This window comes from Eschrichtius robustus, chromosome 3 (genome assembly GCF_028021215.1).
Source record: "Eschrichtius robustus isolate mEscRob2 chromosome 3, mEscRob2.pri, whole genome shotgun sequence".
NCBI lineage: Eukaryota > Metazoa > Chordata > Mammalia > Artiodactyla > Eschrichtiidae > Eschrichtius > Eschrichtius robustus.
In genome coordinates, this window is record NC_090826.1 from 78,905,166 (window position 1) to 79,045,524 (window position 140,359).

Sequence of the window (140,359 nt, forward strand, 5' to 3'; positions counted from 1 at the left end):
CCAAGGGGGAAATGGTGGGGTGGGATGAATTGGGAGATTGGGATTGATATATATACACTATTGATACTATGTATAACATATATAACTAATGAGAACCTACTGTATAGCACAGGGTACTCTACTCAATGCTCTGTGGTGACCTAAATGGGAAGGAAATCCAAAAAAGAGGGGATGTATGTACACATATTGTTGATTCACTTTGCTGTACAGTAGAAACTAACACGATATTGTAAAGCAACTATACTCCAGTAAAAATTTTTTAAAAATTACTATTAACCTTCCTAGGTGTGTTTATTTGGGAGAATTTACTTATTCTTGGGAGATGCATGCTTAGGGGTGAAGTGTTTAAGTTGAAGTATTGTGAAATCTGTAACTTTTAAAATGTTTACCAAAAAAAGTATGCAGAGAGAGAAAATAAATGTGGCAAAATATTAACAAATTTTTAATCTTGAGGAAAGGTATATGGGTGTTTGTTGCATCATTCTTTCTACTTTTCTGTATGTTTAAAATGTTTCAATTTAATGTTGGGAGGGAGGAAAGAAGTGTCCAAGTGCACAAAGACATTCTTACAGTGTTGCTAAAAATATTAAAATACAGGGTACCATCTAAAGGCTCTGCAAAAAGAAATCACTTAAACACATTTGGTACAGTTGGTCCAGCCATAGAATGAATTCAGTCAGTCAGTCAAGAATTATTGACCAAGGAAATTCTTTGCATCAAATACTACCCTAAGCTCTGAGGACAGAGTGATAAAGAAGACAGAGAAGCCCTCAGCTCTTGGGAAAAGCCAAAGATAAGAAAACAAATAAATGAAGAAATTCATCACCAACAGGACTGACACGGCATGTGGCATGAAGCAAATGACAAATGACAGAGAAGTCTCCCTATATTGAAGGTTAGGGAAGGCCACATGGGGGTGGCAGTATTTGAGCTGAGGCTTCAGTGACAGCAAGGAGCCGACAAGGGGGACAGCTTGTAAATCTTCCCGTCCTCACAAGGGAAAGCCGAGTGAAAAGGCACTAATGCAAGCATGAGGACAGCTACGCAGCATGAAAAGAATGATGTAAATTACACAGCACAGCTTAGAAAAATGACTGCAACATGGTGTGTGTGAGAAGAGGGATGTCGAACCACTTCTATAATAGGATACAACTCTTCAGAGATATACACAAGTAGGATGATGCAATGCAAATTGCCAACAGCTTTTCAGTGTGTTGACATTACAGGTGACTTCTACTGTCTTTCTTTCACTATCTGATTTTTCTAATGTACAAATGAACATATTACTTTCATTAAAAAAAAAAAAAAAAAAGAAGAAGACACATCCCACTCTGGAGGTAAAGAAAAGCAGCAACATAAGTAGCCCACAGTAATACCCTGGTGCCCAGAATGAAGGTCAGTCTGGACACTTGAGAAGCCCCATTTTGATCACTCTTAGTAAAAATCCAGGGAGTTTCAGGCTGCCCCTCCAAAGGAGGTGTCCACTCTCCACAGGCAGCAGCTTCAGACATTTATGAAATACTTTGCTTTCTTCCTTGACTCCAAACCTTGGGACTGAGACAGAAAAATAGGGGAAACTACTCATAAGCTGCCAATAACAAAAAACTAGCTGAGTCCATCCAATTAAATAAAAAAACGAGTGTAGCTGTGACTGTGGGTCAGTGTCCTGGATGCTGCCAGGGAGGAAGCAACGTCAAGGAGCTCATTGGTGGGAGCCAAGTGATCGTCCCACCCATTTCCATAGCCAGTTAGCCAGCCAGTTTCAGCAGCTTTGGGGAGCATGCCTGCTTATCCGCAGATGTCCACAAGAAGGCAGCAGAGGGGTTTTTCTAAAAGAGCTGGCACGCTCTCGGACTTGAGACATAGGACAGAGAGAGAAGGCGAGGAAGAGGGAGAAAGATGGGGAGATTTTAAGTAACTTTTAGAAAGAATCAAGTTTACAAGAAATTTACGAACTTTTAGTAAAGTCTGTAAAAGTTTGTTAGAAGCGATTCAGGGCAAATAAGCCAAATTTGGTAGAAGGAAGATGTAAGGAAATCTGATCCACCAGAACCTAACAGTAAAACAAAAAAGGGAGGAAGTCAAGAAAAAAGAGAGATCAACTTTTTGGGAGATGGCAGGAAATATTAGTCAGCAAACCAAGTATTTCAGGATATTGTACCCAGGGGAGTTTTATATTCACTTGGGGAAAACTGCATATATAGTGCCATTTGTAGGGCCCCATAGGTTCTATCTGTCTATAAATATCTCCCCTTCAAGTATGGAAACGTTTGTTTCTTTATGTTATTATGATTATTTGGGATCAGAGCACCTACAAATACTTGAATATTCTTGAAATAAGGTTGAAAAACTATATTTTAAGCCTTTAGGAGTTACTTTCCGCCCCCCCCCCCCCCCCCATATTTTCTCCCTTCTTCTTCCTCTTTCAAACAAGTAGCTGGCTCTGTGTTTCATTGCTTTCAGAGAGGTCTGTAGCGGAGCCAAAAGCAACAATTTCCAGGTTTTATTTCACAAAGCCTAAACTAAACCCACGGGAAAATTTAGAAGGTTTGTGGAGGAGATAAAAAGGAAAAGGGAATTTAAAAGCAAAGAGTCTTGGAAGAAGCAAGCAGGATGGAGGGACTTTCCTCAGCCCAGAGAAAAGACTTCCTCTGGGAGAGGGGGAAATAAACAAGAAAAGATGTGGGTCCCTGAAGGCTGGGGGCCAGGGAGGAGGCAAGACCCCAGAAAGCAGTGACTGTCCCATTTTAGACAAATGAGAGCAAGGCCAGAGTTGCTGCAAAAGGCCTTGGGACAGAGCCCGAAAAGACCCGCATGGGCCCAGGTGAGGCCCAGACAACCAATCCTGTTGGAAACGTGCGAAGGTAAAGGTGTGCTTTTTTGAGGGTTTGAGTAAGGCTGATCCACCACCCAATTCCCCCAGCAGTGACCACCTCGCACTGCGTAATTACAGAGTGGTCATTCTCAAAGACCCACACCAGCTGGGGGATGAGAGGAACAAAGGGGTGACGGAGACACAAAATCCCATCCTTCCCCAATCATGTCTGATTCTGAATTTTCCCCAGAGGTTTCTTATCCAGGTATGAGACACCTCGCCCTTTGCTTTCCACTCCAAACTCCTTCAACCCATTTCTCTGATAACAGAGCAGAAGTGGTAGAAAAGAAGGGTAGGATCACTCAGGACAAGAGCTTCCCTGTCAGAGTCTAACAGGAAAAGGGTGGTGATGTAGTACCATGGTGAAAGTAAATGTGGGTGTGATCTATGGGTTTCATTTTTTCCTATACTATTCTTTTTTTTTTTTTAATTATTTATTTATTTATTTTTGGCTGTGTTGGGTCTTCGTTTCTATGCGAGGGCTTTTCTCTAGTTGCGGCAAGCGGGGGCCACTCTTCATCAGGGTGCGCGGGCCTCTCACTATCGCGGCCTCTCTTGTTGCGGAGCACAGGCTCCAGACGCGCAGGCTCAGTAGTTGTGGCTCACGGGCCTAGTTGCTCTGCGGCATGTGGGATTCTCCCAGACCAGGGCTCGAACCCGTGTCCCCTGCATTGGCAGGCAGACTCTCAACCACTGCGCCACCAGGGAAGCCCCTTCCCATACTATTCTTATTGCTTAATGCCAGTGAGGAACCAGTGAGCTGCCTGCATCTTACTGAATGTTTCATTAAAAACAAGGTCACTTGCTTACTGCCTCCTGGGCTGCCATAAATCCAGGAAGTCTGCCTGTTCTCATAGTTTCACAGTCCCAGAAGTCTGAATATCCACTGGGGTAGAAGTGTCTCTTCTGACCTCTTCTAATCCCTTTTTCCTTTAAAGTACCTCCTTCTCTTTTCTCTGCCCTTAAGCCCCAGACATCCCTTCTCTCCACAATTTCCACTCCTTCCTAAATAATGGCATTCCTTTGGATCCAGTGCAAGGTGATAGATAACCTTGTCTGATAAACTAATCATTGGCTTTATGTGTTTTGCATTCTTTAGTTTCTAAGCACAGAGGTGGTTGGCTATAAGTTAGAGAAGGCTCCCCCACCCCACCCCCAATGAACTTACATCTTCACATCCTTTCACACTGAGAGGTCTCATAGCACAGCCACATTATGAAGTTGCTCCTTGGCATTAGTCTGCTGATGTGATCCCATCACTTAGCAAATATTAATTAAGCATTTACTATGTTCTGGGCATTGTGCTGCACATTACTGAGTCAAAACAAGTAAGCCATTGTCTCTCTCTTTAAGGAGTTCCAGGTAACTAGGAAGGGACAGAGTGGAAGTTATTCAGCTCCACAATTAATTTTCTGAGACTTTCACCATAAGCAAGCAGTGCATGTCCAGAATCTGCTGTGAAGTGTGGTCATTCTCCTCTTGACCCATGGTTGAGAAATGCATTCTTGCCAATCAGGGCATTTTTGAAATGGTTGACTGTGTCCCCAGTACACGAACAGTTTTGTTAATCATTTTGCCCCACTTAATCGGTGGGTAACCTAGTAAAGCAGAGTTTGGGAAAGCACACCCCAAATCCTGAGCTGAACTCAGCATGACCTTTGCTTCCTTTTTCCCATTGGCTCTTTCCGACCCCAACACACCTTTGGAAAACTCAGTCCACATTTGGCAGAAACTAGGTGCTGACTAATTGTTGACCTAAGCTTTTTTTAAAGGTTAAGTTGAATCCTTTTGAGTAAAATTCAACCAAAACAACCATCATATTCCTTACAGATGAACTGCTATAGTAGTCAAGTGATATCTCTTCTGAAAGTTACTGACTTAGCTGGAAGGAGCCTCTTCTGTGACTGGTTACTTCTCAGGAAGGCTGCCTAAGACCATATTTTCCATCAAGAATGCTAAATACCTTCCAGATGAAGTAGTTTTGTAGGCAATTGTAATTGTCTAGGACAAATGCAAGGACATGACCCTTGGAGTCCCATATCTTAGATGGGCTTTGAGCCAATAAGGCCAGGCTGTGTTTGGGTGGGTCATGCAGCCTTCCTGGAACTCTTCTCTGTGCTCAGACGCCCCCTCACTCTCCTGCAAAAGGCCCAGAGGAGAGGAGAGGGGAGACAAGTGACAATATTCACACCCTTCTCCAAGAGGCTCACAACAAATCTAGCCCATTGGGGCTGGAAGAACAGGACAGCAATTACATGGAGTTTTATAGTCACTACAGGTAACCTGGTAACAGTACATTTAAAAAAAATTAATGACAAGTCTAGGTTTTTTGTTTTTGCTGGCATCCTTGCCTTAGTTCTGAAGCTGAGATTGTGCATAAATGGAATGTGAATTATAATTTCAGGGGCTTCAGAAGGGATTACTGCCTACCTTGCAGATCCATATCTTTAGTTTGAGACTGAGATATCTGTTCTAATGCAAATATAACTGGGAGTGCAGGACTTTATGTCTTCTGGACCATTTATGCCTTGATCTGGATGAGCTTCAGATTACTTCCTGAGAGCCAACTGACAAGGGCAAGAAAGACCGAGACTATGAGGAGTGGGAGAATGAGCAGCTAAATGGGAAATGGACACCCATCTATTCATAAGATGGGTACTGAAGCCAATGGGGCTACTGCCAGGCCCATCTAACTCTATTTAGAATAGAGCAAAATATTTTCTGGCCGGCACCTCTCCAATGGTCACATTTTTCAGAATATTTGTTTCTGGAGACAGAGATCTGCTTTTGTAATATAGTCAGAGAGCTTATGTACCATGGTAATATTTAAATAACTGTGCTTCCAGAGTAAAATAAATGTTTAGATAACTGTAGATACACCACCCAAAAAGTGTACCTTTAATCTCTTGCTCCAGAATTAAGACTTTGGACTAAAAACACATCAGAAGGAACTTGATAGCTCACAGGGTTCACGTTATGTAGAAGTGATCCATGGCCACAGAATCTCTTAAGTTGGGAGCTTCTGTTGGCAATTGTGTCTGTACACGTAAGGACTTCATAAAATGTTATTCAAATGCTATAATTTTATGACTATAGAAACATTCTCACAACACTGCACCTTTTGCTGTAATTGCAAGTTAAACAAAAAGTCACAGTTTGTATTTCAAAGATACTCCCCAGTCCATATGCATAAATGCAGTTTTTATCCCTCAAAAATTTGTAGTAAATGTTAGAAATAGCTCTGTAGTATATATAGACATTACTCTTCATGTCTCATCCAGTGCCAAAAATCAAAGATTATACTTCTCATTTTAATTAAATCCCCATCAAAATTACAGTAGAAATTTTAGGGGACCTCAGCACATTTAGGATGTGGAAGAATAAAAATTCATGAATACCAAAAATGGTTCTTTAAGTATAGAAAAGGGAAGGGACTCTGCCCCAGAAATTAAGACACACTATATATCCATAGTAATTTTTTAAAATGCATGGTATTCATATAGGGACAAATGGACCATGGAGTTAAATATTGAGTTCAGAAATAGGTCCATGTGCATCTGGAAACTTGCCATATGATGGATACAGTACAAAAGACAAGGGGAGAAAGGATGTGTTGTGTGTGAGATGGTATTAAAAAACTGGTCATCGCCTGGGAGACAATTAAGTTGGATCTCTACCTCATACCATATATAAAAGTGAGCCTTGAAGGTTTAAGGAACTAAAAGGATGAAGGAATATATAAAGCTAGTAGAAGAAAATGCAGAAGAGCATCTTTGTTATCTCGGGGTGGGGAGGAAATTTTTAATAAGACCCCAAATCATACATCATAAGGGGGGAAATAGTTGAGTTTCTTTTCATCAAAGAAACCCTCCTAGTCTTAAAATACATGTGATTGGGCAAAGTTAGTGACAGCATAACTGACACGATATCTATATCTGAGTATATCTAGAATATATATTATGGATAGAGTTAACAGAAGAATGAAGATTTGGACAAGAAATTTGAAATGTCTAAACCCAACAAAGAAGTAGCATCTAAAACATTCAAGTGACACCAATAAATTAACAAATAACAACGACAAAAAGTTAGTTAAGCCAAGAAAGAAATGAGCAAAGAATTAATATCTATATAAATTATGCATATTATTTGTATCCATAGAACAGAGAAACTTGTAAACCAGCAAGTATATAAAACTATGCTTAAGTCCAATAGTGTTTAAAGGAATTGAAAAATAAATAATAGCTTTTTGTACCCCTCAGATGGCAAAAATTAAAGTCAAAAAACACCAAGTGAACAGGAACACTTGTTCAAGAGGTGGAAGAAGAAATGGTGTAGCCTTTCTATAGGGCAATCTGTCAATACTTATCCCATTGCCCTTCTTCTAACTACTGTGTGTATGTCCCAGAGAAACTTTTGCACAAGTCTATAAAGATGTATATAAATGGATACTCGTCTGTAGAGGGGAGAGATGCCCATCACCACGGAGTAGATAAGTAATATGGGCTGGGACAGACAAATCCTGAACAATGCAACCGTGGGTGAAAAAAAAGTAAGAAATAGACACACTGTAGAGTACAATACATAACATTTAATTTAAAACATGTACATGTATTATACCATAATGTATATTTTAGAAGAATATATATGAATCCAAAGACACATAGCAAGCACGTTAGAGAGGGTTTGTTGAGAAGGCAGTGGAGGAAATGGGAATAAGAACCAGAGGAAGAGATAAGAATATTGAAACTTGACTAAATGAAAATTAAACAAAAGTGATACCTTGCCCAGATGAGCACTGAGGAGTACAATGATCTCAACTCTGCACCCAAGTTCCAAATTTTAAAAAGAAAAAAAAGTGAGAGAGCTTTCCTGAGGTCACACGCTGAATTTGAAGCAAGACCTGGGCTTTGGTAGTATGGATAGCCTCATTTACTGAGACCTTGACCTGTACTAGTCATTCTCTAATAACTTAACATTCTATGCATTATCTTATTCAAACCTCACGTTAAAAAAAAATCCACATTATTATTTCCATTTTACAGATGAGGAAGCAGAGACTCAGAGAGGTTATGTTATCTGCCTAAGGTCACACAGCTAGTAAGTGGCATAGCTGGAATTTGAATCTAGGTCTACATAACTCTGAAGTTCATGTACTATATTTCCTGCCATTCTTCACAATTTTAAGAAATAAATGAAGTTACCAAAACCAAGTTCATTCTTTCCTACTCCAATCCCCAGTCCTCTATCATTGACCACTTTGGTTACTGTGGTAGGCTGATATGCCCACATCCTAATATCTAAAACCTTTAAAATATTCCCCCCCAGATATGCCCACATCCTAATATCTAAAACCTCTGAATGTTTCCTTATGTGGCAAAAGGGACTTTGCAGATATGACCTAGTCAAGGATTTGGAAATGGGAAGAGTATTCTGTAGTATTCAGGTGAGTTCAGTGTAATCCCAGGGGTACATTGGTGGAGTGTCAGAGAGAGGAGGAGATGTGATCGTGGAAGCAGGAGATGCGAGTGATGCCAGGAAGGGGCCATGAGCCAGGGAATATAGGCAGCCTCTACAAGGTGAAAACAGCAAAGAAATGGATTCTCCTGTGAACCTTCAGAAAGAGCCAACATCTTGATTTTAGCCCCATAAGGCCCATTTCTGACTTCTGACCTCCATAACTATAAGAATATAAATCTATGTCGTTTAAAGCCTTTGTTTGTGGTAATTTGTTGTAGCAGCAATAGAAATATTCCAGACTGACTTCAGATATTTAGAGCCATCAGAGGGGTAATAGATGTGTTACCAACAAGGTTTAACAGCCAGTTAATACCAAATGTGGAACTAGAATCTGGATTTCTTTATGCCTCAGTACTGGGTTCTTTCCACTACATCTTTCATTGGATACACAAAAGTCTCTGGAGTAATAGCAACAGGGAATTTGAAATCAAATAAGTAGACATTGAAAGTGTGTGACTTGTTTCCAAGGGGGCACGGGTTTAGACACCAGGCAAAGAAACCAAATAATCCCTGTGGTCCTGTTACAGAGAATAGCTCAGCATACAAAAGGAAATGTTTCTACACCTGAAGTCCTACACCGGGCTATCAGTGAAGTAGAACAACTCAGGTTTGATTCAACTGCTCCAGCAATGCTATCTACACATATTAATTAGTTCTTATTAAAAATCATTTTCAAAAGGCAAAAGAGGTATAAATAATGCTATTTATGAAGTTACTGTAATATTGTAAAAAAGAAAAAAAAAAGACTACTGGAGTTGAAATCAGAATTGGGTTCAACTTCCAACTCTGCCATTAGCTCTGTGATCTGGGTAAGTCAGTTCGCCCTTCCGGGTCTCAGATTCCTCACCCATGGAATGACCTGCATAGCCCACCACAGCTCTTCCATGCTAGACCAAATCATTCAGCACTGTCTTTGGAGCCAGTGCTGTCCTAACACCAGCACTGGGCTGGAAGCCAGAGAGAGAAGCCCTGACGTTCACTGAGTGCCTCCTGACAGCCTGGTGCTGTGCTCTGACCTGCGTCACAATGGTCGATGCTCACAGCTCCACAGGGTCATATCATATTGTGATACATATTTCACAACAGAGGAAAGCAGAGACCCAGAGAGCTCAAGTAACACACTCAAGATCATGCAGCACATGTTAGTTAGAGCCAGTTCTGCCTTGAAGTGCTGTGGTCTACAGTGCTGTGCCATCTCCCATCTCCTCCTCAAAGGTTAAATAATGTAACTAACACACAAACACACTTTTCAGGTGTCCGACACTTCACACTCATCAGTTCACTCAGTCCTACCAGCAACCCTCTGACAAAGCCAAGGCAGATGAGGAAACTAGCTCAGATACTTTTAAGGAACCTGCCCAAGGTCAAGAGCTGGGAAATGGCAAAGATGGTGGAACTTGCATTCGAGTCTCTCTGACTCCTTGCTCTTTCCACGATGCCCCAGGTCCCTACTCTGCCACCACCAAAGAGGTCTTGGGTAAGTCACTTAACCTCTGTAAACTTCAATTCCTTCTACTGTAAGATTTCAATTATAATACCCGCCCCTGAAGCCATCTTGAGGATTAGATCATTCTAAGAAAGTGTTTTGCAAGCTTTTAAGAATATACAAACGACAAGAGTGTTTCAGCTTCCCTTGAGCAATGACTATTTGTGTCATCTAATTTAGATCTTTTCTTGAAAGTTTAGACAAAACTATCATAACATGTCAGGAACTAAATACCTCTATGAAACAATTCTGTAATGCCTGGCACAGGCTGAGGGCTTATGTGTTTGCTATTGTTAGTAAGAGAAGAGCCTTAATCAGTAGCTGTTCAGAAAGGCAATCTTAGCAAATGCTCAGATGATCAATAACAGCATCTAGGGCAGTAGCCAGTCCATTAACTGGTATTGAAACCACAATTCCACATCACTGAATTTCGGTGCTAGGACAGAATCCATTTGCCATGAATGAAGTTCAGTATAATACTGAACTTGTGGTGGGACGGAAAAACCTAGAACGAGTACAAGTTTGCTATAATTGGAATAATTTTAATTTCAAAAATCTTATTGATAACTAGCCAAAAGAATAACTTTTTAAAATCCTTTTTTAATGATAGATTTATCATCATTTCTGGTGAATTTCTTCTACTAGCATTGTGTCACTTTCATTATGAATTAATAACCTATCTATTTAGAATAAACCACAGATCCACCATGAAAAGTTGCTGAAGAATCACAGATGGTACATTTTAAAAAGATGTTATCAAAATTTAACTAGAAATTTTGAAATATGTAGAGTCATTTCAAATTAGTCATAGTAATAGGAGTCAGGAATAATTTAAATTCACATACATCCCCAAAGATGATTCTTCTACCAAAACTTTTATTATTGCATTGATCCTGGAGTTGAAAGACATGCACTTGAGTCCTAGCTCTGCCACGAACCGGCTCAGGCTTAAACTCTCTGAGCATTTCCGTATCTGTCATATAGGCATAATGATGATACTCCAAGGGTTTATTTTATCAAATTCTGTAATGACTATGAAAATGTTATATGAATTATAAATGTTAATTAGTATTGAATGTTAATAAATTACAAGACGTATATTTTGTTCAAATTATAATAGAAGTTGTTGGCCTTAGAAGGCAAAGAGAATACTCACATTTTAAGTTCTTCCTTGTTCTATTACAATATTGAGAAGCAAAGAAAGGTATTTCAAAGACCCAGCAAATGAAAGTCATAACTGGGTATAACTGAATCTGTGGAATACTGAAGAGCTCTAAACATTGTTGCCAGATCATTTCTCAAGCTAACTCTATAAAGAATGTGTTAATACAATGCAGAGAAAAATTATATGAATACTCTACCACATGGAGGTGACAGACAGCGGTGTGTGCTATGGAAACTAGAAAGATGAATAAGGTAAAATCTCTGCCTTTGAGAGCAAAGAGTAATGAATAGTCCTTAGTCATTCATCATCAGTTGGGATCATTGTTTCCAAAATTTATTATTTTCTCTCTCTCTCTCTCTCTTCCTCCTTCTCTTCTTCCCCCATCCCCTCTCTGGGTCTGCATGTCTTGCTATGTATCTGTATACATTTACATGTATATATGAATACATATGCACAATTCAGTATATGCTCATATATCATCTAATAGCCTCTGGGATAATTTCTTATCAGGAAAATTACTTATCCCAAAACATACTCTCGTCTCAGTCTTTCTCACCTCAGTATATGGCACTACCATTCCCCTGGTTGCTCAAGCTACAGGAGCCTTGAAAAATAAGAGTGAAAATAAACATAATTTTATAAATGATTTTGAAGTCATAAGAGAAGATATGATAATAGTTAATGATGATTGAAGGCTTATACATGAGAAATTTCCCATCTCATTCAAATCTCAGAACTATGCTATAAAATAGATATTTCTGTCAATCCAATTTGCAGGTGAGGAAACTGAGAATCACAGAGTATAAGTAACTTGTCCAAGGCCATACAGTTAATGTGTGATAAAACCTGGGATTAAAACCTGTATCTGTCTTATTGTAGAAATCATTTTTTTGCATGTGTTTTTTGTGTATGTGTATGAGTGTGTATATTTCATAAAAGTCTGTGTAGTTGTTACAAAAAAAGGAATAAGGAAGGCAAACTTAAGCATCTAATCTGTAATGTGCAAAGTACAAAAACCTTCTGTGCATATTGATGATAATCAGATAAAGATTAAAAGACCAGATTCCATCAAAGGACACATTTTAGGGGAATGAACTAATTCTTTTTTAGGAGTAAAGGGACTCATCGAAGAGATATTTTAATAGACTGATCTTGCTGTCTTGACATGGTAAATTGTTTCCAAAGATGGCCACCTTCCTCTCATCTCTGTATATCCATGACACTTCATCCTGAGGAGGTGGAGTCTATTTTTCCTCTCTTTGAATCTGGGTTGTCCTTGTGACTCGTTTTGTCAAAAAGTATATAGCAGAAGTGATGTTTTGACAGTTCCAGACCTAGACCTTAAGAAATATGGTCGGTCCTGTTTTAATTCTCTTGGAATGTAGCAGCCATATAAAGAAGTTCAACTACTATGTTAGAGAGATAAGCCTCTTGGATGGATGGACAGGTGCATGGATGAATGGGTGGGTGGGTAGATGAATAGATAGGTAGATAGATAATGATTGATAGTTGGATAGATGCTGGATAGATAGATAGATAGATAGATAGATAGATAGATAGATAGATAGATAGATAGATAGATATATAATCATGTATAGAGAGAGAAGCCCTGGATAATAAGAGAGTTTGAAAGAAAAGGGAGAAGACCAGCCAGCCCCCAGCTGATCCAGACACTCCAGGTGAGGCACCAGACATGTACATGAAGCTTGAACTACCCCAGCCAACACCACGTGGCCCAAAGACAATACATCCCCACCGAGCCCTCCTCAAATCGCGGAATAAGGAGAAAATGAATAGTTGTTATTGCCTGTTATTTTAGTTACCTGTTGCTCCATAGCAAACCACCCTAAATCATAAGCAATACATAAATGAAACACCTAGAAAATTGGTTCATACTACATTTTGCACTGAGCAACAGAACCAAGAATTATGACTGCATAATGACTTCCTCAGTTTTTTAATCAAGCCGAAGCTAAACAACAAGTTCTTATTACTTGCAGGTTAGTGGTGACTATAAAAAAAGTGTTAATATAATGCCAATAGTGACTTATTTTTAATGTTCAAATTTGGAAATTACAGGGCTCTTGGCAAACATCTCATTTACCTCTCAAGGGAAATGTAACAGCTTTTGAAAGATAAGAAACCTGAGTCTTTTTGAAAGATTAAAAAAAAAAAAACACCTGAGTCTTTTGAGAGATATGATTAAGAAACTGGAATACCTAAACAAATTATAAATAGAAAATATTCCTCCTAAAGTCTTTTTCATTTTATTTAGTTTTAAAAAATCATAAACTGAATTTAGTGAAACTAGAGAGTTTGAAAAGGAGGATAAGAAACGTTTTTAATAAATCAGAAATCATTTTATAATAGCTGCAGACAGAGTGAAGTCAATTTTTTCTTTATTCCTGCCAACCTGGGAGACAGAGATGAATGAGCTCCAGAGCCAACCTTCATCCTCAGACTAGGCATTAGTTTCAATCCCCTCCCCCACTAAAGTTCAACAAGAACTGTTTAAGGAGAACAGTATTTCCTTAGATTGGATTTCAGATCCCTAGTCATCTAGTGCAATTGAAAATGGCTGGAACATAGACAAAGCCAAGTGTTAGGAAGTGTTCCTGGATATCAAAAAATATTTTAAATGACTGAAAAGTTGACTCAGAAAACCTCTACAGAAATTCTGGAGGTAATTCTGGAGTCTCCCACATGTGTCACTCCATTTATCACCAAGGTTGATAATTGATTGAGGTGATTGAGAGCCCTATCCCCTCTCATTAAGTCATGTGTATCCCTACACATGCTGCCAGGTCAGCCCAGGAGGACAATATTCATCACCAAAGATACATGAGTAGGTGTACTTCCCTGCTTGATGCCCTAAATAATTTTCTCTATTTGTGGCAGGGTATTCAGGAAAGATTTCTAAATTATATTAAATGACAAGGAACCTCACATTCCAGAAATCTCTAGTTATTTTACCTTTCCAAATTTAGTTATGTGCTAATCTAACAAACCTAAACTACATAATGAATTTAAGAAATAATCAATATATGCTCCATCCTCTGAGCTAGAGTACAAATATCAAAGCAAGAACTTTCTAATAAATAATAAAAGCAAAGTAGTTAATTCACAAATTCTTTAAACTTCTATCCATAAGGTTAATTTGCTTACATAATGACCTCAATCTTGATTATTACTATCAGCACAAAAAGTGTTTTTTACTGAACCAAGTTCTCTGACACAAAATGAAATAACAATACATTATGTTTTTCTTAAATTCTATTTGTTTTATTCTAAATAGTTAAAATATTCATATGGAATATTAAAAAGAATGTATATATGTAAAACATATTCATATGGTCCAAAATTCAAATGTGTATGTAATGTTAAAAGTCAAATTCCTATCCTGTGTCCTCACCACCCAGTTCCCCTGCCTAGAGTTTCCTGCATATTCATCTAAAGATATTTTATGCCTTTAGAGGCAGATATTTTCCCCTTCCCATGCTTTTAGAATACAAATGGCCACCTTATATTTGTATATTGTTCTTCAATATACATTAAGATAAATTATGTTAAGCCTCAAAACTCCTTGAGGTAGGCATTTGTTCCAATTTTACAAATGAGGACACAAAAAACACTTGAAACTCTTGCCCAAGGTAGAGATGGCACATAAACCTAGGTTTTCTTATTTCAATCAACATTCCTTTCACTGCAGTCCAGCATTCTTGTTTATTCATTCATCCCTCCATTTATTTTGCAAATATATATATTGAGCTCCCATTACATTCAAAATATCATCTTAGATGTTTTGAAGTGTATATATTTGGGTGAGACACAATTTCTTCTTCCCAATAACTTTAATTGTACAGTGGAAATAAACTCCATTTAGATAAGATAGAATGTTGCAGTGTAATTTTACAACCGTACAAATTAATATGAGGTCCTAAAGAGGAGGCAACTATTTTACCTTGAGATATCAAAAATGGTTTCATGGTAGAAATGGCATTTATGTCAAACCTTGAACTACAGTAGAATAGAAATAACTCAAATTTATCAGTACAATTAAAATACATGTATTTAAAAAGTGTAATAAGCATGTTATAAGGCATTTAGTTAAACAAGTAAAGAATTTTACATAGTAATAAATGTGGAACCCCTCCAATCCATTAATTTATTTGTCTTTTATAGCATTTCTATAGATAGAGAGCTATTTAATGATAAAAATTTCAATTCACCAAGAAATTATAATAATTCTAAATCTGTATGCATCTGATAATAATAATAGAGTCTCAAATGATACAGAGCAAAAATTGATCAAACTTCAAGGAAAAATTCATAAATCCATATGCATAGTTGGAAATTTTACCATGTCTCTCTCACTAACTAGAGCAATGAGATAAAAATACTAATAAGTCTAGAAAAGTTTTAACAACATGATAATGACTTAATTGATATATGAAACACTGCACCAAACAACTACAGTTATCTTTTTTTTGAACATTTTCTGGGTCATAAAACAAGTCATCACAAATTTCAAAAATTGCTGTCATACAGAGCATATTATCTTACAGCAATGGAATTAAGCTAGAAATCAATAATGCAAAGATAAAATAAAAATCCTCACACATTTAGAATTTTAAAAATACACTTTATAAATAACTCATTAGCCAATAAGGAAATTGCAATGAAAATCATAAAATATTTTGAACTAAATGATAATGAAAACAGTCAATACTAAAACTTTCAGGATGTGGCTAAAGCCAAACTTTTGTAACCTTAAAATACATATGTTAGAGAAAGAAAAAGGTCATAAATCAACGAGTTAAGCTCAATTACAAAACTGAGAAAAAGAACAGCAAATTAAACCCAAAGAAAGAACAGAGGAAAGAAAGGTAAGAGCAACTAAAAAAATAGAAAAATAAATGTAGAATAAAGAAGATCAGCACTGCCTAAAACTTATTATTTGAAATGTATAAAAATATTGATTGATCCCTGGCAATCAAGAAAAGAGAGAGACAAGGTACAAAATAAAAAATATTGGGAATTTACAAAGTGACATCAGTATGAATCATAAAGACACTGGAAATATCCTAAGAGGATACCATGAAAAATAGTATGCAAATACATTTGAAAATTTAGGCGCAAATCAATAAATTTCTTTAGGAAAACATTAACTTTCTAGAACTGACAGAAAAAGAAATAGAAAATCTAAATAGTGCTATAACAATTAAAAGAATCAAGTGTGTAATTTAAACATTTTCCATAAAGAAATCTCCAGGCCCAAAGGATTATGTGAGAAAAAAATTAAACATTTTTAATTACCTCTGCCTCACACTATAAACAAAAATCAAGTCCAGGTGGATTGTAGACTTAAATGTGAACAGTAAAACAACAAAGCTTCCAGAAGATATCATGGGCAACATCAGGAACTGGGGATAGGGAAAGAGATCTAAAACAGGACTCAAAAAGCAAAAATCATAAAGAAGAAGATTAAGTAATTAGACTAAATTGAAATCATGAACTTAAGTTCATAAAAAGACTCTATTAAAGTAATAACAAGTGGGAGAAGAAATTTTCAACCCAGACAATCTAAGAGTGCACATCCAGAATATAGGAAGAACCCTACTAATTGATTAAAAAAGGACAAATAAATCAATTAGAAAATGGTTCTCTTAAAAAGATTCTTCACAAAAGATGATGACCAACTGGCCAATAAACATATGAAAAGGCTCACAATCTCACTGATAATTAGGGAAATACAACACACCCATCAGAATATCTAAATCTAAATATCAAGTGCTGACAAACTTATGACACAACAGGAAATTTTGTCCCCTTTAGGTGGAGTGTAAATTAGTACAACCACTTTGGAAAACTATTTTCTAAAATGGTCACGCACATCCTACGGCCCTATGTAGCGGGTCTGGCTGCATAATTTGTGGATCCAATACAAAATAAAAATACAGGACCTGTTCAAATAGCAGGGGGAAACTACTTCAAAAGGTACTAAAACATAAAAATTTTTCCTTTCTTGCACAGTATCTCTGGCATGTCATGATGTTGTTTATTTGCTCTTTAATGCCATTCTAAACAAAGAAAAATTAAAATTTTAAATTATTATCTTGAATTTTACAATTAATCTCTGTATTGCGCAATGCCAGTTTTAAGTGCACATATAAAGGCATTTGCTCATATGTGGAATCGCCAGTATTACACAATTTGTATTTTATAGCCCGTACATGGAGATGTACTTTATTCTACCAAAACAGTGGAAACACTGCACAAAACTAACTCTGCTATTTTTTTTTCACCTCTTGACATGTTCATATTCAATCTACATTCTCTACCTTTGGCTTACTTTAGCCCTTACTAAGAAAGGACTAAGAGGAAGGGTTTGTCCCATGTTTCCCTTTCCTTCTCTGTCATCATTTCAGAGTTAAGTGGTTGGTTAATAAAGGGAAGTCATTTTTCTTAGAATGCATTACCTTCTCCCTGCACTTGATGCAAATACTGATTTGAATGAAAGCATGACCTCTTGAGGCTGTCAGTGCCCTGCTTACTCAGTCCAGTCTGTAGATGTAATACACTTATCTTAAATTTGTTTTGAATCTTGTTGAACTTCAATGAATAGTAGCTCCACCGGAATTCTATGCTTGCAGGCATTCAGTCCCAGGCAAATGAAGCCACCAGGAACTGCAAACATGGACATTGTGCCTTTCTCCTCTGTTATGCACATGCTCATTATTCCATCAGGCTTCAATTACAAAAGACAAGCTTCAACATAAAATTATTAAGAATTTCGAGACTGAAAAAGATGAGAGATCTAATTCAAAAATATACATGCACCCCAGTGTTCATAGTGGCACAATTTACAATAGCTAAGACATGGAAGCAACCTAAATGTCCATTGACAGATGAATGGATAAAGAAGGCGTAGTGTGTATATATATATATATATATATATATATATATATATATATATACACAATGGAATATTACTCAGCCATAAAAAAGAATGGAATAATGACATTTGCAGCAACATGGATGGACCTAGAGAATATCATACTAAGTGAAGTAAGTCAGACAGAGAAAGACAAATATTATATGATATTACTTACATGTGGAATCTTAGAAACAGTACAAATGAACTTATTTATAAAACATAAACAGACTCAGAGACATAGAAAACAAACTTATGGTTACCAAAGTGGAAGCGGGGGAGGGCTAAATTAGGAGGATGGAATTAACAGATATACACTACCATATATAAAAATAGATAAACAGCAAGGACCTAGTGTATAGCACAGGGAACTATATTCAATATCTTGTAATAACCTATAATGAAAAAGAATTGAAAAAAAAGAATATAGATACATACACATATATGTATAACCAAATCACTTTGCTGTACACGTGAAACTAACACAATATTGTAAAACAAATATACTTCCATAAAGAAAAGGCATTTTAGAACAGAAATAACAGACCACTAAACCAAGTCCCGAGCTTTTGTGAGCACAGGGCACTGTGCAGCTGTACAAGTTGCGTGCCAATGAAGCCCACCCTGCCCAGCAGATCCACTCCTCGATTTATAGCCAACAGAAATGCATGCATGCATGCACCAAAAGACATGTTCAAGAACATTCCTAATATCATTATTTCTAGTATCCCTAAACTGGAAATAATTCACATGTCTACCAACATTAAATGAATAATTGCATAGTAATATCCATAAAATGGAATAGTATATAACAATTAAAATTAAAGAACTCTAGCTCACCACAACACTGATGACTCACAAATATAATGTTGAGCAAAATTAGCCAAACAAACACTGAAGAATACATGTTTTGTTATTACTTTCATGTAAACTTTTAAAACAGCCAAAATGATGCTAGAAGTCAGGATAATGTATGCTCCTGGGAAAGAAGGAAGGAGGCATTGATTGAGAGAGGAATGAAGACAATACTCTGTCTCTTGGCCTGGGTGGTGATTACCCAGTAAGTTTATTTTGTGATAGTTTATTGAGCGGAACACTTATAATTTGTTCATTTTTCTGAATTGTCATATTTAATTCTATGTTTTGTTTTTTTTTTAGTGAGTGACACGAATTTTTTTTTTAATTTATTTATTTATTTATTTATTTATTTATTTATTTTTGGCTGTGTTGGATCCCTGTCTCTGTGCGAGGGCTCCCTCCAGTTGCGGCGAGCGGGGGCCACTCTTCATTGCGGTGCGCGGGCCCCTCACCGTCGCGGCCTCTCTTGTTGCGGAGCACAGGCTCCAGACGCGCAGGCTCAGCAATTGTGGCATCACGGGCCCAGCCGCTCCGCGGCATGTGGGATCCTCCCTAGACCAGGGCTCGAACCCGTGTCCCCTGCATCGGCAGGCAGATTCCCAACCACTGCGCCACCAGGGAAGCCCTAATTCTATGTTTTAATTTAAAAATGGAAATATGGAAAAAGCATTCCTTTACTTTTGTTTATTATAGTTCTACAGTGGAAAGTGAGTTCATTTAAAAAAATTATCTGGCAAAATATTAATGATGATACAGAGCATCTGCTATGATAATCATAGAAATCTATTAGAAAATGAGCACACTAGAGCCTTGTAAGTTTGATGTTTAGGAAGTTCCTCTTTTATTACCATTACAAATCACCATCAGATGTCTTTTCTAATACTATTCTAATTTACTTTTCTCATGACATTATCTACTTCTGGTAGCTGTAGTTTGTTCCATATACACAAATATCATAATCATGGAAATTATTAATTTTATTCTTTTTTTTTTTTTTTGGCCACACCACATGGCATGTGGGATCTTAGTTCCCCGACCAGGGATAGAATCCGTGCCTCCTGCACTGGGAGCACAGAGTCTTAACCATTGGACCATCAGGGAAGTCCCGAGATTTTATTCATTTTATTATCTCCTATCAGAGTATGACTTTGTCAACGTACATATACAGGGATTTCATAAATTTCTACTTATAATTATCATGCATTGAGGAAACAACAATAGAACAAGCCTTAAAGTCTTGTATGGACTCTAGGTACAAGAGGGCAACCGTAACAATCCAACCAGTCAGTGTTGACAAGCATGTCTTTTTTTTTTTTTTTTAAATATTAATCTATTTATTTTATTTATTTTGGTTGTGTTAGGTCTTCGTTTCTGTGCGAGGGCTTTCTCCAGTTGCGGCAACTGGGGGCCACTCTTCATCGAGGTGCGCGGGCCTCTCACTATCGCGGCCTCTCTTCTTGCAGAGCACAAGCTCCAGACGCGCAGGCTCAGTAATTGTGGCATCACGGGCCCAGTCGCTCCGCGGCATGTGGGATCTTCCCAGACCAGGGCACGAACCCGTGTCCTCCGCATTGGCAGGCAGACTCTCAACCACTGCACCACCAGGGAAGCCCGACAAGCATGTCTTGATTTCTACAACTGTTGAACACATAAAGCAGGTGAATTCATAATAATTAGATTTTCCCCCTTCTAATGAGTTGGTTGTAGGAGTAAGTAGAGAGTGAGAAATAATCCTTTGTTTTCGATGTAACTCTAGAAGAGGGGTGTGTGAGAAACAGGGGAGAAATTTTGCCAGAAGATTAAGTTTTGGCCACAAAAGGGAGTTGTGAGGTGCAGAATGAGCTGATTCCAGGTCTTTGCGATCAATGCCATTCAGGGCTAAGAGACAAATCACTAACATCATCTTCATCACTAGCTTCAGCCACTCCAAATCCCGTACAATTTTCTGTCCAGGGCTAAGAAGGGTAAATTAAGAAAAAAGAGGTAATGAATGGCAGTATTTTTCCTGTTTGCCAACTCTACTTAATGTATAGGCCTCTTTTCCATTTTCAGGACCCAATGTTGAATACTTAACTCAGACAGCTCATGTGGCTATATTAAGGAAGAGTGGAATAAGCTTCTTTCTCCTATCCTCAATTCTCCTAGTGAACTCCAGTTCCTACCAGAACAATGTATGAAAATATAACTGTTCTAGAACCATTCCAACCTTTTATAATCATTGAATGTTGCCTGTATTTATTGAACTGACACTACCCTGCTCTGCATCTATGTAAGAAAATGTAAAAGTTGAAAGAAAATTACAATTAGCAAGGTTCTATAACAATTCTGTACCTCTCTAAGTGGTACAATTATACTATATCTATTCCATATCTGCAATAATATTTAATTGTGGCTTTTATATCATTTATTATATATTTTTTCAGATTCATGAACTTTCTCTAAAAATGACTTTTAATTTTTTTTTTTTTTAATTTACTTATTTATGGCTGTGTTGGGTCTTCGTTTCTGTGCGAGGGCTTTCTCTAGTTGCGGCAAGTGGGGACCACTCTTCATCGCAGTGCGCGGGCCTCTCACTATCGCTGCCTCTCTTGTTGCGGAGCACAGGCTCCAGACGCACAGGCTCAGTAGTTGTGGCTCATGGGCCTAGTCGCTCTGCGGCATGTGGGATCTTCCCAGACCAGGGCTCGAACCCATGTCCCCTGCATTGGCAGGCATATTCTCAATCACTGCACCACCAGGGAAGCCCAAAAAGACTTATTTAGATTGGAATGAATTGATTGTTCAAAGTTAACTATAAGTCAACAAAGAGGAAGTGTATATAATGACAAGGTAGGTGATGAAAAACCTCTGACCACATATTATTTAACCACAAATCTGAACCACAAGATAAAGTCATCAGTAGGAGTTGCCCATTTTCACTGCTAATACAAGAATATGCTTAATTCATTGATGTCAATGCTTTACAAATTAGCCACACATGCAAGATTTCTTTTTCCTTTTCTTTTTTGCCTCAACTAGATTGTGAAATTTAATGACCAACCTTTAATGTATAGCTAATATTACTTAAGTCTTCTTTTTTAGGGGATTGGGTTACTTTAAGATATTTCATATATTAAAATCAGACTACTGGGAATCAAAGAAATTAAAACCATCTAAAACTGTCTTCCGCAGTCAGCATGTTGCCTGTGGCGGTTTTAAAAGTATGCCCACAAATTCTTTGAACCTTCTCCCTTCAGGAGGTAAAACTTAAGTGTAGGTTAGTTTTAATGACTAACTTCTAATGACTTGGATACAGAAGATATGATGGTATTCACTTCTGAGATTAGAGTGTAAGAAACCTGCAGCCTCTTGCTTGCAAATGTGCTTTTTCTCTCCTGGATCACTTACTCTGGGAGAAGCCATGTCATGAGGAGCCCTGTGGAGAGGCCCACGTAAGGAGGAACAGAAGCCTCTTGCCAAAAGCCATTTGAATGAGCTTAGAAAATGAACCCCAACCCCGCCCAAGCCTCCAAAGACTGCAGCCCAGCCGACAGCTCAGCTACAACCACGTGAGAGATCCTGAGTCAGAACCATCCAGCTAAGCTGCTCCAAGCTTCCTTTGCAAACAGTGGGATAATAAATATTTGTTATTTAAAGTTGTTATGTTTGAGAGTAGTTTAGTACACAATAGATAACTAGTATAGATTTTGGTATCTGGAAATGGGATGCTGCAATAACAAAAATCTAAAATGTGGGAATGGCTTAGGAACTGGGCAATGGGCATTGAAGAGAGCATTAATGAAAGCCTAAAGTGCTTTGAAGTAGCTGTTAATAGATGCCTTGTAGTGTTTGATAAGGCAGTGAGTGAGGGCTTACAGGAAAGTGAAGCAACTGTTATTGGAACACAGAATCAAGAAGAGCTTTGCATTTTAATAGCAGAAAGCTCAGAAACAGTGTTGCACATAGTTATATGAAAAGTGTTAAATGTAAGAGAAAAATGTAACTAATGAACTGGGTGACATAGAGATTTCCAACAGCAGTGTTAAAAGTGCTACCTGCCTTCTTTTTGCTGCTTAAAGTAGAAGGCAGGAGGAGAGATATAAACTAAAGGAAGAATTAATAAACACAAAGGAGCCAGGAATCAATGATTTTGAAAGTTCTTAGCTTTTCACGATGACAAATGATCCTAAGATTAAGAAACGGCTTCTACACAAAGAACAAATCCAGGGCACTGCTGGGGGCAGGGGTGGAAATGGGTCAAATATGAAACCAAAGACTGAAAAGTCTTTTGTTTAGACCTCAGGATCATCAAAGGTGGTTCCTCAGAGTGTGATCTAATCAGAAAAAGACGCTCTGAGGAGAATTACAGTGTGTATCACGGATGCTCTCAATCAAACAATAGGGCCTCTGGAAAGCTTAAGGGTATTGTTCCCCAGCCTTCTCAGAAAAAACCCAAGGAAGAGCCAGGGCTCCACTGAAAGGATTTGTAGGTATGGCTTTTGTCTAATGGTTCAACTTAATAAGATTCACAGAAAATCCACAATGTTTTTAAAAGAATTACACATTCAGAAAAGTCATCAGCTTGGCCTGAGAGGGACAGAATCAGTACAATATGAAAAGTGGCCTTTGGACAACAAAAATTTCACTGGAAGGAAGCAGGCTGAGAAAACTGCTCAGCTGTAAACACACACTATCTTTCATGACAAAGGAAGGATTGCTCAGAAGGCAATGCCAGAAGGCCAGAGAAAGGCATAGAGAGCCATGATGAAGTATTTCCAGGCCTGGAGACCTAATCAAGAACTTCTACCATGTCTGACTGGATTTTATAACTGCTCTGATCAGTGACTCCCAGTTCCCCCTTTTTGTACAGAAATGTCTATAGCAGTTATCCTATGCCTTTCACACCAGTGATCACTGGGTGTTTTGAGAGGGACAGATTCTTTTTTTTTTTTTTTTAATTTTTATTGGAGTATAGTTGATTTACAATGTTGTGTTACTTTCTTCTGTACAGCAAAGTGAATCAGTTATACATATACATATATCCACTCTTTTTTAGATTCTTTTCCCATATAGGTCATTGCAGAGTATTGAGTAGAGTTCCCTGTGCTATACAGCAGGTCCTTACTAGTTATTTATTTTATATACAGTAGTGCATATATGTCAATCCCAATCTCCCAATGTATCCCTCCCCCCCTTTTCTCCCCTCTCCATAAGAATATTTTCTACATCTGTAATTCTGTTTCTGTTTTGTAAATAAGTTCATTTGTACCATTTTTTTTCAGATTCCACATATAAGTGATATCATACAATAGTTGTTCTTCTCTGTCTGACTTACTTCACTCAGCATGACAATCTCTAGGTCCATCCATGTCACTGCAAATGGCATTATTTCATTCTTTTTTATGACTGAGTAATATTGAGAGGAACAGATCCTTGTTTCTTTAGTTCACAAATATATAGATCTAGGTTACTATACCTAGGAAAATACACCCAAAGAGCCTCATCCACACCTGGACCTGATTAAATGATGAGATTCGGGATGCTGCAATGGGGGCCATGGGAAGAGGTGAGAGTAGGAGAGGAAGTGAATCAGTGGGGGCCAGAGGACACATTGCCATAACCAGCTTCCTCGAATCCCAGTGGTCCCCACCTCCTGGTATCAGACCTTTGTGTAGTGCCCTCCCATTCTGTACCAGGGTTGGTCTGTGTGACCAAGAGCATATGGCAGAAGTTATGGTATGTTCCTTCCAAAACTAGATTATAAAGAATTAAAGCTTCTGTTTTGGGAATTGTTTTCTCTCCTCTGTCTCCTCACCCATCACCCACACTTCCTGCCTCTCTTTCTCTCTCTCTCTTAGACCACTCACTGTGTGGGGAGCCATGTCATGAACAATCCTATGGAGGACCCGTAAGGAGAGTAACTGAGGCCTCTTGCCAACTGCTGTAGCTGTCAGCCAAGCACATTCTCTAGACCCAGGTAAGATTCAGATGACTCCAGCCCTGGCAGACACCTTGATTAAAGCCACATGAGAAACTTTGAGAAACACCACCCACTTAAGCCTTTCACAGATTTCTGACCCACAGAAGCTGTGAAACAACAAATATGTTTGTTGTTTTAAGCTGGTAAGGTTTGAGGTAGTTTTTTATATAACACTAGATGAGAGATACATTGACATATGCTGAATTGGATGGGCCTATATGAACAGCAGACTGGGACTCTCTTGGTTTTCCAGGTTTTTTTCTTTTCTAAAAAAGATGTTTCAAAAATTGACTATGTGCTATTCCTACCACTTCTGATGTCACTCTATGACCTTTCATGGCTAACAAAACAAAAAGTATAATTCAGTTCAAAAGCTGCCTTAGCTTCTTTCCTTTTATCCATAATAAATAAAGACTTATCAAGGACCGTGAAATCAAGAAATCCTATATTGGGACTTCCCTGGCAGTCCAGTGGTTAAGATTCCATGTTTCCACTGCAGGGGGCATGGGTTGATCTCTGGTGGGGGAACTAAGATCCCGCATGCTGCATGCGCCTTGGTCAAAAAATTAAAAAAAAAAAAGAAGAAAGAAAGAAAGAAATCCTGTAGAGGAACACAGAGGTCACCCCCTCGACCAACAAGCCTGGCAAAATCTGAGATTCTAGGTCATTTTGACAGCACATCTGTAGAAATGGTGCAGCAAGAGATAGGGCATAATAGAAGTAATTACTAGCATTTATAAATCACTTTGTTTTCAGAATGGTTTTTAGGTCATTTTTAATAGTTTTCATCGTTATTAATTAGCATAACAGCAGTTTCCCCATTTTACTGATAAGGAGCCTAGGAAACAGGGATACTGCATTCCTATGCCACTCACCCAGTTACCATCAGAGCCCAAGTAGAAATCCATATCTCTTTAAGTTAGCTTAATAAACTTTTATTAAGTTTCCTCAATATCCCAAATACTATGCTAGGTACCAAAAAATACAAGGAAAATTAGGTACATGTCCTTATTCTCCAGGATCTTAAAATCTAGTAAATGTAAAAGTTAAATGGTGAGAGCAATGATAGTGGTGATATACCAAGTACAGTGGAAGCAAAGGGCAAGCGTACTTTCCCTGTTCTCTTATGATCAGGAGATACTTGGACTTGGAACTCTAAGAATACTCTATAGCCTAATGAACTCTTAATTTCCCTGTATCCTAAACATAAATAGTTGAGAAGCTTCTTTGACTGATACATTTTTGTTTATATGGTAGGATATCAAACTGGAAATTTTGTCTCATGCATCACAATACAATAGATATTGAATTCCAAAGTGAGATGCCAGACCACATATATATTTTCAAAGAAAATTATGAGAACCAATTTTGGTACCTTTAAAACCTCTGACCCACTTTGATGATATAAAAGGTTGAGGGCAGACTGAGAGGGTGGAATTATAAAGGAGTTTTACCTATTGAAAAGAGCTTTGTCTTTCTTCAAATGAGACGAGGAAATCCTGAAGGAGACTCTGGGAGACAATCTGTGTTCCCCACAGTTGTGGAAGCAAGCTGGACTGGGGTGTGACAAGTGCGAGGACTGTGGCTGGATGCTATGGCTGCTGGCCTGAGGTATCAGGAGAGAGACATCCAAGAGATTGGCTGCTGTTAGCTCATCAACAGAGACTGATTACAGGTCGACTCTCATCCTGGAATCATTTTAAAAGTGCTCCCATCTGTTCAAACAGGGCTTTGGCCTGATGGCAAGAGATCCCAACAGAATCTGGGCTTGGGTGGACTGCTGAAAACCTAGAAGCTAAGAGGGAGCCAGTAGTCAGCAAACGAAGGGCACGACCCACATTGTGGAGTGGAGGTCAGAGAGGCCGAGCAGGTGAGCTGTCAGATAATCCAGAATGGCCCCAGAGAGAGAACGTCAGCTTTAAACATCACCCAGGCCCAGAGAGCAAAGAGATAGAATGAAAGTACCAGTTAAGCAAGAACTTTCTGGTCCTCTTCTTGTCTGTCCCTGAGGCTGCTTAGGTGGGACAAGCAACCCATAGTCCCTCCCTGACAAGGTTGCGAGGAGGCAGCTAGGGGTGGGAGGGGGAAGGAAAGGGGAAGGAATTCTTACCTATAAATGAAACTAAAATTTAGCCTAGACATTCTAATTTTTGAATCAAGCTCTGCTTTGCAAGATAAAGCAACCATGGGACTTTCTGTCATTAAGTCCCCTCGAGCTTTTATCCAGCCGCAGGAAAAACATTTATCTTACTGAACACACTTTAAAGTATCAGTGGGAGACAAAAATAAATTGATTTTCTTATTATATCCCTCAAACCATGCGTATTCAATATACCAGTTGTTTTTATTTTAATGGCAATATTATTCAGGCTAGATTATGAAGAAAAACAAGAATTTAAATGGAAAATTTCATTGCTGTTGTGAAAAGATATGATTATAAATAACAGCCACAATTCCTTACATTTAAAAAGCTTTAAAAAAAAAAAAAACTTAAAAATCACCTTCACATCTATTTTTCATTATCTCTACGATACTTCGCAGTAGTAGAAGAATAAGAAGTTAATTAACACCACATCAAGATACCTACATATACATACTTATCTAAACTCTCAGGGTGTATAAATCTAATATAGACTAATAAAATATTAGATTTATAAAGGATCCAGCTCAGCCTGGTTTCTCATCTCTATATCTGTCCCTACCCAGAATCGCTGGGTCTGGATCCAAGTCCTCACCAGCTGGCTGGGTCCCTAGTCCTGGCCTGGGACTGCCCCAGCCCCATGCCTCAGAGCCCCATGTTGCTCTATTCTATTTCATTCTGTTCTATTCTATTCTATTCTATTCTGAATCTGACTCTGGTGTGAGGCCCCACGGCTGATATCTGGACCTTCACTGCATTCCCAAGTTTTGACATCTACCTCCGTGGCTTACAGTTGGTTTCTGACCATCTCCAAGTTCTTGATTACCCGCCTATATTCCAGTTCCTTACCAGGACTTCTTTCAAAGGTCCTTTCTAAAGGATTGGGTGCCTGTCCTGGAAATCAGCCTAGAGAACCTAGCCTTCACATCACTTGACAGATCTTCAAGTCTTCATTGCTGTATCTTCTCAAATGCCAGAACTCCCTGCTACATCATTGTCAATTCTGTTACCAACTATTTGCCTGACTGAATCTGACCTAGCCCTCAGAAAGTCAGAAAGCATGCTTACCCGACAGCTTAAACCTCCAGCCCAGCACATGCATCAGGTGCCAGCTCCCCTGTAGGTGGGTTTATTGCCAGGTCTTAGTCCCTCCTAGGAGCCTATTCTGATGAAAAGAATTGACATGCGCTACTAAACCTCAACAATAATAACAGTTAACATTTATATCTTACTAAGTTCTAGTCATCGTGAAGTACCGTATTATTTTATTTATTTCTTACAACAACTCTATGAAATAGGTACTATTGCCTTGTACAAATGAGGAAACTGAGGCACATACTGGTGAGACAACTTGCCTAATATTTCTTGCTCAGAAGCAGCAGAGACCAAGCTTGATAAGTAAGATTGCAAGGAAGCAGCATGGGATAGGTGGGGGAAGAATTGATAATTGGATGCATACATTCACCAGAAAATAAAGCATTAAATAGGTCTAGGAAATGACAGAAAAACTTTAACCACATGTAGGAAAAGACTAAGTGCATTTTAGAAAAAGGAAAGACAAGTGAGAACAAATGACTTTAAATTTGTTGATACACAGGTGAGAAGGGCTATAAAGAGGAAAATAAGAGTTGAATCTGCTAACTAGGCAACTAGACAACCGTTGGCAAGAGACACAAGAGAAAAAGACTGGTTTCAGGAGAAGAACCTTCGGTTGCCAAAACCCTAGAGAGGGAAGGAAGCCTGAACTTAGCCCTGGTTGTTCAGGCTTCTTGTCCAAGAGCTGGAACTGCTCCAAAGTACTGCGGGAGCTGTCTGGTCTGGCGCGCTGAGCACCTTAACTCTCAGTGCAGGAGGGTTTTCTACAGCCTGTTGGGAAAAAGAGCTGTAGTACAGCTGTTTGGAGTCCAGCCAAACTAGGGTTCTTGGATTCTAGGCTCCACCACTTTGAGAAGATAACTAGTCTTTCTGAGTCTCAGTTTCCTTAGCTATACAGCGGGAATATTACTATCTCCCATGCAAGATTATGATGACGATGAGAGGTACTATGTAAATAACCACCACAGTGCCTAGCACAGCACAGATGCTTGGCAAATACTTAACTGTGGTGCCATTGTGATTTGTGGGGAGAGGAGGGAAAAGACCACCATGATGCCAAGAAAAGGACTGTGAGCTGTATTCCTAGCAGAGTTCTTGGCACATAGTAGGCAATCAATAAACATTTGTGTGAATAAAGGAGTAAGACAAGGAATAAATGAATCTTAGTGTTTCCATCTCAAGACCCAGAATGTAGTTGCTTGCATAAGATAGGGCAGCATATGTGCTGACATCTGATGTGTCATCTGAAGTTCTGTCATTCTCTGTATCTCATGGGGCTTCTAGGTCTTGCAGACTCTGAGGCAGGGTTCGGTATTGCTGCCACTCTGGCATGCTATAGGATATTCTGATGCTTTTAATATATAGGATTCATTCAGAGTAATAGATGTCACGTCTATGCCACTTCAGAATTTTCATGAATCTAATTTGAGTATTTTTCCAGGCTTTACTCTTACTCTGGAGGTAGGGTGGGTCAAGAAAACGATAAACCAGGCATTTCACAACCTAGATTCCTCAGTTGCCTGAGTCCTCTTGGTCCATATTCATATAGTAGTGTAAAGGTGTTGAAAGGCATTACTTGAATATGGATACATGAAAGTTCTGAAGTAGCATAGATGTGACATCTATCACTTTGAAAAAGAGTTGAAAGTTGGAGAGAAGCAGTAGAAGGAGTTCCCAGAATAGACAGGATGGATTAAAGGAAAGTCAGTATGGAATGGAATCATACAAGAAAAATGTTGTAGTCACGTGGCAAAAATCTTTCACCACATTCTGAGAGATCGGCTATGCTCACTCTATATCAAAAATGAAATAAAATACAGCATCGTAATGGGCCAGAGATTCGGAACCCTGTGATTTTTTTTTCACAAAGAAGGAACAAAGGATTATTTATGCTGATGGCATTTGAAGAGTATCTGAAACTAGTAAATGATGCCAACTCACACTGCAATTAATAAAATATCCAAAGCCAGTGATATGGAAGGGGGAAACCAGATGCTTTTAGGGACCCACCCTTAGTGTGAGAGCTGAATCCCCAGAGCAAAAATGAATACTAATGAAGAGAACTGACTATCAAAATAGATGACTGCAGTTATCATATGGTCGTTGGTTCAGTTCCAACTCAAACAGCAGACCAATCTGTGGTACTCTAAGATCTTTCTACAGTCTGGCACCAGGCAACAAATAGCCCATCTGTATTGCCGGGATGGCACCAGTGAGAGCAGACATCTATTTACATAAAGACAGACTTCAATGGCTAAAATTACCTTATATTTGGCATGGCTTGCTCATAAAAACTGAGCATTTAATATGCCAGTGTGCTATGAATTGTTTTCTTCATGCATGGTAAATTTTCAGTATTTTTCAAGAGGCTAAATCCACAATTTGCAAGGGCCTAAATTGTTTTACTTTAAAGCAAGCTAACTAGAAAAGAAAAGTTAATTTACATGTTGTTGGAGTATAACAATGTGGGCCTTTGTACTCAAAAAATATTCATACTATTTTCTTCCAAAGTCAAGGATCTTTTTTAAGTTGCTTTTTTTTATGGTTGATAAACTGGGTTGTTTTTGTTTTTGTTTTTGTTTTTAAGGCATGCACTACGGAGTCCTATGGCTCTGGATTATAAACTTCTTTTCAGTCCTTACTAGCTGTATTACTGTGGTTCTTTGTGGGCCTCTGTTTCTGATTTACAAAGTAAGAATAGGAACACTAACCTCAAAAACTGTTAATGCTGAGCAGGACACAGAGCACCTTGCAAAGAGTCTGGAAAAATTAAATATTAAATAAATATTAGTTACCTCTGCTTCTTTCTTCTCTACCCTCAATGTTCCAAGACAATCAAATACAATGTTTTTAAATTTTAAAAAGTAATTTGACCTAAATTTAGCTCTCTGTCCAGATGGATATATTTTTCAGAAAGTAGCTCAGAGAGGTAAATCTATGCCTCTGAAATGATTACAGGTAAAGCTAGTGCACAAATATGAATTTTTAAAATCGAAGTATTAAATATTTTAAATCAGAGTTCGTACTTTAAAAGAATCATGTGAGGTGGCATCCTTGCTTGGAAAAAATAATCACCCCTAATTAATCTGTTTTGTCATTCTGGGTTTTTGGATCCTATACGAAGATCTTGCCTAAAATGGGATAGGTCTCTTCTCAGTTCTTTGTAAGCCTATAATTATATATTTACTCATCGATGTCAATAGACTCTGAAAAAGATTGCATAATGTTGCAATTATTGCATAATGTTTATTATATTTTGTATTTAAAAACATACTCTTGTCAGGAATAATATTTGATTTTTTTTGGAGTAATAGGGCCATTGTTACATTTTAGTCTTCCATGGAAAGGGCCTGCCTGATGGGTGCGTTTGTGTGTGCGTGTGCATGTTCGTGTGTAGTTATAACATGGAATATAAGCATATACTTCACCTAGTACATAGTAGATGCTTAATGACTTTTTGTGACTGTTGATTTTAACAAATATTAAGCTATTGTCAGACACTGACACTTCTTGAATTGATTTAACTGGGTCAGACTTTTAAGGGTTAGCAAGAGGAGAAATAAGATTGAAAGCATGGAGAAGGTCTTATCCCCTCCACCGAGAGTCTGGACTTGTGGGGTATTGAAGGCGAATATAGGGCCACTGAAGATAAAAATTCACTGCAAATGGAATACATCCGAGAGAAAACACATAGAAATATTAAAAATTGGTGTATGCAGAGTACAGGTTATTTTCCTCTTGGATTATGTCTTAAAGTACTGTCCATTGTTCTAGTTGTATCATAAAATCAAAATAATAATAAAAAATAATAGTGAATCATAGATCAGTCTGATTTTGTAAGGAATTAAACATCAGAAGTGGTCCTCTAGCAACAGATATCAGTCATTAGTATCATTGCTTCATGTGTTCTGTCTAATCCAGCTGTGATTTCTGAATTTATTTCTACTAGTACAGACAAGGAATCATTTTCTAAGGAAAATTTAGTTTTAAACTCTCCTAGAAACTGCTGTAAGAAACCTTAAAAAATATTGAAATGCCATATGCTAAAAAATATTCTTGCATGACAAATTAAAACAATGTGAAACCCAAGAGATTAGAAATATGGTTCAATCATGTTACTAATCATGGCTGGCATTGAAAAAGCAGATGTGAGACTAAACTTTGAAAGGATTTTGTTTGAATATAATAAATCTAAATTTTTCTCAAATGTGTTTGTTATAACTTCCACACTATTCATATGCCAATGAAGTCTTTGTAAGTTTGTTGTTGGAGTTATTAACTTGTCAGATTGCATTGGTGTTTCTAGGTCTGAAAGCATAACTTCTGTTTTAGGAGATTAGGAGTGTTCCTGTTTTGAGATAAAAATCACCACTTTCCAATATTTCTGTGATATTCAAATGGCATACCATTTGGAGTCACAGGTGCTATTGAGAAAGTTACTTATATGCTAATATGTTTTAAATTAGCAAGACAAAGTGAGAAAGTGATTTCTAACTTCAACTACACTGTTCACTGGCATAGATCAGTTTAGTTAGATGCCTAACTTATCATTCAAGTAGAATTGTATTCTTACGGAATGGCAATTTCTCTTTAACCTAATCTAAAAAAGGAAAGGTTTTGAAATGATCTCTACAATCTACTTCACGAAACGTCTTCAATGTAAAAAGAAAGCATTTATTGCACCTAACAATGAGTATGGCTCGACCTGTAAGACTTCTTTTACATCAGTCTTATTAAGAAATATCACATTGTCACTTATTGAAAAGAGACCAGGTGCATGTATCTTTTATTTACAAAAATCTGGCTCCTTTGGTATAAATCGCTGCAGGATGCTGTTTAAATTGATGTTCACAGAGCACCTAAACATTTAGCACTTGAACCACAATGGGGCTTAGGGCGTATGTAGCACCACTTGAAGTCTCTCCACTGCCAATTAATTTGAAGGAAAATATTGCCATGTGGGATTCCTGTTTTAGAGAAATAGCTCTGCTCCTTGCTAAACCAAATAATTTAAGCATGTTGAGTGGGTAATGGGCCCATGTACATTGTCCCCAAAATTCTCACTCCTTGGATGATATTAACCAAGAGATTTCAGCATTGTTGGGCCCTGACAAGGCTGACCCCAGAAGGCTTAGGTCAAAACCAAGGGTATTTGTGCTAATGAATAGCTACTGGGGCTGTTGGTATGCACTCCCAGGCATGCCTCTGCTTTTTTGCTTACTATTTCTCTGCTTTTTCCCTTTATTTTTCTTTCATTCCTTGCTTCTTTACCTCTTCTTGGACAGTTTTGTGTAGATAATGGACAGAGGACAGGACTTGGAGTCAGACAGGTTGCATCTGAGACTAATATCTACAACCAAGCTGAGTGACCTAGAACAGGTCAGGTCTGATCTCTTCATCTGTAGAAATGACAGAGTAATATTTAATTTACTGTGTAGTCAAGAGAATCAGAGATAGTAAGTGTAAGCTTTCTTAAAAGACAGAAAGTGGCCAGTGAAAGTAGCTGTTATATTATTTTTATTACTATTACTACAATTACTTTCATGAGGTTGATTTAGATTCGTACAGCAGCTGCTGTTGAACTCTACTCTGAGTCTCTTTACTACAGAGTATCCATCCTTAGATGCTATGAGTGTTGGCTGCTAGAGAGGACCACACCACCTCCCTTGAGAGATGCCTGGGAACTTGTATTCTCCCACGTCACCATTTCTCTAAAGATTTCTTCTAAGGGGACTCAATCAACCAATCATCTACAGGAACTACTATCTTAGGCTTTGCCTCTGGGATACTAACCTAAGAAAATTAGTATTAGTAGCAGTAGTAGTATTACAAATATATCTTAGGCTTTCCACTAGCAACCACAAATACTTCAAGTACTCAGCTAAAGACAATGCTAATCTATACTGGATCAGTTTCTCCTTCCTGGTTCCACTTCTGGCATGACAGTATGCAACTCAGACTCACTCCTCAGCAAAACTGATGAAATGTATTTTTTAAACAGCCATTTTTTTTTTAAACATCTTTATTGAAGTATAATTGCCTTACAATGGTGTGTTAGCTTCTGCTTTATAACAAAGTGAATCAGTTATACACATACAATATGTTCCCATATCTCTTCCCTCTTGCATCTCCCTCCCTCCCACCTTCCCCATCCCACCCCTCTAGGTGGTCACAAAGCACCGAGCTGATCTCCCTGTGCTATGCGGCTGCTTCCCACTAGCTATCTATTTTACGTTTGGTAGTGTATATATGTCCATGACACTCTCTTACCCTGTCACATCTCACCCCACCCCCTCCCCATATCCTCAAGTCCATTCTCTAGTAGGTCTGTGTCTTTATTCCCGTCTTGCCACTAGGTTCTTCATGGCCTTTTTTTTTTTTTTCTTTTTTTCCTTAGATTCCGTATATATGTGTTAGCATACTGTATTTGTTTTTCTCTTTCTGACTTACTTCACTCTGTATGACAGACTCTAACTCCATCCACCTCATTACAAATACCTCCATTCCATTTCTTTTTATGGCTGAGTAATATTCCATTGTATATATGTGCCACATCTTCTTTATCCATTCATCTGTCGATGGACATTTAGGTTGCTTCCATGTCCCGGCTATTGTAAATAGAGCTGCAATGAACATTTTGGTACATGACTCTTTTTGAACTATGGTTTTCTCAGGGTATATGCCCAGTAGTGGGATTGCTGGGTCATATGGTAGTTCTATTTGTAGTTAAACAGCCATTTAAAAGTAGTTGGCCGTTTGGGCATACAAAAATAGAAATGGCCCTATAGGCATACAGCAAGTGAGGAAATATTTACTCAAGAATATTTACTAAAACTCCATAAAACTACAAGAGTCTGTGGTATTTGAACCAAGACCCATACTATCCCTCACCATTCCCAGCTCAATGAGATGGGAACTCCACCCAGACTGGTACAGCCGAGAACACAAGGTTCTGACTCCCCCCAGCTCCCAGTTGGAAGCCTATCTTCCTGGGAGGGACAAGACATCAGCATTTCTCATGCTGCCCCCAGCTACTTGTTGCTGAGGTGAAGTTCTGGATAGTGCAGCCAAGAGGTGGGGTCTCCCTTCTCCCACTCATGAGACAAAGGTTCTACCTTGGGCATGGTAGGACATCAAGGTCCCAATTGCTCTTGCCTCAGCCCAAAGGACAGGGGGTTTATGCCAAGGGAAACAAGCCAAGGACATCTGGGGCTGTGCCCCCACATACACTGAGCACTTAGTTCTTTGAGCTGGGGTGTCACTTAGAGAGAATTGAGCTATAGTTCCTTACTCCAGCACCAGAGCTGTGGCTCAGAGATTTTGCCTGGGAGAAAAGGCCGGCCATAGAACGAAGAGCTCAAATTCTCTCCCCAAAGGAATCAACTTTATCTGAAACAGCATGTGAAATTCAAGCCTAAGGGTACTTTCAAAAAAACAGTAGAATTGTTGGTTAGAGGAAATTGGAAGGAGATTGATAAATTACTTGAGGATATATAGGCTAAATGATAAGACAAATAGTTGCTGGAGAAAAATAAGAAAACAGCTGCAAGAACTCTCCTAGAATCTGAATAAACCTCAAACACTGACTATCAGGAACTATCACTTCAAAGGAGCCTGAATTTGATTGGATTAATGTGTAAAGCAATTTATTCCCCAGGGCATTGTTACAAACAATAGAGCAATTAACCAGCCATTAGTGGAGTTTCACAGGTGGGTGTGGTCAGGTAATACACAAACAGTCCCGCTAAAACCCTGCTATCCCAGAGTGACTGGGCACACCCAAGGATGAACCGCTGAGGAAAAACATCAGAGACTTTATGTGTGTTTAGGGCGCAGAGGAGGAGGGGCAGGGAATAGACTTCACTAAAATAACCCGGTCAGTCCCTAAACAACTAAACAAGCTAATAACAGCAACAAGCCCCAGAGGAGGGGAGAGGTGGAGCCAGTATCCAAAGTTGCTGCAATATGTTATCTACAATGTTCATTTTCAGAAACGTATTATGAGACATGAAAAATAAGCAGGAAAATATGACCTGTATACCAGAAGAAAAGCAAGCAATAAAACTGCCTGTAAGAGTGACCAGATGTCAGATTTATCGGAAAAAGACTTCAAAGAAGCCATTATAAATATGTTCAAAGAACTAAAGGAAACAATGATTTTAGAAGAAAGGAAAGCATGATGACAATGTCACATCACATAGAGAACATTAATAAAGTGATTGCAATTATTTAAAAGAAGCTAATGGAAATTTTGGAGTTGAAAAGTAAAATAACTGAAATTTTAAAATTCACTAGATGGGCTCAGTAGTAAATTTAAACTGGCGGAAGATGAAATTAAAGAACTTGAAAATAGATCAATAGAAGTTATGTAATTCAAAGAACAGAGAGGAAAAAAATAAAGAAAATGAACAAAGCCTCAGAAAAACGTGGGTCACTATTAAGTATACCAACAGACATGTAATGGTAGTACCAGAAAAAGAACAAGAGAGAGAAAGGAGCAGAAAAAATATTTGAAAAATTAATGGCTGAAAACTTTCCAAATTTACTGAAAAATTATAAACCTACGTATCCAGGAAGCTCAAAAAACTACAAATAGGATAAACTAAAAAAGATCCATGAATAGACACATCACAGTAAAATTTCCAAAGAAAATGTTGAAAAGAGCAACAGAAAAATGACTCCTCACTTATAAGGAAACTCCAATAAGATTAACAGTTGACTTATCAGAAACAATAGAGGGCTGGAGGCAATGGGATTACATATTCTAAGTCCTCAGATTTAAAAAACTATTAATCAAGAATCCTATATCCAGCAAATTTATCATTCAAAAAAAATGAAAGTGAAATAAAGATATTAGGATAAACAAAAACTGAAAGAATCTGTTGCTAGCAGACCTGCCTTACAAGAAATACTAAAGTAAGTCCTTCGGGCTGAAAGGAAGGGACCTCAGACACTTATTTGAATACACACAACGCACACACACACACACACACACACACACAACAAAGAGCACTGATAAAGGTAATGATGTAATTATAAAAGAGTATAAATGCCTGTTTCTTATCATTTCTTCTCTTAATCATTTAAAAAGCATAAAGCAATGTATATTTAATTGTATTGATGGGCCTATAACATACAGAAATTTAATGTATTTGCCAATAACAGCACAAGGAGGTTGGTGAGAATAAAGCCATACTGGGTTAAGAATTGACATCAGATACTTAACTTGAATCCATAGGAACAAATGCAGAGAACCTAAAATGATAAATAAGAAGGCTGATATAACAAAAGCTATACATATATACTTGCTCTCCTTTCTTCTCTCAGCTTCTTTAAAAGACATAAAATTATGTAAAGTAATAATAATTATAACAATGTATTGTTGGGTTTATAACATGTATAGAGGTAATACCTATAACAGTAATACCACAATAAGAGAGAAAAGAGAATAGAGCTATATGGGAATGATGTTTCTACATTGCCCTGGAATTGCTGGTATAATTCTGAAACTTTTTTTGATAAGTTAAGATGTATATGGTAAGCCCTAAAGGAAATAACTAAACATATATAACAATAAAATCATTAAAGATATTAAAATGCAATATTAGATAATATTCAATTAATGAAAAAGAAGGCATTAATGCAAAAAAATAAATAAAGGTGAGGCATAGAAAAACAACAACTTAAATGGGAAGTGTAAATTCAATTATATTGATAACAAATGTGAATGGACAAAACAATCCAATCAAAAAGCAGAGATTGTCAGACTGGGTTAAAAAAAAGGATCCAAATATATGCTGTCTACAGGAGACACAGGTTATTGGCAAAATTACAAATAGATTGAAAGTAAAATAATGAAAAAAGATGCATCATGCAAACAACAAAAATAAAGCTGGAGGGACTTTTTATTATGCTAAAACTATCAATCCATCAGGAAGATATAACAACTATAAACATATGTGCACCTAACAATAGAGCCCCAAAGATATGAAACAAAAACTGACAGAAATGAAAAGAGAAATATATAGTCCTCCTTCAGTATCCACAGGGTATTAGTTCCAGGACTTGCCACGGATATCAAAATCTATGGATGCTCAAATCCCTATAGTATAGTACAGTCGGTCCTCCATACCTGCATGTTCTGCATTTGTGAATTCAATCAACAGCCAATTAAAATTCAATCCACAGATGCAGAACCTGTGGATACAGAGGGGTGACTGTGTTTACATAAAGTTCCCCCTATCACATCATCCTTAAGTCCTGGACAGCATTTATTATAAGACCCCAAATGCACAGTTTGGGGAATACTTGAGAGAGGATTCATTCTTTTATAGTTTTTATTTTTAAAAATTAATATAACTAATAGTTTGCTTAATAAAAGGCAAAAAGTTTAAATTTGATAAAACCAAAATAAGCTGCTAGATTGCTTTTGTCACTTCTTAATCAGTTCTTTTGGTATTAAAAAGACACAGGGCTTCCCTGGTGGCTCAGTGGTTGAGAATCTGCGTGCCAATGCAGGGGACATGGGTTCGAGCCCTGGTCTGGGAAGATCCCACATGCCGCGGAGCAACTAGGCCCGTGAGCCACAATTACTGAGCCTGCGCTTCTGGAGCCTGTGCTCCACAACTACTGAGCCTGCGCGTCTGGAGCCTGCGCTCCGCAACAAGAGACGCCGCAATGGTGAGAGGCCTGCGCACCGCGATGAAGAGTGACCCCCGCTTGCTGCAACTAGAGAAAGCCCTCGCACAGAAACGAAGACCCAACACAGCCATAAATAAATAAATAAGTAAATAATTTAAATATATATATATATTAAAGAAAAAAAAAAGACACAATCTCAGATTATTTCTTTGGTTAAAAAAAAAGCAAACAAAAAAAACCAGAAATCCCTTGACAGGCATAGCCCTACACGATATCTTTATAGGGCAATGTCCAGATTCAAAAGATCCAGCAAAGCCTGAAACTTTGTCCTATGGTTATTAGAATTGTGTATATTTAGAGGACATTGATTTTGTTTAACATCAGGTATACTGAGATGCAATTCAAAAAATTCACCTTTTTAAAGTGTACAATTCACTGTTTTTTTCATATAGTCACAGAGTTATGCAACAATCATAACTATCTAATATCAGAACATTTTCATCACCCCCAAAAGAAACCCTGTACCCATTAGCAGTCACTTTCTGTCCCTTCTCCCCCAACCTCTGGCAACCACTAACCTTCTTTTGTGTGTGTGTGGATTTACCTATACTGGACATTTTGTATAAATGAATCACATATTATGTAACATTTCATGACTGGTTTCTTTCATTTAGCATAATGTTTCCAAGGTTCGTTTATGTTGTAGCAGATATCAATATTTCATTATTTTTATGGTCACAAATTATTCCATTGTATGGATATACCACAATTTGTTTATTCACTCATCAGTTGGTAGACATTTGGGCTGTTTCTACCTTTTGGTTATTATGAATAATGCTACTATGAACATTCATGTACAGGTTTTTTTGGGGCCATGTGTTTTCAATTCTCTTGAATGTATTCCTAGGAGTAGAATTGATGGGTCATGTAGTAATTCTGTGTTCAACACTTTGAGAAACTGCCAGGCTGTTTTTTAAAGTGGATACACCAATTTACAATTCCACCAGGAATGTTATAAAGGTTCCAATATCTCCACATCCTTACTGAGATTTCTCATTTTCTTTTTATTTTAGTCATCCTAATGAGTTTGAAGTAGTATCTCCTTGTGATTTTGATTTGCATTTCCCTAACGACTAATGATATTGAACGTCTTTTCATGTGCTTATTGTCCATCAGTATCTTTTTTTTTTTTTCCAAGAAATGTTGATTCAAATACTTTGCCATTTTAAAATTGGGTTATTTTTCTTTTTATTGTTGAGTTTTGTTTTTATATACTCTGAATACAAGCCTCTTATCAAATATACGATTTGTGAATATTTTCTACTATTCTGTGGGTTGTCTTTTCACTTTCTTAACATTAATATTTTATTTAATGCTACCCTTCTGTTTTTATTTAAAATGAATGAGAAAGAACACAACATTTGTACAAAGGTGTAGATACAAGTGCTCTGGAGAAAGGGCAGAAATGCAAGGCGAGGAAAAGATTCTTGGGTTTTAGTGCAAATCACGCCATTCTCAATGCCATAACACCAAATCTGTACTTGCAACACAGCAAAATATGTCTACCTGCTATATTCTATTTCTAAAATCCAAGACTTCTGAACTCAAATCAGAATCTGCCATCAAAAAACCAATCTATCATGAATTCCTGCACTATGAATATCTCCAGTAGAGAGCACTAATGTTTCTTGAATATTTTGTGTAAGTAGCTTTAAGCTAGAAAAGGCTTAGGAAGCAGTTATGCTCTTTTCCATTCCCCACACACCTGGGAACATAAGATACAGGCATTTATTCCACATTCATTAACAGTTTATAGAGCACTCACTCTCCCCAGGTACCATGTTAGTCCTTGGGATCCTGAAGAGGAAAAGATATACTTCTTACCCTCAAGGAATTTAGAGTCTAGTGAAGAAGCTTATCTCAATCTCCCAATAGCCCCGTCTTCCATCAGTCAAGGAAAGCATTTACTAACTACTCATGCACTTCCCCATCTCTAACCACATACATATATGGTAGAAAAATGCCTGCACTGTCTTCACTTGAAAACAGTAAGTACAGGAGGGCCTTAGAGATAATCTAGTCAAAGCCTCTCATTTTATACATGGAAACTCTAAACCCAGTAAGTTACTTCCCCAAGATCATGATAAAAGCTAAGATTAATATGGGATTTACTATGTGCTTGGAGCTACTCTAACCATACTATTCATTTAATCTTCACAACCCATTTTCCAAATAGAAAACTAAGGCACAGAGAAATTAAGTAATGACAAACATCAAGCAGCTCATCAGGGCAAAGCCACGATTTGAATCCAAGTAGTCTTGTTCCAGAATCCATGCTTTTACACTATGCTATATTCAAGTAACTATTTCTAAAGGTGGTCATGACTTTCTGACTCATGTCTTTATACTGTCTTGTTACTTTATGCTAGCAAAATGGTTTCCAGCATCTCTAAAGCCAATCCTTTGGTCAAAAATTATCAAAGAAATCTTAAGATATTATGGCACTTCAAAGTCACAAGACACTCAAGTTGGAAAAAGTGGCCTAATTCAATGTGGATGTATATGTTACCAGGAGGAAGAGATGAAGACATACATAGCCATGAGAAGTATAATAAGTAATCTTGTAATAAGTAATTTTTTTAGCAAACTTTGACAAATGTTGCCACCTGTATATCATTCCCTTGTCTTCTTGACTCACCCCCATGTACTCCTTCCCACTTGCAAATCCCAGTCTTTTAAATTTGTTGATTTTTCAATCAAGTAAGAACATGTTAAAATATGAGAACTAAAGTGAACAGAGCTAGGGGTTAAATCCTGAGATGACCCTTAGAATACACAAGATAGAGAAGATGTGAATTTCAGAAGTCTCAGACTTCATTTCATTTCACTCTTTCGTTTATCACCCAGCAAATACTTGTTTTGTGCCTACTACGTTCAAAACACTGCACCTGTTTCTGAGGATGCACTAGTCCATGTGATGGATGTGACCTTTGCCCTCCTGAGTTCCACAGTCTCGCAGCATTCCTCCAGAGGATGTTAGGGATCTGTAGTTAAGCAGCTGTCAACTTTCAACCTATTGGGCCTCTGAATGATGACTGAGCTGCAGGAGGATTAACAGAGTGACTCAGCAAGGCTAGAAACTGCTAATAGATGCCATCACTCTTAGGTATACAGACTATAGAGGTAAGAGCATATTGTTTAGAAACGCCTATAATACACTATTTGAGTGATTTGCATGAACTATAAAATAGTCCATAAATAGAAATTATTTGTATTATAATTATATTTTGTCCTTGAGGACCCTAGAGAACAAAATATTATATCTGCTTATTGAATTGGTAAGTAAGTTAAGGAAATCCAGGAATTTTATTTGACAATAGAGTTTACTCAAAGAAGATAAAATTATAAATTTCCACCCACCCATATATCTGTTTTCATCCTTCAGTTTGCTTCCGCCTCATCTTTACTTGTAATCAAGCTGTCTGTAACTCCCCCACCTACACAGAGGCCTTTGTCAGCCACCAAAAGCTGTTCTGCTCACCAAAAAACAGGATTCCTTTGAGCCCTAAGTAATTTACCCATTAGGTCTGAATTTCTCTGAGAAGTCTTCCCTACTTTAATCCACTCTTTCCTCTACCAGTGTAAGACCTGACTACCTTTGCCCTTCAATTTTGTAATGAGATACGGGACACCTGGTTTATTATCTTACTATTATTTTTCATAAGGTAACCTTGTTATATACAGCTATTATAAAGCATATTTGAGTTGTAGGTTCTGAACCATGATAATATCCTGTATTAGGAGATCCTACTTCGCCCCATATTTGCTCATGTAGCCAGCTACCTATTTGTCTCTATATTTTTAAGTTTTAATAACTTTAAGCTTCTTCAGGGCACATGTCTTATTGCTCTATTATGCTCCAAAAACAGCAATTTCATGCAGATGGTGAATTGGATGTAAAGAAGTCTGCAGAGAGAAGTTAGTAGAAGAAGAAGCAGATAATTCAAAGGTGTGTCTGCATTTGGGTACATAGAGTTCAGGAGATAAAGCCAGAGAGTATGGTGCTGTGGGGACACACTAGAGTTTGGTTAGTCAGTCCTCACTGATTTATCATGTCCAGTCTTATATTCCCTGGAGGCGTGCTGGGAGACTATAGACCCCAGGAGGGCAAAGATCACATCTATCACATGGACCAGTGTATCCCCAAAAACCAGTATAGTGTTTTGCACGTAGTAGGCACAGAATAAATATTTGTTGGATGGTAAATGATAAAATGAAATGAAATCGGAGATATCTGAAACGTGAACTATACTTATCTTCTTTTCTTATACAGTCCAGGATAGATATATTAAACACATTGGAAATTAGTAACTCCTGCCTAGACTGTTAGTGGCTTGCCCTAGGCCTCATGGCCAGAAGAGCCACCAGTAGAACCCAAGACACCAGGTTCTGTGTTCTTTCTGGCATATATCTCTTTCTCCTCCATCTCTAAAATGCTCTGAATCTTGTTCTTTTACAATTTATTCTGATTTTTTTAAATTCTTAATAAACCACAGATATATATATATATTAGCTCCTACTCTTACAGAATCATTTTATATGAGAATTGAAGGCTAGTGTTCGATGTGTATTATAATTAACACATGGCCTTATATTAGGCCAAGAAGCACACACACACAGAAGCACATACACAGACAGCTGTTGAGAAAAAAAGGGTGGGAGTTGGTGGGGAGAGTCGTTGTCTGGCTGGTGTTGGACCTGGGGACCCTCAGATACCAGCTGCTTTTACAGTACCAGGAAACTTTTTGACCAGGTTTCAACATGGTTTAGGGAACACAGATTGAATCCTCACAGGGATCTCAGCAAGCACTGTCTCAGCCACTAGCAGAACTCCTCCGGGCTTTTTTTAGACCACTTTGCAGGAGCTGAGGGGCACCAGCTCTGCTTTAATTCTAAGCTTTCAGTCTGGCTTCACTTGCAAATATTTTCTTAGAAGTCTTCTTTTTATGGATGGGAAAGGGACAAGATTCAGTAATTGGCTGGCTGCTCTGTGGTGGATTCCAATATGTGACCCAGATGACAGTATATAGTCTTTAAATGGGATGTGTCGGAAACTTCCAAAGAAATATTTGGGCATCTTCCCAGAAGACAGATCAACTGGGAATGCTGGGCATCCTGCTGCAGGAATTCTTGTTTTTCCTTTGGAGAAGAGGCTGGAAAGTCATCTTCCTAGCCCCTGTCTCATAAGGAAAGGGCAGTGTATACTTAAGGCAGAGGGGGCAATCAGCACAGTGGGTAGTGAGAACACAGAGTAACTAGTCATGAATATTCCATACTGGGACCATGATAAAGGATCAACTCACACAGAAGTGCACAGCCGGCCCTGCGCAATTAGTTTCTAGTCAAGCTACCTTATTCCAAAAACATGTGCAATGTCCTACTCATCCTATCTTTGGAATTCTCACTACTGAGCTCATTCTCAGAATTTTCCCCAGGCCCAAGGAAAGCTCATGTTAAGCCTCTACAACCAGGAGATTGAAAAGGTCAGGAAAACATGGTGAAGTGTTTGGTCAAAAATAAATAAAAATTCTTTATCAGTGACAATATGCTCAGTCATACACAGCTGAACCAGGAGGATTCTGGAAAACGTTCTGAGAATGCAAAACCATGCCTTCTTGCTCTTGTTCTTTTCTTCTGATTTGATGTCTTGGTAGAACTAACAAACTTGAACCATAATGCTCAGACAATAGTTAAAAGCAGTATTTCAATTTAGAAACTTAAAGCTAGCCAAACTTCTTCAGACCCAAGTTCATATGATTCTCCTCCAACCCTACATAGCCCACCAACCTCACCGCCCCTCTAAGATGCTATATGCTATCTGGATAAACCTTCTCCACTAGAGTACATATCTTTAAGGAAAGGAATTATTATATTTATCTTGGTATTCTCCCTCACCTCTGTCAGATGTCCAGTGCTTTCTTTTATACACTGCAGACATTCTATGTTTAATTAATTTAAAGAAATAGAGGATTTTTCATTATCAGAAATAATTTTAGAATTAGGAAAGAACTGTTAATACTGGATCATATTCTGCCTTCCATTAATCATAAAAATTCTCAAGACAAAGAGAAAATGGAACTCTTATCAAGGCAGCCGCATGGAGCATAGCTTAATGCTGATGTCACTCAGGTTATTTTTTTTCAGGGAATCAGCTCAAAAGGGACCTGCCAAACCCAGGAGTTAGTTGATTACTTCATGCGGGTCATGCAGTTCAACAACCAGATGACCAAATTGCAGTGATCCTTTTATTTCTATTATTTGTGTCATTCGACAGAGGAACCAGCCACATGTGCTGTCCATAGTCATCCTCTGTTTATATGAATGTGATCAACCTACCACTATCTATTCTACTCAATGGGATGTTGTAGAAAATAAAGTATTTCTACTTCTGCTTCTTCTAGACAGTCTCGGCTTATCAGAAAGAGATTGACTGAGCCCTGATTGGTCATTTTAAGACAATATTTGGGGTAGATAAGACAAAGGTATAGGATTTAGTCTTTCTAAATTTTGCTTCTCTTTCAATACTTAAAAGTTTCCCTTTCTTCATGAGACTTTGTCTATTACCATGTGCGCTGATCCCTCTCTTCATTGGCGCATAAGTAGCACTTGATTGTTTTCTATGTGTTCATCTAACTTATGAGCTGCTGAGCTCAGGGACCAAGTTTGATGCTTTTTTGGTATTGTCCACGATGTCTAGCATACTGATGGTGACATAATAAGTGCTTAATATCTATGATGGGACTTTTAAACACTATTTTAGACTTCAACGAATTTGGCTGTGGAAATAGTGACTGAGTCTTTTAGAATTTCCTTTGATCAGAATAATTGACTTTCTCTGATCAAAATAATTGACCAGAGTCCCTTAGAGAATTTCAGATACTCCTCTAAGGACTGAGCATATTTCAAGACTCCACCCGTCCTGTTTTCAAAGAGATTACAGTGTAGTAGAAAAACTGGGCACAGGCATAAAAAGTCAAACAGTATTTTTATTTCTCATTATAAGGCCTACCCAGGGCCAATAATTTCTAGTTACTACTAAATACTCTTCTTTATGAGCTTGAATCATGTGCAGAGTATTAAAGTTCTATGAGAACAGCATTTGGGGTCATTCCTTTTTCTCCTGTGATATAAGCAGGAGCTTATATGAAGTGAAACAGAAGGAAGAAGAAACGAGAGAAACATCTGTTTGATGCTACAGTTTCAGAGGAGGATTCCCAGAAGCAATATATCACAAATTCAGAAGCCCAATTTCTTCAATGTCAGTAATAAATGTTGTCACCATGGAGGGTGATTTTGTTAATGAGAATTGGAATAAATACATTCATAAGCCACATATCTGAGATGAACCCAGAGCTAATACAGTTTTAATGAACTTGAGCACTTTAACTTCCTGCTAATGGTGACTTGGGTTACCAAGCATGGGAGTCACTTTTTTATTCATACCCTCATTGGAATTGGAATCTTAACAGATCATCTAGTTTTTAACCTCTTATTTTATAGATGAAGAGGCTGAGTCCCAAGGAGGTTAAGTTACTACTCCAAGTCACACAAGTAGTGATATTGCTGTGATAGAAGAATGGATTCTCTGTTCGCGGTTTTGGAAGGGGAGACAATATGCCTTTCCAAACATTCAAAGACACATATGGAAAATTAGACATTTAAAAATTTTAATGCCATGACTTTACAGTCAATCATTATTTCTCATAGCACTCACTTTTTTCCTCGTTTCATATTTAATTCTGAATACTTTTTATCTTCCTCTCCAGGTTGTAAGCAGTTTGAGGACCAAATTCCAATCTAAATTAGCTTAACAGATCTGTTCATACACAGTGTCTCACCCTCATAAGTTCGATAAAAACTCTATCAATGACTAAATGAAGGAATGGCCTTTCAGCCTTTCCTCCAAGACAGCTGCCAACCCAGAATGGAGTGGACAAGGAGAGAATAGAGCCGTGTCACAAAGACAACCCTCTTATTCCCTTTTGGGGTAATTTAAATTGTAGTCCTAATCTCAGCAGTCTCTGTCTGACACCACTTGGTCTCATATAACTCAGTTGTTCCATTTTCTTTACTCCCATTTATACAAAACGATCAGATATGCTCCAAATGCTGAGTCTTTTATAGTCTTTATTTTATTCCTTTCGGAGGTTCCCGCACATTTTTTTTTTAATGGTAATGTGATTGCCATAGCAACTCAAAGATATAAATGTTGCCTAATTGAATCGCAGTGTTGAGGATGATAGTCTGCAAAAAGACTGTCTTAAATCTGGGGTGAGGATGAGAGTAGGGGGTGAATGGGGATGATAAAAATTTTGTCCCCCGAATTCCTAGGTTTGGATTTTTTGTTTGTTCTGTAAGGCACATTGTAACTTTTCCCACTTAACTGTAGAGGGAAAAGAGCGGGTCAGTAGATAGGGTAGACCGGCAGTTTCTTAGCACTAAAAGCCTAGTTATGAGTAAAGCGAGACTCCTCTACCGCGTTGTTCCCTCCCCATCCCGAGGATAACGACATATGAGAGAGACGGATGCTATTGGAGGCCCAGAATCTTAAGCCGCTTAGTTTGGTACAACTGTAAACTGCCACACAGGAGCTCGGCCCTGCATCCTAAGTACGCAGTATAAGGAAAGGTAAAGGGATTTCCCGCAAGCTCCACCCGAGCCTTCCCTTCAGGTTCAAAACACGTTATGTAAATAACAAGTTACTCGGGGTGCACATATGAGAAGGCAGTGGTCCGACACATAAATATTGTACTTCCAAAGTCCCTTGCATGTGCACCTGGATAGCCCTAAGCCCCTCTGCCGTCTCTTGAAAAGAGCCCCCCGCTTTTCTAGCCCCAGCGAGACGTGAGCTGTGCACTGCTGCCTGCGCACCCGAGGCTGTGCCGAGCGGGCCGGGCGGCCACATGGCGCGCTCCCCGGTGATGGCAGCCGCGCTTTGTTTCCATCAGCAAGGGGTGAGTCACAGGCCCCCGCAGTCCCTAAGCTGGGCAAACACTCGGGCCGAGGCTGCTGCAAATTTAACAGCAGGAGCAACTACCGAAGCAGCTGCTACCCGTTTCTCCTCTTCCTCCTTCTCCTCCGCCGCCACCGCCGCCGCGCGGCCAACACCCCCACCTCCTGCCTCCGCCCAGTCCCTTCCTTCTCCCCCCGCGAACTTAGTCAGCGGTTCGCGCCGCCGCGCCCCGATTGGCCGGCGGAACGCGCCGCGTCACAATGGAGCCGGTTGGAGGCGGTGAGCCTGGCAGCGCTGGGGCTTCCCGCTGAGCCCGCAGCAGCCGGCAGCAAGGAAGTGCGGGCGCGGGGCCGCCGCCGGCGCGCCCGGAGCGGCGCGGGGCGCACCCCGCGAGGAGCGCCGGATCCCGGGGCCGGAGGCACGCAGGTAGGTCGGGGCGGGACGCCCCTGGTCACCGAGGAGGAGCCGAGCCGACCCAGTTGGTGGGGGCGGAGGACCGGGTGAGGGGACGCAGCAGGTGCGGTTACCTGTCCGCGCCTCACCTGCGAGCCGGGCCTGCGGGCAGGTGGCTGGGCTAGAGAGATGAGGCGCGGTTTTGCCACCGCCTCGTCTCTAGGAGAGGGGGAATGATACCCCCGAGGGACTTCTGGGTGCTGGGATCATTCGGGGCAGGAGGAGTGGGCGCCGCGACGAGGCGGTCGCATGTCTCCCCCAGCAGTCACGGCGCCGCACCTGAGTGTGAGTCCTCGGGGTGGTGCGGGAACCGGGTTCTCGCCCTCCCTAGATGAGCAGATCTCTCCGGAGGGCGTCCGCCCTTGGGTCGCTCTCCTTCGCCCCTTGCCCTGGCGCTGTTTGTTGGCAAACATTTTCTACTCGTGGGAAATCTACAATTGTTCGCCTGCAATTTAATGGTGGTGTTGGCATTCGTTTGTTTGAGGGAGAAGGGAGCAACCTATACCCATTTCGAGAGAGAAGCTAAGAGTTTCCCCTTACTGGGAAACCGTTGAGCAGGTGCTGAGAGGTCAGAGGGGGGAGGCTGGGTGTTGGCTCGTCACTCTGTGTCCTCACCTGACTTCCCAAAGTCCATAGGTTGCCTTTAGTCAGATGACATTTGTGGAAGACTTCTTTGTGGCCAGAAAGACTCCCTCTCAGCAGCCCCCTTCCCACCTCCCCAGAAAAAAGGATAAACCTGATTTAAAAACGAAAACCTGCCCGTGAACTTCCTTGAATAAATTCGCCTTGCCAAAAACTTTTTTTTTAAGTCCGTAAAAAGATATCGGTATGAAGATTTTAAATTGCAAATAGTTAACCAACTTAAAATAGGCAAAGTGTACACTGCTTTCTAAGAGGAAATGAAATGGTATGTGTCTTTATCAGACTGTTAGGTCTCCTAAAACCTAAGGGTCAGGTTGTAGTACACAGAAGCAATCAAACTGCAGTATAATTGTTTAAAAATTCCAGTACCCTCCACGTGCTGAGGTTCTACCTCCTGAGAACCGAAAATGCTCTTTGATTTGTGAGTGCCAAGGTGACTTTCTTTTGCCCCTGGCTTCCCTAGTCAACAGCTTCACCCTTGAAGGAATATAAAATGACAGCCAATCCCACAAGTGAGTGGGCCCCTAACATGTCAGACGTTACTCTTAGCTCAGGTAATGAGGGAGACAGTGTTGTTGCTGAGTGTACAGTTGAGTCATGATACCTACTATCCATCTACTACATGTTAGAATTAAATTTACTATTCTTTGAAACGTTCTTTTTTTCTTAAATTGGAAAAGTGTTCCAACATGTCCAGCCTAACAGGAAGATTCTCACATTGGGAGTGATTTCATTTGACTAGTTAAGATTTGCGTTTTAAAGACCACTCTCCTCCCCATTGCTGTTTCATTCCTCCGAATCCTCAGAATGAAAGCACCAAGGTTAATTAAAATGAAAAGGGCCCTAATCAATATCTCTGGAAAAGGGTACCAGGTCTTTCAAGTTTTGTTTGTTTTTTTTAAATAGAATTTATTTTTTAGAGCAGTTTTAGGTCCATAGCAAAATTGAGAGTAACTGCAGAGAGTTCCCATGTACCCCCTGCTCCCATTCATGCATAGCCTCCCCCATTATCAACATCCCCCACCAGAGTCAGTACACTTGATACAATAGATAAACCTACATTAAGACATCATTATCACCCAAAGACCATAGTTTAGATTAGGGTTCACTCTTGGTGTCATACATTCTATGGGTTTGGCCAAATATATAACAACATGTATCCACCATTATAATATCATCAGAGTATGATACTATATCATATTATCACTGCCCTAAAACTCCTCTGTGATCTTCCTATTCATCCCTCCTGCCCCCCCAACCCCTGGCAACCACTGATATTTTCACTGTGTCCACAGTTTTCCCTTTTCCAAGATGGCTTATAGTTGGAATCAGTCTGTAGCCTTTTCAGATTGGCTTCTTGCACTTAGTATTATGCATTTAAGTTTCCTCCATGTCTTTTCATGGCTTGATAATTTTTCTTTTTAGTACTGAATAATATTCTGTTATCCCTCCACATTTTTTTAGGCTGTGTGGGTATTTTCCTGCAGTGGTTTGAAATTTGTGATTTTTTTTGTTTTCTGGAGTTGAAGGTTGGAAGTAATATGTAGAAGATTCTTGTTTGAGCCAATATTTTTATTTATAAAAAAGTTTTTGTAATTTTAAAATCCTTTTTGATGGTATCCAAGTATTTTTATGTTCCTTTTTGATTTTTTACTGCCCATAAAAAGTAGCCTGTTTAATATCTGATGTTCATTTAGTGTTTCTCAAGTTGAATTTCCAAATTTCATTTTTGCTTCTCTTTCCAGCATCCTTCTAGCTTACACTGATATTATCAGAAACAAATGTATGCTGAATCTGTCGTGTTGCTCCAGACTCGGTGGCATGGTTTTCATTGCCTCCTATATAGCATGTCCCTTGCTGCTTTCCTGACGCAGGGAGTATTGCTTACTCTGCAAACAGTACAGACCTGCGACCACTCATAGGAATTTGGGAGGCCCAATTATAGTATAGAATTTCTTTAACCAATTGTAAAATACATTCTAATTTCTGTCATGTCTGTTTTCATATTGCTGCCTTTTCTTTTATTGCTATTGCCCGCTTGCATTTTATTTCCTATCTATATTTTCTAAACTTCCTACACACCTTTATTATGACTTAGGTTTTTTTCTCGTGTTTAAAATAATGTCTTTGGCAGACACAACAACTTATTTTTCCTTTTCTGGATCACTAAGATTGATCTTAAATAAAATTAGGCCTAACTCCAATCACTGTATCTCTCTGCTAAGTTCTTTTCAGTGCTGTTCATTTAGAAATTGAACAAAGGGTAATAATAAACTCCCTGTTCTATGACTTCCTCTTATTTAGGATTCTACTCAATTGCAACACAATTTAAATTCACTTCTGCAATGCTGTTGTGAATCCATGTAAAGGAAATGAATAAAAATGAGTTGTCAGAGCTTCAACCTTGACCTTTACTTTTGCCTTTTTGGTCTTGATACGGGTCATGTGATTCTGCTTGATATGGGTCATATGATTCTGCTTGTTTCTTTCCAGACTGTGTATCTTTGAACTTCATCTCCTGCTTCTTCAATTTCAGGATTTCTTTTAATTCTTTGTTGTTTGTTTCATCCTGTGGCCATTTTCAGGGCTCTATCCTACAATGCCCACTCCTCGGTCAACAGCATCTTTCAGAGACATTATCAGCAACACAGCTTCTATTTCTCTTCTCTTTCCAGCTCCATGCAGGTGACTGAGATCTTCCTCTGCCCATCTCTGATGGAGACTAAATTTTTTACTGTCGAGTAGCACATTCCCTTTGATTGTCTCAGGTATGCAGATTTGAAAGCATATTCAAACCTTCCTTCTTTTCTTCTTTCAAATATTTTTCAGCATTTTTACACTTCCCCCTCAAATCTATTGCAGATTATAATCAGGAGTTCTTCAGGCTTCTGCCTAAGAGCGTGAACTGTGCAGACTGATGAGCCTGGGTTTGAACCCTACACTATCACTTTGGATGAGTTGCTGGATTAGTTAAGATTAGCTGTCAGTTACAGAGACCTCAAAGAAAAATTGCTTAAACAAAGTGATGTTTGTTTCTCTTTCACATTAAAAAAAAAAAGCTTATAGAGAGACAATCCAGAGCTGGTATTATGATTTTACAAATCCTCTGAGACCTAGGCTGGTTCCACCTTTTAGAACTACCAAACATCAAATTAGGCCCTCAATTTCATGGTCCTAAGTGGAGCTTCAGCCATCACATCCAGGTTCCAAGTGTAGAAGGGAGGACGAACGGAACGGAAGCAGATGGGAAAAAGCAAGAGCCCAGGGTCTCTTAAGGAAATTTCCTGGAGGCTGTCATACATTTCTTGTTGTATCTCATTGACAAGACTTTAGCAATATGGCCTTATCTAGCTGGAATAGAGACTGGGGAATATTGTCCTTACTGCAGACAACCTTATGCCCAGCTAAAATGTGGGATTTTCGCATCCTTAGTAAGATGGGGGAAAGGAACATTGGAGTAGTCGAACACCACTGTTATTCCACACCTTTTTTTTCTTGACTATTGTTATCCATCTCACAGGATTCTTAGGATTAAAAGAAATCTTAACATGAAAGCATCTAATCCAGTATCCAGTATCTGGCATAAAACAAGCTTTCAGTAAATGTTAGTTCATATTCCTCCTTATTCCTTTTTCACGAATTGTCTCATTTCTCTGCTACCACATCGTTGGCATCCAAATCCTATTTTAAATACTGGCCCCAATTGATGGTACTAGACTGTAGTCTTGTACCTTATCATGGGAGGGAGCAACGCATTATTACTCAATGTCACACCTATTTCTTAGCTTATAGTGTGGCTTAGATTTAAGATATAGCTCTTGGACTCAAATAGATCTAGATATGAATCCTGGCTCTCCCACTTATTCAGTATGCCTCTTGCATCCTCAATTTCCTAATCTGTAACCTGGGGGTAAGATTCAGATATGAGGAGTAAATGAAAAAAATGTATGTAGAGTACCTAATAAGCTGTGCCTGATGAAGTAAGTGGTAGCTTTTCTTTTTTAATTTGGCCTAATCTAGATGAACCTTTTTGAAAATGAACTCTTATTCCATTAAAAAAAAGTTTTAAAATTGGTCACCTCCATACATATCCAAATGAGTGTTGTTAAATTGTTAGTCAGACTTTTTTAGCAAAGTCTTTCCTGTATGTGTATATATATATTTTATAAAAACCAGAATAGCTCAGCCTTAACCTTTTCCAGCCTTGATTTGAATGATTTTTTGCCACATCCACTCTCAGAAGCAGAAACATTCCACCAATGAGTATTTTTCAGAGTATTTTTTTTCAGCAGCTATTTGTTAAGCACCTACTGTGTGCCAGACACTGTGCCGGGTTCTAGGGGCACAACAGTAAGCAAAAATGCACGTGGTCCATACCACCATGGAGGTTACAGGTTACTGGGGGAGACAGGAGAATCAATCACTGCAAATACATGAAAAATTGCTACTACCAACGTTACTAGGAAGGAGACGTACAGGTGCTGTGAAAGTATGTGCAAGCGTCTTATGGTTGGAGGTTGTATGGTGACTTTAGGAACAAAAAATTGGCCAGGGAGTGGGAGCAAAGAGATGTCGTGGAAGTGTGGCTTGAAATGAGCTTGGACACGAGATGAGCCTGCCTTAAGCAGGGATCAGAGTGTGCCACAGGTTTCCAGCACCATTCCAAAGAAGCCGTAATGTTTGGAGTCATCTGTAAGTGTTCATAATATATAACTTCTCCATGTGATGCTCTGAAAGGGGTCACCTAATTCAGGAACAATTTAATTCTTTTATAATTTATTCATGCTATAATGACAAACTTTAAATTCAGCTGCGTTTTTCTTTTGGATACACCAAGCAGATGCATCTGAGAAAATTGGCTGTAAAGTAGGATCTTTTCAGAGAGGGTCAGAGGGTTGATCTGCATCACCCTTAGCGAGGGGAATTTGAAGCCATTTGGCTGAATGGGGGCACATGAAGGAATGTTGGCAGAATAGGTAGACCACAAAGCAGCAGTGGAAGATGAGCACAGGAGGGGAGGCGTAGGCGGTGTGTTCCAGAGAGCTGGCTGGACTGCTGTGCTTGGGATGGCGCATCTCGGAGCCAGCAGGCAGCCCAACATCCAATCTCCCCAAGGCTTTCAGGCTCTCATTGACAGGACCCAGCTTGGCACCTTGGCAGTGGGGTACCATTTCTCCTTATCCTGTCCAGCTGAGCTAATGGGGCATCCTTTCGGGAAAATGTTGCCTCTCTAGTCCCTTTGAGGGCCTTGGAGGGTGGCTGGGAGGCTCAGCTCCCGTGTAACATGTGAGGACATGACGGAGCCTTGGGGGCAGAGCCGCCTGCCCTTGGACTGCAGGTTGTTTCTTGCTCTGAGCAGATGAATTTAAGATGAATTCTGTTCATCTGAAGATTTTAAAGTTCATCTCTCCAGGCAAAACTAAGTGAGTTTGTTCCTGGCCCTGTTTCAATGCCGAAATAGGCAACTGAGCCATGACTTGTCTTCGAAAAGTGTGAGTCATGGTGCAGTTTCTAGATGCACAATGCTGTGCTTGGTGGGCAGGTTCCCAGAGTATTTATGCTCTGCTAGCACTGCCCTGAGGGGGCGCAAGGCTTTCACCTCCACCCTCCCAGGAATGCCTTTGGAGCTGGGGCTTCCTCTGGCTCACCACTCGCCCGGTATTTGGAATTCCTACCTCCAGGGCTTCTCAGCTGCTGCTCTCTGCCTGGACCGCTCTTCTCTTATGAATCTGCATAGCTGCTTCCTTCTCAATGGAAGGTCAGCTCCAGCGACCTCAGATATAGTTTCCCTGATCACCTCAGATAAAGTACCCTTGCCTTTCTCCGTCATAGTCTTTCAGGCTTTGGTTTATTGTTTGCTGGCTTGTTTATCTTCTGTTTCCCTCTCCGCCCACACCAGAATATAAGTTATGTGAAAGCATGGATCTTGTCTCCCTTGTATATCTGCCCTTAAGCCTGGTATGTAGTGGGCTCCCCAGACTGCTACATGTGATTTTGGGCAAAAATTACCCCTTTGAACTTAAAATAGGGATGATATCACCTGTGCTGCCTGCCTTATGGAACAGTAAGGGCCTGGAGTTAGTGTCCCAAAGATACTACTTCCCCCACCAAAACTTGCTAATCATCTTTAGAGTCCATATTTTTGCAAATAGCAATACCATTTACCCAATCACATAACCCTAAAATGCGTAGGACTCATTCTGGGCTTCTCTTTGCTTTGTTCCCCCCTTAACTGCTCCTTAAATGATGGTGACCAGTTTGTCCAGAGGCCACAGCCTTAAGGAACCTCCCATCAGTGCCCTTCCTTTACAGTCTCTTGACTGCCGCGAGTCTTTTCCAGGACTGCTGCTAATTGCCTCCAAATGGTAGTTCAGTTTGTAGTCTTTCCTGTCTTCCCCCCACCAAATTGGTTGTCCACACAACAGGAAAATAATCATTGTGAAAGGCAAATTTCATACCACGACTACCTGGTTTGATAATCCTTTAATGACTTGCTTTGCCAAAGGATCGATTCCAAATGCCTTGGAGAGCCATATAATACAGTCTTCCTCCGGACGTCTGCTTCTACAACTCTCCAGCTTCACCTCTCACTGCCCCCTGCTCCCCTCCCGTCATTTCTAAAACACCAATGCGTGCACCATGGACACAGCGCGCACAGTCACACCCCCATGCACCAGCCATCCTAAACTGTCTGCAGTGCAGGGAGGAAGGTACAAGGTAGCCAGATGCCTTCACTCCATGGCTTTTTTTTTTCCTTTTCTCTATCTGTGTTCATATCCCCTTGTCAAACACCTGCCCATCTTTTCAAGAGTCAGTTCAAGCATACCTATTGTGAAAGACCATTCCAGACCCTTCCCTCTGCCTGCCACTCGTAAGAGCTCCTGAATCCCTTCCCTGGTGTTGCCTCTGATGCTTGTGCATCTGTTATATTCCCTCTGCCAGAGAATGCCTCTGCCTCCTCCTAGGTGCTCCTTCATGATAAAGATTATTTTGTTCATCTCCCGAGTGAGCTTCCTGAGCCAGGCATTATACTTGGCATGTAAACTGATATGTGGGAAAGAATTAGGCAATAAAATTCAGTATACTTATTATCTAGTCCAGGGCTTTGTTTCAATAATGTACTTTTGACTGGTATTTGGAAATTTGAAAGATTTCCTTGAAGGTCAGAAGTAGGAAGAAGAGTTATTGTATATATGCTGTTAATAGATATCAGTTGAATGACCAAAATATTTTGTTAATGAGCTACTTAATTTAATTAAAAACATTAATGAGTTAATGTTTACTGAACGTTTACTGTGTTTAGAGTTCTGGATTTGGCCATTTGCAGGGGATGCTTGACTCAGCTTTTGGACTTTACTGAAATAATTCTGGCTCTTTCTATTAGAAGTCAAAATTTTAGATGGTCAGCACAGGTTCTTGGCTTACAGGCAGTTTAGGATCTCCAAGGGTGCTTTCAATTCCAGGCTTTGGAGACTAAACTTGGGCACAGAGTACAGCAAGATAGAAGCAACTTTTTTTTTTTTTTTTAATCTGGCTGCATAGGGTCTTAGTTGTGACATGTGGGCTCTAGTTCCCTGACCAGGGATTGAACCCAGGCCCCCTGCATTGGGAGCGTGGAGTCTTAACTGCTGGACCACCAGGGAAGTCCTTACAGGCAGCTTAGAATAAAGTGTCTGGTAATGTTTTTTGTCCAGTACCCCCTAAAAGGATTTTGAAACACTATGTCCTCTCCTCATACATTTTAAAAGTTAATATCTAAATTTTTTTATAGTTGTAAAAAATGGCACTTCTGATATTATAAATATTGATTTAAAAAAACACTCTTTTTAATGTACCCAGTGGAAGCTAAATTAAATACCACAGTGATTTCATATCTACCATGTCATCTGTTTAAAAAACACACAAACAAGCTGGTCTAGACAAGCTGGGAATTTTTACATAGTTGTTTCCCTTGTGGAACTCATTTCATTCTTCTTCTATATAACCTAATCCCCATTTAACAGTCTTATGTTTGAAAATCTTTCATTGATTACCTTATCATACTCTTGTGACGCACATATATACACACTATATTTTTTTAAGTTCTTGTGACAATAAGCCTCTAAATGTTAAACAGAATTTCATTTGGATTGAGTTTTTATGATTTTGACTAATATACCATTGACCAGAACAAGTATATTAGAATTTTGATGAATAATTATTAAGCATAGGTAAAATTTTATGGAAAATAACTTCTCAGTGAGATGCCTGGGGCTTAAAAAGAGTTTATTTATGCATAAGTAAAACTTATTGCTAAAATAAGATAGGCTTCATAATCAAGGCTTCTTTTTAAATGTAAATGTTTAAGACACCTTACCACATAAATAAGTATATGGGAATGAAGGCAGTATAATTCCACTCTATTTTTTAAACTCCTGAGGTGTATGACAAAAGTTACCTAGTGATTGATCACAAGAATGATTTTCCATGTTCTGTTGTCTAACAGCTTGATTGGGTCTCCCTCCAGTGTTGTTTGAAGCAAAGAAATGGATACTTGCCCCAACTCCCAAAAGGATTTCTCAGTCTTGAAAGTCAATCACTTTCTTAACATCTATAACCCTACAGGTATTTCAAATGACCCTCAGCTTGGAGCCCTGGAGATTTTTACTCCCCAAGACAATGCACCATAAGCAGACTCCTGAGAAATGAGATGTTTTTACCTTTCTTGTGGAACGTGGGGAGAGGATGACTGTGAAAAGGGAAGAAAGGGAGACGGCCAGAAGGAACCAGCTGGACATCAGGTGTTCTGAAGCACATACTTTTAGACGAGGGTTAATTGGTGATCTGGAAGTAGATTCTACCAGAGTACTCCTCCTTCCAAAAAGAAAAAGCCCCCAAACCCCTTACCCCACTTTGAAGATCAACTGGTTTGGGTGCTAAAGAAAACTTTTCAGTCAAATTCGCTATCAACTCTAAGGAAAAAGGCACCAATAGGCCAATTTAAAGATTTCTTCTTTGTGGACAAGAACATTCAAAAGGGGAAAGAACATGGTTAGAGCTTATCACTCTTTTAAAAAGACTTGATGGAAGCTAATTTGATACCAAAGTGATAGAATCACCATTATCCATTTTAGGAATGTACACTCAAACTCTCCTAGAATATTTAAAAATAATACATAATTTTTTATACACATTGTTAGACTATATACAAATAGAATGTTGGTATGGATCACTAGGTGCTTGACTGACAGTCACCTAGGTCAGTGGGTGACTGATTTCTAAGGACAAGTCTTAATCCCATTGAAAAAAAGTTTCCTGCAGTGTTTTATCAGGAATGCTAATTTCTTTCCAAGAGGAGGTTGTGAATTACACGCAAAAAGGTTTGGTCCCAGGCTAGGTTTGGGACATTTTTTTCTTTACAGAGTAATGCATTCTGAAGGGAGAGGAGTTGAGCCTGGCTGTCATTCCCATTGATCAGTAAGTCTTTATTGGGTCCTCCTGGATCCTGGATGCTTTTGACACCCTGTATGTAAGGACACTGTACAGATGTCCCCTGTGCTCTTGCCTTCTCCCAGCAGCTTGTAGCAAATCTCTCCTGAAACACTTTACAGGGACCCCCACCACATTACTTACTCTATTATACATTTGTACATCACTTCTCACATACTGAAGCATTTATATGCACATTTATTCTCCTGATGACCTGTGGGAGATGGGGCAAGTGTTATTCCCAGGATACAAATGTGGATACTGAGTTTATAAGGGGATTGTGGCTTGTCTCAGCAGACTCTACAAGTTAGCTGTAGATCTGGTACCTGATGAAACAACTTTTTCTACAGTATATTGCCTGCCTCCTTTTCCCAGATGTGTTATTTTATAGAAGGCTCTAAAAATTGAAAAGCTTGCCTTAATGTGATCATATGAAGATTAGGTAAGACAGATATGCTCACAAAATGCTTAGTAGAGTACATTGCTCTTAGCAGGCCCCCAGATTTTTTAAAAAGAAAAAAAATGTATTTGAATTTTGGGTCTGCCATGATTCATTTTATGGATTAAGAGAAAATTTATTCAATATTTTTTGAGCACTTAATATTTGCCAGGCACTGAGAATAAATCCAACAATGAAGAAAACAGCATGGAGCGTACATCCTAGAGGACGGAAGATAGATGATAAGCAAATCCAACATATAATATCGTGTACTGAGTGCTCTGATGAACAATGAAGCAGGGTACAGGGCTAGAGAGTGGTTGGCGGCTGGTAGTGGTTGGTGACACAGTGTGGTCCGGGAGAGCGTCCCTTGGGTGAGGACTTTTGAGAAGACCTGAGTATTACACTCACCTGAGTCTGAGCTCAAAGCCTTGAGTTTATTTGGGTAAGTTGATTCAAGTCATGGTATTCTAGAGTTGTGTGGAAGAGATCTTACAGAGTATCGATTTTTAACCTTTTTTATATTATAGGCATCCTTGAGGGTCTTTCCCAGAATACTACACACATATGCATAACATTTTAACATGCCTTGAAATCCTCCTTAGAGCACCTCAAGTTCATATCCCTGTTCCATCTCAGTTTTTCTTTTTACTGATAAGACATTAAGGTTGAAAAAGGCAAAGTAAAAACCATCCAGTGTCACAGCTAGTTAGCGGCTGAGTCAAGGACCTAAGATTCCCATAAAGTTGTCCATTGCTTTTTCTGCTAAACTCTCTAAGTTGCTAGTGTTAAACTTTCTCAATTTGGTCCATAAAGCATCTCTTGTTTTTTTAATATCTACACCATTTTTATTTATGTAGAAAACCTCCCCAAGTAGCTTATGTGGCCAGTGTGGCTCCTTGTTCTACTTCCTGACCAGTAACAATATAAATAATATCCCAAGCATTCCAAATACCCTAGAAAATTATGAACAAGGAGGACTCAGGCTGGCAGTAGAAAAGGAAAAAACAAACAAAAACCAAAATGGAGACCTTGGAGTGTGAAGATGTTCTTACAGACAGCAGAGGGGCTGGAGGTGGGAAAGGCCTTGTCCCAGTTTTGACGGGGGACAGGGACTCCCTAGGGTGAAGCAACAGTCACCCTCACCACTCCACCCAGTGATTTCCTCTGGGGACATTTTATACAAAAACTTGGAAGATAAACTTGTCACATTCAGGAAAATATTCATTGTATCAACTTTTCTTCCCAGCCACACTTCCTTAACAGATGTCTCAACTTTTAGTACAACAAAATAACCAAAAATTTTAAGTAGTAATCATCCACACTGTGGAACTAATGTGTAATTTCCAAAATTGGTTGCTGTGTAAAGGTTTTGATTTGCACGCAAGATTTTCTTTTTTTTTTAACATCTTTATTGGAGTATAATTGCTTTACAATGGTGTGTTAGTTTCTGCTTTATAACAAAGTGAATCAGTTATACATACACATATGTTCCCATATCTCTTCCCTCTTGCATCTCCCTCCCTCCCACCCTCCCTATCCCACCCCTCTAGGTGGTCACAAAGCACCGAGCTGATCTCCCTGTGCTATGCGGTTGCTTCCCACTAGCTATCTATTTTACGTTCACACAAGATTTTCTAATAAAATATACCTGGCTTTAAAGCCTCCAAAAGTTAGCCACTCTACCTCCTACAAGCACTGATATTTATTGAATTTTTAGGCTGCTTTCTGTTGTTGCAAAGAAAACCTACTTTTTCCATTAGAAGTGCCCCGTAGTGTTGTGTTGATAGAAGAATTCTAGCCTTTTCTCTCTTAACCAGTGAAAGGGCCTTTCTTCCATATTCCCCATCCCCACCCCCATTTCTAGGTATTTCTAGCCTACTTTTCCATCTGTGTGCCTTGTTGCTATGGTGATGGGCACTGTAGAAATAGAGAACAAAGCAGATATAATAAGCATCTCCAACATGGTTCACAATGCTAAAAAGGGATCTAGGTTTTTTCAGGCATGGGTGGTTCTTTATTGGTGATAGAACTGGACCAACCCAACTGGGAGGGGGCACTGGGGTTATGAGCTGATTCAGGCCCTACTTTTCCCATTGTTCTACACTTCACCAGACCTTTCTTTACCCATAATCATGAAGGTGAGCAAAGAGCATTAGGAGCCTGTGGAGGGGATGTAGTACAGAAATTCATGCCACAGAGTCACCCCACTGCAAAAGACAAATCTACTGAAGCATATTACATGGGAGGAATCTTGGGCTGGTTTTACGGTTTACCAGTTGTTAATCCCATTGCTTGAGTTAGTATTGTTCAACTTAACCTTTCAGTAGAGGAGATTTGCCAGCTTAGGTTTTCCTCCCTTCAAAGTATTTAGTCAGTATTAGACTTTTAAAAAAAATTAACTAAAAATCTGTCTTGATTACTGATAGCTTGCAGTATTTGCTCCCATCCATTGAATTTTTAAAAATAAGTGGTTAAACCAATGTACACTTATTTTGTGCTTGTTTTAGAATTACAATTAAATATTCTCTCTATGTTACGGAAATTAGTGTTTTCCATAAGATCTGGGAGAAGGTGGCCACAGGTAGTTTTTAACCTTCCCACATGTATGTTCATTCTTTCACATACTACATCTTCAAGTATCAGGTTCTTAGACACCCATAATGAAATACCCAAAGATTAAATAAAATATTCCAATTAACCAATTCCAATTTCCAGACACTTATTTTTAAATTGAATATTATGTTTTATAATCACTTACAAAACACTTTTGCATCACTTATGTTTTATGTTTGTGTTTTATGTAGAGGGAAAATAGTTTTTAGCCCAGTGTTTTAGTATGCAAAGTCATGGGATGTGAATCAAATTTTTGGAGCTAAAGAAGGTGAACATTCTATGTGTCTGTTGCATTGTGGCATGAGGGCCTGAAGTTCTTTTTGGCTCTAAATTCTTGTTTCTTTGGCCATGTGGCTCCTTTCTTTTTGCCTGATGAAATAGTACTTTGCCAGTTTTATCTGCTATAATGTCTCTTACACTGATGTGAAAATATGCTTGGAATCAATCTCACACTTTGAGTTTTTTAAGTATATACCCAGTGTAGCCCTCCCTGCCAAAGTCAGCTATTCCCCTTTGTGTCATGAATGGAAGAATGAGAGCACTGGAGACTAGAGTGGGAGTTGGAACTCCCAGTGCTGATTCTGGCTCAGCCTCTGCCTGGGGTGGCCTTAGAGATACATTTTTAACCCCATAAGCAGCACTCAGCTTCATCAGGAGGAGCCCAGGAGCCACAAGGAAGGTTTTGAAGCAGAAGGTAACATCAGATTTGTTTTGGGAAGTGATGCTGGCTGTCATGTGGAGGATGTGTTGGCGATGTGAGAGATCATGTTGGGAGACCCAGTAGGGCAGTGGGGATGGAGCAGAGGAGGCTCATATGAAAAAAACTTGAGGAAGAGGTCATAGGAGTACATATTCTCATTTTCTTTCATCACAAGCATCCCATGGTAATTACGTAAGTCCAACTATGCTTACTGAAGTTTTACTAGTTTTACTATAATTTCTAACTTTTCAGTTTTTTGTAGAAGGAAGGGACTAAGTTCCTTCTGATTATTTATGGAGTCCCCCAAATCCTCAAATTTCAGGTTACCAGTGAATGTACTTATATTAGCACAACTTTAAAAATCATAGCTTTGCTATAGGCTGAGTATGTCCCCCGCAAAATTCATATGTTAAAATCTAACCCTTAAGGTGACGGTATTGGGGGGGGTGTCTTTGGGATGTAGTTAAGTCATGGGGGTAGAGCCTTCAAGAATAGGATTAGTGCCCTTATGAAACAGACTCCGAGAGCTCCCTTGCCCTTCCAACCATGTGTGGACACGAGAAGAGGTCCTTCTGTGAACCAGCAAGTGAGCTCTCACCAGACACTGAATCTTCTTGGCACCTCTCAGCCTCTAGAACTGTGAGAAATAAATGTTGTAGATTAAGCAACCCATTCTATGGGAGTTTGTGATAGCAGCCCGAATGGATTAAGACAGCTTCTAGGGCTTCCCTGGTAGCGCAGTGGTTGAGAATCTGCCTGCCAATGCAGGGGACACGGGTTCGAGCCCTGGCCTGGGAAGATCCCACATGCCGCGGAGCAGCTAGGCCCGTGAGCCACAATTACTGAGCCTGCGCGTCTGGAGCCTGTGCTCCGCAACGGGAGAGGCCGCGACAGTGAGAGGCCCGCGCACGGCGATGAAGAGTGGCCCCCGCTTGCCGCAACTAGAGAAAGCCCTTGCACAGAAACGAAGACCCAACACAGCCAAAAATAATAAATAAATAAATTAATTAATTAAAAAAAAAAAGAAAGATGCTGTGAAGATTAATTTTAGAAAAAAAAAAAAGACAGCTTCTAAACATGAGTGTCTTACTAGAAAAGAGAGAAGACTTGGGAGAAGTAGTGTGTGTTCTGTGGGAAGAATAATGACTCTTTTTGCACAGGAGAAGTCTGTGGAAAGCAGGTAATCACACAGGACAGTTCCTTGTTTCCCAGAAGGCTTGAAAACTGTGGGCACGTTGGGTAGGTTTTATGGGGGGAGCAGGGCTTGTATTTGCCAGGAGTTTCCCCCTTCATGGGCAATTGTTTTCTGATGCCTCCTGGGCGAAAGGAGTATCCATTGCGTTTGATGTTATCATCTACGTGAAGGGAGAAAGGCCAGGTAGAACTATTTCTATTTTTACGATTAAGCTGACGTTCTGAGAGACTGTGTAGCTTAGCTCCCAAATAAGGTATATGTTAGTCAGGATAAGAGTTCACTCTCCTTAGTCGTTTTGCTGACTTCTCCTACTACACTCATGACTGAAGGAAGGGGTGAATGAATGAATGAATGAATGTATGTTTAGTGTGCTATTCATTTTATTGAGCTGAGCTACTTTTTATTCCCCTCAAAGATCTCTTTGAAGATTATTCACATTCTTGCTAGTCTTATGAGTTTACTGGTTGTGCAGGCATAGATAAATCCCATAACTCTGTCTCAGTTGCCTCATCTGTAAAGTGGAGATAACCTCATGGAGTTGTTGGGAGCATAAATAAGTTAATTGATATAAAGGGCTTAGTAGAATATTTACATGTGGTTATCTTGTGGTGAGTGAGCATTAGCTTCTGCAACTGAGTGTTACAATATACTGAGTGAACCTGACTACTTCAGCCTCACATCAGCTACTTATACGGGCCTCACAAAACACTGGGCTTGTTTTGTCTTATCTACCTAGGAAGAACTATTAGGGTAGGTTCCACTTGATTTGTCTTTTGATGATTTATAATTTGTTGTTTCAGTTAACTAGGCTTAAATGGACTTTTTCCTGGTTATTTTTAGAGTCAAATTACTTAGTGCTGGAAAATTAGGCTTTTATATAGTTATTGATTGTACAGGAACACTACAAATTAGAAGAAATTATAGCTGTCCCAGGACCAGATTGGAAAAGCCTCTAAGTTTTTGTTATAGCCTGAAATTTGTTCAATCTTCACATTCTCTGAAATTCAACCTTGAATTATTCAGCAAATGAACAAGTAAAAAAAAGTATGGTCCTTCACATTTTTAATGCATATTTTGAGATATGTAGACTTTAACCTTGAAAAGTCTTTCATGATAATTGATCAGCATGTGTAACAATACTCAAAAGCCACATAAATCTAGATAGCATAAAATTCTCATTTTTATCTGTAAGAAGCCTTGGAGCTCCTTTGTTTCTTTTCCTGTTCTGCATGAAGGTGACTGAATCAGTGACCCGTAGTTTCCTTATCTTAAAGTGATCTAGAGGAGAGAAAGTTCATTCTAACAATATGATCTCATTTTTGAAAAATGATGATTTTTTTTTCAATCTCTGTATCAGTGTATGTGTGAATGGAGAATGAGTTGTAAGGATGCAGAGAGTTGCCTGGTGTGTGCATTGGGGAATGATGAGAGGGGAAAGGGAACAGAGGAAGGAAACTATTCTGTAGTTCACTCTTGATTCTGTGTTTTTCCTCTCTAGTGAAGTTCTCAGAGATGTTACACATGGTGCAGCAGTCTTATTAAAAAAAACGTTCCTTCTAAAAACATTTCCTTTCCTAATGAGATTTCATTTTGGTGCTTTGTTGTCAGTGTGCTGGGAGTTTTGAAATGTTCTCTGTGTATTTCTGTGATTTTTGACCTAATAATCTCATGGGGGTTTACCAGGCTTAGCAGCTGTTGTTTTTACCAACTATTGCTAAATTCTGTTAATGTCCAAAGTTGAAAAACCCTTTTTTCTACATTGGCCTAGATTATCCAGAGTTTTAAAAAATTTAAGCCTTTTCCTCACCCCTTTCAATTTTCATTTACTTGCAAGAAAACGTATAATATTAATATTCTAATGGATGGTTTAAATAGGCTGAACCTGTCTCTCATAGGACTCCAATGACAGCTTGCAGTGTCAGTTGCAGAACAGCATTTTTTTTGATAAAGCCATCTATCCTCTTTTCTGCTGGAGGAAGGAGAGACCTCAATTCTATTGTAATTTAAGTAGTGTTTAGTGTAATATGATAAATGTTTACAGAGTGATAGTAATGATTGTTCTTTGACAAAGCAAAAGGAAAAGTTGAGAAGTCAAAGACTTTGAAAATGTCCTAGGAGAAAATAAATTCAGAATTATAGCCATTTTTGGGGATAATTCTGCAGTTTTATTTGAAGGAGGGCATCAGATGTTGAATTTTGCCTTTTCATTTAAGTAATGTAACAGGAATTTTTCTTAAATAGCTGACAGTATATCTTGCTTCCTTTGCAGTCTCTTTTTAGGGGACCTTTAATTGGTCTGTTTTAATTATAAGGCAGTGGTTTTTGAACTAGAATCTAGGTATGCTCTTGAATTCCTCTAGGGTTAATTTTGTTGGTTCTAAATCCCATCTGATCTCTATACTATCTTTCACATTCCCATTTTCCCTGTTGAGAGCTTAAATTTATTCTCATATATTCAGGATCCAAAGCAATAGTTTTTCTTATTATCAAATCAGATGGCCAGCCGTTTCTGCATTTACAGGTAATGATGTGTATCAACAACATGCTTTATAATTACAAGGCCATCTTTACATACATAATCGCATTTGACTCTGACACTCCAGTGAGAGAGAGAGAGAGAGAATGGCTACCGTTAATTCCTATTTTATAGGTGAAGTTTGAGAGGTCACTCAATATACCCAAAAATAATGCACAAACAGAAGGACTAGGAGAAGAACTAGTTCTTTTAGCTTCATGTCTAGTGTTCTTTCTGGCCTGTCATACTTTGTGGGCACACCCTGTTCTATGCCATGAGACGTTTGCCATATAAGCAATTGAGTCAATATGCTGTGTGAAATTGGTGTACCAAATTTTAATAAACTTTCTAAAACCAGGCTGTTATTCTTTAGTACTCTTCCTACTAAGCATTATCATTGCACTGTCTGTGTAGTGAGAGCAGTTTCCTGCTTTCCAGGCTAATGACACTGTGAGTATACAGCTTCGGAGGTACAGAACAACAGGACAGCAATAAGAGAGATGCCCAAGGAGACATATAACTAAGTGACAAGTTCAGTGGAAACAATGTAGGAAGTGAGACCCAAGCTGAGCCTGGCAGGATGAGATAGAATTTGGAAAGGTGAGGGGGGTGGAAGGGAAATATCTGAGCAGAGACGTACAGGACAGAATGTATGCAGTACCGAAATAATTGTGAAATGATACGTCCAGGATTTGCTTCAAAATAATCCTGGGCATGGGTGTGATATGAGTTGATAATTGTTGAAGCTGAGTGAAGGGTACATGGGGCTTCCTTATACTGTTATTTATACTTTTATATTAGGGATTTTTCATAATAAAAAGTTTAAAATATAAAAATAGTATGTATTATTTTTGGACAGTGGGTAGGCTGGCCTATCTGGAATAAAGGGTTTGTTCAAAGGCACAGTGGGAAATGATGTTGGAAAGATAGTTTGGAAACAGATTTGGTGGTGGGAGGGAGTTCATGAATGTACACTCTGGAGTCTGGGTGAGCGCTGGTAGACACTGGTTCATTTACTAGACTTAAGTTTGACTTGACTATGAGCTGAAGGTGGGGTCACAGTTCAGCCTGGCATCCTCGTCAAGGATGACAGCAGACCCACTTAGGGGGTTTCTTAGACGCCACCACACCTGACATGCCGTACTCAGTTCTGGAAGGCACATTTAAAGAGGGCTTTTACAAACTGAGTTTCAACGGTGGTGTGACAGAAGGTGTCACATCTTAGGAATCTTTCTTGTAGAACACTCCATCATTTTATGGTTGTTTATCTGGAAAGGACTTATTTTCCCATCTGCCAAGTTCCTTCTCTACTCCTTTTTAAACTCTCTCTCTCGTGTGCCTGAGAATGGGCAGTAAAAGCGAAGTAAAAACACTGCTGATTGCCCAGTAATATAGAGGCACATGTGCATGACGGCACCTAATTTGACCTCCTGGAAACAGCCTTTAACAGCAGACAGTTACACACACAGAAGCACCCAACCGTTTAGAAAGCCTAACTCTTTGGTGTAGCTTTCTGAAGCAAAGTTCCCTCTTCCTTCCTGCTTAAAATGTTTCTCTATTGCTGAGGAAAAATAGGAGAGAAATTTGGATAGTTGGTAATATTAAGGAATTATTAATTATTTGGATGTGATTCAGTGGTATGCTAGAGTTGACGAGAGACAATTGTTACGTTTTCAGGAATTTTGCAAGCCAGTTGTTAAACACAACCATTAAAAAATTATACAAACTTGAAGTATTAAAATAAAAGTAACACCCCAAATTTATCACTTCCTATTAATTTTTCTATAATTTGCTGTTATCTGTGCTCTTAAGGTTATTTATATCTAATGTCTCCGCATAGTCGAGGTGCTGAATGTGTGCTGCGCATTTCTTATCAAACCCACGGAAATTGGCAAAGACTACAAATCAGGGCCTTCCCCCTCCTCCCTCCCCACCCCCCTGGCCAGAGAACTGGTTGTAAAATACCTACCAGCACACTATTGGGTATGATTATGATATTGTGGTTATATTTTTTAAACTCTTTACCTTTTGGAGATGCATACTGAAATAAGCCAGATAAAATATAATATCTAGAATTTGTTTCAAATAATCCAGTTGAAGTGGGTATCATGATTGTTGTATCAGAGTGATGGGCACATGGGCTTCATTATACTACTACTCTCTCTACTTTTGTGTATGTTTTAAATTTTCCATAATAAAAAGTTAATAATTAAGGAATGTTACAATATAAATAAATAAGTTGCCTATACCCAGGAGACAGTCTGGTACCTGTCTGTCCCTCAAACTTTGATGCTAACATTGATAAAATATTATTCTCTAATTTTAGAGACCTTATTTGTAACTGGTTGACATAGATCATTGAGCTTAAATGTCTGTTTCTCATTAAATAAAATCAAGGAATCACTAGGTGCAGTTTACCATACCTGTAAGTATAAAGGAATCCAACACAGCCTTCCCTAGGGCACTGAAAAGTTCTCTCTTCACAGTGGGGCAAAAATGCATTGTTGGATTGCAATCCTGTTTGCAGAACCAGTTGTACAGATAGGGAAAAATGAATCAAGTTATTGCTCAGAGGACTACTTTGGGCTGTATGACAGCTGTGTGCCCTCTAGATTTATTTTCAGTCTAACTGATTTGAGTCATTTCTCAAGAAAGGAGTGCTGTCAAGTGAATTGTCTTCTCTGCTGATGAAGAGAGCCTTTCTAAACATTGCCTTGCTGGTAAAATTGATGTGTTTGGAATTGTTGGCCTATGAATTAAATTAGACCCAATCCAATGACTTAAAACACATAGCCTAGGTTGTGTACTGACTACATCTCACAAAAAGTGCAGAAGCACAGTATTTTTTCTAGTATATATCTAGACATCAAATGGATAATTTGTAGCATAAATTTGTAGCTTAGAATACATCTCTTTTTTTCTAAGTTTGAGGTCCTTTTAAATTTCATTCGTAATATACATCTGGAGAATGGTAGTAGTTTTCTTCGTGTCTTTGATTGTATAATAATTCCTACTTACCAAATGTAGTTGACCAGAAAAAAAATTTATGTAGAATAAGGAATGCAAGTGGTCACGGTGATTAGCCCATCAGACAGAGTGGTGCGGAAATTATTAGGTTTATAAGGGGGACAAGGAAGGGCAATAAGAACCTTGAGGGGAAAGTAGTCTATAATATCTTATAATTTTAAGTTATGTGAGTTTCTAGGCTGTGTAAGAAATACAGGCTTAGACCATTCTCTAGGTTTAACCCCCGCCCCCCCCGACACACACAAAATCAAAATGTCAAGCAATGAAAATAACAGATGTCAAACTCAGGTAACCTGGGGTCAGAATACCAAAAGGAAGTCTAGCTTGAAGCAGATGCTGAAAACAGGAATTGAGATCCGGAAACCAGAAGTCAGAGTAGGAGGGTTGAAGAATCATAACTCTTCATTATAAGACAGAACCACGCAGAGGAATCACCTGGAGAACCTGGGAGGTTTTGACACTTGGCTACAGTTTTCCCCATGTTCATTTCTGTGTACCAATAACCTTCAATGCCCTGCAGGATCCCACCATGATATAGGTCCTAAAAGAATTTCTTTGGAGTATGTAAATAGAAAGCATGGTTCAAGATGAAGTTGGGACATGGAGATTGAGTCATGATTGCTAAGGAAAAACACATGTCAAGTTCTTGAAGTACAGTAATCACAGGACTGTGATTTATTCACTCAGCAATTATTTATTGAGCTCCTACTATCTGAGTTAAAAGCTGGGGATACATCATTGAACCTTACAGATAAAAGGTCTGTGCTCTTAGAGCTTACTGCCTCGTGGGTAGACACAGAAAATAGACAAAATAATTATATAGTACATTAAACAGAGATAAATTACATAGAGAAGAACAAAACAGGAAGTATTCTTCAGAATTGGATTCCCCAAGGATACATTTCCCAGTTCTATCAAAGCTAGCAAAGGAAAGATTAATATTTATAAAAATACAAAACATACCACATCTGAAATTCCTTCCTGTTTCTGTTAACTCTGTTGATGAGCTAAATACATTCACTGTTTCTACAACCAACCAGTAGGTTTAAAGCACAAAATGAAGTTTAAGTAGCGTGGGAGAGCAGCTTTTTTACACTGAAGTACAATGAAAAATACGCCCTTACACATTTTGTTAGAGAGTTGGCCATTCATGATCAGGATGGTAGTGAGCACCTACAACAGGGAGGCTGGAAGTTATTTAAAATCTTCCTGTCCTGTTTACCTCCAGTTGGGCAGACAAGTAGAAGCCACACAAAGAGATGTGTGTGTGTGTGTGTGTGTGTGTGTTTTATAACATATAGACATTATGTTTCAGTCAACTTGATTGCCTTCATAAAAAAATTAAATTGTCTCATCTTTAAATAGAAATATTCACAAAGGCAAGTATTAATGAACTCCTTTATGCAGGAGATGGACTCAGTCTACATTTACTTCTCTATTCCAAATTACCAAGTGCAAGCCTTTAAATCCAACATTGGCCAAGGTCAGCAGCAAAAACAAACAGTCTAACAAACACATATGTTCTCCTCTCCCCAGGGCTCCAGTTTATTTCCATCTGCCTACTAGACCTTACCACCTAAATGACCCACAGGTACTGCAAACTCAGTGTTTTAAAAACCACATTCATCAGCCTTCTCCACTGACCAGTTTTCACCATTGACCCTGTGGCCAAAACCAGGGTGGTCTCTTGTCCTTGAGTCTTGGCTTTCCTTAATATCTAGTCTGCCACCAGTCCTGATCAACACCTGAGTAACTCTAGAATCCATGCCCATAAACTATTTAGCAGAGTACCTGCTTGAAAGTACTAAAGAATGATTGGTACTTAAAAGTGCTTAAAATTATTTGCTTTTATCCCCCCCTTCTCCTCACGCTTAGTCACATCTTAGTTCAAGCCTTCTTTCTTATTTTTATCCCTTGGACTATTGATCTGGTCTCTTAACCTATATCGTACATTCCCCCTTCTAATGAACCCTCCATGCTGCTACCAAAGCAGCAAATACTAAATTTCTAAATGTGAAATTTGACACTGACCAGATCATTTCACTTCCTTGTATAAAAACCTTTATGGATTCCATAGCATGGTACCCAAGTCTCTTTATGATCTGAACCTAAATGGCCTTTTTACCTCACCTTCTTCAACTTTTCCACAGGGTTCACTCCCAAGAGCAGTACTTGGTCAAAACTGAGCTACACCAAATCCCTAATAAAGGTATAAAACCTTAATTATGTTAGTAAATTATCCTTGATTCATAGTGAAAGAGCGAATTCACCAGATTGCTCATTGATCTTCCAATGAATATTGGAATATTAACTCACAGTTTATGATCAAGCCTTTCACCCAACTTTATTCCTATTTCCTTTCCTCATCTCTCCCATCAGCCAATACTTGTCTGATTTTTTCTGTTACTGCTACTTAAATTCACTCCTGTCATTTTCACTGACACTCCCCTGTTCAGGTCCTGACTACTCAGTTATTGAATTACTGCAGTAGGATCCTACCTGGTACCCTTGCCTCCATTCTGCCTCCCCTCCCTTCTCCTGCCCCAGTGTATCTCCCATGCCCCAGTAGGTTACTTTTCCTAAAACACTGCTTGCATTCTGTTTTAGAATCTATAATGGTTCTCTTTTGTGAGTCAAGTCAAGCCATACTCTTCATTCTGGAATCTTAAGTCCTAACTGTCCTTAGTGCCTCACTTATTTGTGAAGTCATCTCTGGCTATGAAGATTCCCTCCCCAGTGGGACCTGCTGCCTCATTGCTCTTCCCCACTCAAGACTCCCTGCTCTTGCCCTTCCCCAGCTGGAGGTCTTCTTCCTGATCTAGCTCCTGCATATCCCGAAAGGTTCAGATGCACGTCACCCGTGCTGCTTTCTCCATTCCCTGAACTATAATTGTTGGCCTTTTTGACAGGCAGCTTCTGATGGTGAGAACAACACGGTATTTGGTGTCAGTTATGGGATCAAGCTCTTGTTCACCAGACATCTGATTTAGGCAGCTTATTTTTTTCTCTCTGAGCTGGTATCCTTATCGTAAAGTCAAGTGAGTGATTTAAATGACTTATGGGAAAAAATGCTGCATAAACTTTAAAGCATTATGCAGATGTATCTCATTGTTGTCTCAACTATACTGTTTAATCCTTGATTATATGTATTCCTGTTCCCTATTCATTTTGTGTATGTTTCCCATCTCCCTAACTTTGAGTATTTTAAGGGTAGATATGAGGTGAAATGCAGAAGTAAAATGAATTCTCATTTAGTGACTGTCATTCCTTCTTGTCCTATTTAGCCCACACCACAGCAAATATTCAACACATTCTCCCGTGTCAAGAGAATCCAGTAATTACAAGCATAAAGTATCAGGCACTAGAGTGAAAGTACAGGGAGTGAGAGAGTAACCGGGAGAAAATGAGGTGACCAGAGAGAAGGAGACTGCCTAGGCAACTGGCCTGCCTCCATACTGACTTACTTTATGGGTTCATAGACGAACTCATTAGACTCTGAGGCAGTCTCTTCAGTCTATTTACACGATGGCAATAGAATTACCTCATCTTTTAGGAGTAATACACTTCTTGCATAGAGTAGGCTCGCAAATGTTTATCGAATTCACTACCCACATGATTATGTATACTATTATGCACACATGTTTATACAGGCACATATACATGCCAATGGATGTCACTACTTACATAGTTTTTTTTCCCTTTAAATTTCATTCTCGTGTGTAGCAGCAGTGTGTCTGCTTTGTCTGCAGAGTATCACTGATATTCGCATTTGCATTGTGTCTGTGCAGTGTCTGACAGGGGGTACCTGATTACTTGCTGAAGTCATAAGTAGTTTAGGAACTACCTTATTTAGATTGCTAAGAAATACCCGTACAAACATTGCATTATTTCTCATATTAAGCTTACTCAAATCCTGCTTAAAATCAAAAATAAGAATAAAAAATAATAGTGAGAATTCATTCTGTTTTTGCACAGGTATCTTCTAGCTGCCTCTTCCACAGGCAACCTTCTAGGAATGAGGGATATGGTGGTGGAGTGCAGGGATTTATGATTCTGATTAGAAGGAAAATATGAACTGTGACAAGTCTTGTTTGATGACACTATCCTTGAACAATAAGAATAATCGTTAGATATTTATAACTCTTGCTATGTCTGGGTCACTGAGTCTTCATACTCAGTTAAAAAACAAACTAATCCAACAGTAAAATATGGTTCCTGTTTTAAAGGAGTTTATAAATTTAGAGTAAAATACAGGGAATGACAGTAATCCCAGCAAAACAGGAGAAATGGGATTTGCTTGTTACCTTAGAAGCAAAAGGTACATTTCTCCAAAGTAAGTCATTAAAGACTGTGATTGTTTTGTTGCAGGGCTGACTTAGTAGCAGGAAAATGATAGCTTAACCCTGTTCTCGGTTCACCAGGTTGGGCGGGTAAACCTAGCATTTCAGATGAGCCAGCCTGGCCACAGGAAAAGGCATTTGCATTGAGGGACATTGCCAGACAACAAAATGAAGACTTCTGCTTTTGCAATTTCTCTTATTACTGCTTTCATTAAATTGATGTTTCCAAAGGAATGAGTTTTTAAATGAAATCTTAATAGTGCTTCAGCTAATTCCAAATGTACTCTTTCATTTTACTCTGCTTTCACAATGTGATCATATTTGGTTTCACTTCCTGGTTTGTCCTCACAAGGCTGTTGCTGGGAAATATTTAAATAAAGTATTTATGAGACATGAATATTGGTTTTTTTTTTTTAAAGTTGGGCTTATCCTTTTCTATTTATTTATTTATTTATTTATGGCTGTGTTGGGTCTTCGTTTCTGTGCTAGGGCTTTCTCTAGTTGTGGCAAGCGGGGCCACTCTTCATCGCGGTGCGCGGGCCTCTCACTATCGCGGCCTCTCTTGTTGCGGAGCACAGGCTCCAGACGCGCAGGCTCGGTAATTGTGGCTCACAGGCCTAGTTGCTCCGCGGCATGTGGGATCTTCCCAGACCAGGGCTCGAACCCGTGTCCCCTGCATTGGCAGGCAGATTCTCAACCACTGCACCACCAGGGAAGCCCCATGAATATTGTTTTTTAATGGATGCATTTTGGTTTGATTTAGATTTAGTTCATGTAGTAATTTTTATAGAAATAAGATTTCTGTTGCCTAAATTGGTAAGTCAGTTGCTTAGGGGGAAAAAAAAAACAAAACGTTTTGCCACTGAATTTAATTAAGTTACCTTGTGTTGAAGCCTACAGAACTGTTTGATTAGGCACCAGCTGTGAATCAAGTGAAATGTAGGCCCATAATTAGAGTAATTGTAACTTGATTTTAAACAGAGGTTTGATTGCATGATGAGTGACATAATGCCTAATGATTTTTCCAAAAGAAAGGCCTAGTATACTCTTGGGCTGATGGCTTGCTCAGGGTGTATCTAACATGGCCACTAGTGTATCAGGCACCACTGTGTGTGTGTGTGTGTGTTTTAAATGACTGTTCTTATGTGTTATAACATTGCATGAAATATTTGGCTACTAATTCTAAAACTGATATTTTTATCCCAATGCATCTAATTTCCACCAAAGTATTCAAGTACCATCTAGTGTAGAAAACCTAATCAAATCCATTTCTCTTTTGAAAACATCAATTAAGACTTTTAGGAAAAGTCTGCTCCCTCAAAATCTAATTGTTTTGTCCAGTTGCATCATTTTACTGGCTAATCTGAAAGCGTAATTTTTTTAAGCATAACTACTTTTCTACTTGATATTTTAATTATGAAGTCCTTTATGTTTTATTTTACAAGGTGATCTGATATATACCCTAATACAGAATTAGGCTTCCTGCTCTCATTCTCAGATCCCTTCCAATGAATTCTTCCTGATGCTTTCAAATTAATTTCCCTAATATACACTAATATGTCCTTAAATGTATTTTTTTCCATCATTCCTCTGCTCAGATACCATCAGTGATTCCCTACTGCTTGTATGATCAAATCTAAATTCCTTTCTGCTCTCATAAAAATATATGACTATTAATTCTACAAGTGATATTTTTATCTGAAAACAATTATTTCTCAGGTGCCTGTTATATGCTAAGGGCTGAGCTGTGTCTTGAAAAATTCTTAGCCTGACATTCTAGACTTTATTTGACCCAAATCTACTTTCCACTCTTATCTCCATTATTACTGTCTCAAAACTTCCACTCAATCCACACATGTCTCTTCACTAACTCCTTAAATTCACCTTGGCTTCCTCCTATTTGTTCCTTTATTGTTTGTTTGTTCCTCATTCCTTCACATAAAATACTAATCCTCCCTTCTACCACTCATCCCTTCACCTCCCATTTATATAAATCCTATGCACTTTTCTTGGTCCAACTCATAACACCTGTGCAATGACTATTATTTCTTTGGCATATATTGCCTTAAAACATAACTGTGTAATCCATTTGTTTGACCTTTCTTGTATTCATGCTTTATTTACCAAAGCATAAGGTCTTTTTGCAGTTCATGTTTAAGTTTGACACCTTTCCGTCCCCTTCAGAATCTGGGAAGATGATGCTTTGCACCCAGCAGAAGCTAGGTCATGATTGTTGAGGACACTTAGTGGACACAAGATGTGACAATCCTATACTCTCTTGGTACCCCATCTCTGGCCATGACACAAGTTGGTGGCACATAGGGCCCTCTTCATTTCTATCTCTGTTCAACTAACAGTGACTAAGTTGTTGCCTTCCTTCAGTGAATAAGACTTCCCACAATGGAAACACACGATGCTGTCAAATGTAAATAGAAAAATGTTATTTCTTGTGTATGGGCTAGGGGGAAAAAAATGGAGACAGGAAGAAAAGACACCATTAGCTTGCTTGCTGCAATCCTTCTACCTTCAAGTTTGTTGCTAAGAAATAACCGTAGATTCATTTGCTGTGCACAAAGGAGAAACCTAGGTCACTGACAGGAGATGATGTGTGCTGTGCAGCTGGATTTGTCACTGAGCCAGACCACGCCCCACCCTCGTTTAGAAGTCTTGTGTTAAACTTCCAGACTGGGAATGTGGCTTTTTTTTTCCTGGGAAGCCATCACAGTTCCAGAGAGAACATGGCTTCTCTTCTTTGCTCACACCAAGTGAAGCTGCAGAGTCCTCTGAATTCTAAAGCCCAAGGCCAACCCAATATGCAGAAACCCTACCACTCACCTTCTTTGGAATGTGGACAATCTACCTGATTCCTGTTAGTTCTTTGTGGGTTCTTTTAGAAGCCTGACCTTACTCTTATCACTTCAGTATCCCCAGAGCTGCTTCAAATTATTCTTAAGGCCATGGCTAAGCTAAATCTCTTTTCTCTTTTTGATAGGGCTGGAATAGAGACTTTATCTCCTAAAGGATTCAGGGACCTTTGCCTGTCATGTGGAATTAGGTGATTTGAAGATAAGATACTGTGGTGATTATAGGAAGTTGTTCTGGTCTTTGCTCCAAGCAAGGGGGGGAGGGGGTTCTAATTTTAATTCTTTTAATGTTCATTTAATATTTACTAGCAGCTTCTGCCTACTAAGCCCTGGGGATACAATGACGAGCATGAGACATGTAGACCAGACCTCCTAGAGCTTATACTTTAGTGGGAGAGAAGTAAACCTCTGTTGAACAATTACACGAAGGTGTGTGCTAAGTGCTGTGAAAACAAGGAATAGAGAACTAAAAGAACACATTGTGAAGGCCCTGGTCAGAGAAGGGGTCCCTTAAGACATAACTTCTCTAAGTCATTAACTCAGGACGTCCGGTGGCTTAAATGACTGCCTGCTCTGTTTGGCCCTTGCAGGTGAGCTTGGCCTTCTAAGTGGACTGCTTGGAACTGTTTCAAATTGCAACTAGTCTGAATAAGAATTAGCCCTCCTGTAAGACTATTCTCATGCAGTGGGAGGCTATGAGTGGTATAATAAGAAATACATTTATATTTGGTCTTTGCCCTCAGCTTCTGGCACAGAGCTCCTAAAATCCTTGGAATTTCCTGACAGGAGCATCTTTTATTACTCATGGTGAGCCCCTTTCAGCCTTACCTGGCTTTGTGCTAATGGGGTGACTCTGGGTGGGCCCCTAGGGAGCTTCAGGATGAGGGCTGGTTGCCAGAGGGACCAGCCAGGTGACTAGAGGGTTGGAACTTTCAGTCTACCCCCTGACCTCTGAGGACGGGGGAAGGACTAGAGATTTTCAGTCTCCAATGTCCGGTGATTTAATCAATGATGCCTATGTAATGAAACTTCCAGAAACACCCCTAAACGACAGAGTCTGGGAGCTTCCAGGTTAGTGAACATATCGAGGTTCTGGGAGGGTGGCGTACTCAGACGGCGCATGAGAGCTCCACACACACCACCAAATACCTTTCCCTATGCATCTCTTCCATTTGACTGTTGCAGAGTTGTATCCTTTACAATAAACCTGTAAACCTAAAGTGTTTTCCTGAGTTCTGTGAGTCGTTCTAGTGAATTGTCAACCTTGAGGAGGGGGTTGTGGGAGCCCCTGAATTTGTAATTAAGTTGGACAAAAGTGTGGGTAATCTGAGTACCTGGGACTTGAGACTGGCATCTAAAGTGGGGGCAGTCTTGTGGGACTGAGCACTTAGACCTGTGGAATCTTGCACTAACTTAAGTATCAGGATAGGATTGCATCGCAGGACACCCAGGTGGTGTCAGAGAAGGTAATGTCAGAAAAAGAGACAACTCACTATGTTTACCCTAAATGGAGACCAGACATTTTTCTGCTCCAGCAGAGGAGCAAATGAAAACCAATATTTTTGACCACCAGCAGCCATTAACCGAGTTGCAAACATGAAGCACTGATTTAACACCAAGGTGAAAGTGGACTTTTTACCTGAAACATAGATGACATAAGAGCTGGTTTTTTTGAAACTGACCTATTTCTCTCTTAATGCTCTTGCGCAATCCTTTACTTCCACACCTTCTTCTGGCGAAAATAGGAGCTGGAAGAGGTAAGCAGTCTTGGCTGACCGTAATGTTTTAAAAGTCCTCTCTGCGTTGGGCAGACAGGTATGGCTGCAGTTCATTGGCACTGTGAGCCAGAGGTTGCAGGTGTTGTTTTTTTCTTGCTTTTTTAAATCCCTAGTTGATAGTGTGAATGGTCCATTTTCAGTCCATTATTGCAAGGTGGATTTGGAGAAGAACTTTCTGCTCAGGTTATTGTCTTCTCACAGTGAAGAGACTACTGCCAGTTTTGTGTTTTGGTCACATATTGCTACCTGGACCCCTGTGCCTTTCTAAAAAATTCTTTTTGACTTTGTAGTAGGACTTAAGTGTGAGGGGGTGTCAGTGACCTTGTAACACTTGCCGTTTTGTTTCCTTGGAACCAAGATGGTGTCAATAAGGCTCACTTCATGGGTTGTTTTGTTTCAGTTTAGGATAATGCTGCAAGGTCAAAAGCATCCCCTTCTAAAATTACTTTACTGGCAAAAAAAAAAAAAAAAATGGTTTTCTCTAATGAGTTCCCCTTTACATTTATGTGCACCTTTAATGATTTCAGAATGCTTCCACAGTATTTCTTTTACCACTACTGTCAGCTCAGGGCCAGTATGATTGGCCACGTTTTGAAGCCAAGGACATGGCGGCCTGGACTGGGCGAGTGGTTTGCTTTAGCCCATGCAGATGGCGGTGGAGACAGGCCTGGAATCGTTCCAGGGCATGTTTTCCCCACCGGGAGCAGAGAAAACCAGCCCCTACCTCTTACCCTCACTTGTGGGGGGAGTGGAGGGTTAGGGGAACAAAAGATATGAAGATGAATAAAAAGTGGGCAGTTTGCAGTTACCTAAAGCAGCTCCAGAACATTCACAGGGCAACATCGCAGCAGGAGGAGTAATCATCACTCTGTGCCTCCAGAATTGACTGCCCTACCGATGACTGCTGCTGACCAGGAAGTAGAATAAAACTTCTGTAAAAATGCCTGATATCTGGGAGCATAGACACCAGTAACATGTAGATAAAAACAGAGCCAGAGGCTTTAAAAATTCCTTCCCCTCACAGCGGTAGTCCAAACTGTATCAGAATCCATGACACGAGCAGCATGAGCTGAAGTTAAAGGCAGCCATATCCAACTTGTGAGGTTGTGTGCGTGCCCAGGGTGAGCCGTGTGGCCATGTGATTCTTCCTACTCCAGCTGTCCTCAAGTGAGTGGTGATCACAGAATATGTCCAGTCTGCCCAGCCTTTTGCGGTCAGACACTAGCATTCCTGGGAAGGAAATAGCAAGAGCTAATAAAACCACAAGAGAAGCTGGATAGTACTCGTTTCCATCGTGTGCCAGTGCCAGCTGCTGCCCCCCACCACCTCCCTGAGACATTGTCCTTATAATAACAAATAACCAAATCAGGAGGTGATGTGTTTTAGAAAGAGCTCTCTGGCTGCAACATGGAAATGGGACTAAGGAAGGGAAGAGAGGAGAATATTTCAGCCGTCTTCCCCAAAGATGAGGCAGGCTCCACCCAAGGCAGTGGTAGCAGGGATGCAGAAGAAGGGAGTAGTTTAAGAAAAGAACCAATTGATTTCAGAGAATAGAGGAAAAGAAGGTTTGGGGTTAGGTGCCTGAGCTCTTGATGTTGCTGTCAACCTTCAGCATCATTCAGCTATCAGTGTTAATGTTGCTTCCAATATTCAGGCACTCAGGAAGAGCAGATTTGGTGTGGGTGTGAGAAGAAATGGCAGGTTCAGTTTGGGACATGCTGAGTTTAAGTTTTCTACACATCTCAGTGTATAGCTGGGAAGATAGCGGGGAGATGATTCTGCAGTTTAGGACTAGGGAGCTGAGCTTGTCATATAATTTTGGGGGATCATCTACAGGGAGGTGGTGGATAATTCCTTTATCTTATTTTTTCTTTTTTTTAAAATTTATTTAATTTATTTGTTTTTGACTGCGTTGGGTCTTCATTGCCGCGCATGGGCTCACTCTAGTTGCAGGGAGCGGGGCCTGCTCTTCGTTGGGGTGCACAGGCTTCTCATTGCAGTGCTTCTCTTGTTGCAGAGCAGGGGCTCTAGGTGTGAGGGCTTCAGTAGTTGTGGCTTGCGAGCTCTAGAGCTCAGGCTCAGTAGTTGTGGCGCACGGACTTAGTTGCTCCGCGGCATGTGGGATCTTCCCGGACCAGGGCTCGAACCCATGTCCCCTGCTTTGCCAGGCAGATTCTTAACCACTGCGCTACCAGGGAAGCCCTGGATAATTCTTAAGAATAGAGGATGTCATCCCAGGAGAGCATGTGCATGAGCAGAGAAGCTACTGGTCAGTGACTGAATCCTGGCGAACCCCGCTGCCTGAGAGATGGTAGTATTAGGACCCTTCCAAGGTTCCCTCTTACCTTTTTCCCTTCAATTAAAATCAATGCTTTCATCATATGCTTGACCTGATGACCTTCTTTTCTTGCTATGACCCACTTTTTCTCTCTTTTTGGCCAGCCCAATTTATTAGTTTCCAATTGCAGATCATTCAGTGTGCTCTCTTTCTAAGGAAACATGCAGCAGCCATCTTCGAGTTAACGCTTTTCCTGGTGCTGTCACCTTCTTCTTTCAAAGCCCTTCTTGATTCTCACCACTCCATAGGAGTCTCTTCAAATTAGGTCTCCCTTAGCTCCAGCGGCAATTCATCAACTCGCAGGATAGTGGAATGCAGGAAGTGGAGGGTCCAGCTACCATTTGTCTCTCTCTCGAACATGACAAGTGAGGGGGAAGTCAGGTCAGATGATGTGAGATGACTTGCCCAACACTATACTGTCAGTTAAATGTGAAGTAGAGAGTAGAAATTGGGTCTCCTGACACCTAGTCAGGGGTTCTTTCTGTTAGGGTGTGATGCCTCATAGTCTTCTTCTGTGTGCCATGGTGATGGTTACTTTCCTTCATTTAAACATCCCGTTTCATTACTACAGTCCCCTCATCCTTCTTCAGTATAGCCCTATAGAGAGGCAGAGCAGCTATTGCTCTTATTAAATTGGCTCTCATTTGATACGGATCACGACGTTTATTCACTCGTGCCTTGAATGGACATTTCTACCACACATAATCCAGAGACCAAGGAAGTAACAAGGCAGTCCTACAAAAATACGTGTTATTATGAAAGCCTCAGGGATTGATTGATTGACTAGTGTAAGTGCCTGATAAGTATGTCTGCTATCACTAAGGTAAAGAATTATGATGGCTCTTCTCTAACCACTTACACACACACACACACACACAATCTCTCTGCCTTACCACCAACCTCTCCCTCACCCCAACTCGCACCCTATAAGGCTGTCCTAGATGCTTTCTGCTGAACTGACCTCTAAATAAAAGAAGATTAACAAGAGGATCAAATACTTTGCAAATTCATCTCAAGTTATTAATGGTTGTTGTAAACATGTGGGTGCTTCAGTGGTTATTTTAGGAGAAAAAAAAGATCTCGTGTGTGTGTTTACCTAGCTAGTCACTAGACGATATTTGAATGTGTTAGCTTCATATATGGCTGTTTACCTAGTATAAAAGAGACCCACACCTTTTCTAGGCAAATTAGTGAGATCATATCTCCCCCACCCAAATCCTTCCAATTAAAGGTAACAAAAAATTGATAATGAAATATTTAGTATTTATTATAATAACCTATGAATTATGGACAAAGCAAATTTGACACAGTAAAATAATATTTTTATGTGTTGGTATGTTTTCTAGTACATGGGGGCCCGCTGTATATTTATTTTGTGTAATCCATTTGTGTTCATTTTAAAGCAGTCAGAACAGTCTTCCTGTTTTACATGATAGATTTTTTTTTGTGGTAAAATATATGTAATATAAAATTAACGATTTTAACCATTTTAAAGTGTACAGTTCTGTGGCATGAAGCACATTCACATTGTTGTGCATCTGTGATTATAGATTTTAAAACATGGCCTTGGGTGATTCTGGCTATATCTGACTTGTCTGAAGCATGAATCTTGATTGGGAAGGCAGGCATTGCATCAAAAAGTAGAGGGTACTTGCACAGGTTAACTTTTTACAAATGTTGCATCACCTTGTATTGTTTTGGCTTCACGATACTTGGTCTTCCCTATGTGTCATGTATTAAATAATAGAGGTAAATTACATTTATATTTATATTGCACAACACTTTCTAGTAACTGGAGTCATGTGACACATTGCAAAACGTGGCATGGAAATCTCTAGCTTGGGTGGAAAACCAAACCCCCTAATATCCAGTCTGGTTTCTCTTTACAGGGTAATTTAAAGCCAACCTTTAAAGAATTCACTTTAAATAAACCTACTACTCAGTTAATAAATTATCATTTTTGAGCATTTACTTTGTACCTCCTGCTATGCTAAACATTAGATTTATAGCTATCTCATTTAATTCTTACAACAACTCCATTATTATCTCTATTTTACACATGAGAAAATTGATACTTAGTTTATCTAAGATCAAGCAGGTGGTAAATGACACAGTCAGAACTTGATCTTAACCATTCTGCTATACTCCCTTCCTCCTAAGAGTGTCTGGTAAGCACTAAGCCTTACAAAGTAACTAACAGATTGAAGACATGCGATACTTCTTTATTAAGTCATTCAGAAAGAAGGTCGTATTTAAGTGATATGGCATAAATTTAGTTTAACCACATTTTAATAGGAAGGCCAGGAAGAAAACCCATGTAAAAGATCATTTAAATACAGATTAAACTTGGGTTATTCCTCTTGTCGTTACAGGGGTGGGTGAATGTTTCTCTGTAAGAGGTTGTGCCAGTAGGATGCACTCCTGTTCATGTTGATCTTAATTACTTAATAGAGGCAAGCAGGATGGAGGAAGCAGTTGTTGATTCTGTTTCACTAGATGGAATACTGAGTAATGAACAGGAAAACTATATAGATCTGATTTTTAGATTGTGTCTTTCAGTTTCTCTAAAAGATAGATTGTCGGTGTTTTTTTAAGCGATGTCACATTCTATGTAAAACTCCTTTTAACATAGCTTATTGGAGAGGTGGTGTAGCAGATGGCTCTTAGTCAGAGCTGGTGTGAATTCTTCTCCTTTGTGAGCTTGAGCCTGAGCAAGCTTCTCAGTTCCTCCCATCTTCACCTTTCCCACCGTTAGAGTTGAGGTCATAATACGTACCTCACTAAGTGCCCAGTAAATGGTAGCTTTCCTCTTTCCACCTCCCACCACCTTTCTCCATTCAACAGACAATTACTGAGAATCTCTTGTGTGTTAGCTGCTGTCTTGCACACTGAACTCTTCTAAGAGCTCATAGTGAGAGGCAGGGAGGCATCTGATCAGCTATTTGTGATGCAGTTTAATAGAAACGGTAGAACACTCACCATTCGCTCGATGCCAAAGAAGCACCAGGTATGGAACAAGTACTTGTTGGGGGTTGAGGGGAGGGGGTTGAGTGAGTAGCAGTGTTTATTTTAAACATCTTTTGTGTTTAACGGTCATTCAGTACTTGGTGAACATTAAACTTTTGTGTTTTGTGGTTAGAAGTTAGCTTGACGTAAACACTAGTCTGATTTGCAATGCATGGCAATTTGATTTTTGTTGTTGGGTTAACAGTATGGTCGAGCAGATACAGCATTCCTTATAGTGATCCCTATCAGAAGTTACTGCTTTTATGAGACTGAAACCACCCCTGTACCTGAAATATTGTTAGCTTGTTAATAGCACACAGGGTTGTGGAACTATGATACTTAGGGAGCATCTAATATGTGGCAGGCCCTGGGTGACAAGGGAAGTCCTCACCTTCCCAGAGCCTGTGGTGTTGGGGGAAGGTAGACTGGACAAGAAATGGGCACAGAACAGCATGGCACACGGTATCCTTGTTGGGTGGTATCTTGACGCTTCCGCTGGTCCCAGCATTATTCCTGTTGCATTATACTGTTAATTTGTACAAAAGAAGAATTTTGAAATTATAATTTGATGTGATATTAAGGTCATTTAAGACTGCTGTGGCATTTATCCATTGATCCATCACTGATTCAAATTGACTCACTGTCATTATAATGTAGCCAGTCAGGCCGAATTTGACAGCACTTCTGCATTCAGATTTGTCAGATGTCATGTTTGGTGAGTAAGCTGGCAAATTTGAAATTTTCTCCTTTCTTTCTGAAGGGTGAAGGCTTAGCCTCTGCCTCTGAATCTCTGTACCTGTCAGGAGCAGATGGAAATGCCTGAGGCTCTGTCCCCACTGCTTTGCTTATCACCCTTCCAGGCCCACCGTGTCTGTACCCCAGATGTGTGCACAGATCTTTCAGAGAGCCAGGCCTGCTCCTCCATACCCTTGATTCCTAACTGGGTGGGGAAACCTGATCTGGTATTATTGGTTCACTCAATAATTGCTTACTCAATACTTATGATGAGCGCAGGGGCAGAACTGGGACATGGGAGCACCCTAGGTGGGCTATTAACTTGTTACTCTGGGCAGGCTAATGATTTGATGTCACTTCAGACTGCTATTCGTTAAATATTTGTTCACATTTTTAAGAGAAGCCAGGAGCTGTATGAGAGAGAAGAGGGTAGCCAAAGAGCCCCTCTAGTTCCCACTTCTGCCAGTTGCCAGGATCTCAACTGACCAGAAGTAGCAGACTCTTTGTCTTTCCTTCCAACCACATTCTGAACAATCCCTGAGAAAAGTCTGGTAGATACTATTTTAGTTTAATTTAGCTAACTTTCCAAAGATGTTTCAACACCCCATTGATGAATTGGTACAGGGAAGCTGCCGTAATATTGAGGCGCTTAACCTAGCCTCGGAAAGAGATGCTGGGATAGATCCTGAGAATATAGGTAAATGAGATTCTGCCCCAGTCCTCAAGGAACTTGAGGCAGTAGCTTATTACATGTCATGAAACAGTGTGAGAGAACTATTGATAAAGTATTCCAGGGAAGCAGAGGGAAGAGCAGTGAACGCAGCCTGTGGAGGTCAGTGTGGCTCATGGCGGTGATTCATGGAGTGATCCTAGGGTGGGACCGATGGTGAAGTGAAATGTCCCTCTCTTCAGTAAATCTGGTATTCAGAGTCTGAACCTTTCAAATTGATGAAAATAGGATACTTTAATTTTACGCAACCTAAAGCCTTAATCTTATGGAATTGCACAAGGCAGGTTGAATAAGTGTGACATTGCAGGGATTCTTGCCATATTGACCTGCAAAGATTCTTGACTTCTTGCTAAATCTTAAAAGGAATCTATCACTGAAAGACAAATTCTCCCAAATGGAAAGCCTTTCTCAGATTCTAAGATTTTATAGTAGGCCTTTGCTTTTACTACAAAGGAGTTTGTTTTGTCAATCTCCCTGTCTCCACTGACCAGAAGGAAATAAGAGCACCCAGACTTCTCAGTTTTCAAAGTAAAAGCCTTGGGGCGTTTTGTTTTTCTATCAGAAAGCTGATTACCCCCTATTGTTCCTTAATCCACAGTCACTTGGGAGCGTTCCCTTCTGTGTCCCTCACTGGGAACCTTCTGAAAGGAGCTCTTATTTGAGAAAGGGAGCTCTCAGTGTTAGGCTTGTCATCTCCAAATCTTCCAGGATACATTTTTTTAGGTTATCTTGGAATTGATTTTTTCAGTGAAAATACACATCTTGTGTCTTGCCTCTGGGGAGAGTAAATGTTTTTCAGAGGGTAGGTAAAGCGGGTTTTATAACCCCCATCCAGCATAGCTAGCTGGGGAGCCCACTGATGCTTCCTCAGCAGCTGGGTCTGTCACAATTACTGTGACAGTCCAAGTCCTGTTTTGATCTTGCCTAATATGGACTGTTTATTTCTATTCTTAGAAGCGTCGCCATTTAGTACTTTCACATTTCATTCTTGCAACTTATACTTCGGTTCGCTGCTGGGGAGGAAGAAAGGTGATAATGTTTGCTGTTGTTTCTAAAATTAGTTTGAGTGATTTGATTTTAGGCTGGGTAAAGAAACTGAGCTACATTTTGTTTTTTTACTTGACAGCAATGGCTGCACTCTGAGATGACAAGTTGTCATTGTGAGAGAGCTTTCATTAAGTTCTGCATTTATATCTTCTCCGCAAAATATTACTCTGGTTTAGGTAAATGTGAAACAGAAAAGAGGAATGAAACTCATCGTTAAAACACGTTGGGAAGCATTCAACCCAATTCAAAGTAATGCACAATAAAGCAACAAGATCCTTTTCATGTGTGGAATTAGCGAAGACTTTTCTTTTTAATGATGATTCCCACATCTGGTGAGGGTACTACTCATATTGTTTACAGGAAAGAAAATTAGTATAATCTTCTTGGGAAGTAATTGGATGTTATATATCAGAAGCCTTAAAATGTTCATGCTCTTTGATCTATTACTCTTACTTTTGGAGGTCTATGCAAAGGAAATCATATGAACAGAGTTAGAGATGTTTACAGCATTATTAGTAATAAAAAGGGAAAACAAGATTCAGTAGGGAAATGATTTTGTAACCTATGACATAACCATGTATGAACTATTATGCTTCAAAAATGATGTTTCGAGAAACTACAACAACATCGAGAAAGCCTCTGAGAAATGATGAGGCAAACAGAGATCTCAATATCATAACACTGAATTTTATAATGGCATAGTTGTGTAAAACTAGCAGGCCAGCAAAAACAAAAACAAAACTGGAAGGGGAAAACAATCCTAAACATTAAGTTGTTTTTTCCCCATGTTTTCCTATTTTCTGTAAGAAGCATAGATATTTTCAGTGAGTTTTTCTATCTTTTATTTATAAAATGAGTGGTGCCTCATAATGCTTACCTCATTCTTCATTAAAAATTTAAAGTTCATATTTTATGCCTTGTAAATTGCCATGCTGATGGGATTAAATGTGTAGCTTGTGACAGTGATTTTGTTTCTCTCCCTGGGTTTTATTTGACACCTTTTGTAAGAGGTCAGAAAGTGATCTCTTTAACAGCAGTGGCTTTTTAAAAAAGTTATCTTTTATATGTTTCATAAAGTTATTATAGCTGTTTGAAACTTTAGAACCACGTAAGTGCATAAATTGTCTTTAAAGTGGATAAAATTGTCTTTAAAGTGGATAAAAAGTCCTATGATGCATAAAATATAACAATATGTTTATGATTTCTCTTTAGGAATTTTTCAAATAGAAACTAATTGCAGAGTTTCCGGTTGACCAGGCATTCATAGGGTAAGATTAATATTCTGAATTGTGAACACATGGCAAAGATAATTACTATTACACTGGTAGCTTGGGGCAAATAAGTACTGAATACTTAGTGTGTAAAAAGAGATTACTATTCTTACAGATGTTTTGAGTAAAGTCCGTTTGATGTTTTTAAACCAATTAAACAGAAAATTAAATCTGTATACATTTTGGTAAAATGTCATCTTCCTATCCTTTGTTGGCTTTGTAGGTAGGAAAGGATATGTGTATGTGTTTGATATTTGTCATTTTTTTAACATTAAAGATCTAAGGAATATAATAAATGTCTATGAGAGACTTAGATTCCATGACTCCATGTCTATATTTTTCTGATTTTTGTTTAAGGTAGCATTTTTTAAAATTAATTAATTAATTAATTAATTTGGCTGCATTGGGTCTTCGTTGCTACGCATGGGCTTTCTCTAGTTGCGGCAGGCGGGGGCTACTCTTCGTTGCGGTGCGCGCTTCTCATTGCAGTGGCGTCCCTTGTTGCGGAGCATGGGCTCTAGGCTCGTGGGCTTCAGTAGTTGTGGCATGCAGGCTCAGTAGTTGTGGTGCACGGGCTTAGTTGCTCCGTGGCATGTGGGATCTTCCCAGACCAGGGCTCGAACCCGTGTCCTCTGCATTGGCAGGTGGATTCTTAACCACTGCGCCACCAGGGAAGTCCCTAGGGTAGCATTTTTAATGTATAGAATTGGTTTGCCATGTTTCCGTAATGAAAACATGGTCATGCTTTCCTAGAGTAGGTAAGTCAGAAATAAACAAGTTCTATATCCTGTTGCTTCCTGCAAACATCATTCATCTTTTACAGTTGTGGAAGTTTAATCTTAAATTAGCTCTGTGGCAGAGCTTTTGACTTTGACATGATGAATGATTAATTTGTACACTGTATTAAATTGCATGGCTCTCCAGTGGTGTGGATATGACATATGTCTTAAAGCTGTGTCACCCAGCTCTGAACATAGAGTCCAGGTAAAGCAGTGGTGAGGACAGTGGATCTATCCCCTGCTGTATTCTGAACACCTTTCTTTTTACAGATGAAGGTAGATACTTGGACTTCTCGAGTATATCCGCATTTCCCTGCTGATTCATTGAGTTGACTGTGAATTCTTAAAAGCTAGTAATAGATCAGCTACTTCTCTCCTTATGACTCTTCAGTGGCTTTTCCACCACTCCTATACTACTTACTATCCTAACTCTTTATCTTGACTGCAGGCCCTCTGTTACTCTACTTTCCCCAGGCTTCTGACATTCCAGCCAGGTGTCCTCCTTTCTGATCTGCACACATCCTAAGCTTCTTGCTCCTTCTCCCTGGAATGATCTTACCCAGTATCATCATCTGGTAGGCTCCATTTAGATCCCTGTTCTAATGGTAGTCCTTCTAAAGAGGCCTTTCCTCACTCCCCAGTCTAAAGTAGCTATGTATTCTTCATAACATTTCTGATTTTATCATGTGTGTGTATTTGGTTTTCTCTCTTTCCTTACTACACAGTAAGGTCCCTGAGAGCAGGGATCTTGTCTGTCTTGCACATCTATATTTCCCTAACACTTAGAACTCTGCCTGGCACATAGTAGACATTCTAAATATTTGTTGCATGAACAGACTAAATCCTGACCTTTGTTTGACAAGTACTTCTTTACCATTCTCAGTAACGTTTCACCCATTCTCTTTGGATATTTTGTTTGTGTAGAACCGAATGCAGTGCTTACTTTTGGCCATCATCCCACTCATTTTGGCACTGAAATGACAGTATAAGATGGTGCTGCTAATTCTCAACTATGCATGTCTTCTCTCCACAATAGGATTGTAAATCCCATGAAAGCAGAAACAAGGCCTCATATTTCCTTGGTATGCCTTTGTAGTCCTGACCTCCATAATTGAATGTATATAAATGTTAACTTTAGAGAAAGGGTTAAGACTAGTGGCTTAATCATATGTTTAAGTATTTCTAGAATACACTGGTTTGTGTGTCCCAGAGCTAAAAAAAAAAAAAAAAAATCTCATTTTGATTTATAGTTTTAAAAAATTATAACACAGAAATGTTCTGGACTATTTTTGCAACTTCATGTTCCAAACCCCTGTTTTATTTTATTAATAAGCCCTATTATTACTTAGGCTAGGTGACCAGAAGCAATGCTCTCAACCTCCCAGTTCTTTTCAAATTAGGCAAGGTGGCCTTAAGCCCATGTTCTACTACCCTGTGACCCTAGAGAAGCTGCTTGAACATCTTTGAAATTTAGTTTCCTTATGTGTGAAGAGTTAGACTCTGATCTCTGTGGTTTCTTCTTGGGTTAAATAGTCCATATGATTCTGCTGCTGTGAAAGGTAGGTCACCTATGGAAGAATTACTGTAGAAGCAAATGGACTGATGATCACTGCTATCGGCCAGTCATTTGAAGGGAGAGCGTGTGTGATTCCCCAGGGACTGCACAGGGACTGGGTTTGGCTCGACTTTATGGCTTGCTGACTCTGGGGTGATGGGAGGGGGTCAGGAGAACAGTTTTATAAACAATGAAGATGGCGGAGAAGGGTTTGAAGTTGCTGTCTGTTTACAGATTCTCGGAATTATGTAGCCACTGGTGGCTTATGCTCTAGTGTTAATATTACAGTAATAGGACTGCAGCTTCTCTTCATTTTAAATGTAGTCTAGATAATCTGGTAGCTTACTTAAAGCATCAAAGAATTGAGAGGTCTTTTTCTAAAAACACAATTGCCATCTAAATTAAATGCACGATGTATTTCATAACCATCAGAAACAAGGAATAGTGAAACAATGTTCCTTAAAGTTCAACAACTCCGATTTAATTAGGATTTCTAGAGTTGTTCACGTGCTCTTAATTGTCGTATTCAGTAACTTTCTCCTGGGACTTTAGATGATAACGGGTAATTTTTCTAATATTTAGCATATTATCTGATTGTTTCACAGATCCATTTCCACTCTACAGCTTTGTGTAAGAAGCTGCAGAATGATAGTTACACATCACTATTCTCCTTTGGTTTCTCTGTTTTGACTATGATGTCAGACCCTTTGATTTCTGTGCTCCAGAAACACTGTGCTGCTTTTTTACCTCACTGACCCTGCTATTCTATCCCCCTTTACTCTTCCTTGTCTGATAGTCCTTCCGCATCTGATATGTTATAAAGGGGAGAGAGATTCTATTCTTCACTCACTAAATTCTTTCAAAGAATTAATTCATTTCTGTGGCACTATCTACTATTCATTTCTGTGGCACTATCTACTACTTAAATGCTCTTGACTTCCTATAGTGGATTAAAGATGGCTGCAAATAGGATTAAAGATGGCTGCAAAAGGATTTCCCTTCCTTTTGAATCTGGGCTGGATCTGTTTCCTTTTTGCCCCATCAAAAGGAAGAAATGGTGTGGAGTAATTTCTAAGGCTAGACCTTAAGGAGATTTGTAGCTTCTGCTTTTGTGTGCTTGTAATGTTCCTACTTAGAACTTAGCCACCTTGCTCTGAGGCAGCCTAAACAGCCATGTGTGGAGGAGTGACAAAGCCCCTGGTCATTAGCTGAAGCTGAGCTCCAGGCCAGCAGCCAGCCAAAATGCCAGCCCTGTGACTGAGGCATTTTGGACCTTCAGCCAACACCACATGAAACAGAACTGCCTCATCATCCCACAGATTCATCAGAAATGATGAATGGTTATTTCAGCTGCTACGTTTCGGGATGGCTTGTTACATAGCAATAAAGAACCAAAACAAAAATTGGTGCCTAGAAGTGAGGTGTTGCCACAAGAAAACATCTGGCATTGGCTCTGAGACCAGGTAGCAGTGAACCTGAAGGGGAAGTAAGAAGATTATTGGACTTCCCTGGTGACGCAATGGTTAAGAATCCACCTGCCAATGCAGGGAACACGGGTTCGAGCCCTGGTCCGGGAAGATCCCACATGCCGTGGAGCAACTAAGCCCATGCACCACAACTACTGAGCCTGCGCTCTAGAGCCCGCGAGCCACAACTACTGAGCCCGCGTGCCACAACTACTGAAGCCCGCGTGCCTAGAGCCGGTGCTCCAAAACAAGAGAAGCCACCGCAAAGAGAAGCCTGTGCACTGCAACGAAGAGTAGGCCCCGCTCACCGCAACTAGAGAAAGCCCGCACGCAGCAATGAAGACCCAACACAGCCATAAATAAATAAATAAAGTTTTTAAAAAAGAAGATTCTTTTTTTTAAAAATAAATTTATTTATTTATTTATTTTTGGCTGCATTGGGTCTTCGTTGCTGTGCGCGGACTTTCTCTAGTTGCATTGCTGTGTGTGGGCTTCTCATTGCAGTGGCTTCTCCTGTTGTGGAGCACCGGCTCTAGGCGTGCGGGCTCAGTACTTGTGGCTCACAGGCTTAGTTGCTCCATGGCATGTGAGATCTTCCCGGACCAGGGCTCAAACCTGTGTCCCCTGCATTGGCATGCAGATTCTTGACCACTGCGCCACCAGGGAAGTCCCAGAAGATTCTTAATGGTGGCTCGAAGAGCAGTGAGGAAATTGCTATTGGAGGATATAAAATGGTACCCTTGTTATGTATTGACAAAAAAATTAAGATTGACACTTACAGTAACATGGAAGATAGAAAATGAACCTAACCGATTTGTGGATCTAGCTTAGATTTCCCAGCAGAATTTTGGAAGTACCAACTGACTTTTTAAAACCACTTATGACCAAAGTATTGTAAGAGAGAGATTAATTATAGAAGAAACGGTTCAGATTTTAAGTAGACTTTAGAGGACATATTTCCAATCCAGAATTTTCTGGGGTCGTGAATAAAACTGTTTCTTTCAAAGTAAGAAGCGGCCTCAGGTTGAAAGATCAGATCCAGAGCAGCACTAGTGCAGTAAAACTTGGTCTTAAGGTACAAATAAAAGCCAGGCAACAGGTATAGGACCCTGTATTAAGACTTCAAAAAGATTTAAGGCAGTGCCTCTTCTCAGCTAGATAGAAGGGCTTCTAAGAATCTTAAGGGTGTTGTCCCATAGCATCCTGGACATGATTTAGATGACAAGATCCTAGACTTCAAGCCTGAACTTGATGCCATAGCAGAATAAAACGTTTGGGGGGCTTGGCAGAGGGTGAGGCTTTCATGTGAGAGGAATGTAAATCATTTGTGGGCAGAGAGTAGACTGCAGTGGATTAAACACGGCTGCACATTCTTTGCCTCTTTTCCCACTGAGAGGAGGCATTTGCCTCCTTGAATCTGGGCTGGTACCTGACTCCTTTGACCAATAGAATATAGTGGACATGACACCGTGTAGCTTTGAGAGCTATCCCATGAAAGAACTGCAGGTTTTGCCTCTTTGCTTGAAATGCACTATTTTAGAACCCAACCACCAAGCTATGTGAGGACACTCGAACAGCCACAAGAAGTCTCACACAAAGTACCAGCCAGCAGTCAGCACCAACTACCAACCTGATGAATGAGGACATTTTGGACCTTCCAGCCATCTTTGTGCCAGCCAACACCAGGAAATAAAAGAACCACCCACAGAATCACAAGAAATAAAACTATTTTTAAGCTGTTGAGGTTTGGAGTATGCAGAATAGTTAGCCAAAATCCTTCCCATCTATATGCTTCCAAGTTCTAGCCTCTCTGTGGAAAGGCTTAATCATCTTAGATACACCCTGCCTAACATGTGAACGAAATATTCTTCTGCCTTCTGCATTTTTGTACGTTCAGTTATTTATTGTACAAATACTTACTGTACACCATGTGCTATAAACTGTGGAAGATCCTATAATACCATAGGATCAGAATCGGAATCCTTTTGACCCTGTTTCTCCATGGACCTCTCTTAGGACATTTGATGTTGCTAAGTGGCATTGAATTTTCATTTACAGTGACTATTTCATTCACTGCTTTCTTTTCAAATATATTACAAAAGTTCTCCATATTATTTCTGGCCCACGTGATTGAAATAGCCTTTCAGCCACCCCCTTGTTTCTAATCCTTCTCCTCAAATCCATCCTGCAAATCTCTCTAGCTCAGTGACTCAGTGTTCTCCTACCGTACACCTGAGTCTCTGAAGGTTCCTCTAGTTGATGGTAGCTGTTACTTTGTAGTTTGTGGGGAGGGGGAGCACTCTAGACATCTGAAACTTCAGGAAGACTTAAAAGGTAGGCACTTTCCCCAGATATTTCATTGCCAATCTATCTTGTGAGCTTCTCCTCCTGGGAGATTTGAAAAAAAAAAAATTGCTGACCTCACCTAGACCAACTAAAGTGTTCTTTAAGAGTGGCCCTGGGTTTAAGTTTCTTATAAAAGTGCCCCAGGGGATTCTAATGTGAAGCCGAAGTTGAGAACCACTGTCTTAGATTTGTGATTTCTTAGATTTGTGATTCTCAAGAAGTGGTCTCTGCACCAGCAACATCAACATTAACTAGGAATTTGTTAGAAATACACATTCTTGAGGCCTAATGCAGACCTACTGAATCAGAAACTCCAAGGGTGGGACCTATCACACACATTGTGATTTCATAAGCTCTCCAGTGATTTATGAACGTTGATGTTAGAGAAACACTTTACTAGATGAATCCTAGTTCCCTTCTAGATCTCAAAGCTAGTGTCTGGCTAGTGATCATTTAAGTGCTTGAGAAATGCTAAGTAATTGTCATCAGTTTTCTGAAGAGTGAGTGGTTCAGGGGGTTATTTATAATAGTATAAAGCAAAGGAGCAAATTAATCCTGGATACTAATGCATCGTTTCTCAGAGAGAGAACTCAAAGAGCTCGGTGCTTTGTGACCACCTAGAGGGGTGGGATGGGGAGGGTGGGAGGGAGCCGCAAGAGGGAGGAGATATGGAGATATATGTATATGTATAGCTGATTCACTTTGTTATAAAGCAGAAACTAAGACACCATTGTAAAGCAATTATACTCCAGTAAAGATATTAAACAACAAAAAAAAAGACAAAATAAAATTGCAGTTAGATATATGTTAGACCCAAGAAACATCTTTTTTTTAAATAAATTTATTTATTTTTATTTTTTTATTTTTGGCTGCGTTAGGTCTTCGTTGCTGCATGCCGGCTTTCTCTAGTTGCGGCGAGCGGGGGCTACTCTTTGTTGTGGTGCGCAGGCTTCTCATTGCAGTGGCTTCCCTTGTTGCAGAGCATGGGCTCTAGACACATGGGCTTCAGTAGTTGTGGCAGGCGGGCTCAGTAGTTGTGGCTTGTGGGCTCTAGAGCACAGGCTCAGTAGTTGTGGTACACTGGCTTAGTTGCTCTGCGGCATGTGGGATCTTCCCGGACCAGGGCTCGAACCTGTGTCCTCTGCATTGGCAGGTGGATTCTTAACCACTACACCACCAGGGAAGCCCAGACCCAGGAAACATCTTGATGAGAAAGAAGTAGGACTAAGCATTTTGAAAGGATGTAAGGCGATTTTAAAATCAATTTTCAGTGAGAGTAGTATAGAGAAACCCCATTCTGTATTGTTTGGCTGTGTCCCTGCCTGGGGCCAGAGACAGAGAGCTTTGAAGTAGCATCCAGTTCTCATCATACAATGACTCTAAATACCATCTGATCATCATTTGTTTATTTTTTCACTGGTTGTTTTGGAAATGCTTTCAAAGTAAAATAAGGACTAGTGGGAAGTAAAGACTGGCTAACTTGAGTGTTGTTGTTCCAGTCTTAGAGACTTTGGGGTGAGATTGTCAGATGAATTCATCTGCTTTGAAAAGCTTTTATGATTTTTTAACAATGTTTAAAAGCTAAAGGAATGGGATTAGGACCATAAAATCCTTTACTTTTAACTTTGTTTCTTTGAACTGATTTAGTACATTTGTATATTAGAAATAGAGATCTGATTTGGATTGGATCCTCATTGTTTGCAAAAATATGGTCTGGAAAAAATTTCCTGGACACACAAACAGTATTAAACGTTGTAATGACAAAGGACAGCTATGCTCTAACTCTCCAGTTAAGCACTTCAATTAGAAAAATTAACATCATTTAACATATAGGAATGCTTGAGACTTTTCATACATCATTAAATCCAGATGCTATATATTTATATAAAGTCTTAAATTGTTCAGTGGAAAATGTTCAGTAGAAAAAGTCTAGCTGAGAAAGCAGATTATATAGTATGTAAATGGAGACATTGCGGAAAGCTATATCCTTTGTATCCTTATCTTTCAAAGATTAAAATGGAACCCAGTTATAATGCAGATGTTGGGGTAAGTTGATGTCTTAGTCCCTTCAGGCTGCTATAGCAAACTACCACAGACTGGATGTGGATGACTTTAACAACAAACATTTGTTTCTCACAGTTTCTGGAGGCTGGGAAGTCTAAGATCATGGCACCAGCACATTCAGTGTCTGATGAGAACTCACTTCCTAGTTCATAGATGGCCACGTTCTTGCTGTTTCCTCACATAGTGGAAGGGGCAGGAGAGCTCTCTGGGGTCCCGTTTATAAGGGCACTAATCTCATTCGTGAGGGCTCCACCCTCATGACCTAATCACCTCCCAAGGCCCCACCTCCTCATACTATCACATTGAGGGATTAGGATTTCAAAATATGTATTTTTCAGGGACACAAACATTCAGTCCATTGCAGTTAGGGGAGGGAGTTAAATATTCAACTTTTTCTTAGCTTTTGAAAGAACTCAGACTGGCTTAATTGGATTGAATGGTCTGGACAGTGTGGTCTGGTGTGGACAAGGCCTGAGATTTTAGCCTGAGGACCTGGGTTCTAGTTGTTGCTCTTTCTTGCCAGTTTCGTCACCTTGGACAAGATAACTCCTTTGGGCCTGCCTTATTTTCCATGTTTCTAAAATGTGAAGGGGCTTCCCTGGTGGCGCAGTGGTTGAGAATCTGCCTGCTAATGCAGGGGACACGGGTTGGAGCCCTGGTCTGGGAAGATCCCACATGCCGCAGAGCAACTAGGCCCGTGAGCCACAACTACTGAGCCTGCGCGTCTGGAGCCTGTGCTCCACAACAAGACAGGCCGCAGTAGTGAGAGGCCCGCGCACCGCAATGAAGAGTGGCCCCCGCTTGCCACAACTAGAGAAAGTCCTCGCACAGAAACGAAGACCCAACACAGCCAAAAATAAATAAATAAATATTTTTTTAAAATGTGAAGAATAATATTTATCTTAATGGTTTGTTGTAGGTATGAAACAAATTAATGTAAATGAAAGTATTTTGAAAGTAGGAAAACAGATATTAGATTATTGATAACAGATTTTTATTCTCTTATTGACAAGGAACTCATCAAAGGAAATCTGAATTAGATGATTAGAGGAAAAGTTTATAGTTCTTAAAAAGATGAACAGGAAAAATTCTTTACAAATAATTCTCAGTTAGAATAAATATGGCAGGGCTTCCCTGGTGGTGCAGTGGTTAAGAATCCACCTGCCAATGCAGGGGACCACGGGTTCGAGCCCTGGTCCAGGAAGATCCCACATGCCATGGAGCAACTAAGCCCATGCGCCACAACTACTGAGCCAGTGCTCTAGAGCCCGTGAGCCACAACTATTGAGCCCACGTGCCACAGCTACTGAAGCCTGCATGCCTAGAGCCCATGGTCCACAACAGGAGAAGCCCCCGCAATGAGGAGCCCACGCACTGCAATGAAGAGTAGGCCCTGCTCGCCGCAACCAGAGGAAAGCCCACACGCAGCAACAAAGACCCAATGCAGCCAAATAAAAAGTAATAATAATAAAATAAATAAAATAAAAATAAGAAAGAATAAATATGGCGAACTTGTAGTCAGTTGTGGTTCACTAACAGGTTAGTTATAGTAGTTTCTCATTCTGATTATTTTAAAATACTACTGTAGTTGGAGGTTTGTGACTCTTCTTTCTTTTTGTGTTTAAAGTAGAAAATGTATCTGCAATATCTAAAGGAAACTGTATTGTGCAGGAAGTATCATGATGGCTGGGTAGCATTCTGGAGTTATGCAATAAATTCTTTCCTGGCACATTACAGATGCAATGCAGTGGAAGAATATGTAATATGTTTCACAGATCAAATGTCTTTATTGTGCTTAACTACACATAAATGCAGTTGTGTATCATACGTTGTCAGTCTTTTAAAAATGAATTGTGAATAAGAAACTCATATTCCAGTGGTGCTAAGTATGAATTAATACACAGCTGAATTGTCACACACTAACTGTGCTTTCTGGCCTGCAAAATAATTTGATCTTCAGTAGTAATTATAAAGAAGGCTTTACACATGGATTGGTAAGTCCAAAGTAAATTTCAGACATGCTAACTCTTTGATCTTTGAAAATGACAAGGTTACAAGAGTATTGCTAAAAATACCGTAAATACAATTTGGGGTCAGTACTCTGAGCTGGATTTTGAGTACTTAATAAACCAGAAAAGGATTGTATCTTCCAGGCAAATATATAAACCTTCTCAACAAGTTTTCAGAGGATACATAGGCACTAAAAAATGCAATTTTCACACCCAACTAAAAATTTTGTGTGTTTTAGAATGTTCTCACATTTCAAACTAATTAGTATATATGTAATTTAAGCTATTGCAAATGATTGAAGTAGATGCTAAAAATGACTTTTATTAACCTATAAGGTAAGGAACAAAAACCAATAGGTTTTAATATAAAGGGTAGCTACATTTAATAATGTCATAATTTCAGAGAATTTCAGTCATATTTCTGAGCTGTGTCTTAAAAAGTTATTAACTTGTAACTATATTTAATGAATCAGTAGGCTAAATTTTAAGAGCACTGAGTCTCATTTGGTTAGATGTATGATAAAGTACAGAAATTATATGGTTTGACAGGCCATCTGATAAATGCAAATAAGACCAACTGTGTATGAGGATTGAATGAGCGAAATTAGCATATGGAGACTGCTTGGAAAAAGCTAAGTGTTGTAGATACAGCATTTTAAAATATGTTAACATCTAAATTTCCGTAGAAACTTCTCTGTAAGTTAAGGAAGTTCAGAGGCTGGGCGCAATCTGGTATGTGGATGGGGTCTTATATAAATAGCCTTGCCAGAATGTCTCCCAGTGTGAAAAGTCAGCTGGTCTGTGAAAATCCACTTGCCATGTAATGTCTTATGATGGAGAGGGTCTCTAACGACAGTATCTCCAATTTTGTTTGTTTGGATGACCACAGCTATTTCAAGATATCTATACTTTCTCACAGAATGAAGACAATCACAGAGATGGTGTGTCTAAGAAATTTCAAAAGGTGTAGGCCTCCTGACTGAAGCACAGTCAACTTATTGGATTCATTTTTTTTCATTATAGTAAGTATAAATATTTAAAGTATATTGTTTTGGCCAATGTTGACCTGTGCTCTTTGTTGAATAAATATTTGCTGTCTGTCAAATACCCTTATTGTTAGAGCTGTTTGTGTTTACATTCTTCTACAATTTCAGTTGTGTATCTGAAATGAATATAACTCCCAGCATCTTTGAGGGGACAAATAAAGCCATAGAATTTGAGCTGGCAGAGCCCTTAGAGATGATCTCGTTCACTTTCTTTATCCATTACAAGAAATTCCTTTGCAACATCCTTGACGGATGGTCATCTTATTCAGCTCTCCCTGGCAGGAGAAGGGCCTGAACTATCTCACAGAACTATTTCTATGGATGTTCCACTACAAATTAAATCACGATGTCACTTTCTAAAATGTGCACCCACCTAGTTCTGCCTCTGGAACAAATCCACTTATTCTTTAATCCAAGAGGTAGTCCTGCAAAAATGTAAAGATAAATTCTCAGGTTCCCCTAGTCATCTTTTATCTCAGCTGAATATCATCAATTACCTGTGTTCCTCCATAGGAAATGGTTCGTAGACAAGTAGCTCCTGATTATTTTGTTGCCCGATTAGTCTTTAACCTATGACTGAATGTTGGGTTACAGGTGTGATCTTACCAGGCAGACACAGAAGGACTGTTGACCCTTTATCTGGGTTCATGATTTAATATGGCCACAGATTATAGTCATATTATGGCTATATTTAGCGTAAAGATAGCATATAGCTATATTTTGCGTAATAGCTATGACACAATTAGCTTAATGCATGCATTCATGTCAACTAAAATCCTTAGGTATTTTTCACATGTTCATCCAGCAATGTTTTCTGCCCTCCTTGCCTCCCGTCATGTTGATGGTATTTTGGGGTCTAAGCCCAGACTTTCTATCTGTCGCATATAATCCTCTTGTTTTTGGTTTTTGTCTTGTCTTGACACACAGTTATGATTAACTGCAGTGGAGTGAAGCAGAAGGGGAGGAGTTGAGAGTTAGAAATAGACCCACTAAACTAGAGTAAGGGAAGGAAGCCCTGGAAAATTATTTAATCAAGCCATATGTCCTAAGAGGAAGTTGAATCCATATGGTATGATGATGGCCATCATCATACTATAGGATGCAGGTGGAAAGTGGTGCTTTCCACCTGCATCCTATAGTATGCAGGTGGAAAGTGGTGCTCCAGGCTAGTAGTTAAAATCAAGGATCCTGGGATGCCCTAGCAAGGGGGAGAGCATGAAGGTATAGGGTTCAGGGTCAGATGGTCAGGAATATGTTAGGGCTGACCAGCAAAAGAAAAGACACTTATTCATAGGTATCAGAGCCTCTGTAATGGGATTCTAGGGTTCAAGGCAGGATACCAGTCCCTTGAAGGAAGACTAATGAAAGCAAAACAGTTTTTCTTAGGGGTGCTACCAGTACTAGGGTATCTAGAGAGAGAAACTCAGACCCAGGAAAGATGATAAGACTTAAGACTCAAAAAAGTGCAAGAGAAGTCCATGGATGAAGGTTGCAGCTGAACCACCAGCAAAGATGACCATGCTACTGTGATTTTTTTTAACCAGAATTGTTATAAACCAAATATTTCCTTGTATCTGTCTTACTCTGTGCCATCTTATAGGTGGTCTGGATTTTACTAGTTAACAATTTTTTAAACGATTTAGGTAAGGCTGAATACTACATAAATCATTTCTGTAAAGAGCATTGTCTGAATACTTTAAATATGAAAATGCAAAATCCACCTTGTTTTTCTGAAGGCAAAAATAGTAATAGCATGGGCCCTTAATCATTTATACTATTAGTACTTTGCCATCAAAACATTAAACATGAGAGAGAGTCCCTTCCACAGTGTTGTAACTGGGGCCTTCTTCCCCATCCATTTTTTAAGCCATTACCGTTTTGTGCCAGCTTTTAAATATTCTAAGTTGGATGTGAACGTAAGTTACAAAGCAAGAGCTTGGGGGGAAAGGAGATAATGTATTAAATCACAGTTTGTTCTGAACATAGAATTGGTACATCCCTCTAATCCTAAGGGATAATTTTATAAAGCAGTGCTTGCTCAAAGGAAGTTCCTTGTCATGGTTGCAACACAACTCTTAGGCTGTAACCAATGCTCCAGACTTGGGAGTGGAATGTGAAAGAGAGCTTATTCAGACCATTTGGAAGGTACAAAATGTGGCCGTTAGAAATTAGTAGCATAAGAGCAAGTTTCCCTAATGTTGATTCAAGAAAATCCGGCTTCTGGTTTTTGGTAGCTTAGCATGAAATGAAGATGCAGGAGGAAACTAGATAGTTGCTTCACGTCCTGCACCAAATAAATACCTTTACAGATCCAATCTGGCTGTCACCAAGTGGTCTCTCATCTAAGGGACTTCACAGTGCTCAGCTGGCATAGCCTAAGGTTTCGAATGAAACCAGGAAACTTGGATACCTTTTGATCATCAGCCCTGCTTCCCAGGTTTTGCCCCTGAGCTAAATCCTACTTGGTTATGTACAAGCCTAAGAGTTTAAGCTTATTTGGGGTACTTGCTTCAGTGGTTTTTCTTTTATTTTCCTCTTCCAGTTTCTGTCCTCCTACAAGGGAAAGTCATGATTACACTAACAGAGCTAAAATGTTTAGCAGACGCCCAGTCGTCTTATCACATCCTAAAACCGTGGTGGGACGTCTTTTGGTATTACATCACCCTGATCATGCTGCTGGTGGCCGTGCTGGCTGGAGCCCTCCAGCTCACACAGAGCAGGGTTCTGTGCTGTCTTCCGTGTAAGGTGGAATTCGACAATCACTGCGCCGTGCCTTGGGACGTCCTGAAAGCCAGCGTGAACACGTCCTCCGATCCCGGGACGCCGCTTCCGCCCCCCCTCAGAATCCAGAACGACCTCCACCGACAGCAGTACTCCTACATCGACGCCGTGTGTTATGAGAAGCAGCTCCACTGGTTCGCAAAGTTCTTTCCCTACCTGGTGCTCTTGCACACGCTCATCTTTGCAGCCTGCAGCAACTTTTGGCTGAACTACCCCAGTACCAGTTCCAGGCTCGAGCATTTTGTGGCCATCCTTCACAAGTGCTTCGATTCTCCGTGGACCACCCGTGCCCTGTCAGAGACGGTAGCTGAGCAGTCAGTGAGGCCCCTGACGCTCTCCAAGTCCAAGGTTTTGCTTTCTCCCTCAGGGTGCTCAGCTGATGTTGATTGCAACAAGCAGTCATTGCCCTACCCGCAGCCTGGCTTAGAGTCAGCTGGCATAGAAAGCCCAACTTCTAGCGTCCTGGACAAGAAGGAGGGCGAACAGGCCAAAGCCATCTTTGAAAAAGTGAAGAGGTTCCGCATGCACGTGGAACAGAAGGATATCATTTATAGAGTGTATCTGAAGCAGATAATAGTCAAAGTCATTTTGTTTGTCCTCATCATAACTTACGTTCCGTATTTTTTAACCTACATTACTCTTGAAATTGACTGTTCAGTGGATGTGCAGGCTTTCACTGGATATAAGCGCTACCAGTGCGTCTACTCCTTGGCAGAAATATTTAAGGTCCTGGCTTCATTTTATGTCATCTTGGTTATACTCTATGGTCTTACCTCCTCCTACAGCTTGTGGTGGATGCTGCGGAATTCTCTGAAGCAATATTCTTTTGAGGCGCTGAGAGAAAAAAGCAACTACAGCGACATCCCGGATGTCAAGAATGACTTCGCCTTCATTCTCCATCTGGCGGATCAGTATGATCCCCTTTACTCCAAACGCTTCTCCATATTCCTGTCGGAGGTCAGCGAGAACAAACTGAAACAGATCAACCTCAACAACGAATGGACGGTCGAGAAACTGAAAAGTAAGCTTGTGAAAAATTCCCAGGACAAGATAGAACTGCATCTTTTCATGCTAAACGGTCTTCCAGACAATGTCTTTGAGCTGACAGAAATTGAAGTGCTAAGCCTGGAGCTGATCCCTGAGGTCAAGCTGCCTTCTGCAATCTCGCAGCTGGTCAACCTCAAGGAGCTCCACGTGTACCATTCGTCCCTGGTGGTCGACCATCCTGCCCTGGCCTTTCTAGAGGAGAATTTAAAAATCCTCCGCCTGAAATTTACTGAAATGGGGAAAATTCCACGCTGGGTATTTCACCTGAAGAATCTCAAGGAACTTTACCTGTCAGGCTGTGTTCTACCTGAGCAGGTGAGTACCATGCAGTTGGAGGGCTTTCAGGACTTGAAAAACCTGAGGACCCTCTACTTGAAGAGCAGCATCTCCCGGATCCCACAAGTCATTACAGACCTCCTGCCTTCGCTGCAGAAGTTGTCCCTGGATAACGAGGGGAGCAAGCTGGTTGTATTGAACAACTTGAAAAAGATGGTCAATCTGAAAAGCCTGGAGCTGATCAGCTGCGACCTGGAACGCATTCCGCACTCCATTTTCAGTCTGAACAATTTGCATGAGTTAAACCTCAAAGAAAATAACCTTAAAACTGTGGAAGAGATCATTAGCTTTCAGCATCTCCAGAATCTTTCCTGCTTAAAGTTGTGGCACAATAACATCGCTTATATTCCGGCCCAGATTGGGGCATTATCTAATCTAGAGCAGCTCTCTTTGGACCATAATAACATTGAGAATCTGCCCCTGCAGCTTTTCCTATGCACCAAACTACATTATTTGGATCTAAGCTGTAACCACCTGACCTTCATTCCAGAAGAAATCCAGTATCTGAGTAATTTGCAGTACTTTGCTGTGACCAACAACAACGTAAGTAAATCCATTCTGCCCTTTATTCGGCCAGTCATTTGAGCATCTGCTGTTTGCAGTGTGTGATGTAGTTAAAGATAATGGACTTTAAGTCATACTAAGCCTCCCGAGCTCGGCCTGACTACCACTTCTAGAAATGTGACCATGGAGAAATTATCAAAACACTGAGCATCGGTTTTTCATCTAATTTACAAGTTGTCATGGAGATTTTATGAAAAAATATATAAGCATTTGGCACAGTTCATGGCACATAGTAGGTACTCAACAAGTGTTCTCTTTATCCTCTTTCTCTGTTTTTTACATAAACATTACAATTGACGTGCTTTAAACTAATTACTTAGTTATGGCAGTGCTTGCTTTCATTTTGGAAAAGTCTTAAGTATTTAGAAAGTTTCATAAAACTTTTCAGCTTCCAAATCTGTCATAGGAGAACTTTTTGTTAAAAATACTGTGATCATGAATTATTCATAAGTCTTTTTTGTGATACAGTAAGAACGACTTGAAATCTCCATGCATGTCTAGAAAGACAATTCAAAATGAAAGGCCTGGTTCTATAATGCAACACTAAGGCTCCTTAGAAGCTTTTTCCAGCATCTGTGCTTTAAAAATGAACCATAATTTGCAACAGTAAAGCCAAGTTAAGGAAAACTTAACTTTGCTGAAACAAGAAAAAACAAAATAAATGAGTAGTTTCCTAGGTTAAAATGTGAAGGACGAGGAAAAAGACAAAAAATCATGCTGGCTGAAAGGGCAAGAGAATGATGGTAACATCCATATGCGAAGAAGAAAAAAAAACCTGTCAGAAATCAGGTCTGCCAAAAGATAAAAGTGATCGTCCTCTAGTTAAAAATGGGAACTATCTTCTTCTGCTCTGCCCAAAAAGGTACTATCTCCTGGACTTTTTATAATTCATATTTCATGTTAAATATAGCTACAAGCATGGTGTTGGCTAGTAAACATATTAATCACCAGACAGTATTTTCAGAAACCATGGACTGTTGGAAAAATACCAGAGAGTTGGGGAATGAGGCAAAATTCATACTGACTTTTAGAATTCTATGACTATATTCATATGTAAAAGGATAGAACCCATTATACAGTAAACAAAACATCTTCATGTCTTAAAGGATTATGAGGTTTTAAAACTCCTTTAAGATTGATCTAGATTAGCAGCTTACATCACAATTACCTGAAGGGCCTGTTAAAACACAGATTGCTGAGCCCCAGTCCAGGGTTCTGATTCAGTAAGTAGGTCTGCAGTTTGCAGTTCTAAAAATCTCAGGTGAAGCTGGTGCTGCTGGTCTGGTGACCATACTTTGAAAACTACAGGTCTAGAGATTTATCATTAGGGTCGTTTAATTATGCAGTTGATTAATACTAGTATTTTGGTTACACTTTTTCTGTTGTTAAACCTATAATAAAAAATATAAATAATTCTTTTGAAAGGCATTGGTTTCACCAAGTTGTTGTACAGTTAAATCACTCCATAAATTTTTCTTTTCTTCCAGTGTGAACAGATTAACACGCTTTTATTAAGCAATCTCTGAATATATGTAGGAAGAATAATACCCCAATACTCTTCAGTTCTGCTGCTTAGGGTTACTCCATGAGGGAACAAGCCTTTTTTTTTTTTTTTTTTGAGTATAATTGCTTTACAATGGTGTGTTAGTTTCTGCCTTATAACAAAGTGAATCAGTTATACATATACATATATCCCCATATCGCCTCCTTCTTGCATCTCCCTCCCTCCCACCTTCCCTATCCCACCCCTCTAGGTGGACACAAAGCACCCAGCTGATCTCCCTGTGCTATGCGGCTGCTTCCCACTAGCTATCTATTTTACATTTGGTAGTGTATATATATCCATGCCACTCTCTCACTTCGTCCCAGCTTACCCTTCCCACTCCCTGTGTCCTCAAGTCCATTCTCTACATCTGCGTCTTTATTCCTGTCCTGCCCCTAGGTTCTTCAGAACCATTTTTGTTTTTTTTAGACTCCATATATTTGTGTTAGCATACGGTATTTGTTTTTCTCTTTCTGACTTACTTCACTCTGTATGACAGACTCTAGGTCCACCCACCTCACTACAAATAACTCTATTTCGTTTCTTTTTATGGCTCAGTGATATTCCATTGTATATATGTGCCACATCTTCTTTATCCATTCGTCTGTCGATGGACACTTAGGTTGCTTCCATATCCTGGCTATTGTAAATAGAGCTGCAATGAACATTGTGGTACATGACTCTTTTTGAATTATGGTTTTCTCAGGGTATATGCCCAGTAGTGGGATTGCTGGGTCGTATGGTAGTTCTATTTTTAGTTTTTTAAGGAGCCTCCATACTGTTCTCCATAGTGGCTGTATCAATTTACATTCCCACCAACAGTGCAAGAGGGTTCCCTTTTCTCCACACCCTGTCCAGCATTTATTGTTTGTAGATTTTTTGATGATAGCCATTCTGACTGGTGTGAGGTGATACCTCGTAGTTTTGATTTGCGTTTCTCTAATGATTAGTGATGTTGAGCATCCTTTCATGTGTTTGTTGGCAATCTGTATATCTTCCTTGGAGAAATGTCTAATAAGGTCTTCTGCCCATTTTTGGATTGGGTTGTTTGTTTTTTTGATATTGAGTTGCATGAGCTGCTTGTAAATTTTGGAGGTTAATCCTTTGTCAGTTGCTTCATTTGCAAATATTTTCTCCCATTCTGAGGGTTGTCTTTTCGTCTTGGTTATGGTTTCCTTTGCTGTGCAAACTTTTAAGTTTCATTTGGTCCCATTTGTTTATTTTTGTTTTTATTTCCATTTCTCTAGGAGGTGAGTCAAAAAGGATCTTGCTGTGATTTATGTCATAGAGTGTTCTGCCTGTTTTCCTCTAAGAGTTTGATAGTGTCTGGCCTTACATTTAGGTCTTTAATCCAGTTTGAGTTTATTTTTGTGTATGGTGTTAGGGAGTGTTCTAATTTCATTCTTTTACATGTAGCTGTCCAGTTTTCCCAGCACCACTTATTGAAGAGGCTGTCTTTTCCCCACTGTATATTCTTGCCTCCTTTATCAAAAATAAGGTGACCTTATGTGCGTGGGTTAATCTCTGGGCTTTCTATCCTGTTCCATTGATCTATATTTCTGTTTTTGTGCCAGTACCATACTCTCTTGATTACTGTAGCTTTGTAGTATAGTCTGAAGTCCAGGAGCCTGATTCCTCCAGCTCGGTTTTTCTTTCTCAAGATTGCTTAGGCTATTCGGGATTTTTTGTGTTTCCATACGAATTTTGAAATTTTTTGTTCTAGTTCTATGGAAAATGCCATTGGTAGTTTGCTAGGGATTGCACTGAATCTGTAGATTGCTTTGGGTAGTATAGTCATTTTCACAATGTTGATTCTTCCAATCCAAGAACATGGTATATCTCTCCATCTGTTTGTGTCGTCTTTAATTTCTTTCATCAGTGTCTTATAGTTTTCTGTATACAGGTAGTTTGTCTCCTTAGGTAGGTTTATTCCTAGGTATTTTATTCTTTTTGTTGCAGTGGTAAATGGGAGTGTTTCCTTAATTTCTCTTTCAGATTCTTCATCATTAATGTATAGGAATGCAAGAGATTTCTGTGCATTAATTTTGTATCCTGCTACTTTACCAAATTCGTTGATTAGCTCTAGTAGTTTTCTGGTAGCATCTTTAGGATTCTCTATGTATAGTATCATGTCGTCTGCAAACAGTGACAGCTTTACTTCTTCTTTTCCGATTTGGATTCCTTTTATTTCTTTTTCTTCTCTGATTGCCGTGGCTAAAACTTCCAAAACTATGTTGAATAATAGTGGTGAGAGTGGGCAACCTTGTCTTGTTCCTGATCTTAGTGGAAATGGTTTCAGTTTTTCACCATTGAGGACGATGTTGGCTGTGGGTTTGTCATATATGGCCTTTATTATGTTGAGGTAAGTTCCCTCTGTGTCTACTTTCTGGAGGCTTTTTATCACAAATGGGTGTTGAATTTTGTCGAAAGCTTTCTCTGCATCTATTGAGATGATCATATGGTTTTTCTCCTTCACTTTGTTAATATGGTGTATCACATTGATTGATTTGCATATATTGAAGAATCCTTGCATTCGTGGGATAAACCCCACTTGATCATGGTGTATGATCCTTTTAATGTGCTGTTGGATTCTTTTTGCTAGTATTTTGTTGGGGATTTTTGCATCTATGTTCATCTGTGATATTGGCCTGTAGTTTTCTTTCTTTGTGACATCTTTGTCTGGTTTTGGTATCAGGGTGATGGTGGCCTCGTAGAATGAGTTTGGGAGTGTTCCTCCCTCTGCTATATTTTGCAAGAGTTTGAGAAGGAAACATGTTAGCTCTTCTCTAAATGTTTGATAGAATTCGCCTGTGAAGCCATCTGGTCCTGGGCTTTTGTTTGTTGGAAGATTTTTAATGACAGTTTCAATTTCAGTGCTTGTAATTGGTCTGTTCATATTTTCTATTTCTTCCTGGTTCAGTCTCGGAAGGTTGTGCATTTCTAAGGATTTGTCCACTTCTTCCAGGTTTCCATTTTATTGGCATATAGTTGCTTGTAGTAATCTCTCATGATCCTTTGTATTTCTGCAGTGTCAGTTGTTACTTCTCCTTTTTCATTTCTAATTCTATTGATTTGAGGCTTCTCCCTTTTTTTCTTGATGAGTCTGGCTAATGGTTTATCAATTTTGTTTATCTTCTCAAAGAACCAGCTTTTAGTTTTATTTATCTTTGCTATAGATTCCTTCATTTCTTTTTCATTTATTTCTGATCTGATCTTCATGATTTATTTCCTTCTGCTAACTTTGGGGTTATTTTTTTCTTCTTTCTCTAATTGCTTTAGGTGTAAGGTTACTTTGTTTATTTGAGATTTTTTTTGTTTTTTAAGGTAGGATTGTATTGCTATAAACTTCCCTGTTAGAACTGCTTTTGCTGCATCCCATAAGTTTTGGGTCATCGTGTTTTCATTTTCATTTGTTTCTAGGTATTTTTTGATTTCCTCTTTGAACTCTTCAGTGATCTCTTGGTTATTAAGTAGTGTATTGTTTATCCTCCATGTGTTTGTACTTTTTACAGATTTTTTCCTGTAATTCATATCTTGTCTCATAGCATTGTGGTCAGAAAAGATACTTGATACAATTTCAATTTTCTTAAATTTACCAAGGCTTGATTTGTGACCCAAGATATGATCTATCCTGGAGAATGTTCCATGAGCACTTGAGAAGAAAGTGTATTCTGTTGTTTTGGATGGAATGTCCTATAAATATCAATTAAGTCCATCTTGTTTAATGTATGATTTAAAGCTTGTGTTTCCTTATTTATTTTCATTTTGGATGATCTGTCCATTGTTGAAAGTGGGCTGTTAAAATCCCCTACTCTGATTGTGTTACTGTCGATCTCCCCTTTTATGGCTGTTAGTATTTGCCTTATGTATTGAGGTGCGCCTATGTTGGGTGCATAAATATTTACAATTGTTATATCTTCTTGGATTGATCCCTTGATCATTATGGAGTGTCCTTTTTTTTCTCTTGTAATAGTCTTTGTTTTAAAGTCTATTTTGTCTGATATGAGAATTGCTACTCCAGCTTTCTTTTGATTTCCATTTGCATGGAATATCTTTTTCCATCCCCTAACTTTCAGTCTGTATGTGTCCCTAGGTCTGAAGCGTGTCTCTTGTAGACAGCATATATACGGGTCTTGTTTTTGTATCCATTCAGCCAGTCTGTCTTTTGGTTGGAGCGTTGAATCCATTTACATTTAAGGTAATTATCGATATGTATGTTCCTATGACCATTTTCTTAATTGTTTTGGGTTTGTTATTGTAGGTCTTTTCCTTCTCTTGTGTTTCCTGCCTAGAGAAGTTCCTTTAGCATTTGTTGTAAAGCTGGTTTGGTGGTGCTGAATTCTCTTACCTTTTGCTTGTCTGTAAAGGTTTTAATTTCTCCGTCAAATCTGAATGAGATCCTTGCTGGGTAGAGTAATCTCGGTTGTAGGTTTTTCCCCTTCATCACTTTAAATATGTCCTGCCACTCCCTTCTGGCTTGCAGAGTTTCTGCTGAAAGATCAGCTGTTAACCTTATGGCGATTCCCTTGTATGTTATTTGTTGTTTTTCCCTTGCTGCTTTTAATATTTTTTCTTTGTATTTAGTTTTTGATAATTTGATTAGTATGTGTCTTGGCGTGTTTCTCCTTGGATTTATCCTGTATGGGACTCTCTGTGTTTCCTGGACTTGATTAACTATTTCTTTTCGCATATTAGGGAAGTTTTCAACTATAATCTCTTCAAATATTTTCTCAGTCCCTTTCTTTTTCTCTTCTTCTTCTGGGACCCATATAATTCGAATGTTGGTGTGTTTAATGTTGTCCCAGAGGTCTCTGAGACTGTCCTCAATTCTTTTCTTTCTTCTTTCTTTATTCTGCTCTGCAGTAGTTATTTCCACTATTTTATCTTCCAGGTCACTTACCTGTTTTTCTGCCTCAGTTATTCTGCTATTGATCCCTGCTAGAGAATTTTTAATTTTATTTATTGTGTTGTTCATCATTGTTTGTTGGCTCTTTAGTTCTTCTAGGTCCTTGTTAAACATTTCTTGTATTTTCTCCATTCTATTTCCAAGATTTTGGATCATCTTTACTATCATTATTCTGAATTCTTTTTCAGGTAGACTGCCTATTTCGTCTTCATTTGTTAAGTCTGGTGGGTTTTTTTGCTCCTTTATCTGCTGTGTGTTTCTCTGTCTTCTCATTTTGCTTAACTTACTGTGTTTGGGGTCTCCTTTTTGCAGGCTTCAGGTTCATAGTTCCCGTTGTTTTTGCTGTCTGCCCCCAGTGACTAAGGTTGGTTCAGTGGGTTGTGTAGGCTTCCTAGTGGAGGGGGTTAGTGCCTGTGTTTTAGTGGATGAGGCTGGATCTTGTTTTTCTGGTGGGGAGGTCCGCATCCAGTGGTGTGTTTTGGGGTGTCTGTGACCTTATTATGATTTTAGGCAGCCTCTCTGCTAATGGGTGGGGTTGTGTTCCTGTCTTGCTAGTTGTTTGGCATAAGGTGTCCAGCACTGGAACTTGCTGGTCGTTGACTGGAGCTGGGTCTTAGCGTTGAGATGGAGATCTCTGGGAGATTTTCGCTGTTTGATATTACATGGAGCTGGGAGGTCTCTTGTGCACCAATGTCCTGAACTTGGCTCTCCCACCTCAGTGGCACAGCCCTGACGCCTGGCTGGACCACCAAGAGCCTGTCATCCACACGGCTCAGCATAAAAGGGAGAAAAAAAAGAAGGAAAGAAAGAAGATAAAGTAAAATAAAATAAGATAAAATAAGATAAAATAAAAAATAAAATATAAAGTAAAATAAAATATAAAATAAAATAAAATAAAAAAATAAAATAAATAAAATAAAATAAAATGTTATTAAAATAAAAAATAATTATTAATAAAAAAATTTTTAAGTAATCAAAAAAAAAAAGAAAGAAAGAAAGACGAGAGCAACCAAACCAAAAAACAAATCCACCAATGATAACAAGCGCTAAAAACTATACTAAAAAAACAAAGAAACAGACAGACAGAACCCTAGGACAAATGGTAAAAGCAAAGCTATACAGACAAAATCACACACAGAAGCATATACATACACACTCACAAAAAGAGAAAAAGGGAAAAAAAATATATATATTGCTCCCAAAGTCTACCTCCTCAATTTGGGATGATATTTTGTCTAATCAGGTATTCCACAGATGCAGGGTACATCAAGTTGATTGTGGAGATTTAGTCCACTGCTCCTGAGGCTGCTGGGAGAGATTTCCCTTTCTCTTCTTTGTTCGTACAGCTCCTGGGGTTCAGCTTTGGATTTGGCCCCGCCTCTGCGTGTAGGTCGTCTGAGGACGTCTGTTCTTCACTCAGACAGAACGGGGTTAAAGGAGCAGCTGATTTGGGGGCTCTGGCTCACTCAGGGCGGGGGGAGGGAGGGGTTCGGATGCGGGGCGAGCCTGCGGCGGCAGAGGCTGGCATGATGTTGCAGCAGCCTGAGGCGCGCCGTGTGTTCTCCCGGGGCAGTTGTCCCTGGATCACGGGACCCTGGCAGTGACGGGCTGCACAGGCTCCCGGGAGGCTTCTTGGTGGTGGCAGCAGCTGCCTTAGCGTCCCATGCCCATCTCTGGGGTCTGCGCTGATAGCCGCGGCTTGTGCCCGTCTCTGGAGCTCCTTTAAGCGGCACTCTTAATCCCCTCTCCTCGCGCACCAGGAAACAAAGAGGCAAGAAAAAGTCTCTTGCCTCTTCGGCAGGTCCAGACCTTTTCCTGGACTCCATCCTGGCTAGCTGCGGCGCACTAGCCCCCTTCAGGCTCTGTTCACACAGCCAACCCCAGTCCTCTCCCTGGGATCCGACCGAAGCCCGAGCCTCAGCTCCCAGCCCCCGCCCACCCCGGCGGGTGAGCAGACAAGCCTCTTGGGCTGGTGAGTGCTGGTCGGCGCCGATCCTCTGTGTGGGAATCTCTCCGCCCTCCGCGTCCCTGTGGCTGCGCTCTCCTCCGTGGCTCTGAAGCTCCCCCCTCTGCCACCCGCAGTCTCCGCCCGCGAAGGGGCTTCCTAGTGTGTGGAAACCTTTCCTCCTTCACAGCTCCCTCCCACTGGTGCGGGTCCCGTCCCTATTCTTTTGTCTCTGTTTTTCCTTTTTTCTTTTGCCCTACCCAGGTACGTGGGGAGTTTCTTGCCTTTTGGGCGGACTGAGGTCTTCTGCCAGCATTCAGTAGGTGTTCTGTAGGAGTTGTTCCACATGTAGATGTACTTACGATGTATTCGTGGGGAGGAAGGTGATCTCCATGTCTTACTCTTCCGCCATCTTGAAGCTCCTCCTGACCACTCCATACATTTTTGAGTCGTGGCTGATTAAATTGTCAACGGGCCATGAATTATCTAAATGTATAAGCAGGTTAACAGCTTTCTGTAGTTCAGTGTTAACTTCAAGATCATTGGTACCTTTGACACCAAGTTTACTGACTTCTTGATTGTGTCTAAAAGGGAAACTAGGTATTAGTATCAGACATATTTTGTCTTGAAGGGTACTTGGTAGCATATGAAAAGTCTTATGCTGAAGATAGTTTATGGCCGAAGTACAATGGTGTCTTTGGCTGTGTTGTCTCAGAAGTGTGATAGCCAGCAGTTGTGGAGCTTCCTCCGGGCCATAATGATGACCGTGACACCTTTGAATGGGTAAGGACCACTTTCATCAGAGCTATGAAGAGACTTACCTGCTAAGGATGTGGAGAAACTGGAACTCAGAAGACAGTGACCAGAGAGATGAAAAGTTCCTCTCTGATGGGATAGTGTATCCTAATTATAGGAAGTACTGGGGAGGGAAGGGAGAGAGAATAGTCCACAATATTGGTCTTTGAATATTTGGAAGACATTACATAGGAAAGAAGGCTTACTGGGAGTAGCTGCAAGTGTTAGAGCTCGGACAAGCAGGAGAAGATTTCTCATCTTTCCTCAGAAAGCTGTCCAAAGACTGAATGAACATTTGAGAAGGGAGAAGTGATTTTCTTATTAATAAAACTGTCCAGATATAAATTGTTAACCACTTGGTAGGAATATTGTTAAAGGGAATTAAGGATTCATGTTTCATATAGGGATTTAACTAATTTCAAGGTTCCTTCTTGAAACCTTAAGGTTCTCATGAGTCTATGAAGTAGACCAAAATATTTATAAAAATTAGAAAATAAAACATCAGACCTGCTGCATAAATACTTAGATGTGCATATACTCAGAAACGTGAGTTGATTCCTCCATTTGGAATGGAGGTTGGTAAAGATTCCTGAAAGAACAGTTTTTAAAGACTTCTTTTTTTTTTTTAAACATCTTTATTGGAGTATAATTGCTTTACAATGGTGTGTTAGTTTCTGCTTTATAACAAAGTGAATCAGCTATACATATACATATATCCCCATATCTCCTCCCTCTTGCGTCTCCCTCCCACCCTCCCTATCCCACCTGTCTAGGTGGACACAAAGCATGGAGCTGATCTCTCTGTGCTTTGCGGTTGCTTCCCACTAGCTATCTATTTTACATTTGGTAGTGTATATATAAGACTCTTCTTTTTTAAAGACTTGGGCAGTGTGTCAGGCTTATAGATGGAGGCAACAAATACTAACTCTGGGGTTAAGCAGAAAAGACATTTATTGAAAGGCTGTCATGTATCTCATATTATCACTGAAAAGGCTGAAGAATGAAGCTTGGAAAACAATCAAGCACAAAGTTAGACAGCAAAAGAAATGCAGCCAAAATCATAGTAGAAAAGCAAAATGAAGAAGATACCTTGACACTGACCATACCAGCACTGGGCACCAATGCTACCCTGAAAATGCTGCTGCTGCTACTGTGGCCCTTGCCCTCCCACAAAATCGGTTCTTCATGGTTTCTGCTTCTTTGTGACACAAGGCCCACATCTGAGCACCTGATAGAACTTAAGAATGCTCACACTCGAGCTGTAAGTTATCTGGGAACACAAGGATCTTGTGTTTTCAGTTCCTCTAGTTTGAAGTGGGCTCTGCTTCCCACCAAGAGTCCCACCAAGATAAGGTAGGGAATTCTCAGGCCATAGAAGATGTGGGGCAGCCCCCCAGATGACAGACATTCACTGAGAGGGCACTCCAGAATTTACTCCACTGAATAGTAACAAGTTTTATCACCAAAAAAATTAAACATTTTTTAGCATATTTTTGCTGCAGGATTCCTCAGAGACTTTAACATATGAACATGCATTGTGCTTCTCCAAGAGGGAGATATGGTGTGCAACGTTTGCCACACGTAGTTGAGCAAGGCGTTCTTTTCCATGGTAATTCTTGGGAAGAGTGTTCCTGAGAACATTGACTGGGGAAATGTGAAAGGATAGAGGTCATGCCCAGAGGATTGCAACAGGCATCGGCAGATGTAATAAGAGATGAGAGCCTTTAGAAGGTGGGTCAGGGTGGAGAGTGCCTTGAATTCTACCAGTCTAGTTCAGGTTTGAGTCATTGGATAGTAGCTGAGGTGAGGCTTGAGCCTGAAGGTGCTAGTTAGCCTGAATCAGTACCTTCAAAGGAGGCTCTGGTTGTAGCATACACAAGGCTTGGGAGAGGACAATCAAGAAACAAAACCCTGTGGAAAGGTTTAATCGTTATGATTTAGAAGTAGGAATATAGATTAAGAGACTGTTGTATCTGAAAGGAACACTCTGGGTCATTGGTCCTGAGGTCAGCAAACTGCAGCCTGGGAGCCAGATCCTCCCACAGCCTGACCTAAGAATGGCTCTTACATTTTTAAGTGGTTGGGGAAAAAAATCAAAAGAATAATAATAATATTTCATCACATATGAAAATTATATGAAATTCAAATTTCAGTGTCCATGAATAAGTTGCATTGTTCTCCTTAGTGGGCCTGTATGACGAAGAAATTGTACTGAATTGTGTTATTGTATTTTTAATTACATCACTTAAATGTATGAAATTTTTCCTCTCTTGTTATTATAAGTACCTACATAATATTTTCAGTTTTGCCACTTGCCCTGCAAAACCTAAAATATTTACTGTTCCGCTCCTTTAGAGAAGAACTTTGCCAATCTCTGTTCTAGTCCACTGCCTTCACTTTGCTGATACTGAAACTGAGGCTCCGAGCAATTTGCCTGAGGTCCGACGCCTCCCAGTGATGGATCTGGGATGGAACCCATGTTCCGGCTCCTGCTCTAGTGCTCTTTCTCCTACAGCTCAGATGCATCAGTCCAAATGATGTTCCACGGGAAGCAGTGGTGTGTGTAGATGATGGGAGAGGAAGAGGCAGCATCCACCTCTATCCAGTGCCAAAGTGTAATTGGATGATGATGGTGTTGAATGTGACGGAGAAGCACAGGAAAGGGGGAGGATTTAATAACCTCCCTCAAATCTTAAGAACCACTCCAGTTTACACCTAGGTCTTCCAGTTTCTCCATTTCTGCATTTAATGCAACTCAAAGACTTTAGCCCAGAAGGTGAATAATGTAGAAATTCCTTCTGCAGATCATTTATGTGGCAATGCTCCTTGTTGGTTTTGGTATTACCACTTAGATATGGAAATATTCAGCTTTGCTTCTTGAAATGATTGGATTTTATAGATTCAGGTTGACATGTTCCGAGATAGCATGTGTCAATGGCCAGAAAAATAGGAAATCTGACACTGAAAAGAATTCTGAAATGAGGTCCCAGCCTCTGAGAAACAGTGGAATATTTAATTATCAATGTCAGCCATGAATGTAGGATGAGAACCATCCTTCCTTGGATGTTCTGGGGGCTTCCATACATTTTGTTGAAAGTATTTGGTTGCCAGAAAATTCTAGGATATAGAGTGATAATGTAACCATAGTGAGTTTTTTTTTTTCAGTTTATTTCATAGTTTATTAAATATATGTAATACAGTTTATTCTATAAAACCATTCTGTTTATATAGTTTATCATCTGATAGTCTGTAAACATTTCTTTTGATTTTTTGAGAAGAAATCAGTGGTCCACTGGGGAAATTTTTTCCTTTCTGGCTCATGTATTATATGGTTTAAGAAAGAGCATGCTAAATGAATTCAGTATAAATAAATGCTATCTAAACATTTTTTTAAAATTTATTGGCTCAGGCAAAATTTGTAAGTCGATTTTTCAAGATAAAACTGCCGACTTGAAAGAAAGTCTTGAGTCTCTAACACAGCTGCCCAGCCTCCTTTAGCAAAATTGAATTCCAGTACGTGAGTTAAGGCCCTGTGCTTGAGCTGGGTGACGATGCTGGGAGAAAGCCCCTGAGACGGCTACTTACCGCTCAGGAAGTGTGCCGTTAACCACGGTCCTTAACTCCCTTTTACGACACAACTGAGGGGCCAACCCCAGAGGCTCACTCTCATTGCCTGGGGAAATCCCTCGCCTGTACTCTGGGGGCTGAGAAGAAGCTAAAATCACAAATTCAAAGAGATGAAAGAAGATGGGTGAGACATGGTAGTGTTGACAGCCAGACAGAAAAAGAATGAGGACAACGGCTTTAGGGTCTTCACTCAATAGGAAATCAGTGCAATCAAGCAAGGCACCTGCTGGGGCCTGGAAGCTGAATGAGGGAGATTGGGATTCCTTGATGCAGCCCTGGTTAAGGCACTCTTCTTCCTAACAGCCATTGTAGACTAATGATTTCTATAATTGTTTCATACTTCTCTCCCCCGTTAGACCAGTGCTTCTCAAATGGGAGCAACTTTACCCTGCGGAAGACATTAGTCTAGAGACATCTTTAGTCGTCACAGCTAGAGAGGGGAGTGGCACTGGCATCTAGTAGGTAGAGGCCAGAGATGCTGCTAAACATTCCACAATGCACAGGACAGCCCCACAAAAAGAATTATCCCACCCCAAATGTCAACAGTGCCAAGGTTGAGAGACCCTGCGTGGATCTTAAAGACCCATCTGTCTTGCTCAGCCCTTTATCCCCAACGCCTAGCTGGGAACCTGGCACAAAACGAGGCTCCCAGCAGGCATTCACTGAATACAGGTGAGCCAAGTCTTCCCTCTTCCCAGCCTCTTTGCCTAAGTCACTCCTTTTGCACCAGCAGGCACTCTCAACCCTGAGCACATTGCACAGGACTGATCATTCCCTCTACTTGTACGTCACTGACACTACTTTTGAGCTGCAGATAATCTCTAATCAGAAGGAGGTTACATTTCTTCTCTCATCTCTCTGTCGTATCTCTATACTGAAATTGACATATCTATGGTTTTGCATCTGCATTCTTAAGAAGGAATGAAATAAAAGGGTAGATGTTTTCCTTTGCTTATACCTAGTATTTTGGTGTAGAATGATGAGCTATAATGCATGGCTGACTTAGCAACAGTGATCATTAGATTTATTTTCAAGGATAGCCAGTACTGAGTGTATATGTGGGTGATGGAGGAGAAGGCAATTTCCAACATAATGAGCATTTTTGAATGCAATTTGACCAATTTTTTTATGCTGTATAGGGAATGTTTATCCTTTTGAAGAGACAGTTCTGGAAGGCCCCGGAAGTTCCAGTAGAGAACTGGCTCAGTGGGGCTACACTAGCCCATCAGAGGAGCAGATTGAAATCTGGAGCGCCCCTTTCATCCCTGTTTCTAACAAAGCCACTTCTGGAACAAAGGAAGCCTACATTGTTTCATAGTTGCAAAGATGCCTGGTCCAGGCCTATATAAATATGGGGAATGTTACAGGATGGGGTGCATGCAATCCAGCTAGCTCTTCCTGGAGCGCACTTGCCCGTCAGTGGCAGGATGAGAGCTGAGGACATTGAGTGTGCTCAGCCCTTCTCTGGGTGTCTTTCCCCAATAAACCCTATTTCATATACACACTGTGGCTCCCTTAGAAACTCAAATGCAACCTTCCCACCAAATAGGGGAGCAGTTCAGTTGAGCAGCTGTAGGAGTTGACCTAATTGCAGGCTATTTATCGTATTTTAAATGATTTCTCTGTGTCGTGTGACTTAATCGAAACTCTCAGAGAGCAGGAAGAAGAGTAAATACTCGTGAGTGTGTATGCAGAGGGGAATGAAATGTGCATGTATAGATTGTCATATCTTGCATAGATTGTATATCTATAGATTGCGTATCTATATCTGTTGTATATCTGTAGATTGTATATCTATATCTATAGATTGTCATATCCTGTATAGATTGTATAGATTGTCATATCTTCTTGTCTCTACTCCTGTCAACTTTTTTTTTAACAGAGTAAAGTTTTCAGTCTCTACTGTGAAACCCTAAAAAATAGCCTTGTGTGGGTTCTCGGGATGTTTTTGAGGGTATAGCTCATTATCCCATACAGTAAACTCGTTATGAGGACTCTTGAGATCCCTGATTTCTGACTAGGACTCAAGAGTAATTAGGCTTCTCCTCAGTCACTGGTTTGTTTTTTATCTCCGGGACAATGAGTATGTAACCGATTAGGTTTCCTTTGAGAATTGAGAGTTGCTTGTTAGAATGAATGTTCAGAGCCAAATCTGTTGCCCACCCATACACAGCAGGGGTTTATAGAAGTTCATGGTAGCCTCAATCCTGACTCCATGTCAGGATGTCCGTATTTTTCCTTTATCTTTCCCATCTACTTCAAGTGTATCATCATTGTTATATGTACCTCTGTAAAATGTCTAGAAATGTTTTGGGGAAAAGGTAGGGGTATAAATAAATAGATGTATTATGGTAGGCCATCAAAAACCAGTTTTACTGGCTTCTTTTTTTCCCTTTCCAGATTGAGATGCTACCAGATGGGCTGTTTCAGTGCAAAAAGCTGCAGTGTTTACTTTTGGGGAAAAATAGCCTGATGAGCTTGTCCCCTCACGTGGGTGAGCTGGCGAACCTTACTCACCTGGAGCTCATTGGTAATTACCTGGAAACACTTCCTCCTGAGCTGGAAGGATGTCAGTCCCTCAAACGGAGCTGTCTGATTGTCGAGGAGAATTTGCTCAATACTCTTCCTCCCCCTGTAACAGAACGTTTGCAGACATGCTTAGATAAATGTTGACCTAAAGAGGAAAATAATTTTTTAAAAGTACACTCCAGGGCTTTATCTGAGAACTCAATTTTCCTAAGTTATAAAGATGAACAATGGATAATTATGACTAACTATAACCAAATGTCTTATTAAAGCAACTCAGTGTCTATCCCTAAATTAAACAGGTAAAAAGTATTAACACTGAACTAAAGTTTTGTGAATAATTGATCTTTAACTTATGGAAATAAAAGAAGTACGCTTGGAGGGTGGAATGGGGACATGAAATTATTGAATCTCTACATTGCAGTTTGTATCTTTTGAAGATTAGGTATTACTTATTTGCATACTTGTTTTAACTGACTTCCTGTTTTGATATTTATCACCTAGACCATAAACTCATCAACATAAATTCCCTTGATGTACACTGAGCACTGTCTTTGATTTATGGTCTTAAATATTTTTAGGCAGGGTACATTGTGCTAGGCAGAATTCCTTCTGGCTTAATTTTTACTTCCTGTCCCAGCTTGTTTTGAGTCTTCCTCCATCTGATTTTCTCTTGACAACAATGATGAACCCTGAGAAAGTGCCTGCCTTTGGCCTTTGCATAGAACAGGAGCAGAGTTCTTAGGACATGTCACCCTCGGGGCATCCTAAAAATTAATGTATGCTCAAATTTTTTCTTGTATATCATCAAAGCCTTTTTTATTTGCTAATGATTTTTATATTAAATGTAAAACATACAAATATTTTTTATTGTATAATCTTGGATTCAAAATCTGTGAGAATAATTTTTGTAAGGTACAGAGAACACATCCTTTTCTTTAAGAATTTACTATTAATATACTTGGTTTTGGCTGCTTATGATTCTCATATTTGTGCACATTCTGTTCCAAAATGTTTTTGTACTCTGCAACTAATTACTTTTGGATAACAAAAGCCTTGTGTTTCATGCCCTAAAATATTTGGGGGGTTTCCTTGTAAGAGGATGGCCACATCATCTACCTCTCTCTTCCCTAGTGCTGTGCTGTTGTACGGGTACAATTCTTAATTACTTCAAAAACTGTGATGGAGGGGAGAGGTGCAGATTTGGATCTTTAAAACTGATTTTAAAGCGTTCTGTGGAAATTAAGTAAGAGTTAAGCAAAATACTTTCTTCTCCATCTGCATGATCTCTAGATAGGATTATAATGTAAAACACTCAGCTTAAAATTCAGTGCTTAAAATGAGTTCTCAAAGCTCACAAAGAAATAGATCTGGTTAACAAATCCATCTCATGCCTTTGTCTAACTTTTCTGGAATACATTTTGCTCTTTTTTATAAAGAGCTTTGTGTTTGGCTTTTTATTATCATGCATATTATAAAATGAATAAAATCGACTGACTCATTTTGGGGAAATGTACATTTTCAATGTGTTTTTCTCTAATGGGTCTAGGCATTGTGATGCCGTCTCATTTTGGATGTAACTATGAAGTAATCTATTAACTGCACCTAGACAAAACTGGAAAACACTATGGGTAAAGAGTACTGTAAATATGGAATTGTGTTGTATGGTATGTTTTTTCTTGCTTTGTCCCTTCCAGAAAGATGAAAGTGAGTCTAAGTTATGGCAAAATGTAGCTTCCCTCACCTGCCACACACCCCTGGACTAACATTCAGAGAAAAGAATTGTTCACATCAGATGAAATTTGAGTAATAGCTATAAAAAATATAAAACACCAAAAGCTGCCTAAAACATTATTGTTTATTCTGAATGAGAAAGAACAGTGTAAAAATGCAATTCTTACCAAAACTTGCCTTTAGTCAGAACATTCAAGTTCTCAGGGAGCCAGGCATAACTGATGAAACTTTCTTGTAGGATTTCAGAAAACGGATTCTGACTATATCTAGGGTTTTGTGTTATTTTCAATCTTTTCAATGTTGAGTTCATTGTCATTTTAATGTTTCACGTCTCTGTTGCACAATAGAATTGTCATGTGTACCGATTCCAGTGTTGGATAGGATTATCTTATGTTTGGAACATGAATATGATACATGGAAATACGTTTAAATGTTTTGGGCCATATAATTAGCCATAATGTGTATGAAAAATCTTACTCTTAAGGAAGAGTTTTTAAAACAAATTTCAGATTTGCTACTATTCCCCTGACAAACTACAACTCCTCCCGGCTAGTCACCAGTTCTGTTCACCTGCAGAAGTCACTAGCCAAACCTTCCTTATCACCCTTCTAAATTTCTATCAGGATCAATAAATGAGTTTTGTAAGCGTCTTTCCAAACACTAGGGTTTGGTTACTAATGCAAACTCTGTTGTTCTTGATGCCATAGTTTTTAGGTTTACTTTTTTATTTCAATCCTACACTCCAGTGTTTAGGTAACTTTTGAAATGATGTAGCACTGATGCCATGAACTCTGAAACCACCACTTAACACACAAAACTATGGTGTTTGATGCCACCTTTACTGCAATGTTGGAGCAGATCTTCAATTTGGAAGAGGATTTTAAATGAAGAAAATGAAGTTTATTCAATTATAATTTTAAGACTTTAGTTGATGCTTGATTTCCAAGAATGTGTAGTGCATTTTCCAAAAAGTAAATATGGATGTTATTCAGAACAAAGTTGAAGGCTTATGCTAGCATTGGTTCATTTTATTTACCTTCACACACACAGATACACAATGATGAGCTTGCACACACACACGCCCATGTATACAAAATGTAATTTATTAGTTTTGGATATGTTTAATATTTTTCCAAAGTTGTAAGAGGTTGTAGGTTAACGCTAGGATATTAATTATTTTTTATTCCTTACTTGTAATCATGGAGTATTCTATTCTCTTAGTTGTAATGTTAAAAGAAAACTAAATGCTCAAACTTGGTCAGCGACCTAAGTGGTTTTGAGCATTCCTTGTAAGGTGTAGTGTTCCTTCACTAACATACATCAGGGTATATCTGTGTGGCACATAGATACGGTGTTTTCATTCTTCATCCTCAGTCTTCATTTTTCCTCTGATATCACCATGTTTCACTGTCACTTAGCAAATGTTTGTGTTAAACAGGGTAAATAGAGATCCTCAAGGTCTCATTGTTGTGGCATAGCTCCAATGTGTGTGCTGTGGTGAGCTGCAGTGAGTTATCTGTGTAACATTATTGTTTGATAGTGAAAATATTTGTTTCTGTTCTTCAGGTGTCTCATGATTCAAATTTTGTATGTTGAACTAAAGTATTGCATAATATTGATGGGTTCAGAAACCATTAAAATAATCAAACAATTATTCTGTGGATTTATAGCTTTATTTCCTTGTATTTTCAATCAAATGCTCTTTCCATCGTCACTTTCTCTTAGCATTGTCCCATCCACATAAGGTATTTTGTTTTCCCTCTCCACTCACCCATCTCCTTAAATTTATATAGTAACAAAATATATGTGTGCTAGAGAACTTGCGATAATACTTGAGCATGTATTTATTTGGGGGGAAGCCAGAGCCTATAATTATGCCTAATTGAGTAGTTCTACTTGACCCATCCCTGCAGTGTTTAGAGCTGATCCAATGATCCCTCATCTGTACCAACAGCATGAGAATATAACTGTAAATCCACTTTGTTTTCAGGAACCGTATATTGCATCAGACTCTGTGTTTATTTCTTTCTGGAAACAAGAGGAAGGCTGGTGGGAGGGGGGAGGAGTTATTTTGCATCCTGATTTGAATTATGAAGACATTATATACATGAAATGGCCTAAACTAGTAACTGTTGCAAAATGCCCTGGATATAATTATTTCTTATCTTCCGCTGGATATGAAAGCTGAAGCGGTGAAAAAACTGCAGTCCTATTTAATTGGTTTCTTCCTGTTTCTGGTCCATCACTTCTACATCCACTGGGAACTATCTACTAAGTACCTTTGGTAATGGATTACATTCTCTCCAAACTTTTTTTTTTTATATGAACAATTTCATCAACCCTAAAGCATTAACATAGAACATATGAACCAAAGTACTGAGTTGAGCTGGCTTCTGGTTGAAATTAATTCATATTTAAATTTTGCATTTGACTTGTATAGTACACTACTGCTGAGGAAAACAATTAGGAATGCCTGCTGCATGTTATATATTATCTCTAACAGAGATGGTGCAATTTAAAAAATACAAAGGGGCATAGAATTAGAATGGATGTGTTTGTGTATATATGTGTTGTATATAAACCTAAATATTTATGCTTAAATATTTTAAAAACTCTTCAAATGTTTCACTCTCAGCAAAATAATGGGCCAATCCTGAGTAGAGACATTTTCTTTGGTTAGCTTCACAGTGAAGGCTAGCATTTGTTTTTTTGTCTTTGTCACATATTCTGAAACATGTACATAATTGATTTTCACTTCTGATAATGGATTACTAGAAAATGTGAGATTGTCTTGAGTTGAATGATTTTGGCCCTCAGGTTTACCATGTAAATCTGCATTTTGGTGGTAAATCCCTCTGCCTGAGATTCAGTAGGTTTTGGTAAACTTTACTGTTTTTAAAATAACTTTTGTGTAAAATAAAGATTCAATTTTTATAATAAATGGCAAATAAAAACAGATTCAGTATTGGAAGAAGTTGACTGGACTAATTGTACCTGTATACACGTATCAGTGCCCAAGTTCCAGAAGTGATTCCCTCCTCTTCCCAGGGTTTCCTGTGCAGTTGTACTGTTATATTGTTCACCAAATGATGGATTTTAGATTTACATATGAATCTCATAACAGTAGTATGAGTTTTCAAAGTATGCTACAATGGCCACAAATTATCAAGTCCCTGAAAACTGTTGAATTGATCCTAGAATACACTGGGGGGGAGTGTTGACGGTGTGGAATCTGTCACTCCTAATAAGTCCATCTGTCCAATAGTGTTCATCCTTGGGGACTGATGTTCACCAACCAACCCACCTCTCTCCCTCTCTTCTTGGCTCCTGTTTCTCCATCTACTGTTAGTTTCGCACTAGCATTGAATAGTGGACCAGGTAAATAAAAGGTAAAAAACTACAAGACAAGAAATGTTGTGAAGGTTTAGTAAAGGGAGAAAACACACGAATTATCAAGTAAACTAGGCACTTAATAGTTTGAACTTTTGGATAGAAGACTGTCTCTCTCAACCACCTACACAGTTTCAGGAACACATTAGAAAGCAGACAGTAAGAACTTTTTCTCTGCTGGAGGACAGAACTCGTTATAGACTGAACCAGATGACGAAGGAAACCAGATGGTCCTATTTTTCCCAGGAAATGCATACTTCAGGCAAGGCTTTCCCTCACCCTAAATGCCTCAGGAATGGGAAGATGTTGAGGGAACGAAGCCAGTGCCTGACCTAAGGCGTCACTGCAAGGTGCTTTGGGCACTGGGTCCTGTGCTAACAGGCCACGGGGCAGTCACCTGCCCCCATGAGCATGGGTGGCCCACGTTGTTCAGCACTCGCCTCCGCTTTCCAAAATCACTTTTCAAACATGCTGTGAAGGGGGCCTGGCTGTGCAGACAGAGGCTGTGTCGGTGCCGTTGAGGCCACCGTTTGATGCCCTGGAGTTGCAGCTCATGTTTGGGTTTCTGACATTAGTCTGGATTCTCTGAAATCCAGGGTCCTAGCTTGTTTACTCTGTCCCTCTCATCTCCGAGGTCCAGAGGAAAGCAGTTTATCCAAAAGCACAAAGCCAGACCTTGAACTCAGCCCCATATTTACAGAGGAATATGTATCTAATATGCCAACGAAGGATCAGAAAAAAGTCATTTTTCAACATGCGAAAAATGCAGTCATTTTTCGACTTGGAAAATATGAGTCTCTCTTCACCCTGTGTTGTCTCATCATGCTCTAGACAAGAGTTCTAAGTCTTGCCTCCTAAATACCAATGACTCTATAGAACTGCCTGTGTGCTGCTGAGAAGCTTTGCAAATTATTTCTTATAACAAATACCTTAAATTTTGTGTGCCTTTTTACACAGGCCTGTTGTTTATTCATTTAGGGCTCAGGCACATCGTTTTTTACTCTCTGCCTCCCTCTGCCGCTGAGATGAGAAGAAATCAAATAGAAGTTCGCCTGGTTCCTATTTCCTCCCCTTTTATTCAGTTTCTCCTTGCCCTGCTTTTATAAAATGCAGCCCCGCCCCCCACCTAAGGTAAGATCTTGAGAATTCAGTGGCCTTCACTGAATCTCAGTGACTCCATCTCAAATGAGATGCACTTAGAAAACCCCATGCAGTGCCCGGCACCAGGACCAGACCAGACATGCAGGTGCCCTGGGCAGGTAACAATTTGTCACCCCTTTAAACATGCTTTGAATATTCATTCAATATGTACTTGGTAGAGATGGGGGAAACTGGTTTTCTATTAGTAAAAATCATGAACCTTTATGTCAGCTGTCTATTTCCTTCTCCAAAAGCAAAACTCTCACAAGAGTAAGGTAGAGCTTAAAGATGATTGAGCAGAGAGACAGGTGGAGGTAGGAGTCCTCATAGCATTTCTGTCAAACACTCCCAGTAGACAGTCTCTTTTCCCAGGCCTCATGAGCAGGCCTCTCAGCTGCTGGGTCTCCCCTCTCTTTTTCCCCCTCAGAGCATCCTACTCTTTTGGCCCTTCCCAGATCTCAGGCCCTACACCCTCCAGTCTCTCTCTCTCTCTCTGACTGGGCTGTTTAGCATTGTCCTAACCACATATTCCAAGCTTACACAAATCACCCTTTACTAAATCCCAACTTTGAGAGTATTAAATACCCATCACATCAAGGGAGATGTTTTAGTTTGTACCCATCGACATAGATGTCTTTCAAGGGGATTGCCCTGGCAGTCCAGTGGTTAAGACTTCGCCTTCCAATGCAGGGGGTGCTTCCAATGCAGGGGGTACGGGTTCGATCCCTGGTCGGGGAGCTAAGATCCCACACGCCTCGTGGCCAAAAAACCAAAACATAAAACAGAAGCAATACTGTAACAAATTCAATAAAGACTTTTAAAAAATGGTCCACATCAAAAAAATCTTTAAAAAAAAAAAAAAATGTCTTTCAAATCACAATGTCCAGGGGAATGTGGTTGTCAGCTGGCGAGGCGTGCTTGCAACCTTAGGAACCTGAGGCAAATGGGATTATAGTAGGGAAAGGATGGTTTCTCAGCTACCTCAGGTTGTGGTAACTTTATCAGAAGAGGAATAATCGATTTGGACCATTGCATATAACATGTTGAATAAAGTCAGAATGTATTTGAAAAAATAAACGTCTTTCAGTTATCAAGATTCTCCCTTCCTTCAAGGTGGTTTCCTGTCACAATTTTCAAATTCCAAATAACAGACTTATTCACTGTGCTGAATGGAAGTAGGACCAATTTGCATTCCTTAGGCTGGTAACCTAATGAATGGCATGTGAAAACCCGCGTTAACTGGTCCTGACCTATTACCAATTATTCCAATGATATTTGGTGCTCCTTGTAAATTAGTACCCAGGCAAATGTTTAAACACTAGGGAGACCAAATGCCACCTGTGTGAAGAGAGTTTCCTTCTAGTCTTTCCTTGAAGTGGGTTAGAATTCACATCCTTGTCTTATTGCCTCTATAGTATTTCATAAAGAAACTACTCAGATCATTATGGGGAGAAAAGAGCCATTCTGTCACCCTTTTCATAATAGACTGAACCAGTCTCAGGCAACTGCTCTGTGAAAAGGGAAATCCTGAAGAAGTAGCCAAGTGAAGGAGCACTGATTCAGTCTGCATTAAGAGGCCTGAGGGAAATTCGCTAGACCTGTGATAACCTGGGCAGAACAATACATCATAAGCCTCATTAATGGCTTCAAACTGAGGAAAGATAAAAATCTAATCATTTCATCACTGCTCCTTCAGCTTGGAGTCTGTCACCTCGGGAGAAACGTCATATCGGGGGAAATACTTACAACAGTAACATTATTTACCTCCTGCTACAGGCTAGGTAACCCCCCAGGTTGTTCATGCGTGCTGTCTCAATCCATCCAACAAGGTTTTATTTGGTGTGTTATTCCCATTTTACAGATGAGAAAACAAATGAAAAAATAACTTTCTCAACATCTCATGACTGTTCAGAGGAATCCTATTTAACCTACAGGTCTGCAAAGCCGTTTCTTCAGAGGTTTAGGTAAACAGCACCCGAGATTAGCACTTTACCCCCTCTCACCCACCTGGTGTTTGAAGGCTCACAGATCATGCTCTGGTTTTCAGAGCTCACTGGTCTCCTATCACCTTTACGCCCAGCGCTTCCTCCTATTCCATATCTATCCTAGTTTGCCTTCTCCTGAGCCAAAGAGTCACCTAACCTTTTTATTTTCCCCCTTCATCTCCTAATGTAATTCTAGAATTGTGGAACTTTCCAATTGGAAGAAACCATGGAGACTTTTCTGAAGAGGAAAGCCTAGATGGCTTGTCCGAGATCACAAACCCATTGTCTGAGGGAGGTGGCACCTAAGTCTGCATGTCCCCCTGTTTAGTGCTCTTTCCACTCTCGGGTCTGGCTCTCAGGAGCACAAATGGTCTATAAGCAAAGCCTAGTGGAAGAGCCAAGACTAGCACCCAGGCCTCCTCCCTAACTGCAGGTCCTGTGCCTTCTCTAACAAGATGCATTCATTTTAGTTACGTCCTGCATCCTGATAATAACCCTTCCTGTGCCAGTGCAGTACTGGGCTCAAAGCATGTGAGGCTTCTTTCCCCATTTCACTTGTAAGAAAACTAGACTCTGAAAGGAACCATCAGTAGTTACCATTACTGAGAACTACTAAAGCATTTGTCATAGTAACATCACGAATGTTTAAAACGTGTTAAGATAGGTACGATCTCCATTTTATAGAAAAAAGAAATTGGTCCAGGATGGTTAAATGACATATTGGGTTACATGTTAGATTAGATAGCTAGGATGTGGCAGACCCAGGTTTGAACTGGAGACTCTGTACCACCAAATTTCTGCTTTTTGTATAGTGCACGCTGCCAAGGTCATATGACAAGCAAATGATGGTGGTGTGAGAACAGCCTAGGGTTTCGACATCTAATCCAGTATTCTGTCCTTTAGACTGTGCAAGACATTCTGGTAAAAGATTGATATGCATGCAGATACATACATATACACAAACACACAGTTTTAAACACCCTTTAGTATAAATATAACAATTTCATCCAAAGGACTAATGTAATTTTAAACTTCATGGTTATTTTTGAAGCGGCAGAGTTTTTATTTCAATGTCCTAACCTAAACTATGAGCACATGTGCTCTCATTAGAAGAACAGAGTGCCATTCTGAATTTCAGACCCTGTGGGAGACGATGGATGAAGACCTCATCCTGTTAAAAAGAGTTGTCAACATTTTGGCTTTTGCTTCAAGGTACAAATGGGGCTCCCAGTCGGTTTGGGTTTTATACAGAATTGCAGTTCCAGTTTAACTCCCTGAGAGTCTTGATTTATTATAGGGAGATGCTGGCAGACATTTTAGACTTGCAAAATGACTACCAATCACAGTTCAGGCTTAATTGGTTCTAAATTCGTTCTGCTGATGTAGACGTTTGGAGAGTGGGGAGGAGGGACGGGTGATGCTGTCCTTATTGAATTCCTGCTGTGCTACAGATAAGAAGCTGTGTTCCTCACCCTAAGCCGATGGTGTGTCCCTCCCTGGCTCTGCCTATTAGCTGAACACACACTGCTAAGCATGGAGAAAGCCTCACCTCAAGCTCTAAGAACCCACTCCCTGAAGCACTGGTTCACTTGGCATTCCCCCTTGGTTTTTTCAAAATGCCTGCCCTTCAAGACAAGGGGCATGTCAGACCCACTGTGAGCTGCCCAGATCAGCCACCTCCAAGGCCCTTCACACAGTGGGACTGCAGCTCTCACATGACACTCCACCCCTTTCACCAAGCTTGGCTCAGGAAGAAAAGATGACTTACCAAGTGACTTCGCACCACTACATTAGCTGCTTTTTATATTCTTCTAGAAGATGAAAGAAACTGGCCCGCCTCCCTTTTTCTTTCTGGTGGTGAGTCTAACTCCCCCAGCTTAGAAAAGAGGGCCCACAGAAAAATTTTTTTGTAAGACTGGAAAGGAGCCGAATGGCTGGGGTGCTGCCTCAGATAATCAGCAGAGGCCCCAGCTGAGCTCCTGACCGGAGGGGCTGCAGGAAATCAGCTTCTCGGGGTGAGCTGTGGCTCGGGAGTTTGGAGATGCTGAGGATGCCAGAGGCCAGCTCATAGTGGGAGAGAATATGGGGTCCTTGTGACTTCTAGGATTCGGCATTGGCCCTTGCTGCTGCCGTTTCCAGTGTGATCTGAGGACGCCAGTGTGCTCAGGGTCCCCGTCTAACAGAGGCTAATGGGAGGATGAGCTTAGGTGTTCCCTGGGGTGCCTTCCAACTCCAGTATTCGGATCTATATAAGATGCTCAGTGAGTGGGAAGTGTTGATGAGGGTTAATAATGAGTAACATTCTTAAGAGCCTGAGCATGTCATACATTTATTTTTTAGCTTTGTAAATGACTCACTTTTATGACATATGAACAAGTCTTTTATTCACTGAAGAACTTAAAGCATAATAGCAAGTGAAGGAGGATGGGATGGTTTTCAAGTGTTGCTCTGCCAAGCACCCCATCAGGAGAGCCAGGTGTGCGGTGAAGAGGAGCCATGTAGGGCAGGGCAGATAGAAGCATTCCCAGGAGGGCCTTCATCAGCTCAGGCCACATTTCCCTTACTGGTCAGCTAACAGGTTCCCAGTTCGAGAGACACACCTCCAGGCTTTGGTGCACTGAGAGATGTCAGCTCCTCCCTGAATTTAGGGTAAAGCCCCAATTGGGTGCCAGCTCAAGGGCAGACTGTGTGCCCATCAGGCTGACCGGACCCATGGTGAGCTGTCCTGGAGCTGTGTGCTGTGTACCTATTCTGTGCTCTGGTGCCCAGCTCAGGACTGCTCCAGGCCTCGACGTGGCTCTGCTGTGTCTAGAAGAGGAGAAAGCAAGTCCACTGTCTTGGAGCTGGGCTGTCAGCCGGCTGCCGGGAAGGCTCTCGGCTGCACCCTGGGCTGGAGTCTCATCTCTACCAGTAAGAGTTGGGTAACCTTATCTCTCAGAGCTTCAGTTTCCTCATCTGTAAAATGTAGACTCTATTCTACAAATATTTAGCGTCTGCTCCTAACCAGGGCCTGCCTTAGGTGTTGAGGATACAGTGGGATCAACGGGAACAAGACAAACAGGGTCCCACCATCATGAAAACAAACCTCTCTCGATCTCAGGAGGATCCCAGGAAATTATGTACAATGCTTAGCATTTTGTCTGGTCCCCAGTGGGTGCTCACTACGTGTTAGCTCTAATGAGTTTTCCTCCAAAGGTGGTAAAAAAATCTTTTAAAATACGCTCTTTTCCACCTTGCTCTTTGCACATGTATTTCTTTCTGCCTGGAAGGCTCTTCCATGCTCCATTTGTCTCACTAACTCAGGTTCACCCATTTCTCCAGTTAAATGCTCACTTCCTCAGGGTAGCGCCTGCCTGACCAGATTTACGTTCCCCCATTGTGCGTTCTCATAGCAACTGGCACTCTACTTTGACATAGTATTACCTTGGTAATACTAGATACCATTACCTTGGCAACTACTACTTGTTTAACGTCTGTGTTCCTGACTAGACTGTAAACCTGGTGTAGGCAGCATCCATGGCTACCTGAGCCTCAGCACCGGGCTTTGAGGTTCTCCGTGAATGTCTGACCATCCTACTGGCTGACGTGTGAAGGGCGTGTTCTCCTCCGAATGAGAAAAGTACACCAGACCAGGACAAGGAGAACCTGACCCATCAGGAGCACATGGGCCCTTTCTTTCCTCCCTTTCTTCTCTCTTCTAATATGAAGAGGAGGGGCAGCCAAGAGATGGCTGAGAAAACCATGCCCTGGGAAGCATCCTCATCTCCCTGGGAACAATCAGGTGAACAAGTTACGGTGCAAAGGAAGGCATGTTGGGTTTCCCATTGGTAACAAGCATTAATCCACCAGCACTGAGGGCACTGCTGAGAACAGGGCAGTCAGAGTCTTCTTTGAGAAGTCAAGTCACACTCTTTTTTTTTTTTGACATAAAAGTGTTTTACTGTACCAGGAGTTCACAAATCTGTGGACAGCACACACCAGTGAGAATTCCACATCATTGGGGAGGGAAGATGGGGTGGTGCTCAGGACCTGGACAGAGCCCTTGGACCCACTGTTCACACAGCTTCACGTCGGGAAGGGTCGGGGGAGAAGGAACAGGCAGGGTCGGGTGTAGCCCAGCTGTGGGTTTTGGAGAAAGATTGCATAGCTCGTTAAACCTTGTCCTTTTTTCTTTTTTTTTTCACTTTGCCCTGGGCAACCAGGGTGCCTGCCCAGCACTTGGACAAGTCAGCACCCCTGCCCTGTTAGGGGTTCTGTCTTCCCCTCCCAGTAGGGCCATTTCTGCTGGGGAGAGGACCAGGGTGTGGGGAAGGTTGAGGGGATAGAGGGAAGGCCTGTGGAGGGACCACAGGGGGACTGGGAAAGGCCCTGCTCCTCACATCCCCCCTTCCCTGGTTAAGTCACACTCTTGTCTGTTCTCTCACAGCCAGGCGGCGTGATTAAAAGAAGTCTTGCCTCTTGTAACTATAGAGAGAAGAAGGTTGAGAAAATGAAATCCAAGCCCACATGACGGGAATGACGTCAGCATCAGAGATGTAACTGTGTTGACTCTTTACTCTGTCGCCCAGTATGAAAGAAGCCCCCCACCGCCACCTGAGTACCTTGAGAAAGAGACAGTCATTTACATGCGACTCACTGGAAATGTTAATGTTCTCGCCCTTTGGTGCACTGTTGGATTTAGCAAAGCAGCCATGTGACCTGACCCCAGTGGTTTGCTTTTGGTCAGACTCCAAATCCTCGGGGCAGTGCTGGACTTCCCATGTGCATTCCTACAGGCCCAGCACAGGGAACGGCGTGGCAGTCCTCTGTGCCAGGCCTTTCCAAACCTCCATGCCTTTGCCCATGCTGTTCTCTCAATCAGAGGTCCCTTCCTTCAATATAAATTTGGAAGACTGTCTATCATCTATCTATCTATCTATCTGTCTGTCTACCTACCTAACTACCTATCTACCTGTCAAATTTCCATTCATTCTTTAAGACTAAGACAAAATATTTTGTCTCTGACCACCTTCCTTCCCCCAAGTTGGAGTTCAGTGCTTTTATTCCTGAACTTTATAACAACGTAGTGAAGTTATTTATAGATTTCCTCCTCAGTAAATTGACAACAGAAACCAAATCTTGTTCGTCTTTGTATCCCCTTCAACTAGTATGGTGCCTAGCACATTGTAGGTACAGAATGAATGAAAAGCGGAAAGCCAGGCATTGGCAAACCTCATCCCAGGGCCAGTGGGTCAGCCAGAAAGCCTAAGGACAAGTGTATGTGCCAGAAACTGCTAGTGGGTACTTCTGTGGACTGACTGAAAACAATAAGTTGTCGAAGGCTTGTGGGCAAGTAAACAGCATGAAGAAGTTTCAGTAGAACTTTGGGTACATGATTTGAGGGTATAATGGGTATGATGAGGTTATAGCATGAAAATCTTATGCTCATTCTACAGATGAGAGAACTGAGGCTTTGTTAAATGTTTTACAAAAACACACACAGTTAGTAAACAAAAAATCTGCTTTAGAATCCAGATCTGATTTCAGAGTTTGTGTTCTTAGATACTATGCAAAAACTCAACCAAGTCTGCAAACACCACCTGGACCTAGTGTCCTTGAGGTCTTCAGGGAACATTCTCCCAGCTTGTTAAGTGACTCCAGAATGTCACTAACCCTGACTAGGCCCACTTCGGTTTCCTCTTTGGTAAAATGAGGAGCATTGAGCTAGGTGACTGTTAAGGCCAATTTTAGGCTCTGAGATGTTATGATTCTCTGTGGAATACAAATGGACTTCCTAACCTGGAAATCAGCGTGGTCAAAACGTAAGTGCACTCATTTATTGGTCCTGAAAGACTTTCACAGTTTGCAATTGTGACTCCAAAACACAACAAAGGCTATGACATATTACCTTAAGTATTATCTTAAAGGTCTAGTTATTCTTCCCGAGTGGGCATTTAAAATATGCCCAGGCACTAAAGTATGACTCTTGAATTCACAGAAAGCATCCATTTACGTGAATAGTCATATTGAAGTCACAGCAAAGTTTTCACTCACTCTCCACGGCTTAGGGCCTTTATTCTATCTGTAATTCTGTAACATACTGAAAGAAAGTTCAGCATCACACTACCTGGACCTGCGGCACCCCACCCCATCACATAAGTCTCCATTAGACATACGTGCACTTCTCTGCCTTCAGGCTGAATTTTAGGGTAGAGCGCCTCTGAAAATGTCTGTGTGGTTCAGAATGAGCTCTGAAATGAAAAGTTCCCACCCAAACCACTGAATAACATTGTGTTGTTGTTTTCATCAGATCTATGCAGTCACTTCTTTGATTTGGCTTTCATTTGGAATGATCTGTCCGATGCCATTTTTCTGAAACATTCAGAACAATATACAGTCTCATTATGGTCAGCTACATAGAGTGGACCTTTCAGAGCATAAAGAAACATCTGTCCTCCATCTGTGGTGTCTAGAAAATAGGACTTTCAATAGAGTACATTGTAGGACTCTAATGCTTTTAAAGGGCAAGAAATCCATTTTTGACTAAAATCTCCAGAAATATGTCTAACAGAATATTTTCATCTTACATACTGTTTTTCAAAGAGCATTTCAAAGGCCACTAGTGCAGAGCATTTAATAAGAACATAATCTTTAGGTTCAACCAGACCTGGTTCAAATACTTGTTCTGTCATGTAGTAGCTGTGTGATCTTGGAAAGTGACTTGATCTTGATAATTTTAGGTTTTCTCAGGGATGTAAAATAGAATAATTGTACCTGTCCTAGGAGATAATGTTTTCGAAGAGAATGACACTTAGTAGGGCGCTAAATAAATGTCAGTTGTTGTTCCTGCTTCACTGTTGCTGTTGTTAATACTTGAGGCAGAGTGGCCTGATTCCTCATGCAGCTGAAAGAACACGGGATTTGGAATTCGAAGACCTGAGTTTGCACCCCACTGCTGCCACTTACTAGTTGGGTGACCTTGGGGAAATCACTGAATCCTTCTCAACTCAGCTTCCTCATCCCTAAAACAAGGAAAATAAAAACTAACTTACCAATAACATATGTGAGGTGCAAATGAGGTGATTTATGTGAAACTTCTGTGCCAACTGCCAAACTCTGTATGCATGCATTATTTTGTCATTGTTAATATTATGGACTCAATGTAAGTGCCCCCCCCCCCAAAATGCAGGTGTTGAAACCCTAACCCCCAGCGTGATGATGTCAGGAGGTGGGGCCTTGGGCAGCAATTAGGTTTAGATGAGGTCATGAGGGTGGAGCCTCCACGATGGGATTAGTGTCCTTATAAAATGAGAGAGTGTGGAGCTCTCTTTCCCTCTCCTCATCTTAATTCAGCTGTCTACAAGCCAGGAAGAGGATCCTCAACCGAGAACTGAATTGGTGACATGTTGACCTTGGACTTCTGGCCTCCGGTACTGTGAGAAATAAATGTCTGTTGTTTAAGCCACCCAGTCTGTGACATTTTGTTATAGCAGCACCACCACCAGAACTGAAGAACAGATCTTATTTTTCTTCAGGAATTTTCACTTACAGAAATCTTGGTTATGTGCTCAAGTGATGATAACTGATTTCCACTTAGCCTCTGAAGTGAAGATTCTGGGGATGGAGTAAGGCAGCACCGAGGGTAGACCGTCTGTCTTCCCCAACAAAACTTCACCATTATTGGGTACTTGTCTTAGAGCTGACCTCTGTGAACATTTAAAGTCCACAGGTCTGAAGAGGTGCTGAGACAGAGAAGGATTGTTGACTATGGTCTCTTCCTGTTGCATGTTGTTTTGATGTTATAATTGTTAGGTTTTTCAGATCTCACCTCCCAACCCCTCCCTGCATTTATTTTTATTTTATTTTATTTTTATTTATTTTTGGCTGTGTTGGGTCTTCGTTGCTGCACGCGGGCTTTCTCTAGTTGCAGCGACTGGGGGCTACTCTTTGTTGTGGTGCGCGGGCTTCTCATTGCGGTGGCTTCTCTTGCTGTGGAGCACAGGCTCTAGGCACGCAGGCTTCAGTAGTTGTGGCACTTGGGCTCAGTAGTTGTGGCTCACGGGCTTAGTTGCTCCGTGGCATGTGGGATCTTCCTGGATCAGGGCTCGATCCCGTGTCCCCTGCATTGGCAGGCGGATTCTTAACCACTGTACCACCAGGGAAGTCCCCCTCCCTGCATTTAAAACAACTGGCAATCCAGCCCCTCCCCACCCTCCTGGGTACCTGATCCCTTTGTCCTCCCCCTAGGGTGGAAGTCCTTGGGCTTGGGGCCTTGAAACCTGCCAGACTTAAGTCTGAATCTTGCCTCCCCAACTTTCTAGCTGTGTTACCTTGGTCAAGTCACTTAACCTTTCCACACCTCCATTTTCGCATCTGCAAAATGGGAGAGAATAACTTGTTGGGAAAATTCAGTAAGACAGTACATTTAAAATGCTTAGAGCCACGTCTGTCAGCCAGGGTCACTCACCATCTTCACCCTCCTCCCTTGAGCTCTCGTCTTACCCCCTGCTTGCTTCTTTTCCCTGATTATTGACACCTCTCTGGGGCCTTTGGTGAGACGATCACCAAGAGTCAGTAGCTATTGTGCACCTGTAAGAAAGTGTCCTTGGGGAAACACTAATCAATACTGTATCTCAGTAAAAACAATAGACTCAGTTGAATACATTTGCTGATTGAATGTTTGAAAGAGAGAGTGTGTAAGCTTGGATATTCACAATATCTCTGGTGGATACACACACAAAAAAATCGTAACACTGTATACCCTACTCTCTGCATATCTTTTTGTATTTTCTTTTAATTTTGCATCATGTACATGTAATACCTATTTAAAATTACTTTAAAAATGTCAGTGATGTTGGAATATGTTCTTGGCTTAGATAATCTAGAAAGAGTTCTCCAATGCCTTGAATGTTAGCATAGACTCCAAAACTTTCTAATATACAGACAGGGGAAATTGTGGTTCTTGAAGCTGAAAACCACTGTCTAATAATAGCCTGTTAAAGGCTAGAAGAAGAGAGTCTAATCCTGCAGCCTCTTTCCCTTAGAACATCTGTAAGCTCTCTCCTCAAGATTTGTAATGTAACCATTTGTCACCAATAATAGTAGTAATGTTTATTGAGACCTTACTGTGTCAAGCACTGTTCTGCGTACATTTCACACACTACCTCACAACAATCTTGTTAATCTGTGTTAATTTGCACAACAGTCTTGTGAATTGAGTCATTGTTATTCATATTTTACAAAGTAGAAAGTTGAGTCTCAGAGAGTTTGCTAACTAGCAAGTGACAGAGCTGATATTCAAACCTGTTAGAGGTTTTTTAATGTTTCTTTTTTATGATTATTTACTGGATAAATTTGACAGATAAGATTTTGTAAATTTAAGGTGATATTTATTTATCACATTACATACTTATAGTACAGTATTACTGTCTATATTCATTAACTGTACATTAGATCTCTATGGCAAATTCACTGTTCATTACAAGTCTGTACCCTGAAACACCATCAGTCTTATCCCCCCACCCCTGATCCTCTAACCATCATTTTATTTTGGTTTTTGTTTGTTTGTATAGGTCAAACCTGTTGTAGGTTTATGATACAGGGCATTGGACCGTTATAAGGATTAAATTAATTAATACATTCAAAGTGCTTAGAACAGGATTCCTTGTAGTATTCCTCCCCATTAAGTGCCAACGTTAACATTCTGGAGTCAGGGAGGAATTCTGTATGTTAGAAACATGAACAAGTCAGCAAAAGTACATGAAGTCATTTTTATAAACTGAACTATAAGTTAAGGTCCCATTTATTCTGTGAGCTCTATTTATTCAGGATAGTTTTCCCTTTGTTCTTATTTCCTATGTATGCCATTGCCTAGAAGATCTCCTGCCATAAATTTTAAGTTATTTGTGCCCCCCTCCAGCATTTTTATGCTTTTTCATCACAGAGATTTTTAACATAAAATCAGGGAAAGGCAGTATTTTTAAATGTAGCCATTAGGATGACCACCCACACCAGCAGAAGCTTTGTGATTGGATCTTCCTTCGTGGTTCTGATTGGGGTGTGTTCCTACCTGTGGGAGGTAAGAACAAGTGAAGCAGGAGACTTGCAGGGAATTTGCTGTTCCAAGTGGTTAAGGTATAAAGACACTTTGAGATCCTGTTTTTAACATGTACAGGAGTAGCAACCTCATAACTGCCTGCTATATAAAGCAAAGGAACAAGTAATACCTGAGCCTGACTGACAAAATACACCACGTTTCTGCAGTCAAATGCCAGGCTCATAAAAATATAAAGCAAGAGAGGAAAATCCCTCCCTTTTGCCACCAGAACTACCCTGTCCAGTATGACAGCCACCAGCCACATGTGGCCACTAAGCTCTTGAAACGGGGCTACTTTGAATTGAAATGTTCTGTAGCTATAAAATATATGCTGGATTTCAAAAAATTAGTGAAAAACAATAAAACATACCAATAGTTTTATATTGATTACATGTTGAAAGGATATAATTTGAGTGTTTAGGGTTAAATAATGTAATTAAAATCAACTTCATTGCTTTCTTTTTATTTTTTAAAACGTGGATACTAGAAAACTTAAAATTACCTGTGTGGCTCACATTACATTTCTACTCGGTAGAACTGCTCTAGACAGAAGTCTGAACTTTACGCTGACCTGACCCTTAAGTCTCCAGTACCTTAGTACCTTAGAACTATATAAAGTGACTAAATTCAAATCTAGAAACAAGTAAATTTATTGTGCACATATTAAGAATACAAAGATTAACAATACGGAGTTCTCGTCCTTAAGATAAAGAAAGTAAGTTTCATTGGGTCCTCCTTGAGCCAGGCCCTGGGCATCCTTGCAAGCTAGATACAATTTCCACTGCACAACTCAACTCCAGCTTCACAGTCTTCTCTGTTTGGAGGCCCAGAAAGCTTCTCCAAACCGATACGTGCACAGGTATTCTCTTCCCCATGATCTTCTCGACACCCTTAGTCACAAATACCCTCTTTCCAACTCTAGCCTATGTGTCAGTCCACTCAAGCTGCTATAACAAAACACCAGAGGCTGGGTGGCCACCCTGGACTTCTTGCTATTCCTCAACAACAGCAGGTAATCTCCTTTTCAAGGCCTCCACCCAAATGCTCTGATATCAACCTGGCTCATTCTCACTCCTCCTTCAAGCCTTTCCTCAGCTGCTTCCTCTCCAGTGAGCATTTCCTTGACCCACATACCTTAAACTGGTAATTGCCCATCCCACATACTCCCTTCCCCTGCTTTATTATAACACTTATCACCAGCTAACATATTATGCCTCCTACTCTTTTATTGTTTATCTCCCCACAATAGAATCTAAACTCCACAAAGGTGGGGACCCTATTTTGTTCACTGCTGTCTTCCCAGTTCTTAGAACAGTACCTGCCACAGATGTTCAATAAGTATTCAGTATTTGCTAATGATTGAATGAAATTCTCAGAGCAAGATAATGAGGCACAGAGAAGCTCAGTTTTAACCTAAGGTCACAGGACTAGTCTGTGCCGGGGTCAGAATTAGAACTCAGCCAGTGCTCATTTCACCCTCTCAATCTGGTTCAGCCACTGAAAGGGGGCTCCCCTTCGAACCGCAAGAGCTGGCCGGCTGTGCTGTGCTGCAGGGGAAGCACACACCAAGGTTCAAACGCAAATCCTGCTGGAAGGACTGAGCTGAAACAGAACCAGGTCTTTTGGCAGCACTGCTGACAGTCTCTGAGATTAAGGAAAGTCACTTGAAGGCATAAGCTGAAGGTTTCCAGTTTTAAGACTGGCTTTAACTGCTTTTCTTTCAGCTGTAGCTTTCTGGGATGATGAATGTACCATATGTCTGTATCTCCAGGTTCCCATACAAATTAGGAAACTAAAAATGCCCGATGATTAAAACAGATTTCTGCTTGTTTCCATGGGAAATCAACTGCTGTGAAACCTTAGGAGACGGGAGGGAGACTGTTCAGCTTGAGGTGCCGTCTGGGAGTGGCTGCGCTCTGCCTAGGCTCCAGTCTTGTCTGTTCACAATTTCGGACAGGTGAGATGCTGTCCTAGGCCGCTTGCCCTGCTGGTGGCCAAGGGCCACCGTGAAGATCAGTGTGTCTTGTCTGACTCCTTTGAGCCTCTGCCACCAGTGGACTGGGTGCTCTACCCCAGGCCCTCCAGTGTTAGATCCTGAGCCAACCACACTAGCTAGAGCCCCTTCCTAAGGACAAATAGACACTGAACAGTGCCGAGCCCCCAGTCTCGTCCTCCCACTGTGGTTTCAGCGTGTGTTGAGGCCACTAGCAGGTCTTCTGGTGGACAGAGGGATGCACCCTCAAGGATTCTTGCTTGCAGACTCACTGCTGGCTACTCACAAGTAGGCAGAGTTAACTTGGGGAAGAGGCGGGAGTGTTCTAAACACAAGAAGGGGGCCCTGGGCAGCCGCACCAAGGACGTCTCTAGGAGGCTGTGATGGTTGCTTGTTGCCGCCTGCCCCAGAATTAGCACCAATTTGCCTAAAAGAGAGAATGCTGAGAAAAGGCTGCAAAAAGATTTCAGTGTTGCTTGCCAGTGGCAATCTTTGACTTGTCTGGGGAAAACTGGCTCAGGTGCTTCCTCTAGCCTAAGTTGAGGATTGATTAAACCACCTCCACCACTCTCCTCCAACCCCCAGGCAAGTTGAGGGTGAAAAGATAACCTTTCTCTGCTTTCCTAAACCATAGTGTAACTCAGGCTGCCAGGGTGAGGCCCAAAGCTGGAAACTCGGCAGTAAAGTTGAGTGTAGGGTTTAAATTTGGATCCAGACGGCTTACTAACTCATTAGCTGGGAGACCTCAGGGAGCTCAGAGCCATAGTTTGAGTGTCTGTAAAGTGGAGATGAAGATACCTCCTCCTCAGCGAGGCTACCAGGATGAAATAAGCTAACTTAAGTAAAAGCACTCATCCTGAGCCTGGTAGGCAATAGGTGATCAGTGCCTGTGGCTTCTCTTTTTCTTCCCTTTGTTGCTATATTTTACTGGCAACATTGGAAACAGGTAGCTTGCTGAGCAATAAATAGGCAATGCCGTCCCTCCTCCCATAACTATTACCACCAGCACTAGCAGCTCGATCCTTCTCAGAATTACTACTGGGGATGCAGACAGTACAGAGAATTCTAAATCCTTGTACATAACATCCCGATTGGCTTGTAGCTCATCAGCCAGGCTTGGTTGTCTTGCCTAGGTGGAATGTTTCTCAGAGACACTAAGTGGAAAAGGACACTTATGTTGTCTTCTGCCAAAATAAACCATTGGTAGGACCTTGTGGAATTAAGACCATAGATCACAATGCATTCCAAATGCCTTGCCCTAGGCTAGTCAAAATATTTTGACTCCTCTTGTGTTTAAATGACTCACAGACATGATTCTTTACCACGAGGCCATCCTAACAGGTTCCACGTAAGCCAGATCAGAGGAAGCAGAGTTATCATTTTGTGGTCCTGGCAAGACTTTTAGTAAATCAGTCTTTCCATTACACCTATGATGTACAAAATCATGCTCTGGTAACTTGATCTATTTCCGTAGATTTCCAGTAATAGCTTCTCAGTACTGTGGGCTCTGTTTCTACCCCAACCCAGTTCTGACACTGACCACCCGGAGTTGGTACAGGCTCCACAGGTTAAGGGCAAAGTCCCCTGCAGGACTGCCCTCACTTCAGATGCCAGCCATGAGTCTTGGGAGGTCGCTAGGCCACCCACTCTTCTACCCAACTGGCTACAAATTTGGGGGTTCCATGACTCCCTCCATTTTGAAAATTCACTAGAATGACTCACGGAGCTCAATGATTACAACTTTATTGGATACAACCAAGAGCAGCCAAATGAGATGCATGGGATGAGGTCTAGGAGAGAACACAGAGTTCAGTGTCCTCTCCCCATGGAGTCAGGGCATGTCACTCTCCAGGCACATCT

The 140,359-nt window shown here is 40.1% G+C and overlaps 1 protein-coding gene across 2 annotated transcripts; it reads left to right on the forward strand.

The window, feature by feature from the left end:
- The first annotated feature begins 48,022 nt into the window (after positions 1–48,022).
- LRRC8B (leucine rich repeat containing 8 VRAC subunit B) lies at positions 48,023–121,542 on the forward strand. 2 transcript variants are annotated; one of them, XM_068540253.1, is made up of 4 exons: positions 48,023–48,109; positions 97,986–98,088; positions 100,655–102,819; positions 118,057–121,542. In XM_068540253.1, exons 3-4 carry the CDS (start codon positions 100,681–100,683, stop codon positions 118,327–118,329), a joined length of 2,412 nt encoding a protein of 803 aa, XP_068396354.1. In that variant the 5' UTR covers positions 48,023–48,109; positions 97,986–98,088; positions 100,655–100,680; the 3' UTR covers positions 118,330–121,542. The 2 variants fall into 2 exon arrangements, with proteins under 2 accessions (XP_068396354.1, XP_068396353.1); XM_068540252.1 differs by lacking the exon at positions 48,023–48,109 and adding an exon at positions 86,807–86,844.
- The last annotated feature ends 18,817 nt before the right edge of the window (positions 121,543–140,359 follow it).

Excerpts from the sequence above, each read along its gene's own strand:
- LRRC8B (XM_068540253.1), top strand. The coding sequence starts at position 100,681 with ATGATTACACTAACAGAGCTAAAATGTTTAGCAGACGCCCAGTCGTCT. Across the intron at positions 102,820-118,056 it reads TTGCTGTGACCAACAACAAC|ATTGAGATGCTACCAGATGG; the intron begins GTAAGTAAATCC and ends TTCCCTTTCCAG.